Genomic DNA, 144179 nt, shown 5'->3' on the forward strand with positions numbered 1-144179 from the left:
TTTTATTTTTTTAAAAAATATTTTTTTATCTTTTTATTCACCGGATAAGACTACACCCTGACAGTTGACTTTTTTTGCTGCACTTGTTCACAAATTAAGAATAGATTAATTTAAAAAATTTAAAATTTTATTTTTTTATTTTTTGGAAAATTTGGAATTTTTTATTTTTTTACAATTAGAAAAAACTTTATTTTTTAAGTTTAAAAATTAAAAAAATAAATTTACAACTCTGTTATTTAACAGATATTATTGGACTTTATTTTATTTTCTAATTGAAATAAAAAAAATTAATCATATAATTTAAAAATTCAAAAATAAAAAATTTAGTTTTTTTAAATTTTTAATTTTTTTAAAATACTTTTTATTTTTTTATTCTCCAGATAATGCTGCACTCAGAAAATTGACTTTTTTTTGCTGCACTTGTTCACAAAATAAGAATAAATTAATTTAAAAAAATTTCAAAATTTCTATTTTTCAATTTTTTTAGTTTTTGAATATTGTTGGAATTTTTTATTTTTCTACTATTAGAAAAAAATTTATGTTTTAGTTTAAAACTTTAAACAAAAATAAAAAATTTACAGATTTGTTGCTTAATAGATATTGCTAAAATTTATTTAATTTTCTTATTTAAATAAAAACATTTAATAATATAATTTAAAAATTAAAAAATAAAAAATTTAGTTTTTTAAAATTTTTTTTAAGAATATTTTTTATTTTTTATTCACTGGATAATGCATCACACGGACAGTTGACTTTCTTTTTTATGGGAAAATTTGTGGAAAAACGAATTTCCAAAACACCCAAAACTCACCGGCAAGTATACCGGGTCGTATCAAGTAGTAAAACTCACTTAGAGTGAGGTCGATCCCACAGGGATTGATGGATCAAGCAACTTTAGTGGGTGGTTAGTTTAGTCAAGCTAACATTGAAGTGAAATTTGATGGAATGTAGCCAACAGAAAGTAAATGGCAGTGAATTAAAAGTTGCAGAAAGTAAATGAGCATAAACGTAAAGGCAAGGAATGTAAATTGGCAAAATCTTAAATGACAAGAAATGTAAATTGCAAGAATCTTAAATGACAAGAAATGTAAATTGCATGAAATATAAAGGGGAGTGGGTGCTGGAAATGTAAAATTCAACAGGAAAGTGTAAATAGCAATCAAACAGAGAAGTAAAAGATGCAGCAGATTCAAACAAATTTAGAAAATCACTTGAAAAGTCAAAATAGAAAGCAGCTTGGCTCAATTGCAAAATCTAAATGAGAGGTTGAAGATCTCAGGAGTTCAATGAGACTAGAAAACAAGTCTAGATCTCAATCCCTTCCTTGATCCAAATTTAGAATTCAATTGCAAGAAAAGTAAAGATCAAGCAGTAGAAGAAGCAAAACCAAATTCAATTTCCAAAAGTTGCAGTAAAGTGAGACAGAGAGATCTCAAGGTGAGATTGAGACAGAATTTCCTCAATTCTTCAACCCAAGATTCAAAACAAAAAGGAAAAAAACTAAAAGAGAGAGAGCTCTCTAACTCCCTCGTGGAGCCAGCCTCTCTACTCTCTAATGGAGCTCGCCTTATATAGGCTTTTACAAAATGAAAATGAAAAATGAAAATAGTATTTACAAAATAAAATTCCTAATCTAGCTTCTCTGTGTGCCTTTGAGTCATGTGGGCTTTGCTTGCTTTGGAGTGGAATTGGGTTGAAGATGGATCCGGATGGCATTGGTCTTGAGAAGAAATCCGCTTGAAATTTGGACTTTGGAATATTCACGTTTGAGTCAACGTTTGAGGCAAACGTTGGCTCAAACGTCTTCGTGAAGGCATTATGCAGAATGGTCATTTTGCTGTCACTCACGTTTGGGTTCACGTTTGAGGTCAAACGTGAGCTCAAACGTGATCTCCTCCAAGGCATTCTTTGGCCAAAGTTTGACCTCACGTTTGAGGCAAACGTTGGCGCAAACGTGGGCTCCCCTCCAGGGCATCCATCTAGCAACATTTGGTCCTTAAAGATTCCTTTCACTCATGCCTCAATTTCGTGCCAAATATGGATTTCCATATATCGTTGGAAAGCTCTAAATTTCAGCTTTCTAACCCAACTGGAATCATCTTAATCGGACATCTACAACTCAAGTTATGCTCCTTTGAAGGGGACAAGGTCGCTAGTGTTGCTGTCACTCACGTTTGACCCCACGTTTGAGGTCAAACGTGAACGCAAACGTTGGAAACATTGCCAGTTTTGGAGGCTCGAACGTGCTGTTCACCCCATACTATTATACATCGTTGGAAAGCCCTGAATGTCTACTTTCCAATGCAATCGGAAGCGCATCATTTGGAGCTCCACAGCTCGAGTTATACTCCGTCGAAGGTGTAGAGGTCAGTTGGCCTCACTGCAGGTTACCACCATGTTCGTTTATGCACATTTCGGGGCAGTTTTCTCCCTCAATTTAAGTGTCCACCATGCAGTGCCATATATGCTTGGAAAGCTCTCGATTCCTACTTTCCATTGCTTTTTGAATCACCTCATTTGGAGCTCTGTAGCTCAAGTTATTCTTGTTGGAAGTATACCCCTTCAGGCTGTGGGGAGCAACATTTCCCAAGGTATTCCTTAGCCAACGTTTGACCTCATGTTTGAGGCAAACGTTGGCGCAAACGTTGAGCTCCTGGGTGGCTGTGCTGATGAAGCTTACTTGATTTGGTCATGGGCCACGCTTTTAAAAGCGTGGCCTAAGGCTCCAAAGTGTGCTCCAACTTCAAAGTGTGCCCCAAAATTCCTCTTTTCTTCTTTTAAGCTTATTTTGTGCTATTTTGCTTCTTTTTCAACTTATTTCCTACAAAATTTATAAAATTAAAAGATCAAGGAAATATACCATTTAAGCACAAAAGAATGCAATATTTAAGCACTAATTATCAATTACTTGTATGAAAAAGCATAGAAAAACATGACATGGTGACATGTCATCACAACACCAAACTTAAACCTTGCTTGTCCCCAAGCAAGAAAAGAATCATGCAATAAAGATTGACAAACCAAGGTGAGAAGAATAGCAAATTAATGTTCATGGTAAGCTAGTTTTCTAAGCAAGCTATAATCACAAAGGAAATGTAAATGATTGATGCTTCCATCTAGCTCAATTTATGAAATCTTTTTCTTATATTTCTTCCTTGAAGCAAACTTTTAATTTTCTTATTAGCTTCTCCTTATGGGTGCTTTGCCCCATGAGTTGATAACAAAGCTACGACTTCTAAATGCTTTGTTTTCAAGTATTACCACTTGATACATAAGCACCACAAGCATTTGATTAGAGGACTTCATTAAGCTCATTTTTCTTTTCTTTTCTTGACTCTCTAATCATTGATGCTCAGAGCCTTGAGCTTTGTGGGAGTGCTTTTGCACTTTGAGCCTAACCTTGACTTCTAAGTGTTTTGTTTTCAAGCATTTGGCTTGATACATAAACACCACAAGTACTTAACAAATAAATTGCCATTGGTACTCAGAGCCTTCAGCTTTCTCATTCTTTCCCTTTTTCTTTTCTTGCTTTAATTGTAATTGCCTCTTCAAGGTTTTCATGATTTTCAAAAGATTTCACAAAATGTCCTAGATGAAAACTTCAATTAAATAAAATCCAATGCAATTAAGCAACAATCAAACATACTAGCTTTCCAATACTTTTATGCATATGCTAAAATCTTCTTTAATTCCTTGTTTGTTTATGATCATGATACTTTATTGCTTTTGAATTCACAAAACTCAAGTTGGTAGTCATAATGCATGGCAACATGTTACAAATCAACATTCAAGCTATGCTTGTTCATACCACACATGCATACAGAGAATATAAAGACAATCATGCAAAATAAAGTGCTGGAAACAATGGAGAGGAAAAGGAACTTTACAACCTTGTAGTTCATCTTCTCTATTGTTGTCATTTTCCTCCCATTCTCCTCCTTCCCTTGCCAAACGTAGAATGTTTGCTCATCCTCAAGCAACAATTAGAACAATGGCTATGGGGCTAAGATGGATCATGAATGTCTTACACAATGAAATGTTAGTAGTACATGTGTTCCAAGCAAGCAAAATTAAAAATAATAATCAAGGCACAAGAGACAGAGACATTATGATTGCAAACTTAAGAAGGTGAGCATAATACTTTGCATAAAGAATAAGTGGCACACCAAACTTAGTGTGACACTTTCACTTGGAATTGATGCAAGTATCTTGTAAGGATTAGAACCAAATTTTGTTGCATAGCAACACCAAACTTAGAATGCAACCACATGTCAATTTATTTGAAATAAAACTAAACAAAAGAAACTGTTATATGTTAAGTACAATCACCAAGTTAAGAATCTATCATGAATAAAGCTCTCTTGGAAGTGTATTGATGACAAGTCATCCTAGCCTATTTTAACTAGTCTTTTTCTTTTGTTTTCATTAGAATTATGCACTTTCTTGAGCTACAAGTAAGCTAATTGAGTAGATTTTCATGTTTCCCTTGATTGAACCAACCATATATGAATTTATGCCATTTCATGAGGTTTTATGCTATATTTGTTGTATATTATGAAAGAATGAATATCTCATGATTTTGAGCATAGCTTTGATGAGTTTGGTTGATTAATGATAGGTGAAGAAAGCTTGGAGAAAGGTTGAAGCAAAGAGGAATGGCTAGGAGTGAAGAGAGGACAATGGAATAAGTGAAATTGAACCAGGAAGCAAGAAGTTAGCCCCAACGTTAGCCCCCTAACTTGGAGGCTAACGTTGGAACTTGAAATTTCCTCCCTGGCCATCCCACGTTTGCGCCAACGTTAGCCCCCTAACTTGGAGGCTAACGTTGGCACATGAATTCCTCCCTGGCCATCCAACGTTTGCGCCAACGTTAGCCCCCTAACTTGGAGGCTAACGTTGGCACATGAAGACATAAGGGAGAAGGGCCAACGTTTGCGCCAACGTTAGCCCCCTAACTTGGAGGCTAACGTTGGCACATGAAGACATAAGGGAGAAGGGCTAACGTTGGCACATGAAGACATAAGGGAGAAGGGCCAACGTTTGCGCCAACGTTAGCCCCCTAACTTGGAGGCTAACGTTGGCACCACTAGCACCAAGGGAAGGCCAACGTTAGGGTCAAAGTTAGACCCCTAACGTTGGCACCAACGTCCAAACCAGAAAAATGTGCCAACTGATATGAAAAGTTGGAGCCAAAGTTAGACCCCTAACTTTGGCTCAAACTTTTGGTCCAACTTTTGCTAACCTCAAAACCGGTTCAATTGGTTCACTTTGGTTCTTCTTCAAACTTCAAGAGCAATCAACCAAGGCCTCTTTCAACCCAATTCCACCAAGAGCAAAGGCCCAACTCAAGGCTTGAAGATCATTTGAAGAAAGTGTATAAATAGGATAGAATTCAAGTTCTTCGGGGAGCTTTCCTTTTGGAATTTTCATAATAGTTTTCGGAGAGCTTTTGTTACTGAGTGAACTTTAATTTCTTTGTTTTCATTACTTTCAATTTCATTTTACACTTGTCTTGGATCTTGGATTGGAGAATTGAAGAAATTCTGTTTCAATCTCAATCTTGGATCTCTCTGTTTCTTTACTGTTAATTGAATTCCATTTCCGGTTCATTGTTCTTCCTCTTTTCTTTGCAATTTACATTTTCCTTGCAATTGTTCTTGTTGGATCTAGGAAGGCATTGAGATCTAGACTTGGTTTTCTAGTCTCTGGGTCCTGAGATCCAAATCTCCAATTTACATTCTGTTTCTTTCCTTTCTATGTTCATTTACTTTTCTGCTTCATATCCGGTTCAATCCCAATTCCCTTTCCCTCTTCTGTTTGATGCAATTTAACTTTTCCTTGTTTAATTTCTGCAAATCCACATCCCAATCCCCTTTACATTTCAAGCAATTTACATTCCTTGCACTTTAAGATTCCGCAATTTACATTTCTTGCACTTTAAGTTTCTGCCATTTAATTTCTTGTTCTTTAAGTTTCAGCAATTTATTTCTTGTTCTCTTTACTTCAATGCAATTTAATTCTGTAAGTCACAAAACCATCAACCAAATCTTGATTCGCTTGACTAAATCAACCACTAAACTAAAATTGCTCAATCCTTCAATCCCTGTGGGATCGACCTCACTCCCGTGAGTTATTATTACTTGATGCGACCCGGTGCACTTGCCGGTTAGATTTGGGTGTTTTGGGAGAGATTTATTTTTCCTACAAAATATCTCATCAAGTTTTTGGCGCCGTTGCCGGGGATTGATTAGATTGACAATGATTAAGTGAAGTGGTGATCTAGATCAAGCACTTTTTCTCTATTTTTCTCTAATTTTGACTAACCCAATAACTGTTTGAAGTTTTGTCCCAACCGGCTATATCCAATTTTCAAGAGAATCACTGTGTTTTCTATTGATTGATTTATATGTCACAGGGAAGAAGGAGTTTCTGAGAAAGAAGAACATCACAACATGAAGCCACAACTCATTACACTAATAGAGAACAATTGTTCCTATGGTGGAAATCCCTTGGAGGACTCTAAACAGCACCTATCCATTTTTCTGAAAACTTGTGGGGCTGTCAATCTCAATGGTGTAGACCATGATACCATTAAGCTCTTGTTATTTCCCTTCTCACTGAAGGATGAAGCGGCACAATGGCTTGAAACCTTTCCCCAAGGAAGTATAACTAGTTGGGATGAATTGGTTGCCAAGTTTCTAGCCAAATTCTCCTCACCCCAGCAACACATCAAGATGAAAGAAGGAGTACATCCATTCATACAAAGAGAGGAAGAACCACTGTTCAAAGCATGGGAGAGATACAAGAAAGCAAATGATAAGGTGGATTTTCGAGCGTTCTATGAAGGATTAACCTCCGAAACAAGAAAAGCAGTAGATTACTTCTCAGATGGCCTACTCAAGGCAACAGCAACCATCCAAGGAACTGCAGAGTTCAGTGACAAAAGAGCCAATAACCAACACTCATTTGAGACACCACGGAATGCAACTTCAGAAAAAGAAGTAATGAATCTTGAAGGAGTGAGAGCAATCATGAATCAAAACAAGCAGCTACACCAGCAAACTCAGCAGCACTTGGAATCAATATCTAGACAAATTGATTCTCTACATTCTACCACAGTGAATGCACAATTTCCACCATGGAAACCACATTCTTATTTAAGAATGAGGGAATCTCAGCATCAGGAACAAAGGGACTTAAACTATAATAACCCCAACTTCCCAAACCTGCAAAAACACCACCATACCAACAAAAATCACTACACACCACCCCAATATATACACCTCCAACCCTATCCTACCTCACCACCTGCCCAAAATGACTTACATCAATCACCACAATTAACACAGTCACAACCAGTCCTAAATTTCCAAAAACTCTATGTTCTAGAAATGATGATGGAAAGGCTTATGAAAATTCAAGAAATGACATTAATAGAGCAGGAGGACATAAGGAAAAACCAGGAGGTATATCTCAAGAGAATTGAAAGGTACATGGAACAAATGGTTCAAAACCCTGCTAAACTGGATGAGAGAGAGGGAAATATATCCCTAAGAGCCAATGAAGATGACTCAAAGAACAATGAAAAAGCTGCTGGGTTGAAAGGGAAAGCAATTATGGAAAACAAGGAGAAGCCTACGGTGAGAGGAGGAAACCTAAGGCAACAGAAGCCTCAACTTCCATGAGCACAGAGTGAAGGATGTCAAGCTAGTGACACTAAAAGAGCGCTTGTTGGGAGGCAACCCAACCTGAGGTAGTTTTCTGTTCATAACCATTTTAATAAAAAGGTTAATTAGTTTTATCTATATTGCAAGAAGCTAAGTTTGGTGTTGCACACCAAAACAATCTAAAGGAGAATGCAGGATTCTAAGTTTGGTGTTTCACCAAAATCCCATTATAAAACACACTCTCACCTTCTGCATAATGCTGGCTTCAAGCATGTTGGATAAACTAGTCAACTATTCTGCTGTTTCGTAGTTTTTAGTCTTATTGCTTTTGAAAAAGAAGAAAAAGAGTTTCACACATGGTTAATCTAATGCATTGGCAAGGTACTGATGAGATATTTTGGAGGAAAAATAAATCTCTCCCAAAACATACAAATCCAACCGGCAAGTGTACCGGGTCGTATCAAGTAATAAAAACTCACGGGAGTGAGGTCGATCCCACAGGGATTGAAGGATTGAGCAATTTTAGTTTAGTGGTTGATTTAGTCAAGCGAATCAAGATTTGGTTGATGGTTTTGTGACTTGCAGAATTAAATTGCATTGAAGTAAAGAGAACAAGAATTAAATTGCTGAAACTTAAAGAACAAGAAATTAAATAGCAGAAACTTAAAGAACAAGAAATGTAAATTGCGGAATCTTAAAGTGCAAGGAATATAAATTGCTTGAAATGTAAAGGGAATTGGGGAATGGATTTGCAGAATTTAAACAAGGAGAAACTAAATTGCATCAAACAGAAGAGTAAAAGGGAATTGGGATTGAACCGGATATGAAGCAGAAAAGTAAATGAACATAAGAAGCAGTAAACAGAATGTAAATTGGGGATTTGGATCTCAGGACCCAGAGACTAGAAAACCAAGTCTAGATCTCAATGCCTTCCTAGATCCAACAAGAACAATTGCAAGGAAAATGTAAATTGCAAAGAAAAGAGATGAAGAACAATGAACCGGAAATGAAATTCAATTAACAGTAAAGAAAACAGAGAGATCCAAGATTGAGATTGAAACAGAATTTCTTCAATTCTCCAATCCAAGATCCAAGACAAGTGTAAAATGAAATTGAAAGCAATGAAAGCAAAGAAATTAAAGTTCACTCAGTAACAAAAGCTCTCCAAAAACTCTTATGAAAATTCCAAAAGGAAAGCTCCCCAAATAACTTGAATTCTATCCTATTTATACACTTTCCAAAATGATCTTCAAGCCTTGAGTTGGGCCTTTGTTCTTGGTGGAATTGGGTTGAAAGAGGCCTTGGTTGATTGCTCTTGAAGTTTGAAGAAGAACCGAAGTGAACCAATTGAACCGGTTTTTGAAGTTAGCCAAAGTTGGTCCCAACGTTAGGGCCAAAGTTAGGGGTCTAACTTTGACCCTAACTTTTCATAGCAGCAAGCATGATTCCCTGGTTTGGACGTTGGTGCCAACGTTAGGGGTCTAACTTTGACCCCAACGTTGGCCTTGCTTAGTGCTAGTGGCGCCAACGTTAGCTTCCAAGTTAGGGGGCTAACGTTGGCGCAAACGTTGGCCTTCTCCCCCTTTATAACTCATGTGCCAACGTTAGCCTCCAAGTTAGGGGGCTAACGTTGGCGCAAACGTTGGCTGGCCCAGGGATGAGGTTTCTCTTGCCAACGTTAGCCTCCAAGTTAGGGGGCTAACGTTAGCTCAAACGTGGGGAGTCCAGGGAGTGATCTTCATGCCCAACATTAGCCTCCAAGTTAGGGGGCTAACGTTGGGGCTAACTTCATGCCTCCACGTTCAATTTCACTTATCCCTTTCTTCACTTCTAGCCATTCCTCTTTGCTTCAACCTTTTTCCAAGCTTTCTTCACCTATCATGAATCAACCAAACTCATCAAAGCTGTGCTCAAAATCATGAGATATTCAATCTTTCATAATATGCAATAAATATAGCACAAAACCTCATGAAATGGCATGAATTCATATATGGTTGGTTCAATCAAGGGAAACATGAAAATCTACTCAATTAGCTTGCTTGTAGCTCAAGAAAGTGCATAATTCTAATGAAAACAAAAGAAAAAGACTAGCTAAAATAGGCTAAAATGACTTGTCATCACAACACCAAACTTAAAGCTTGCTTGTCCCCAAGCAAGAAATGAATTATGCTCAGAGATTCTTTCAATTAAGATGGATTGAGGAACACTTGTAAAGTACAGTGAGTGAAGTGATCAAGTATCCGTGGGGTGAACTCTAAATTACATGCTCATGCAAGGGCTTCAGTGCTCACTAGTCCTTACATATTGGGAGTCGTAGGTCTTAGGATTTTCATCCAAATGGTATCATGGAGATCTCTTTATATGTAATCACCTTGAAGCAGCTTATAGTTTCTGTGTTTTGGCCTCGACTCTAAGTATCATGTGTCAAAGCGGCTCTTTAGATAAGCTTTCAATCAATACTCCTAAACCAGTTGGTTTTAAGGTATTAGGTGTTGAAGCACCCCTAAGGATTTACTTGCTCAAGCCTCTTTCCTTGACACATCTCAACCACAAGCATTTACTAGGATAACAACTCTTTGAGTTTTTGTTTCTTTCTTTCTTTTTCTGCCTAGTAATTGATGCTCAGAGCCTTGGACCATGTTTTTTTTGTTTTTGTATTTTCTTTTCGTTCTTTTGTTTTGTTTGCTGCTTCTTGGATCAATAAGTTTTTGAGAATCTCCATAATACTTCTTTGAACTTCATGTCCCGCCTATGAGCTCCCATGCAAGTTTTCACAAGCATGCAACCTCAATACAAAATCATATAACCAGAACCACCACTTCTCCTAATCTTTTGCTTGCCTCAAAATTGTTTAATTCCTTAATCCTTCTTTTCAAAGAACTTTCATGTGATGCATTTCTTGGAAATTGAGTGCAAACAAGTTTTGAAGATGAGAATGTTGTTGATGATCAAACATCTTGCTTATTGAATCATAAAGAAAGACTATGCTATGCAGGCAGGGGTAAATAAAAAAAGAGAAACTATGCTATGCAGATAGGCAGGGCAGATCAGAATACAATTCAACTTTCAATTACAGCAATATTTGATGCAAAACAATGACTTAACAATACAACCTGTTGAAGTTTACTTGCTTTCCTTCTTCTCATCATCATCATTGCTGGCCTTTAGGTTCATCTTTTGTTTCTTTGGTTGATGATGCTAAATCCTTCAAACAGCTTGTATGGACCTCTACAATGATATTGAAAGTTACTTGTTCCCCAAGCACTTGAAAAATGGTTAGCTTGCAAGATTTATTTGTGGGCCTTTGTACTTACTTTGGTGTGGGAACACCAAACTTAGTACCTTGCCAATGCATCAGATTAACCATGTGTGAAACTCTTTTTCTTCTTTTTCAAACGCAATAGAACTAAAAACTAGGAAATAGCAGAATAGTTAACTAGTTTATCCAACATGCTTGAAGCCAGCATTATGCAGAAGGTGAGAGTGTGTTTTATGATGAGATTCTGGTGGGACACCAAACTTAGAATCCTTCATTCTCCTTTAGATTGTTTTGGTGTGCAACACCAAACTTAGCTTCTTGCATTATAGATAAAACTAATTAACCGTTTTATTAAAATTGCTATGAAAAGAAAACTACCTCAGGTTGGGTTGCCTCCCAACAAGCGCTCTTTTATTGTCACTAGCTTGACATCCTTCATTCTTTGATCATGGAGGCTGAAAATCATAGTGCCTCAGCTTTTCTCCTCTCACTATGGACTTCCTTACTGTCTCCTCCATTTCTTGGTGCCCTTCTTCAGAAATTCCAAAGGTGGAGAACTCTCTCCTGGTTCATGTCATACAACCAAATCAGCAAAGATGCACAGAGCATTCTGTAGCTTGAGTGCAGTGGGGGTTAGTAGAGACAAAGTCTCAAACAGTTAGTGTGCAAGTCAAAAATTAAAGAAACAGAAAAGAAAAAATGCTTGATCTAGATCACCACCTCACTTAATCATTGTCAATCTGATCAATCCCCGGCAACGGCGCCAAAAACTTGATGAGATATTTTGGAGGAAAAATAAATCTCTCCCAAAACATACAAATCCAACTGGCAAGTGTACCGGGTCGTATCAAGTAATAAAAACTCACGGGAGTGAGGTCGATCCCACAGGGATTGAAGGATTGAGCAATTTTAGTTTAGTGGTTGATTTAGTCAAGCGAATCAAGATTTGGTTGATGGTTTTGTGACTTGCAGAATTAAATTGCATTGAAGTAAAGAGAACAAGAATTAAATTGCTGAAACTTAAAGAACAAGAAATTAAATAGCAGAAATTTAAAGAACAAGAAATGTAAATTGCGGAATCTTAAAGTGCAAGGAATATAAATTGCTTGAAATGTAAAGGGAATTGGGGAATGGATTTGCAGAATTTAAACAAGGAGAAACTAAATTGCATCAAACAGAAAAGTAAAAGGGAATTGGGATTGAACCGGATATGAAGCAGAAAAGTAAATGAACATAAGAAGCAGTAAACATAATGTAAATTGGGGATTTGGATCTCAGGACCCAGAGACTAGAAAACCAAGTCTAGATCTCAATGCCTTCCTAGATCCAACAAGAACAATTGCAAGGAAAATGTAAATTGCAAAGAAAAGAGATGAAGAACAATGAACCGGAAATGAAATTCAATTAACAGTAAAGAAAACAGAGAGATCCAAGATTGAGATTGAAACAGAATTTCTTCAATTCTCCAATCCAAGATCCAAGACAAGTGTAAAATGAAATTGAAAGCAATGAAAGCAAAGAAATTAAAGTTCACTCAGTAACAAAAGCTCTCCAAAAACTCTTATGAAAATTCCAAAAGGAAAGCTCCCCAAATAACTTGAATTCTATCCTATTTATACACTTTCCAAAATGATCTTCAAGCCTTGAGTTGGGCCTTTGTTCTTGGTGGAATTGGGTTGAAAGAGGCCTTGGTTGATTGCTCTTGAAGTTTGAAGAAGAACCGAAGTGAACCAATTGAACCGGTTTTTGAAGTTAGCCAAAGTTGGTCCCAACGTTAGGGCCAAAGTTAGGGGTCTAACTTTGACCCTAACTTTTCATAGCAGCAAGCATGATTCCCTGGTTTGGACGTTGGTGCCAACGTTAGGGGTCTAACTTTGACCCTAACGTTGGCCTTGCTTAGTGCTAGTGGCGCCAACGTTAGCCTCCAAGTTAGGGGGCTAACGTTGGCGCAAACGTTGGTGCCCCTCCCTTTGTAACTCATGTGCCAACGTTAGCCTCCAAGTTAGGGGGCTAACGTTGGCGCAAACGTTGGCTGGCCCAGGAATGAGGTTTCTCTTGCCAACGTTAGCCTCCAAGTTAGGGGGCTAACGTTAGCTCAAACGTGGGGAGTCCAGGGAGTGATCTTCATGCCCAACGTTAGCCTCCAAGTTAGGGGGCTAACGTTGGGGCTAACTTCATGCCTCCACGTTCAATTTCACTTATCCCTTTCTTCACTTCTAGCCATTCCTCTTTGCTTCAACCTTTTTCCAAGCTTTCTTCACCTATCATGAATCAACCAAACTCATCAAAGCTGTGCTCAAAATCATGAGATATTCAATCTTTCATAATATGCAACAAATATAGCACAAAACCTCATGAAATGGCATGAATTTATATATGGTTGGTTCAATCAAGGGAAACATGAAAATCTACTCAATTAGCTTTCTTGTAGCTCAAGAAAGTGCATAATTCTAATGAAAACAAAAGAAAAAGACTAGCTAAAATAGGCTAAAATAACTTGTCATCAGGTACTAAGTTTGGTGTTCCCACACCAAAGTAAGTACAAAGGCCCACAAATAAATCATGTAAGCTAACCATTTTTCAAGTGCTTGGGAAACAAGCAACTTTCAATATCATTACAGAGGTCCATACAAGCTGTTAGAAGGATTAAGCATCATCAACCAAAGAAACAAAAGATGAACCTAAAGGCCAGCATTGATGATGATGAGAAGAAGGAAAGCAAGTAAACTTCAACAGGTTGTATTGTTAAATCATTGTTTTGCATCAAATATTGCTGTAATTGAAAGTTGGATTGTATTCTGATCTGCCCTGCCTATCTGCATAGCATAGTTTTTTTTAATTACCCCTGCCTACATAGCATAGTCTGTCTTTATAATTCAATAAGCAAGATGTTTGATCATTCACAACATTCTCATCTTCAAAACTTGTTTGCACTCAATTTCCAAGAAATGCATCACATGAAAGTTCTTTGAAAAGAAGGATTGAGGAATTAAACAATTTTGAGGCAAGCAAAAGATTAGGAGAAGTGGTGGTTCTAGTTGTATGATCATGTATTGAGGTTGCATGCTTGTGAAAACTTGCATGGGAGCTCATAGGCGGGACATGAAGTTCAAAGAAGTATTGTGGAGATTCTGAAAAATCTATTGATCCAAGAAGCAGCAAACAAAACAAAAAGAAAGAAAAGAAAATGCAAAAACAAAAAAAGACATGACCCAAGGCTCTGAGCATCAATTACTAGGCAGAAAAAGAAAGAAAGAAACAAAAACTCAAAGAGTTGTTATCCTAGTAAATGCTTGTGGTTGAAGTGTGTCAAGGAAAGAGGCTTGAGCAAGTAAATCCTTAGGGGTGCTTTAACACCTAATACCTTAAAACCAACTGGTTTAGGAGTATTGATTGAAAGCTTATCTAAAGAGCCGCTTTGAGACATGATACTTAGAGTCGAGGCCAGAGCACAGAAACTATAAGCTGCTTCAAGGTGATTACATATAAAGAGATCTCCATGATACCATTTGGATGAAAATCCTAAGACCTACGACTCCCAATATGTAATGACTAGTGAGCACTGAAGCCCTTGCATGAACATATGATTTAGAATTCACCCCACTGTTACTTGATCACTTCACTCACTGTACTTTACAAGTGTTCCTCAATCCATCTTAATTGAAAGAATCTCTGAGCATAATTCATTTATTGCTTGGGGACAAGCAAGCTTTAAGTTTGGTGTTGTGATGACAAGTCATCCTAGCCTATTTTAACTAGTCTTTTTCTTTTGTTTTCATTAGAATTATGCACTTTCTTGAGCTACAAGCAAGCTAATTGAGTAGATTTTCATGTTTCCCTTGATTGAACCAACCATATATGAATTTATGCCATTTCATGAGGTTTTATGCTATATTTGTTGCATATTATGAAAGAATGAATATCTCATGATTTTGAGCATAGCTTTGATGAGTTTGGTTGATTAATGATAGGTGAAGAAAGCTTGGAGAAAGGTTGAAGCAAAGAGGAATGGCTAGGAGTGAAGAGAGGACAATGGAATAAGTGAAATTGAACCAGGAAGCAAGAAGTTAGCCCCAACGTTAGCCCCCTAACTTGGAGGCTAACGTTGGAACTTGAAATTTCCTCCCTGGCCATCCCACGTTTGCGCCAACGTTAGCCCCCTAACTTGGAGGCTAACGTTGGCACATGAATTCCTCCCTGGCCATCCAACGTTTGCGCCAACGTTAGCCCCCTAACTTGGAGGCTAACGTTGGCACATGAAGACATAAGGGAGAAGGGCCAACGTTTGCGCCAACGTTAGCCCCCTAACTTGGAGGCTAACGTTGGCACATGAAGACATAAGGGAGAAGGGCTAACGTTGGCACATGAAGACATAAGGGAGAAGGGCCAACGTTTGCGCCAACGTTAGCCCCCTAACTTGGAGGCTAACGTTGGCGCCACTAGCACCAAGGGAAGGCCAACGTTAGGGTCAAAGTTAGACCCCTAACGTTGGCACCAACGTCCAAACCAGAAAAATGTGCCAACTGATATGAAAAGTTGGAGCCAAAGTTAGACCCCTAACTTTGGCTCAAACTTTTGGTCCAACTTTTGCTAACCTCAAAACCGGTTCAATTGGTTCACTTTGGTTCTTCTTCAAACTTCAAGAGCAATCAACCAAGGCCTCTTTCAACCCAATTCCACCAAGAGCAAAGGCCCAACTCAAGGCTTGAAGATCATTTGAAGAAAGTGTATAAATAGGATAGAATTCAAGTTCTTCGGGGAGCTTTCCTTTTGGAATTTTCATAATAGTTTTCGGAGAGCTTTTGTTACTAAGTGAACTTTAATTTCTTTGTTTTCATTACTTTCAATTTCATTTTACACTTGTCTTGGATCTTGGATTGGAGAATTGAAGAAATTCTGTTTCAATCTCAATCTTGGATCTCTCTGTTTCTTTACTGTTAATTGAATTCCATTTCCGGTTCATTGTTCTTCCTCTTTTCTTTGCAATTTACATTTTCCTTGCAATTGTTCTTGTTGGATCTAGGAAGGCATTGAGATCTAGACTTGGTTTTCTAGTCTCTGGGTCCTGAGATCCAAATCCCCAATTTACATTCTGTTTCTTTCCTTTCTATGTTCATTTACTTTTCTGCTTCATATCCGGTTCAATCCCAATTCCCTTTCCCTCTTCTGTTTGATGCAATTTAATTTTTCCTTGTTTAATTTCTGCAAATCCACATCCCAATCCCCTTTACATTTCAAGCAATTTACATTCCTTGCACTTTAAGATTCCGCAATTTACATTTCTTGCACTTTAAGTTTCTGCCATTTAATTTCTTGTTCTTTAAGTTTCAGCAATTTATGTCTTGTTCTCTTTACTTCAATGCAATTTAATTCTGTAAGTCACAAAACCATCAACCAAATCTTGATTCGCTTGACTAAATCAACCACTAAACTAAAATTGCTCAATCCTTCAATCCCTGTGGGATCGACCTCACTCCCGTGAGTTATTATTACTTGATGCGACCCGGTGCACTTGCCGGTTAGATTTGGGTGTTTTGGGAGAGATTTATTTTTCCTACAAAATATCTCATCATGTATTAACAAACACAGTAAATAAAAGAAAGCATTTAAAACAAGGAAATGACTAAAAACAAAGAGAAAACTAAAATTGTCTAACTAAAAGAAAGATAACAATGCAAAGAACATTATGATTATGCAAACAAGTGGTGTTGTTGAATGATTTGCATAGAAAAATAAGTGGCACACCAAACTTAGAATCTTGGTGTGTCACTTTCATTTTTTTGATTTGATGCAATCATCCAAAAAGATTGAAAACAATTTGTTGCAAGGCAACACCAAACTTAGAATGTGATCATATGCCATTTTATTGAAATTTAAACAAAGCAAGGAGAAGAAATGTACCTACTGTCTACCTGTTCTTTACTTTCTTCCTCCTCTTCCAATTTGTTAAGAGAAATGACTTCAAAGGAGGAGAAGTTTCAGCTACTGTCCCTTGCCTTGGTCTTTCCTCAGCAAGCTTCCTTTTGCAAATGGCTTGATTGATCTTGCTTGCTGGATCAGGGACAGGATTGGTGCTCTTGTTAGTTGCCTTCACTTCTTTGAATCCAAGTCTTGGTTGCTGTGTGATTATTGGAGTTTTGTATTCATCCAGAGCCTTTTGAATCGGTGGTTCCATGAACTCTTCCTCACTTGAGTGTAAATTTTCTGGAATGACTTCCTCACTTTCTTGCTTCTCCACTCCTTCCTTTGCACTCAACATTTGCTTTAATAGCTCTTTCATGGAGGAGGTTTGTTGATCTTCCCAAGCTTTCTTCATCTCCTCTTCATACCTTTCAATCATGGATTCAAGTGTTGAGGCGTTTTGGTCCAGGGGGTTTGAGGAGGTTGTGAGTGTTCAGGTTCTTTTGTCACCTCAAGTGCAGTTTCATTTTCAGCTATTTCCACCACCTCTTTCTTTTTCACTAAGAATTCACTTGACTCAGTAGCCTCTTCCTCTTGTTTTTCCTTCTTCTTCATTGCACTCAACAATTTGCCTAACTGTACTCCCATGCTTTTGATGGAGTTCTCTTGTTCTTTCTGGTATTTCTCTTTCTCCTCCGCAAGTCTTTTGAGCATGGACTCAAGATTTGAGAGTCTTTGGTTCATGGAAGTTTGTGTGGGTGGTGAGTTTTGGCAAGGATTTTTTGTGGAGACAAAGTCCAGTGATGATGAATTTTCAGATGAAAAACTAGAAGGTGAGGTTGGAAAATTTTGTATAAGTGAATTGATAGTACGTTCGAGTGAAGATGGCTCTTGATAAGTGGAATATGGGCTCTCGAATGTTTTCTGGTTTTGCTCCCCCCAACCATCATTAGAATAGCAACTTGCATCATTTTGTGGTGGAGGAAGATATCCCATAAGATTTTCTTGCTCATCTTGTGTCTCTGAAGCAAATCTCCATGAATTGGAGTGCTCAGAATGTGTATTCTGTTGGTGATATTCCCAGCCACCATTAGAGATTGGTGATGGTGGGTAATATCCCATAAAATTTGTTTGATCATAAGATGAGTTGAACTCCATTTGAATTTTGTAAAACACAACACCAAATAAAATTGAAATTCATGTTTCAGATGATATTTACTTAGTGAGGCAAAAACACAAACACCTTGGTTTCAAGAACAAAAACAAAGAAAATGCTTAATCTAGACTTCTCACCCACTTAATCATTGTTGATCTAAATCAATCCCCGGCAACGGCGCCAAAAATTTGATGGGAAAATTTGTGGAAAAACGAATTTCCAAAACACCCAAAACTCACCGGCAAGTATACCGGGTCGTATCAAGTAGTAAAACTCACTTAGAGTGAGGTCGATCCCACAGGGATTGATGGATCAAGCAACTTTAGTGGGTGATTAGTTTAGTCAAGCTAACATTGAAGTGAAATTTGATGGAATGTAGCCAACAGAAAGTAAATGGCAGTGAATTAAAAGTTGCAGAAAGTAAATGAGCATAAACGTAAAGGGCAAGGAATGTAAATTGGCAAAATCTTAAATGACAAGAAATGTAAATTGCAAGAATCTTAAATGACAAGAAATGTAAATTGCATGAAATATAAAGGGGAGTGGGTGCTGGAAATGTAAAATTCAACAGGAAAGTGTAAATAGCAATCAAACAGAGAAGTAAAAGATGCAGCAGATTCAAACAGATTTAGAAAATCACTTGAAAAGTCAAAATAGAAAGCAGCTTGGCTCAATTGCAAAATCTAAATGAGAGGTTGAAGATCTCAGGAGCTCAATGAGACTAGAAAACAAGTCTAGATCTCAATCCCTTCCTTGATCCAAATTTAGAATTCAATTGCAAGAAAAGTAAAGATCAAGCAGTAGAAGAAGCAAAACCAAATTCAATTTCCAAAAGTTGCAGTAAAGTGAGACAGAGAGATCTCAAGGTGAGATTGAGACAGAATTTCCTCAATTCTTCAACCCAAGATTCAAAACAAAAAGGAAAAAAACTAAAAGAGAGAGAGCTCTCTAACTCCCTCGTGGAGCCAGCCTCTCTACTCTCTAATGGAGCTCGCCTTATATAGGCTTTTACAAAATGAAAATGAAAAATGAAAATAGTATTTACAAAATAAAATTCCTAATCTAGCTTCTCTGTGTGCCTTTGAGTCATGTGGGCTTTGCTTGCTTTGGAGTGGAATTGGGTTGAAGATGGATCCGGATGGCATTGGTCTTGAGAAGAAATCCGCTTGAAATTTGGACTTTGGAATATTCACGTTTGAGTCAACGTTTGAGGCAAACGTTGGCTCAAACGTCTTCGTGAAGGCATTATGCAGAATGGTCATTTTGCTGTCACTCACGTTTGGGTTCACGTTTGAGGTCAAACGTGAGCTCAAATGTGATCTCCTCCAAGGCATTCTTTGGCCAAAGTTTGACCTCACGTTTGAGGCAAACGTTGGCGCAAACGTGGGCTCCCCTCCAAGGCATCCATCTAGCAACATTTGGTCCTTAAAGATGCCTTTCACTCATGCCTCAATTTCGTGCCAAATATGGATTTCCATATATCGTTGGAAAGCTCTAAATGTCAGATTTCTAACCCAACTGGAATCATCTTAATCGGACATCTACAACTCAAGTTATGCTCCTTTGAAGGGGACAAGGTCACTAGTGTTGCTGTCACTCACGTTTGACCCCACGTTTGAGGTCAAACGTGAACGCAAACGTTGGAAACATTGCCAGTTTTGGAGGCTCGAACGTGCTGTTCACCCCATACTATTATACATCGTTGGAAAGCCCTGAATGTCTACTTTCCAATGCAATTGGAAGCGCATCATTTGGAGCTCCACAGCTCGAGTTATACTTCATCGAAGGTGTAGAGGTCAGTTGGCCTCACTGCAGGTTACCACCATGTTCGTTTATGCACATTTCGGGGCAGTTTTCTCCCTCAATTTAAGTGTCCACCATGCAGTGCCATATATGCTTGGAAAGCTCTCGATTCCTACTTTCCATTGCTTTTTGAATTACCTCATTTGGAGCTCTGTAGCTCAAGTTATTCTTGTTGGAAGTATACCCCTTCAGGCTGTGGGGAGCAACATTTCCCAAGGTATTCCTTAGCCAACGTTTGACCTCACGTTTGAGGCAAACGTTGGCGCAAACGTTGAGCTCCTGGGTGGCTGTGCTGATGAAGCTTACTTGATTTGGTCATGGGCCACGCTTTTAAAAGCGTGGCCTAAGGCTCCAAAGTGTGCTCCAACTTCAAAGTGTGCCCCAAAATTCCTCTTTTCTTCTTTTAAGCTTATTTTGTGCTATTTTGCTTCTTTTTCAACTTATTTCCTGCAAAATTTATAAAATCAAAAGATCAAGGAAATATACCATTTAAGCACAAAAGAATGCAATATTTAAGCACTAATTATCAATTACTTGTATGAAAAAGCATAGAAAAACATGACATGGTGACATGTCATCACTTTTGCGGCACTTGTTCACAAATTAAGAATAAATTAATAAAAAAAATTTAAAATTTTAATTTTTTAATTTTTTGGATATTTTTAGAATTTTTTATTTTTTTATAATTAGAAAAAAAATTTTATTTTTTTATTTTTTAAGAAATTTTAAATTTTAATTTTTTATTTTTTGGATATTGTTGGAATCTTTTATTTTTTACAATCAGAAAAAAATTTAATTTTTTAGTTTAAAAATTAAAAAAAATAAATTTACAGATCTGTTATTTACCAAATATTGATGGACTTTATTTTCATGTTCTAATTTAAATAAAAAAATTAATCATATAATTTTAAAATTAAAAAATAAAAAATTTATTTTTTTAATTTTTATTTTTTTAAAATATTTTTTTATCTTTTTATTCACCGGTTAAGACTACACCCTAACAGTTGACTTTTTTTGCTGCACTTGTTCACAAATTAAGAATAGATTAATTTAAAAAATTTAAAATTTTATTTTTTTATTTTTTGGAAAATTTGGAATATTTTTGTTTTTTTACAATTAGAAAAAACTTTATTTTTTAAGTTTAAAAATTAAAAAAATAAATTTACAACTCTGTTATTTAACAGATATTATTGGACTTTATTTTATTTTTCTAATTGAAATAAAAAAACTAATCATATAATTTAAAAATTCAAAAATAAAAAATTTAGTTTTTTAAAATTTTTAATTTTTTTAAAATATTTTTTATTTTTTTATTCTCCGGATAATGCTGCACTCAGAAAATTGACTTTTTTTTGCTGCACTTTTTCACAAAATAAGAATAGATTAATTTAAAAAAATTTAAAATTTTCTATTTTTCAATTTTTTTAGTTTTTGAATATTGTTGGAATTTTTTATTTTTCTACTATTAGAAAAAAATTTATGTTTTAGTTTAAAACTTTAAACAAAAATAAAAAATTTACAGATTTGTTGTTTAATAGATATTGCTAAACTTTATTTAATTTTCTTATTTAAATAAAAACATTTAATAATATAATTTAAAAATTAAAAAATAAAAAATTTAGTTTTTAAAATTTTTTTTAAGAATATTTTTTATTTTTTATTCACTGGATAATGCATCACACGGACAGTTGACTTTCTTTTGCGGCACTTGTTCACAAATTAAGAATAAATTAATAAAAAAATTTAAAATTTTAATTTTTTAATTTTTTGGATATTTTTAGAATTTTTTATTTTTTTATAATTAGAAAAAAAATTATTTTTTAGTTTAAAAATAAAAAAAATAAATTTACAGATCTGTTATTTACCAGAATATGCTAGACTTTATTTTATATTTCTAATAAAAATAAAAAAAATTAATCATATAATTTAAAAATTAAAAAATAAAAAATTTAGTTTTTTAAAATGTTTAATTTTTTAAAATTTTTTTATCTTTTTATTCATCAGATAATGCTACGACCAGACAGTTGACTTTTTTTGCTGCACTTATTCACAAATTAAGAATAAATTAATTTAAAAAGTTTAAAATTTTAATTTTTTTTATTTTTTAGATATCATTGGAATTTTTATTTTTTTAAATTAGAAAAAATTATTTTTTTAGTTTAAAATTAAAAAAAAATTAAATTTACTAATCTGTTATTTACCAAATATTGTGGACTTTATTTTATTTTTCTAATTTATATAAAAAATTAATCATATAATTTAAAAATTTAGAAATAAAAAATTTATTTTTTTAAAAATTTTAATATTTTTAAAAATATTTTTTATCTTTTTATTCACCGAATAATGCTACACCCAGATAGTTAACTTTTTTTTTGCTCCACTTGTTCACAAACTAAGAATAAATTAATTTAAAAAATTTTAAATTTTTATTTTTTGGATAATATTGGAATCTTTTATTTTTTACAATCAGAAAAAAATTTAATTTTTTAGTTTAAAAATTAAAAAAATAAATTTACAGATCTGTTATTTACCAAATATTGATGGACTTTATTTTCTTGTTCTAATTTAAATAAAAAAATTAATCATATAATTTTAAAATTCAAAAATAAATTTTTTTTTTAATTTTTATTTTTTTAAAAATATTTTTTTATCTTTTTATTCACCGGATAAGACTACAGCTTGACAGTTGACTTTTTTTGCTGCACTTGTTCACAAATTAAGAATAGATTAATTTATAAAATTTTTAAAATTTTATTTTTTTATTTTTTGGAAAATTTGGAATTTTTTATTTTTTTACAATTAGAAAAATTTTATTTTTTAAGTTTAAAAATTAAAAAAATAAATTTACAACTCTGTTATTTAATAGATATTATTGGACTTTATTTTATTTTCTAATTGAAATAAAAAAATTAATCATATAATTTAAAAATTCAAAAATAAAAAATTTAGTTTTTTAAAATTTTTAATTTTTTTAAAATAATTTTTATTTTTTTATTCTCCAGATAATGCTGCACTCAGAAAATTTACTTTTTTTTGCTGCACTTGTTCACAAAATAAGAATAGATTAATTTAAAAAAATTTCAAATTTTCTATTTTTCAATTTTTTTAGTTTTTGAATATTGTTGGAATTTTTTATTTTTCTACTATTAGAAAAAAATTTATGTTTTAGTTTAAAACTTTAAACAAAAATAAAAAATTTACAGATTTGTTGTTTAATAGATATTGCTAAACTTTATTTAATTTTCTTATTTAAATAAAAACATTTAATAATATAATTTAAAAATTAAAAAATAAAAAATTTAGTTTTTTAAAATTTTTTATTTTTTTAAGAATATTTTTTATTTTTTTTCACTGGATAATGCATCACACGGACAATTGACTTTCTTTTGCGGCACTTGTTCACAAATTAAGAATAAATTAATAAAAAAAATTTAAAATTTTTATTTTTTTATTTTTTGGATATTTTTAGAATTTTTTATTTTTTACAATTAGAAAAAAATTGTTTTTTTAGTTTAAAAATAAAAAAATAAATTTACAGATCTGTTATTTACCAGAATATGCTAGACTTTATTTTATATTTCTAATAAAAATAAAAAAATTAATCATATAATTTAAAAATTAAAAAATAAAAAATTTAGTGTTTTAAAATGTTTAATTTTTTAAAATTTTTTTATCTTTTTATTCATCGGATAATGCTACGACCAGACAGTTGACTTTTTTTGCTGCACTTATTCACAAATTAAGAATAAATTAATTTAAAAAATTTAAAATTTTAATTTTTTTATTTTTTATATATCATTGGAATTTTTATTTTTTTAAAATTAGAAAAAAATTATTTTTTTAGTTTAAAATTAAAAAAATTAAATTTACTAATCTGTTATTTACCAGATATTGCTAGACTTTATTTTATTTTTCTAATTTATATAAAAAACTAATCATATAATTTAAAAATTGAGAAATAAAAAATTTATTTTTTTAAAAATTTTAATATTTTTTAAAATATTTTTTATCTTTTTATTCACCGAATAATGCTACACCTGGATAGTTAACTTTTTTTTGCTCCACTTGTTCACAAATTAAGAATAAATTAATTTAAGAAATTTTAAATTTTAATTTTTTATTTTTTGGATATTGTTGGAATCTTTTATTTTTTACAATCAGAAAAAAAATTTAATTTTTTAGTTTAAAAATTAAAAAAAATAAATTTACAAATCTGTTATTTACCAAATATTGATGGACTTTAGTTTCATGTTCTAATTTAAATAAAAAAATTAATCATATAATTTTAAAATTCAAAAATAAAAAATTTATTTTTTTTAATTTTTATTTTTTTAAAATATTTTTTTAACTTTTTATTCACCGGATAAGACTACACCCTGACAGTTGACTTTTTTTGCTGCACTTGTTCACAAATTAAGAATAGATTAATTTAAAAAATTTAAAATTTTATTTTTTTATTTTTTGGAAAATTTGGAATTTTTTTGTTTTTTACAATTAGAAAAAACTTTATTTTTTAAGTTTAAAAATTAAAAAAATAAATTTACAACTCTGTTATTTAACAGATATTATTGGACTTTATTTTATTTTTCTAATTGAAATAAAAAATTAATCATATAAATTAAATTTTCAAAAATAAAAATTTAGTTTTTTAAAATTTTTAATTTTTTAAAACATTTTTATTTTTTTATTCTCCGGATAATGCTGCACTTAGAAAATTGACTTTTTTTGCTGCACTTGTTCACAAAATAAGAATAGATTAATTTAAAAAAATTTAAAATTTTCTATTTTTCAATTTTTTTAGTTTTTGAATATTGTTGGAATTTTTTATTTTTCTACTATTAGAAAAAAATTTATGTTTTAGTTTAAAACTTTAAACAAAAATAAAAAATTTACAGATTTGTTGTTTAATAGATATTGCTAAACTTTATTTAATTTTCTTATTTAAATAAAAATATTTAATAATATAATTTAAAAATTAAAAAAAATAAAAAATTTAGTTTTTAAAATTTTTTTTAAGAATATTTTTTATTTTTTATTCACTGGATAATGCATCACACGGACAGTTGACATTCTTTTGCGGCACTTGTTCACAAATTAAGAATAAATTAATAAAAAAAATTTTAAAATTTTAATTTTTTAATTTTTTGGATATTTTTAGAATTTTTTATTTTTTTATAATTAGAAAAAAATTGTTTTTTTAGTTTAAAAATAAAAAAATAAATTTACAGATCTGTTATTTACCAGAATATGCTAGACTTTATTTTATATTTCTAATAAAAATAAAAAAATTAATCATATAATTTAAAAATTAAAAAATAAAAAATTTAGTTTTTTAAAATGTTTTAATTTTTTAAAATTTTTTTTATCTTTTTATTCATCGGATAATGCTACGACCAGACAGTTGACTTTTTTTGCTGCACTTATTCACAAATTAAGAATAAATTAATTTAAAAAATTTAAAATTTTAATTTTTTTATTTTTTAGATATCATTGGAATTTTTATTTTTTTTAAATTAGAAAATATTATTTTTTTAGTTTAAAATTAAAAAAAATTAAATTTACTAATCTGTTATTTACCAGATATTGCTGGACTTTATTTTATTTTTCTAATTTATATAAAAAATTAATCATATAATTTAAAAATTGAGAAATAAAAAATTTATTTTTTTAAAAATTTTAATATTTTAAAAATATTTTTTATCTTTATATTGATGGACTTTATTTTCTTGTTCTAATTTAAATAAAAAAATTAATCATATAATTTTAAAATTCAAAAATAAAAAATTTATTTTTTTTAAATTTTTATTTTTTTTAAAATATTTTTTTATCTTTTTATTCACCGGATAAGACTACACCTTGACAGTTGACTTTTTTTGCTGCACTTGTTCACAAATTAAGAATAGATTAATTTAAAAAATTTAAAATTTTATTTTTTTATTTTTTGGAAAATTTGGAATTTTTTATTTTTTTACAATTAGAAAAAACTTTATTTTTTAAGTTTAACAATTAAAAAAATAAATTTACAACTCTGTTATTTAACAGATATTATTGGACTTTATTTTATTTTTCTAATTGAAATAAAAAAATAATCATATAATTTAAAATTTCAAAAATAAAAAGTTTATTTTTCTATAATTTTTAATTTTTTTAAAAATATTTTTTATTTTTTTATTCTCTAGATAATGCTGCACTCAAAAAATTGTCTTTTTTTGCTGCAATTGTTCACAAAATAAGAATAAATTAATTTAAAAATATAAAATTTTTTATTTTTCAATTTTTTTAGTTTTAGAATATTTTTGGAATTTTTTATTTTTCTTCTATTAGAAAAAAAATTATTTTTTAGTTTAAAACTTTAAACAAAAATAAAAAATTTACAGATCTTTTGTTTATTGGATATTGCCGAACTTTATTTTATTCTTCTAATTTAAATAAAAAATATTTAATAATATAATTTAAAAATGAAAAATAAAAAATTTACTTTTTTAAAATTTTTAATTTTTTTAAAATATTTTTTTATCTTTTTATTCACCGGATAAGACTACACCCAGACAGTTGACTTTTTTTGCTGCACTTGTTCACAAATTAAGAATAGATTAATTTAAAAAATTTAAAATTTTAATTTTTTTCATTTTTTGAATAATTTGGAATTTTTTATTTTTTATACAATTAGAAAAAAATTATTTTTTAAGTTTAAAAATTAAAAAAATAAATTTTCAACTCTGTCATTTAACAGATATTGATGGACTTTATTTTATTTTTCTAATTGAAATAAAAAAATTATTCATATAATTTAAATTTTCAAAAATAAAAATTTAGTTTTTTAAAATTTTTAATTTTTTAAAATATTTTTATTTTTTTATTCTCCGGATAATGCTGCACTCAGAAAATTTACTTTTTTTTGCTGCACTTGTTCACAAAATAAGAATAGATTAATTTAAAAAAATTTCAAATTTTCTATTTTTCAATTTTTTTAGTTTTTGAATATTGTTGGAATTTTTTATTTTTCTACTATTAGAAAAAAATTTATGTTTTAGTTTAAAACTTTAAACAAAAATAAAAAATTTACAGATTTGTTGTTTAATAGATATTGCTAAACTTTATTTAATTTTCTTATTTAAATAAAAACATTTAATAATATAATTTACAAATTAAAAAATAAAAAATTTAGTTTTTTAAAATTTTTTATTTTTTTAAGAATATTTTTTATTTTTTTTCACTGGATAATGCATCACACGGACAATTGACTTTCTTTTGCGGCACTTGTTCACAAATTAAGAATAAACTAATAAAAAAAATTTAAAATTTTAATTTTTTTTATTTTTTGGATATTTTTAGAATTTTTTATTTTTTACAATTAGAAAAAAATTGTTTTTTTAGTTTAAAAATAAAAAAAATAAATTTACAGATCTGTTATTTACCAGAATATGCTAGACTTTATTTTATATTTCTAATAAAAATAAAAAAATTAATCATATAATTTAAAAATTAAAAAATAAAAAATTTAGTGTTTTAAAATGTTTAATTTTTTAAAATTTTTTTATCTTTTTATTCATCGGATAATGCTACGACCAGACAGTTGACTTTTTTTGCTGCACTTATTCACAAATTAAGAATAAATTAATTTAAAAAATTTAAAATTTTAATTTTTTTATTTTTTAGATATCATTGGAGTTTTTATTTTTTTTAAATTAGAAAAAAATTATTTTTTAGTTTAAAATTAAAATAAATTAAATTTACTAATCTGTTATTTACCAGATATTGCTGGACTTTATTTTATTTTTCTAATTTATATAAAAAATTAATCATATAATTTAAAAATTGAGAAATAAAAAATTTATTTTTTTAAAAATTTTAATATTTTTAAAAATATTTTTTATCTTTTTATGCACCGAATAATGCTACACCCGGATAGTTAACTGTTTTTTTGCTCCACTTGTTCACAAATTAAGAATAAATTAATTTAAGAAATTTTAAATTTAAATTTTTTATTTTTTGGATATTGTTGGAATCTTTTATTTTTTACAATCAGAAAAAAAATTTAATTTTTTAGTTTAAAAATTAAAAAAAATAAATTTACAGATCTGTTATTTACCAAATATTGATGGACTTTATTTTCATGTTCTAATTTAAATAAAAAAATTAATCATATAATTTTAAAATTCAAAAATAAAAAATTTATTTTTTTTAATTTTTATTTTTTTAAAATATTTTTTTATCTTTTTATTCACCGGATAAGACTACACCCTGACAGTTGACTTTTTTTGCTGCACTTGTTCACAAATTAAGAATAGATTAATTAAAAAAATTTAAAATTTAATTTTTTTATTTTTTGGAAAATTTGGAATTTTTTTGTTTTTTTACAATTAGAAAAAACTTTATTTTTTAAGTTTAAAAATTAAAAAAATAAATTTACAACTCTGTTATTTAACAGATATTATTGGACTTTATTTTATTTTTCTAATTGAAATAAAAAAATTAATCATATAATTTAAAAATTCAAAAATAAAAAATTTAGTTTTTTAAAATTTTTAATTTTTTTAAAATATTTTTTATTTTTTTATTCTCCGGATAATGCTGCACTCAGAAAATTGACTTTTTTTGCTACACTTGTTCAGAAAATAAGAATAGATTAATTTAAAAAAATTTAAAATTTTCTATTTTTCAATTTTTTTAGTTTTTGAATATTGTTGGAATTTTTTATTTTTCTACTATTAGAAAAAAATTTATGTTTTAGTTTAAAACTTTAAACAAAAATAAAAAATTTACAGATTTGTTGTTTAATAGATATTGCTAAACTTTATTTAATTTTCTTATTTAAATAAAAACATTTAATAATATAATTTAAAAATTAAAAAAATAAAAAATTTAGTTTTTAAAATTTTTTTAAGAATATTTTTTATTTTTTATTCACTGGATAATGCATCACACGGACAGTTGACTTTCTTTTGCGACACTTGTTCACAAATTAAGAATAAATTAATAAAAAAAATTTAAAATTTTAATTTTTTAATTTTTTGGATATTTTTAGAATTTTTTATTTTTTTATAATTAGAAAAAATTGTTTTTTTAGTTTAAAAATAAAAAAAATAAATTTACAGATCTGTTATTTACCAGAATATATTAGACTTTATTTTATATTTCTAATAAAAATAAAAAAAATTAATCATATAATTTCAAAATTAAAAAATAAAAAATTTAGTTTTTTAAAATGTTTAATTTTTTAAAATTTTTTTATCTTTTTATTCATCGGATAATGCTACGACCAGACAGTTGACTTTTTTTGCTGCACTTATTCACAAATTAAGAATAAATTAATTTAAAAAATTTAAAATTTTAATTTTTTTATTTTTTAGATATCATTGGAGTTTTTATTTTTTTTAAATTAGAAAAAAATTATTTTTTAGTTTAAAATTAAAATAAATTAAATTTACTAATCTATTATTTACCAGATATTGCTGGACTTTATTTTATTTTTCTAATTTATATAAAAAATTAATCATATAATTTAAAAATTGAGAAATAAAAAATTTATTTTTTTAAAAATTTTAATATTTTTAAAAATATTTTTTATCTTTTTATGCACCGAATAATGCTACACCCGGATAGTTAACTTTTTTTTTGCTCAACTTGTTCACAAATTAAGAATAAATTAATTTAAAAAATTTTAAATTTTAAATTTTTATTTTTTGGATATTGTTGGAATCTTTTATTTTTTACAATCAGAAAAAAATTTTAATTTTTTAGTTTAAAAATTAAAAAAATAAATTTACAGATCTGTTATTTACCAAATATTGATGGACTTTATTTTCTTGTTCTAATTTAAATAAAAAAATTAATCATATAATTTTAAAATTCAAAAATAAAAAATTTATTTTTTTTAAATTTTTATTTTTTTTAAAATATTTTTTTATCTTTTTATTCACCGGATAAGACTACACCTTGACAGTTGACTTTTTTTGCTGCACTTGTTCACAAATTAAGAATAGATTAATTTAAAAAATTTAAAATTTTATTTTTTTATTTTTTGGAAAATTTGGAATTTTTTATTTTTTTACAATTAGAAAAAACTTTATTTTTTAAGTTTAACAATTAAAAAAATAAATTTACAACTCTGTTATTTAACAGATATTATTGGACTTTATTTTATTTTTCTAATTGAAATAAAAAAATAATCATATAATTTAAAATTTCAAAAATAAAAAGTTTATTTTTCTAAAATTTTTAATTTTTTTAAAAATATTTTTTATTTTTTTATTCTCTAGATAATGCTGCACTCAAAAAATTGTCTTTTTTTGCTGCAATTGTTCACAAAATAAGAATAAATTAATTTAAAAATATAAAATTTTTTATTTTTCAATTTTTTTAGTTTTAGAATATTTTTGGAATTTTTTATTTTTCTTCTATTAGAAAAAATTTTTTTTTTAGTTTAAAACTTTAAACAAAAATAAAAAATTTACAGATCTTTTGTTTACTTGATATTGCCAAACTTTATTTTATTCTTCTAATTTAAGTAAAAAATATTTAATAATATAATTTTAAAATGAAAAATAAAAAATTTAGTTTTTTAAAATTTTTAATTTTTTAAAATATTTTTTTATCTTTTTATTCACCGGATAAGAATACACCCAGACAGTTGACTTTTTTTGCTGCACTTGTTCACAAATTAAGAATAGATTAATTTAAAAAATTTAAAATTTTAATTTTTTTCATTTTTTGAATAATTTGGAATTTTTTATTTTTTATACAATTAGAAAAAAAATATTTTTTAAGTTTAAAAATTAAAAAAATAAATTTTCAACTCTATCATTTAACAGATATTGATGGACTTTATTTTATTTTTCTAATTGAAATAAAAAAATTATTCATATAATTTAAATTTTCAAAAATAAAAATTTAGTTTTTTAAAATTTTTAATTTTTTTAAAATATTTTTATTTTTTTATTCTCCGGATAATGCTGCACTCAGAAAATTTACTTTTTTTTGCTGCACTTGTTCACAAAATAAGAATAGATTAATTTAAAAAAAATTTAAAATTTTCTATTTTTCAATTTTTTTAGTTTTTGAATATTGTTGGAATTTTTTATTTTTCTACTATTAGAAAAAAAATTATGTTTTAGTTTAAAACTTTAAACAAAAATAAAAAATTTACAGATTTGTTGTTTAATAGATATTGCTAAACTTTATTTAATTTTTCTTATTTAAATAAAAAACATTTAATAATATAATTTAAAAATTAAAAAAACTAAAAAATTTAGTTTTTTAAAATTTTTTATTTTTTTAAGAATATTTTTTATTTTTTATTCACGGGATAATGCATCACATGGACAGTTGACTTTCTTTTGCTGCACTTGTTCACAAATTAAGAATAAATTAATAAAAAAAAATTTAAAATTTTAATTTTTCTATTTTTTGGATATTTTTAGAATTTTTTATTTTTTTACAATTAGAAAAAAAATTATTTTTTTAGTTAAAAATAAAAAAAATAAATTTACAGATCTGTTATTTACCAGAATATGCTAGACTTTATTTTATATTTCTAATAAAAATAAAAAAAATTAATCATATAATTTAAAAATTCAAAAATAAAAAATTTACTTTTTTAAAATTTTTAATTTTTTTATCTTTTTATTCACCGGATAATGCTACAACCAGACAGTTGACTTTTTTTTGCTACACTTATTCACAAATTAAGAATAAATTAATTTAAAAAATTTAAAATTTTAATTTTTTTATTTTTTAGATATCATTGGAATTTTTTCTTTTTTTAAAATTAGAACAAAAATTTATTTTTTTAGTTTAAAATTAAAAAAAATTAAATTTACTAATCTGTTATTTACGAGATATTGCTGGACTTTATTTTATTTTTCTAATTTATATAAAAAATTAATCCTATAATTTAAAAATTCAGAAATAAAAATTTATTTTTTAAAAAATTTTAATATTTTTAAAAATATTTTTTTATCTTTTTATTCACCGAATAATGCTACACCCGGATAGTTAACTTTTTTTTTGCTCCACTTGTTCACAAATTAAGAATAAATTAATTTAAACAATTTTAAATTTTAATTTTTTATTTTTTGGATATTGTTGGAATCTTTTATTTTTTACAATGAGAAAAAAAAACTATTTTTTTAGTTTAAAAATTAAAAAAAATAAATTTACAAATCTGTTATTTACCAATTATTGATGGACTTTATTTTCTTGTTCTAATTTAAATAAAAAAATTAATCATATAATTTTAAAATTCAAAAATAAAAAATTTATTTTTTTAAAATTTTTAATTTTTTTAAAAATATTTTTTTATCTTTTTATTCATCAGATAAGACTACACCCTGACAGTTGACTTCATTTGCTGCACTTGTTCACAAATTAAGAATAGATTAATTTAAAAATTTAAAATTTTATTTTTTTATTTTTTGGATAATTTGGAATTTTTTATTTTTTTACAATTAGAAAAAAATTTATTTTTTAAGTTTAAAAATTAAAAAAATAAATTTACAACTCTATTATTTAATAGATATTGTTGGACTTTATTTTATTTTTCTAATTGAAATAAAAAAATTAATCATATAATTTAAAATTTCAAAAATAAAGAGTTTATTTTTCTAAAATTTTTAATTTTTTTAAAAATATTTTTTATTTTTTTATTCTTCGGATAATGCTGTACTAAAAAAATTGTCTTTTTTTGCTGCACTTGTTTACAAAATAAGAATAAATTAATTTAAAAATATAAAATTTTTTATTTTTCAATTTTTTTAGTTTTTGAATATTGTTGGAATTTTTTATTTTTCTACTATTAGAAAAAAATTTATGTTTTAGTTTAAAACTTTAAACAAAAATAAAAAATTTACAGATTTGTTGTTTAATAGATATTGCTAAACTTTATTTAATTTTCTTATTTAAATAAAAACATTTAATAATATAATTTACAAATTAAAAAATAAAAAATTTAGTTTTTTAAAATTTTTTATTTTTTTAAGAATATTTTTTATTTTTTTTCACTGGATAATGCATCACACGGACAATTGACTTTCTTTTGCGGCACTTGTTCACAAATTAAGAATAAACTAATAAAAAAATTTAAAATTTTAATTTTTTTTATTTTTTGGATATTTTTAGAATTTTTTATTTTTTACAATTAGAAAAAAATTGTTTTTTTAGTTTAAAAATAAAAAAAATAAATTTACAGATCTGTTATTTACCAGAATATGCTAGACTTTATTTTATATTTCTAATAAAAATAAAAAAATTAATCATATAATTTAAAAATTAAAAAATAAAAAATTTAGTGTTTTAAAATGTTTAATTTTTTAAAATTTTTTTATCTTTTTATTCATCGGATAATGCTACGACCAGACAGTTGACTTTTTTTGCTGCACTTATTCACAAATTAAGAATAAATTAATTTAAAAAATTTAAAATTTTAATTTTTTTATTTTTTAGATATCATTGGAGTTTTTATTTTTTTTAAATTAGAAAAAAATTATTTTTTAGTTTAAAATTAAAATAAATTAAATTTACTAATCTGTTATTTACCAGATATTGCTGGACTTTATTTTATTTTTCTAATTTATATAAAAAATTAATCATATAATTTAAAAATTGAGAAATAAAAAATTTATTTTTTTAAAAATTTTAATATTTTTAAAAATATTTTTTATCTTTTTATGCACCGAATAATGCTACACCCGGATAGTTAACTTTTTTTTTGCTCCACTTGTTCACAAATTAAGAATAAATTAATTTAAGAAATTTTAAATTTAAATTTTTTATTTTTTGGATATTGTTGGAATCTTTTATTTTTTACAATCAGAAAAAAAATTTAATTTTTTAGTTTAAAAATTAAAAAAAATAAATTTACAGATCTGTTATTTACCAAATATTGATGGACTTTATTTTCATGTTCTAATTTAAATAAAAAAATTAATCATATAATTTTAAAATTCAAAAATAAAAAATTTATTTTTTTTAATTTTTATTTTTTTAAAATATTTTTTTATCTTTTTATTCACCGGATAAGACTACACCCTGACAGTTGACTTTTTTTGCTGCACTTGTTCACAAATTAAGAATAGATTAATTAAAAAAATTTAAAATTTAATTTTTTTATTTTTTGGAAAATTTGGAATTTTTTTGTTTTTTTACAATTAGAAAAAACTTTATTTTTTAAGTTTAAAAATTAAAAAAATAAATTTACAACTCTGTTATTTAACAGATATTATTGGACTTTATTTTATTTTTCTAATTGAAATAAAAAAATTAATCATATAATTTAAAAATTCAAAAATAAAAAATTTAGTTTTTTAAAATTTTTAATTTTTTTAAAATATTTTTTATTTTTTTATTCTCCGGATAATGCTGCACTCAGAAAATTGACTTTTTGTGCTACACTTGTTCACAAAATAAGAATAGATTAATTTAAAAAAATTTAAAATTTTCTATTTTTCAATTTTTTTAGTTTTTGAATATTGTTGGAATTTTTTATTTTTCTACTATTAGAAAAAAAATTTATGTTTTAGTTTAAAACTTTAAACAAAAATAAAAAATTTACAGATTTGTTGTTTAATAGATATTGCTAAACTTTATTTAATTTTCTTATTTAAATAAAAACATTTAATAATATAATTTAAAAATTAAAAAAATAAAAAATTTAGTTTTTAAAATTTTTTTAAGAATATTTTTTATTTTTTATTCACTGGATAATGCATCACACGGACAGTTGACTTTCTTTTGCGACACTTGTTCACAAATTAAGAATAAATTAATAAAAAAAATTTAAAATTTTAATTTTTTAATTTTTTGGATATTTTTAGAATTTTTTATTTTTTTATAATTAGAAAAAATTGTTTTTTTAGTTTAAAAATAAAAAAAATAAATTTACAGATCTGTTATTTACCAGAATATATTAGACTTTATTTTATATTTCTAATAAAAATAAAAAAATTAATCATATAATTTCAAAATTAAAAAATAAAAAATTTAGTTTTTTAAAATGTTTAATTTTTTAAAATTTTTTTATCTTTTTATTCATCGGATAATGCTACGACCAGACAGTTGACTTTTTTTGCTGCACTTATTCACAAATTAAGAATAAATTAATTTAAAAAATTTAAAATTTTAATTTTTTTATTTTTTAGATATCATTGGAGTTTTTATTTTTTTTAAATTAGAAAAAAATTATTTTTTAGTTTAAAATTAAAATAAATTAAATTTACTAATCTGTTATTTACCAGATATTGCTGGACTTTATTTTATTTTTCTAATTTATATAAAAAATTAATCATATAATTTAAAAATTGAGAAATAAAAAATTTATTTTTTTAAAAATTTTAATATTTTTAAAAATATTTTTTATCTTTTTATGCACCGAATAATGCTACACCCGGATAGTTAACTTTTTTTTTGCTCAACTTGTTCACAAATTAAGAATGAATTAATTTAAAAAATTTTAAATTTTAAATTTTTATTTTTTGGATATTGTTGGAATCTTTTATTTTTTACAATCAGAAAAAAATTTTAATTTTTTAGTTTAAAAATTAAAAAAATAAATTTACAGATCTGTTATTTACCAAATATTGATGGACTTTATTTTCTTGTTCTAATTTAAATAAAAAAATTAATCATATAATTTTAAAATTCAAAAATAAAAAATTTATTTTTTTTAAATTTTTATTTTTTTTAAAATATTTTTTTATCTTTTTATTCACCGGATAAGACTACACCTTGACAGTTGACTTTTTTTGCTGCACTTGTTCACAAATTAAGAATAGATTAATTTAAAAAATTTAAAATTTTATTTTTTTATTTTTTGGAAAATTTGGAATTTTTTATTTTTTTACAATTAGAAAAAACTTTATTTTTTAAGTTTAACAATTAAAAAAATAAATTTACAACTCTGTTATTTAACAGATATTATTGGACTTTATTTTATTTTTCTAATTGAAATAAAAAAATAATCATATAATTTAAAATTTCAAAAATAAAAAGTTTATTTTTCTAAAATTTTTAATTTTTTTAAAAATATTTTTTATTTTTTTATTCTCTAGATAATGCTGCACTCAAAAAATTGTCTTTTTTTGCTGCAATTGTTCACAAAATAAGAATAAATTAATTTAAAAATATAAAATTTTTTATTTTTCAATTTTTTTAGTTTTAGAATATTTTTGGAATTTTTTATTTTTCTTCTATTAGAAAAAATTTTTTTTTTAGTTTAAAACTTTAAACAAAAATAAAAAATTTACAGATCTTTTGTTTACTTGATATTGCCAAACTTTATTTTATTCTTCTAATTTAAGTAAAAAATATTTAATAATATAATTTTAAAATGAAAAATAAAAAATTTAGTTTTTTAAAATTTTTAATTTTTTTAAAATATTTTTTTATCTTTTTATTCACCGGATAAGAATACACCCAGACAGTTGACTTTTTTTGCTGCACTTGTTCACAAATTAAGAATAGATTAATTTAAAAAATTTAAAATTTTAATTTTTTTCATTTTTTGAATAATTTGGAATTTTTTATTTTTTATACAATTAGAAAAAAAATATTTTTTAAGTTTAAAAATTAAAAAAATAAATTTTCAACTCTATCATTTAACAGATATTGATGGACTTTATTTTATTTTTCTAATTGAAATAAAAAAATTATTCATATAATTTAAATTTTCAAAAATAAAAATTTAGTTTTTTAAAATTTTTAATTTTTTTAAAATATTTTTATTTTTTTATTCTCCGGATAATGCTGCACTCAGAAAATTTACTTTTTTTTGCTGCACTTGTTCACAAAATAAGAATAGATTAATTTAAAAAAAATTTAAAATTTTCTATTTTTCAATTTTTTTAGTTTTTGAATATTGTTGGAATTTTTTATTTTTCTACTATTAGAAAAAAAATTATGTTTTAGTTTAAAACTTTAAACAAAAATAAAAAATTTACAGATTTGTTGTTTAATAGATATTGCTAAACTTTATTTAATTTTTCTTATTTAAATAAAAAACATTTAATAATATAATTTAAAAATTAAAAAAACTAAAAAATTTAGTTTTTTAAAATTTTTTATTTTTTTAAGAATATTTTTTATTTTTTATTCACGGGATAATGCATCACACGGACAGTTGACTTTCTTTTGCTGCACTTGTTCACAAATTAAGAATAAATTAATAAAAAAAAAATTTAAAATTTTAATTTTTCTATTTTTTGGATATTTTTAGAATTTTTTATTTTTTTACAATTAGAAAAAAAATTATTTTTTTAGTTAAAAATAAAAAAAATAAATTTACAGATCTGTTATTTACCAGAATATGCTAGACTTTATTTTATATTTCTAATAAAAATAAAAAAAATTAATCATATAATTTAAAAATTCAAAAATAAAAAATTTACTTTTTTAAAATTTTTAATTTTTTTATCTTTTTATTCACCGGATAATGCTACAACCAGACAGTTGACTTTTTTTTGCTACACTTATTCACAAATTAAGAATAAATTAATTTAAAAAATTTAAAATTTTAATTTTTTTATTTTTTAGATATCATTGGAATTTTTTCTTTTTTTAAAATTAGAACAAAAATTTATTTTTTTAGTTTAAAATTAAAAAAAATTAAATTTACTAATCTGTTATTTACGAGATATTGCTGGACTTTATTTTATTTTTCTAATTTATATAAAAAATTAATCCTATAATTTAAAAATTCAGAAATAAAAATTTATTTTTTAAAAAATTTTAATATTTTTAAAAATATTTTTTTATCTTTTTATTCACCGAATAATGCTACACCCGGATAGTTAACTTTTTTTTTGCTCCACTTGTTCACAAATTAAGAATAAATTAATTTAAACAATTTTAAATTTTAATTTTTTATTTTTTGGATATTGTTGGAATCTTTTATTTTTTACAATGAGAAAAAAAAACTATTTTTTTAGTTTAAAAATTAAAAAAAATAAATTTACAAATCTGTTATTTACCAATTATTGATGGACTTTATTTTCTTGTTCTAATTTAAATAAAAAAATTAATCATATAATTTTAAAATTCAAAAATAAAAAATTTATTTTTTTAAAATTTTTAATTTTTTTAAAAATATTTTTTTATCTTTTTATTCATCAGATAAGACTACACCCTGACAGTTGACTTCATTTGCTGCACTTGTTCACAAATTAAGAATAGATTAATTTAAAAATTTAAAATTTTATTTTTTTATTTTTTGGATAATTTGGAATTTTTTATTTTTTTACAATTAGAAAAAAATTTATTTTTTAAGTTTAAAAATTAAAAAAATAAATTTACAACTCTATTATTTAATAGATATTGTTGGACTTTATTTTATTTTTCTAATTGAAATAAAAAAATTAATCATATAATTTAAAATTTCAAAAATAAAGAGTTTATTTTTCTAAAATTTTTAATTTTTTTAAAAATATTTTTTATTTTTTTATTCTTCGGATAATGCTGTACTAAAAAAATTGTCTTTTTTTGCTGCACTTGTTTACAAAATAAGAATAAATTAATTTAAAAATATAAAATTTTTTATTTTTCAATTTTTTTAGTTTTAGAATATTGTTGGAATTTTTTATTTTTCTTCTATTAGAAAAAAATTTATTTTTTTGTTTAAAACTTTAAACAAAAATAAAAAATTTACAGATCTTTTGTTTACTGGATATTGCCTAACTTTATTTTATTTTTCTAATTTAAATAAAAAATATTTCATAATATAATTTAAAAATGAAAATAAAAAATTTAGTTTTTTAAAATTTTTAATTTTTTTAAAATATTTTTTTATCTTTTTATTCACCGGATAAGACTACACCCAAACATTTGACTTTTTTTGCTGCACTTGTTCACAAATTAAGAATAGATTAATTTAAAAATTTAAAATTTTAATTTTTTTATTTTTTGAATAATTTGGAGTTTTTTATTTTTTATACAATTAGAAAAAAATTATTTTTTAAGTTTAAAAATTAAAAAAATAAATTTTCAACTTTGTCATTTAACAGAAATTATTGGACTTTATTTTATTTTTCTAATTGAAATAAAAAAATTATTCATATAATTTAAATTTTCAAAAATAAAAATCAAGTTTTTTAAAATTTTTAATTTTTAAAAAATATTTTTTATTTTTTTATTCTCTGGATAATGCTGCACTCAGAAAATTGACTTTTTTTTGCTGCACTTGTTCACAAAATAAGAATAAATTAATTTAAAAAAATTTAAAATTTTGTATTTTTCAATTTTTTTAGTTTTTGAATATTGTTGGAATTTTTTATTTTTCTACTATTAGAAAAAAATTTATGTTTTAGTTTAAAACTTTAAACAAAAATAAAAAATTTACAGATTTGTTGTTTAATAGATATTGCTAAACTTTATTTAATTTTTCTTATTTAAATAAAAAACATTTAATAATATAATTTAAAAATTAAAAAATAAAAAATTTAGTTTTTTAAAATTTTTTATTTTTTTAAGAATATTTTTTATTTTTTATTCACGGGATAATGCATCACACAGACAGTTGACTTTCTTTTGCTGCACTTTGATGACAAGTCATCTTAGCCTAGTTTTACTAGTCTTTTTCTTTATTTTTATTAGGTTTTATGCACTTTCTTGCATTGTAAGTAAGTAATTTGGAGTGAAATTGCATGTTTTGTTAAATCAACCAACCACCCTTTAATTGATACAAAATCATGAGATTTTAAGCTAAAATTAATTGAATTATGAATGAATTTTAAACTTTGTGAATTTGGTGATACTTTGATTGGTTGATTTGATTACTTGTAGGTGAAGAAAGAAGAAAATAAGAATAGCGTGGCCTAAGGAGCGTGCCCAAAGGAAGCAAGAAGTGTGCCCAAGAGAAGAAAAGCGTAGTGATGTGTGGAAAACGATCCAACACAAAACTCACCGGCAAGTGTACCGGGTCGCATCAAGTAATAATAACTCACATGAGTGAGGTCGATCCCACAGGGATTGAAGGATTGAGCAATTTTAGTTTAGTAGTTGATTTAGTCAAGCGAATCAAGTATTGGTTGAGTGGTTTGTGCTTTGCAGAAACTAAATTGCATGAAATGTAAAAGGAGAGGGGAAATTTGCAGTAAACTAAAGAGCAGGAAAATAAAGGAGCTGAATCTTAAAGTGCAAGTAAATTAAATTACAGAAACTTAGATTGCAAGTAATGTAAATGGCAGAAGCTTAAAGTGCAAGAAACGTAAATTGCTTGAATTGTAGAAGGGATTGGGAGTTGGGATTGCAGAAATTAAACAAGAAAGAAGTAAATTGAAATTAAACAGAAGAGTAGAGAAAATTGAATTGCAGTGAAGTAGATCTTAAACAGAAGAGTAAAATGCTTTGAGAATTTAAAAACAGAGAAAGCAGTGCTTAATTTGCAGCAAAGTAAAAGTGGTTGAAGATCTCAGGGTGGAAGAGACTAGATAACAAGTCTAGATCTCAAATCCTTCCTTGATCCAACAAGAACAATTGCAAAAGGGAATGAAAAGTGAATTGCAGAAGTGTAGAAGAAGATGCAGTAAACAGCAAATGAAATTCAATTATGCAGAAGAAGTAAACAAGAGATCTCAAGGTGAGATTGAAACAGAAGTTCTTCAATTCTTCACCCAAGATCCAAAGCAAGAAAATAAAAGAGTGCTCAAGCAAGAACCAAGAAGAAGAGAGATCAATTCTCCTTCCCAGTTCTCAGAAATTACCAACTCAAAACCAAAAGTTCAGAATTAAAATGAAAGCTCAAAAAGGAAAATTCAAAGTAGAATCTAAAAGTGTCAAAAAAGTCCTAATTACATCAAACTAACTCCTATTTATACACTTTCTATTCTTGGATTTTGGAATTTGGGTGGACTTTTGATTTAGTGAAGAAATGAATTAAATTGGATTTTTAATCCAATTTTTAGCCCAAATGCACCTCCCAGGGGTAAGCTCAGTTGGAAAAACCAACTGAGCACTCAAGTGTGCTGCCCGTGTCAAGTGATGTGTGCGTCCCAGCCTTGGTGTGTTGCTTGACACTAGAGCTCAGTTGGAATTTTGAACTGAGCTCTATGTGTGTCAAAGTTGTGCGCTCCATGGCATCCTGGCCGTGTCAAGTGCGCGCTCAAAGCCCCCCCTTGGTGTCTTGGTCCGTGTTATGGTGTGGGGAGGATGGGATGTGGTGATGCTCAGTTGGAAAAACCAACTGAGCTTCCTTGGTGCAGCGCCTTGCCTTCAACCTCAAGGTCCCAGGTTCAAATCCTGGTGGGAGCAAGTGGAGGAAATCTTGAAGCTAATTTCCTTGGATGAGTGGGTGCTCCTCCTTATGTTTCAAGGAATTCCCAAGTTCGAATCCTAGAGGAAGCATTTTAGTTCATTTCTTTGCAAGCTGAATGGCGCTCATCCCTTGTGTTTCAAAGAATTTCCAAGTTCGAGTCCTAGAGGAAGCGTTTTGGCTTTTTTTTCATGATTTTCCTTATGCCTAGCAATATAATGTAGCGCTCAGTTAAGTAAAGCAACTGAGCGCCCTTGCCTCCTTGGAGTAGCGCCTTCCTTTCATCCTTCAGGTGCAAGGTTCAAGCCCTAGTGAATGCTTTTTTGGCCAATTTTTCTTGTTCCGATAAAGTTAACTTAGTTAACTGAGCTTTGTACCATTTCCTTCCCCTTTCATTCCTTGTGAAGCTCAGTTTACTTTTCCAACTTAGCTTCCATTCTTCCTTGATTTTTTTGCCACGCTTTTCTTCTCTTGGCATGCTTATTGCTTCCTTTGGGCACATTCTTTAGGCCACACTTTTCTTATTTTCTTCTTTCTTCACCTACAAGCAATCAAAACAACCAATCAAAGTATCACTAAATTCACAAGGTTTATAAATCATTAAAATTCAATTAATTTTAGCTTAAACCTCATGATTTAACATCAATTACATGGTGGTTGATTGATTCAAAGAAGTCATGCATTTTTAATCCAAATTACTTTCTTAGAATGCAAGAAAGTGCATAAAACCTAATAAAAACAAAGAAAAAGGCTAGTGAAACTAGGCTAAGATGACTTATCATCACAACACCAAACTTAAACCTTGCTTGTCCCCAAGCAAGCAGTAAAACATAAGGAAAATTACTAGAAGCAGAGAAGTGTATAAGCCTTTTATTAGAATACATTGAATACTGGTAAATGGGATTTTTATGCATGGTATCTTAGGGATTTTTATTCTGGGGCTGAGACATCAACATTCTTTTGGATCCTTACTTGAATTACACAAAAAAATGAGACTTGTTATTGCTTGGGATTTTTTTTTTCTTGGCTGAGGCTTAATGCTATGTGGTAAGGCAACTTTTTAGAGTAAGCTTTCAGCCAACATTCCCGCCCCAGTTGGTTCAAGATGCTAGGTGTTGAAACACCCCTATGGGCTTACTTGCTCAAGCCTCTCCTTAGCACACACACATCACAGGCATTTAGCTTATTTTGTTCATCTCTGTTTGTTCTTTGGAAATTGATGCCCAGCACCTCTTTGGGTTACTAAATGCTTTGTCTCAAAGTAGCTCTTGATGGTGGACTTTCGGTTGGCAATCCCGGGTTAGTTAACCCAAGTTACCGGGTGATGAAGCACCCCTTAGAACCTAGTTATCCAAGCTTATCTTTGTACAAGAACATCACAGGCATTTATCCAAATTTGCAGCCATTGGTGCCTAGCCTTGTGTATTTCTTTTTGCTTCTTTCTTTTGCATTTTTCTCTTTCATTTTGGACCTTTTTCATTTGTCAAGTCTCATGAAATGTAACTCAAGTTTATATCACAAAGTCATGCCAGCATTCAGCCTTATTTATAAATCACCTAATGAACCAGCACATACCACCACATAATCTTATTTTGTCTCATATCATACCAGACTTTTACTCTTTCTCTATTTCACAGTTATTTTTCTTTTATTCAAGCATGAGGAACAAAGCATATAATTCAAGTAAGATGAAAGTGAATCAAGCACTTAGACTAGTAAGCCATAACAGCATGAAAACAAACAAACTTGCAGACAGTAAATGAATCTAGAAAGATACTAATCAACAGGGGACATTTGCACTTTCAATTAACATATTTGAACTAGAATCAGTCAGAGAGCAATACAACCTCTTGGAGTCTATTTGTTTCATTTGTGTCATCATCATTGTTGGGTTCCATGTCCTTCCTCTGTCCATAATGATGTACCTTTTCCTCCAAGAGATTGAATGACTTCCTACAAAAGATATTGAAAGTTGCTTGTTCCCCAAGCACTTAAGAGGCAGTTAGCATGCATGTATGCTTGTGATTCTGTGAACCTAAGTTGGTGTGGGAACACCAAACTTAGTTCCTTGCCTACTTCTATATGTAGCAGAATAAATACATGCATGAAACATCAAGTACTTTTATTAAGGAAATAAACTATGGACTAGAAAACAAACTATGAACTAGAAAACAACTAAAAACTAGAAACATGACAATTGTTAAGCAGTTTCTCTGATGGTTTGGAGCCGATACTGATCATGCTGAGGGTGCAATGTGTTCTTAATGAAATTTTTGGTGGAACACCAAACTTAGCATCCAACATTCACCCCTTAATTATTTTGGTGTGCAACACCAAACTTAGCTCTTTGCAATACTGAGAAATCTACTCGACTCTTTTATTAAATTAGCTATGAAGAGAAAATTACCTCAGGTTGGGTTGCCTCCCAACAAGCGCTTCTTTATTGTCACTAGCTTGACATCTTGTTCTTTGATCATGGAGGCTGATAAGCATAGTGCCTTAGCTTTTCTCCTCTTACTGTGAACTTCCTTTCGGTCTCCTCTTTGATGATTTCTAGGTGTTCAAGTGAAAGGATCCGGTTCACAGTATAGTACTCAGATAATTGTGGACACACCTTCATTGGTTGGGTGTTCATCATTACTTTATCCCCTGGTGAGAAGCCTTCAGTGGGGATTTTCTTGTTTTTCCACCCTTTTGGCCTCTTCTTCTTCTCTTCTTTCTCAAAAGATACTCCCTGCCTTGGTGGTTCCTTATCTGAGATGTTGAATTTCTCATCTGGAGGTTTTGGATCTAGTTCTTCCTTGATTTCTTTGGTCTGTTGCACCATCTCTACTTCTTTCAAGCATGGATTTGGAAGTCTTGGAGTTAACTCATTGAATGCCTCTTTCAAGCTTTGATCCCTGGCTTTATCCTCCATACAATCTTCTTCTTGAGTGGGCTCATGCAGGGTTTTAAAAACATGGAATGCTAGGTGCTCATCATGCACTCTCAGCAATAATTCCCCTTTTTCAACATCTATCAATGCTCTGCCCGTAGCCAGGAAAGGCCTCCCCATGATGATGGGAGTGTTAGGGTCTTCCTCCATATCCAGGATGACAAAATCAGCAGGGAGAAGGTGATGACATGTCACCATGTCATGTTTTTCTATGCTTTTTCATGCAAGAAATTGATAATTAGTGCTTAAATATTGCATTCTTTGGTGCTTAAATGGTATATTTCTTTGATCTTTTGATTTGATAAACTTTGTAGGAAATAAGAAGAAAAAGAAGCAAAGAAGCACAAAATAAGCTAAAAAGAAGAAAAAAAGAGCTTTGGGGCACACTTTGAAGTTGGAGCACACTTTGGAGCCTTAGGCCACGCTTTTAAAAGCGTGGCCCATGACTAAATCAAGGAAGCTTCATCAGCACAGCCACCCAGGAGCTCAACGTTTGCGCCAACGTTTGCCTCAAACGTGAGGTCAAACGTTGGCTAAGGAATACCTTGGGAAATGTTGCTCCCCACAGCTTGAAGGGGTATACTTCCAACAAGAATAACTTGAGCTACAGAGCTCCAAATGAGGTGATTCAAAAAGCAATGGAAAGTAGGAATCGAGAGATTTCCAAGCATATATGGCACTGCATGGTGGACACTAAAATTGAGGGAGAAAACTGCCCCGAAATGTGCATAAACGAACATGGTGGCAACCTGCAGTGAGGCCAACTGACCTCTACACCTTCGACGGAGTATGACTCGAGCTGTGGAGCTCCAAATGATGCGCTTCCAATTGCATTGGAAAGTAGACATTCAGGACTTTCCAACAATGTATAATAGTATGGGGTGGATTGCACGTTTGAGCTTCCGAATCTGGCAATGTTCCCAACATTTGCGTTCACGTTTGACCTCAAACGTGGGGTCAAACGTGAGTGACAGCAACACCAGCGACCTTGTCCCCTTCAAAGGAGCATAACTTGAGTTGTAGATGTCCGATTAAGATGATTCCAGTTGGGTTAGAAAGCTGACATATAGAGCTTTCCAACGATATATGGCAATCCATATTTGGCACGAAATTGAGGGATGAGTGAAAGGCATCTTTAAGGACCAAATGTTGCTAGATGGATGCCCTGGAGGGGAGCCCACGTTTGCGCCAACGTTTGCCTCAAACGTGAGGTCAAACGTTGGCCAAAGAATGCCTTGGAGAAGATCACGTTTGACCTCAAACGTGAACCCAGACGTGAGTGACAGCAAAATGGCCATTCTGCATAATGCCTTCACGAAGACGTTTGAGTCAACGTTTGCCTCAAACGTTGACTCAAACGTGAATATTCCAAAGTCCAAATTTCAAGCGGATTTCTTCTCAAGACCAATGCCATCCGGATCCATCTTCAACCCAATTCCATTCCAAAGCAAGTAAAGCCCACATGACTCAAAGGCACACAGAGAAGCTAGATTAGGAATTTCATTTTCTTTGTAATTTGCTTTTCAATTTCATTTTCATTTGTCATGTTTGTAAAAGCCTATAAAAAGGCATCATTTTCATTTTAGAAAGGGAGCTCCATCAGAGAGGCTGGCTCCACGAGGGAGCATTAGGAATAGAGAACTCTCTCTCTTTAGTTTTTCTCTTTGTTTTGAATCTTGGGTTGAGAATTGAAGGAATTCTGTTTCATTCTCACTTTGAGATTTCTCTTGTTCTTCTTCTATAAAATTTCAGTGAATTAAGGATTTAAATCAACACTCTGTTTACTGCTTTCATCTTCATTTCTTTTGCAAATTGTTCTTTATTGGATCAAGGAAGGACTTGAGATCTAGACTTGTTTTCTAGTCTCGTTGAGCCCCTGAGATCTTCACTTATCTTTCTAGATTTCACAATTGATTTGAGTTTTCTTGCTGATTTACTTTTCTGCTACAATTTCCTTCTCTGCAATTTTTACTTTCTGCTCATATTGCTCCCAATTTACTTTCCTGCACGTGTGTTCCTCCGCATTTTACATTTGAGCCATTGTGATCTGAATTTACTTTTCATGCAATTTTAATTTCCTTGCAATTGTTCTAAGCTTTGATTTACTGCTTTCATTTAATTTCCCTGCACCCAGTCCCCTTTACTTTCATGCAATTTATATTTCTTGCAATTTAAGTTTCAGCTATTTTACTTTCTTGCTCTTTAAGTTACTTGCAATTTTACTTTCTGCACTTTATAATTCCTGCAAGTTTACATTCTATTGGCTTCAATTGTCACTCAAATCACTCAATGTTAGCTTGACTAAACTAATCACCCACTAAAGTTTTTTGATCCATCAATCCTCATGGGATCGACCTCACTCACGTGAGTTTTACTACTTGATGCGACCCGGTATACTTGCCGGTTAGTTTTGGGTGTTTTGGAAATTCGTTTTTCCACAAATTTTCCCATCAAGTTTTTGGCGCCGTTGCCGGGGATTGATTTAGATCAACAATGATTAAGTGGGTGAGAAGTCTAGATCAAGCATTTTTTTTGTTTTTGTTCTCTGTTTTAAACTGAAACCAAGGTGTTTGTGTTTTTGCCTCACTAAGAAATTCTGTCTCTGTGACATGAATTTCAATTTTCAATGGTGTTGTGTTTTGCAAAATACAAATGGAGTTCAACTCATCTTGCAGTCAAACAAAATTTTTCAGGATATCACCCACCATCACCAACCTCTAATGGTGGCTGGGGATATCACCAAGAATTAACAGATTCTGAGCACTCCAATCCATGGAGAATTGCTTCAGAGACACAAGATGAGCAAGAGAATCATATGGGACACTTCCCAGAGACACAATATGATCCAGATTTTGATGAGTCTAACAACTACTCATATTGTGACTGGGAAAGTCAAAATCAAAGAAATCTTAGCAATCCATACTGTGATGAGTTCAACAATTCTTCAAATTGTGATTCAGAGGATCTCCTTCAAAAGTCCATAGGATTTTTTGAAAGACAAGAACAATCCTGGAAAAGGGAAGAAGCTCTCTTCAAAAATATGAATGGAGATTTAGAGAAAATAAGGAGGAGCTTAGAACCACTGAGCAAGAAAAATGAAGGCCAATTGATGGATATGAATGAGAAAGTGGAAGAGCAAGATAAGGAGGCCACTGCATCAAGTGAACTCTCAATGAAGAATGAGGTGGTTGAAAATGAAACTGCACTTGTGGTAACAAAGGAACATTCACAACCCTTACAAACTTCCCTGGAATCTGTGATCGAAAAATATGAAGAAGAGATGAAGAAATCTTGGGAAGAACAACAAACCTCCTCCATAAAAGAACTATTAAGTCAAATGTTGGGTGCAAAGAAAGGAGTGGAGGAGCATGAAAGTGAGGAAGTCATTCCAGAAAATTTACACTCAAGTGAGGCAGAGAAGTACATGAAGGAAGAGTTCATGGAACCACCAATTCAAAAGACTCTTGATGAATACAAAACTCCAATAATCACACAGCAATCATGTCTTGAAATCAAAGAAGTGAAGGCAACTAGCAAGAGCACCAATCCTGTCCCTGATCCAGCAAGCAAGATCAATCAAGTCATTTGCAAAAGGAAGCTTGCTGAGGAAAGGCCAAGACAAGGGACAGTAGCTGAATCTTCTCCCCCTTAAGGTCATTCCTCTTAACAAACTGGAAGAAGAGGAAGAAAGTGAAGAGCAACATGTCAAGCTAATGACACTAAAAGAGCACTTGTTGGGAGGTAACCCAACCGTAGGTAACATTTTTCTCTGCTTTGTTTTCTTTCTTTGCTTTTTTTTAAATTTCAATAAATTGACATATGGTTGCATTCTAAGTTTGGTGTTGCTATGCAAAAAAAATTTTCTTCCAATCTTTACTAGATGCTTGCATCAATTCCAAGAGAAAGTGTCACACTAAGTTTGGTGTGCCACTTATACTTTTATGCAATGTATCATGCACACCAACTTATATTTGTAAAGATAATGTCTCTGTTTCTCTGTGCCCTCATATCTTTAATTTTGCTTGCTTGAAACGCATGTGTCACTAACATTTCATTGTGTAAGACATTCATAATCCATCTTAGCCCCATAGCCATTATTCTAATTGTTGCTTGAGGATGAGCAAGCATTCTGAGTTGGCAAGGGAAAGAGGAAGAATAGAGGAAAAAAGGACAACAATGACGAAAGATGAACTACAAGGTTGTAGAGTTCCTTTTCCTCTCATTTATTTCCAGCACTTAAATTGCATGATTGTCTTCATCCTTTCTGTTTACATGTGTGTATGAATAAAGCATAGCTTGAATCTAAATTGCAACATGTTGCTGTGGCATTATGATTACCAACTTGAGTTTTGTGAATTCAAAAGCAATAAAGTATCATGATCATAAACAAACAAGGCATTAAAGAAGAATTTAGCATGTGCATAAAAGTATTGGAAAGCTAGTATGTTTGATTGTTGCTTAATTGCATTAGATTTTATTTAATTGAAGATTTCATCTAGCACGTTTTGTGAAACTTTTAAAATCATGAAAACCTTGAAAGCAAATGCAAAATAAAGCAATAAAAGAAAAAGGGAAAGAATGAGAAAGTTGAAGGCTCTGAGTACCAATGACAATTATATTGTTAAGTACTTGTGGTGTTTATGTATTAAGCCAAATGCTTGAAAACAAAGCACTTAGAAGTCAAGGCTAGGCTCAAGTGCAAAAGCACTCCCTCAAAGCTCAAGGTTCTGAGCATCAATGATTAGAGAGTAAAGAAAAGAAACAAATGAGCTTAATGAAGATCTCTAATTCAAATGCTTGTGGTGCTTATGTATCAAGTGGTAATACTTGAAAATAAAGCATTTAGAATCGTAGCTTTGTTATTAACTCATGGGGCAAAGCACCCAAAAGGAGAAGCTAATAAGAAAATCAAAAGCTTGTTTCAAGGAAGAAATATAAGAAAAAGATTTCATAAATTGAGCTAGATGGAAGCATCAATCATTTACTTCTCTTTTGTGATTGTAGCATACTTAGAAAACTAGCTTACCATGAAAATTGAGTTGCTACTCTTCTTACCTTGGATTGTCAATCTTTAATGCATGATTCTTTTCTTGCTTGGGGACAAGCAAGGTTTAAGTTTGGTGTTGTGATGACATGTCACCATGTCATGTTTTTCTATGCTTTTTCATGCAAGAAATTGATAATTAGTGCTTAAATATTGCATTCTTTGGTGCTTAAATGGTATATTTCTTTGATCTTTTGATTTGATAAACTTTGTAGGAAATAAGAAGAAAAAGAAGCAAAGAAGCACAAAATAAGCTAAAAAGAAGAAAAAAAGAGCTTTGGGGCACACTTTGAAGTTGGAGCACACTTTGGAGCCTTAGGCCACGCTTTTAAAAGCGTGGCCCATGACCAAATCAAGGAAGCTTCATCAGCACAGCCACCCAGGAGCTCAACGTTTGCGCCAACGTTTGCCTCAAACGTGAGGTCAAACGTTGGCTAAGGAATACCTTGGGAAATGTTGCTCCCCACAGCCTGAAGGGGTATACTTCCAACAAGAATAACTTGAGCTACAGAGCTCCAAATGAGGTGATTCAAAAAGCAATGGAAAGTAGGAATCGAGAGATTTCCAAGCATATATGGCACTGCATGGTGGACACTAAAATTGAGGGAGAAAACTGCCCCGAAATGTGCATAAACGAACATGGTGGCAACCTGCAGTGAGGCCAACTGACCTCTACACCTTCGACGGAGTATAACTCGAGCTGTGGAGCTCCAAATGATGCGCTTCCAATTGCATTGGAAAGTAGACATTCAGGGCTTTCCAACAATGTATAATAGTATGGGGTGGATAGCACGTTTGAGCTTCCGAATCTGGCAATGTTCCCAACGTTTGCGTTCACGTTTGACCTCAAACGTGGGGTCAAACGTGAGTGACAGCAACACCAGCGACCTTGTCCCCTTCAAAGGAGCATAACTTGAGTTGTAGATGTCCGATTAAGATGATTCTAGTTGGGTTAGAAAGCTGACATTTAGAGCTTTCCAACGGTATATGGCAATCCATATTTGGCACGAAATTGAGGGATGAGTGAAAGGCATCTTTAAGGACCAAATGTTGCTAGATGGATGCCCTGGAGGGGAGCCCACGTTTGCGCCAACGTTTGCCTCAAACGTGAGGTCAAACGTTGGCCAAAGAATGCCTTGGAGAAGATCACGTTTGACCTCAAACGTGAACCCAGACGTGAGTGACAGCAAAATGGCCATTCTGCATAATGCCTTCACGAAGACGTTTGAGTCAACGTTTGCCTCAAACGTTGACTCAAACGTGAATATTCCAAAGTCCAAATTTCAAGCGGATTTCTTCTCAAGACCAATGCCATCCGGATCCATCTTCAACCCAATTCCACTCCAAAGCAAGCAAAGCCCACATGACTCAAAGGCACACAGAGAAGCTAGATTAGGAATTTCATTTTCTTTGTAATTTGCTTTTCAATTTAATTTTCATTTGTCATGTTTGTAAAAGCCTATAAAAAGGCATCATTTTCATTTTAGAAAGGGAGCTCCATCAGAGAGGCTGGCTCCACGAGGGAGCATTAGGAATAGAGAACTCTCTCTCTTTAGTTTTTCTCTTTGTTTTGAATCTTGGGTTGAGAATTGAAGGAATTCTGTTTCATTCTCACTTTGAGATTTCTCTTGTTCTTCTTCTATAAAATTTCAGTGAATTAAGGATTTAAATCAACACTCTGTTTACTGCTTTCATCTTCATTTCTTTTGCAAATTGTTCTTTATTGGATCAAGGAAGGACTTGAGATCTAGACTTGTTTTCTAGTCTCATTGAGCCCCTGAGATCTTCACTTGTCTTTCTAGATTTCACAATTGATTTGAGTTTTCTTGCTGATTTACTTTTCTGCTACAATTTCCTTCTCTGCAATTTTTACTTTCTGCTCATATTGCTCCCAATTTACTTTCCTGCACGTGTGTTCCTCCGCATTTTACATTTGAGCCTTGTGATCTGAATTTACTTTTCATGCAATTTTAATTTCCTTGCAATTGTTCTAAGCTTTGATTTACTGCTTTCATTTAATTTCCCTGCACCCAGTCCCCTTTACTTTCATGCAATTTATATTTCTTGCAATTTAAGTTTCAGCTATTTTACTTTCTTGCTCTTTAAGTTACTTGCAATTTTACTTTCTGCACTTTATAATTCCTGCAAGTTTACATTCTGTTGGCTTCAATTGTCACTCAAATCACTCAATGTTAGCTTGACTAAACTAATCACCCACTAAAGTTGCTTCATCCATCAATCCTCATGGGATCGACCTCACTCACGTGAGTTTTACTACTTGATGCGACCTGGTATACTTGCCGGTTAGTTTTGGGTGTTTTGGAAATTCGTTTTTCCACAAATTTTCCCATCAGAAGGAATTTTCCCACTTTCACCAGCACATTCTCTACAACTCCAAGTGCTTGCTGAATGGACTTGTCAGCCATTTGAAGAGCTATTTGAGTGGGTTTCAGTTCAAAAATTTGAAGCTTCCTCATAAGAGATAGAGGCATCAAGTTTATGCTCGCACCAAGGTCACAGAATGATTTCTCAATAGTTATGTCTCCTATGGTACAAGGTATATAAAACCTTCCAGGATCATCCTTCTTCTCTAGTAGACCTCTTTGGAGAATAGCACTACACTCCATTGTCATTTCAACAATCTGTCCTTCCTTCAAGAGTCTTTTCTTTGTTAGCACTTCTTTCATAAATTTGGCATATAATGGCATCTGTTCAAGTGCTTCTAAGAAAGGAATATTGATGCTGAGTGTCTTGAATATGTCCAGGAACTTTGAGTAATGCTTATCCTCGTTTTCTTTTTTGAACCTCTGAGGGTACGGAAGTTTGGGGACATCTGGCTTCACCCCTTCCTTCTTCTCTTGTAGCTTTGTTTCAAGGATGTTCTTATCTCTCTTTGAGCTTTTTGCATTCTCGGTCTTTCTATCCTCTTCACTTCTCTCTTCTGTCTCTTCTTGTGGAACTTGTCTGTTGTGTTCTTCCTGATTGATTGCTTCCTTCTCACTTCCCACTATGATTGCTTTGCACTCTTCCCACTTTGTAGCTTTTCCTTTGTCCCTTGGGTGGTCTTGAGTGGCACTAGGGGATGCATTTGATTGCTTCTCACCCATCTCTGTAATTTGTTTAGCTACTTGTTCCATTTGCATCTCAAGATTTCTGATTGAAGCTTCTTGGTTTTTGCTTGTTATGGCTTGATATTTTCTTGCTGCTTCTTGATCTTTTCTTGCTGTTTCTTGATCTTGTCTAGCCATCTCTTGATTTTTTATGAGTTTTTCCATCATTATCTCTTGGTGCTTCATCATCTTTTCCATCAATATCTCCAAATTGGAGATTCTTTGAGTGTCTTGTGATGCTTGTGGCTGGTTGTGAGATGTTGAAGGTTGATGATAGGTATTTTGGTTAGTGGTTTGGTTATTGGGTGGATAGTAACTAGAATTTGGGTGGTTGTTTTGGGGTTTTCTATATGGATTGGGGTTAGTGTTTTGCTAATTGTGGTTTTGGTTGTTTCTTGAGTTATTTTGGTTTGAATTTCTTTGCCATGGTTGCTGGTTTTGAGTGTGGTTATCTCCCCATCTTATGTTTGGATGGTTCTTCCAGGATGGATTGTAGGTGTCACCATAGACTTCATTTTGGCCGGAGCTTTGGTTGTGCATATATTGAGGTTGTTCCTGCTGCTGATCTTCTTGGTTTTCTTCATTTTGTCCCCATTTGGTTGATGATTGGCTTGTGTTGACTGCTGCAACTTGGAGACTATCAATCCTCTTGGCCATTTGCTCAAATTGTTGTTGAATTTGCTGCTGCATCATTTTGTTTTGAGCCAGAATTAAGTCCACTCCTTCCAACTCCATCACTTCTTTCCTTTGTGATGGTTGGCGTTGCCTTTGGTGAGCAAAGAAATACTGGTTGTTAGACACTATATCAATGAGATTTTGGGCTTCCTCTGCAGTTTTCATGAGTTGTAAGGAGCCTCCTGCTGAATAATCCAAAGCCTCTTGAGATTTCAATGTCAAGTCTTCATAGAAATTCTGCAATCTGTCCCACTCACTGAACATTCCAGGTGGGCACTTCCTGATTAGAGCTTTGTATCGTTCCCATGCCTCATACAAGGGTTCAGCATCCATTTGTGTGAATGTTTGCACTTCAGTCTTCAATCTAATAACTCTTTGAGGTGGGTAAAACTTGGCAAGGAACTTGGTTACTAGATCATCCCAATTGTTGATGCTGTCTCTTGGAAAAGATTCTAACCATTGAGTGGCTTTGTCTCTGAGAGAAAATGGAAACAGCAGTAGCTTGTAACTGTCAGGATGCACTCCATTAGTTTTGACAGTGTCACAAATCCTCAAGAAGGTGGATAGGTGCTGGTTTGGATCTTCCAAGGGGCCTCCTCCATAGGAACAATTGTTCTGCACCAAGGTGATGAGTTGGGGCTTCAATTCAAAGTTATTTGCATCGACATTTGGGGTAAGGATGCTACTCCCACAATGCCTTGGATTAGCAAGTGTATATGAAGCCAATACTCTCCTTTGGGGCTGACCATTGTCGTTGGCCACTCCCACTTGTGGATTTGTTGGATTTTCCTCCATTTCTTGGTTCTCTTCTCAACCTCCAAAGTGTTTCAGGATCAAAAGGTGTGGATTCATCGCTTCTTCCTCCTGACATAAACACAGAACCAAGAACCAGAATTAAACACTCTATTGCTAGAGTGAAGTTAGTGTTAGCTTAAGCAAAAATTCAAACAGTTAGTATGCTTAGTAAAAAGAAAAAGAAAAAATGCTTAATCTAGACCACCACCTTACTTAAGCATTGTCAATCTAATCAATCCCCGGCAACGGCGCCAAAAACTTGATGTGTGGAAAACGATCCAACACAAAACTCACCGGCAAGTGTACCGGGTCGCATCAAGTAATAATAACTCACATGAGTGAGGTCGATCCCACAGGGATTGAAGGATTGAGCAATTTTAGTTTAGTGGTTGATTTAGTCAAGCGAATCAAGTATTGGTTGAGTGGTTTGTGCTTTGCAGAAACTAAATTGCATGAAATGTAAAAGGAGAGGGGAAATTTGCAGTAAACTAAAGAGCAGGAAAATAAAGGAGCTGAATCTTAAAGAGCAAGTAAATTAAATTGCAGAAACTTAGATTGCAAGTAATGTAAATGGCAGAAGCTTAAAGTGCAAGAAACGTAAATTGCTTGAATTATAGAAGGGATTGGGAGTTGGGATTGCAGAAATTAAACAAGAAAGAAGTAAATTGAAATTAAACAGAAGAGTAGAGAAAATTGAATTGCATTGAAGTAGATCTTAAACAGAAGAGTAAAATGCTTTGAGAATTTAAAAACAGAGAAAGCAGTGCTTAATTTGCAGCAAAGTAAAAGTGGTTGAAGATCTCAGGGTGGAAGAGACTAGATAACAAGTCTAGATCTCAAATCCTTCCTTGATCCAACAAGAACAATTGCAAAAGGGAATGAAAAGTGAATTGCAGAAGTGTAGAAGAAGATGCAGTAAACAACAAATGAAATTCAATTATGCAGAAGAAGTAAACAAGAGATCTCAAGGTGAGATTGAAACAGAAGTTCTTCAATTCTTCACCCAAGATCCAAAGCAAGAAAATAAAAGAGTGCTCAAGCAAGAACCAAGAAGAAGAGAGATCAATTCTCCTTCCAAGTTCTCAGAAATTACCAACTCAAAACCAAAAGTTCAGAATTAAAATGAAAGCTCAAAAAGGAAAATTCAAAGTAGAATCTAAAAGTGTCAAAAAGGTCCTAATTACATCAAACTAACTCCTATTTATACACTTTCTATTCTTGGATTTTGGAATTTGGGTGGGCTTTTGATTTGGTGAAGAAATGAATTAAATTGGATTTTTAATCCAATTTTTAGCCCAAATGCACCTCCCAGGGGTAAGCTCAGTTGGAAAAACCAACTGAGCACTCAAGTGTGCTGCCCGTGTCAAGTGATGTGTGCGTCCCAGCCTTGGTGTGTTGCTTGACACTAGAGCTCAGTTGGAATTTTAAACTGAGCTCTATGTGTGTCAAAGTTGTGCGCTCCATGGCATCCTGGCCGTGTCAAGTGCGCGCTCAAAGCCCCCCCTTGGTGTCTTGGTCCGTGTCATGGTGTGGGGAGGATGGGATGTGGTGATGCTCAGTTGGAAAAACCAACTGAGCTTCCTTGGTGCAGCGCCTTGCCTTCAACCTCAAGGTCCCAGGTTCAAATCCTGGTGGGAGCAAGTGGAGGAAATCTTGAAGCTAATTTCCTTGGATGAGTGGGTGCTCCTCCTTATGTTTCAAGGAATTCCCAAGTTCGAATCCTGGAGGAAGCATTTTAGTTCATTTCTTTGCAAGCTGAATGGCGCTCATCCCTTGTGTTTCAAAGAATTCCCAAGTTCGAATCCTAGAGGAAGCGTTTTGGCTTTTTTTTCATGATTTTTCTTATGCCTAGCAATATAATGTAGCGCTCAATTAAGTCAAGCAATTGAGCGCCCTTGACTCCTTGGAGTAGCGCCTTCCTTTCATCCTTCAGGTGTAAGGTTCAAGCCTTGGTGAATGCTTTTTGGCCAATTTTTCTTGTTTTCCTTGCAAGGAGCGTTCCTTGCTTCCCTTGGGTCATGAGTTCGAAACTTGGTGGCTTCATTCCTTGGAATTTTGCTTTGAATTAATTTGGAGAGGTCCCCGATAAAGTTAACTTAGTTAACTGAGCTTTGTACCATTTCCTTCCCCTTTCATTCCTTGTGAAGCTCAGTTTACTTTTCCAACTTAGCTTCCATTCTTCCTTGATTTTTTTGCCACGCTTTTCTTCTCTTGGCACGCTTGTTGCTTCCTTTGGGCACATTCCTTAGGCCACGCTTTTCTTATTTTCTTCTTTCTTCACCTACAAGCAATCAAAACAACCAATCAAAGTATCACTAAATTCACAAGGTTTATAAATCATTAAAATTCAATAAAATTTAACTTAAACCTCATGATTTAACATCAATTACATGGTGGTTGATTGATTCAAAGAAGTCATGCATTTTTAATCCAAATTACTTTCTTAGAATGCAAGAAAGTGCATAAAACCTAATAAAAACAAAGAAAAAGGCTAGTGAAACTAGGCTAAGATGACTTGTCATCACGTAGCAACATCAAAGAAGAATGGATGCTAAGTTGGGAGAATGAACCGAGCTTCACAAGGAATAAAAAGAGAAAGCAAAGCACCAAGCTTAGTTCACTTAGTTAACTAAGCACTAAAGAAAGCAAGAAAATGACATAAAGCTCAGTTCACTAAGTGAGCTTTGTCGGGCTCCTTCAAGAATTAATTCAAAGCAAAATTCCCATGAATGAAGCCACCAAGTTTCGAACTCATGAACTAAAGGACGCAAGGAACACTCCTTGCAAGGAAAATAAAAGAAAATGGCCAAAAAGCTTCATCCAAGGTTCGAACAGGGAACCACACGCTACTTAGCTTGCAAGAGAATAAGCCAAGATGCATTCCAAGGGGTTCGAACCAGGGATCTCCATGGGAAGCAAGGAAGGAGCGTCCAACCCCTCCAAGGAAATTAGCTTCAGATTGCTTCCACCAAGGTTCGAACTTGGAAGCATGAGGACGCTACAATGGGGAGCTCAGTTGGTTTTCCCAACTGAGCGCTACTCTTCCCCCATCCCCCACACTTTGGCGCAACAAGAAGCACCAAGGAGAAAGCTTGGCGCACACAATGACACGGCCAAGGAGCTTGTCAAGCGCACATTGACATGGCCAGGACATAGAGCTCAGTTAAAAATTCTAACTGAGCTCTATTGAAGTGTAATATGGCCAAGGTTGGGACGCGTGATGTGTGGAAAACGATCCAACACAAAACTCACCGGCAAGTATACCGGGTCGCAGCAAGTAATAATAGCTCACATGAGTGAGGTCGATCCCACAGGGATTGAGGGATTGAGCAATTTTAGTTTAGTGGTTGATTTAGTCAAGTGAATCAAGTATTGGTTGAGTTGTTTGTATTTGACAGAAACTAAATTGCTTGAAATGTAAAGGGAGAGGGGGTAAATTGCAGGAAATTAAAGAGCAAAGAAAGTAAATAAGCTGAATCTTAAAGAACAAGTAATGTAAATTGCAGAAACTTAGATTGCAAGAAATGTAAATGACTGAATCTTAAAGTGCAAGAAATGTAAATTGCTTGAATTGTAAAAGGGATTGGGAGTTGGTATTACAGAATTTAAACAAGAGGAAGTAAATTGCAACAAAACAGAAGAGTAGAATGTGGATTGAAGTAAAGTAGATCTAAACAGAAAAGTAAAAATGCTTGAGAAATTAAAACAGAAAATGAATTGTGCTTAAATTGTAGCAAATTAAAAGAAGTTGGAGATCTCAGGAGTGGAAGAGACTAGAAAACAAGTCTAGATCTCAAATCCTTCCTTGATCCAACAAGATTAATTGTAAAAGAAATAAAGAAAAGTAAGTTGCAGAAGTAAATTAAAGAATTAAAAAGAAGATGCAGTAAAGTAAACAGAAATGGAAATTCAATTATGCAGAGAAAGTAAACAAGAGATCCCAAGGTGAGATTGAAACAGAAGTTCTTCAATTCTTCACCCAAGATCAAAAGCAAGAAAAGTAAAGAGTGCTCAAGCAAGAACAAGGAAGAAGAGAGATCAATTCCTCTTCCCAATTCTCTAAGATTCCAATTCACAAGTAAAAAGCTCAAAAATGAAAATGACAATTAAAAGGAAAATTCAAAGTAAAATCTAGAGGTGTCAAAAGGTTCTAATTACATTAAACTAGCTCCTATTTATACACTTTCTATTCTTGGATTTTAGAATTTGGATGGGCTTTTGATTTGGTGAAGAAATGAATTAATTTGGATTTTTAGTTCAATTTTTAGCCCATGGTGCACCTCCCAGGGAAGAGTTCGGCTCTTGGCAAGAGCTTTAGCCAAGAGCTTTGGTTCCCTTTCCTTCCAATGTGTTGCGCACGGTCCAAGAGAACAAAGCTCTTTGCAAGAGCTTGAAAGCTCTTGGCAAGAGCTTTACTTGTCCTTGAGGTCCTTGGTTCAAGTCTTGGGTGGAGCACTTGTGGAGCTAATTTCCTTGGCACTAGAAAAGCCCCCAAAGTCTTGCTTCCTTGAGGTGCCCGGTTCAATCCTTGGTGAAGGAAGATAAGCCAATTTTTCTTGGCACATGAGTGGCGCACAATGCCTTGCTTCCTTGAGGTGCCTAGTTCGAACCTTGGTGAGTGAAAACAAGCTAATTTTGGCTTGTTTTTCCTTGTGAAGTAGCGCTGGCCCCCCTCCCCTTGGTCATGGGTTCAAGTCTTGGTGAGTGCATTAGTGAGCTTTTCCTTCTTGATTTTCTCCAAAGCATGCACGAAAAAGCTCTTTGGCAAGAGCTTCAAAGCTCTTTGCCAAGAGCTTGGCTCTTGGTTCCTTCTTCATGTGTTCTTGATAAAGCTCTTGGCAAGAGCTTCAAAGCTCTTGGCAAGAGCTTGGCTTCTGATTCTTTAAAGGAAAGCTTTCCACAAGAGCTTTAAAGCTCTTGGCAAGAGCTTTGTGCCCTTGTTTATTGACTTCACCCACGCTTTTCCTTCCTTAAGCCACGCTTCTCTTCTTTGCTTAGATCATGCTCCTTAGGCTACGCTTTTCTTATTTTTTTTCTTTTCTTCACCTACAAGTAATCAAAACAACCAATCAAAGTATCACCAAATTCACAAGGTTTATAAATCATTAAAAATCAATTAAATTTAGCTTAAACATCATGATTTAACATCAATTAAATGGTAGTTGTTTGATTCAATGAAACCATGCATTTCCATTCCAAATTACTTACTTAGAATGCAAGAAAGTGCATAAAACCAAATAAAAACAAAGAAAAAGGCTAGTAAAACTAGGCTAAGATGACTTGTCATCACAACACCAAACTTAAAACTTGTTTGTCCCCAAGCAAGCACTTAAACATAAGATAAGATAGAATGAAATAGATAAGTATGCATGTCCTTATTAGGCAAAGAGTTGAATTTGGTTTATGGGATTTTATGCAGATCAAGAATAGCTTATTTATTACTTTCTGTCAAAACAAACAATGCTCCCTCAAGGGTTCACCAAGGTTGCTGCTACAATGCCTTACTTTTTAATCATTTCCCTTGTTAGCTTTTCTTCTTTCTTTTGCATAAAGAGCTTATTACTTATTAAAGGCTTGGTGGCAAATGTTGCAGTGGCCTTTGGCTTATTTTCACTCAACATTTTTTTTCACCACAGACACATGGCTCACTTTTTTTCTTCCTAGGATCATTGATGCCCAGCATCTCTTTGGATCACTAAATATTTTGTAGCTAGGTTGCTCTTTATTATGGACTTTCAGTTGGCAATCCCAAATCAGTTGATCTAAGTTGCCAAGTTTTAAAATACTCCTTAGAACCTACTTGTCCAAGCATATCCTAGTACATAAACACCACAGGCATATGTCCTAGGGTCCAAGCTATTGGTGTCTAGCCTTATTGTTTGTTTCTTTGCCAACTTTTGGCTTTTTTTTCTTTCTTTTTCTTTCTGTTTTGGTTTATTTTCAAGGGGCTTTCATTAATTAAAGGGTCATAGCAGCAAACTGGCTTAAGCTTCAAGTAACAAGTCATTCTTCAGCATTTATTCTATGAGCTATCAATTGAATCAAACACACACCACCACTAACTTTCATTCTAACTTTTGCAACATTGGACAATTACTTTTCTAGATCAAGCATCTCTCTTTTATTCAGACAGCATGGGAAACAAAACAAAGCGTTCAAGCTGATGAATGATGACACTCATTATGCAGATATTTTATTCTTGACTAACTACTAATGTAAACAAAAGAAATAGTAAAACATAAAGCAATTGGAGGCATATCATGTTTCAGACATGCATCTTCCTTATTTAAGTAAAAGTAAGGAAAGGAGCTTCACCACCTCTATTTGTCAGGCATTTCCATTCTTTTGGATTTGCTGGATTCTCCCTTCTTCCTCTTCCTCGTCTGTGTATAATCTTGAGCTTCTTCACGAGGACATCTTCTTTCCCAAATAGGATCTGTGAGACCTGAAAGCCCGACTGCCTCTAATCTTTGGAATGCCACCTGGGTATTAAGCCGAGACTTTGCTGCCTGGCGGTCTCTAAGTTCTTGGCATTGATCAAATGATTTGATTTGTGGATTTAGTATTGGCATGCAGTGGGTTAAATACTCCAACCTTGCTTGCACATCCTCATTACAGTCTGATTGTTGCACATGTCTAACTTCTCCAATAGTGTGATGAATGTTCTTCCACTGATACAGGTTGTGAGTATACTCCCCATACTTGGCTTGGGTCAGGAACATCTTATCATATGACTCTTGAAGTCCTATTGTGAGTTCCCTTTGTCCTTCAAGAATCTTGGCTTGAAATTCTTGTTGTTGGGCCATTGATTGTTGTTGCCAGCTCTCCAATCTTTCCTCCATTCTGTGCTGCCAAGCTTCGTTTTGCTCCCTATCTCTCAAATATTGCTCTTGGTGCTCTAGATATTGCTCTTGTTGCCTTGAGTACTGTTCTTGTGCTCTTTCATTTTGTCATGATATTTCCTCAAGAGTCCTCTGCAATTGACTTAAATCTATGGCACCAAGAGTTTGCTCTCCTTCCCTTTGAGATCTTCTTCTCCTTTGGGGTTCTTCTTCTTGCTCATCTTCTTCATTAATGCCTTCCATGCTTCTCTTTGTAATTCCCTTCCCTTTCTTTACTTTCTCCATGTCCTCATCTTCAAAGATCACTCCAGCTTTATTGCAGAGCCTTAGGATGGTGCTTGGATGGCCAAGCCTACTTGAAGTGCTTGTGTTTTCAGCCATTTCTTGGATACTGTTGGCAATAAGTTGTGCCAAATTGATTTTTTCTCCATGTAGGATACAGTATACTAAGAGTGCACGCTTAATTATAACAGATGAGGTGTTCCCAGTGGAAAGTATGGATCTTTTTACTACCTCGTACCATCCCTTGGCTTCAGGGGTAAGATTCATTCTCTTCAAGTGGCTTGGAGCTCCTTTTGAATCTCTTTCCCAGTCTGTGCCTTCCAAGCATATCCCTTGTAGGATCTCATCGGGATCATTCTCCCTTCGCAATCTGGCTTCATAGCTGGGCTCTTCATAATTTATGGTTCTCAATTTCAGGGCCCTTGTAATGGATGCTGGACTGAAATCCACTTCAACTCCTCTAACATAGCTCTTGTGGGAGACACTATTTTCGCTTTCTTTCACCGCGTTTGCATAAAATTCTCTGATCAGCACTACACTAATATCAGTGAGAGGATCGCATAGAAGCTCCCATCTTCTTTCATTAGTGATTTACTTCATTATGGGGTACTCCCCTTCCCGTAGCTCGAAGCCCATCTCATAAATAATGCGCTTTGACTTCATGAGCCTATGGTATCTTCCTTCATGAAATTGAGATCTGAATTTTCTTGCATCGTAGGCTGGAGGTTCTGTTACCATCGGTTCTTTTCCTGGTCTTCTCCTTGAACTTGATGAGGCCATGGGTTTAGAGAAAACAGAGAAGTAGGGATGGACTTGGGGATTGGTTGAGACACGGCTTTGTAATGCACAGGGGATGTAGAGAGGAATATTGCTATTGAATGGAGAATGAGACGTGTTTTAGGTGTACACAAGATAGAGCCAAAGCTTATAAGTGTGAAGAAGGCTTGTAGGAATGTGTGATGCAAGAAGTGTCCTTCCTATTTATACGCAGGGTGTTAAAATCTTGGACAAAGATCATACTTGAAGAAGGATTTGGTCATGACTTATGAAGGGTGGAGATTGAGCTGAGCAGCATAGTGACTTCATGAGATGAACGGCTTGCATGTTCTCTTGAGGATTGACAAGGATTCTCTTCCCATTGGTTGCATGAATTTCGTCCTTCAAGGTGAGCAGCATGCAGATTTTCACTTTCCAAGATTGGCACACCTCTCTAGGCGCATGTGATCCTTCTCTTGACTTGTCATGGCCGTTTCTTCCTCTTGTGTTTTCCTCAACCCTTCTTTTCTAATTAAATCAAAATGAAATGCTTCAGAACTTATTTAAAACACGGTGGTAAAGTGGTGAATGCTTGCATTCTATATTATGGTCCTTAGTTATGAAAGATCAATTGTGCTCCTTACTTAGTGAACTAAAGCTTGGTGGACGCCAAACTTGTCTCTTGCCAAAGGATTAAAGCAAGCATTTGTCACAATTGATACTTTCATCATAAGTTCCAAATTATTTCCTAGCATAAATTCCTAAAACAAAACAATGCATGATCCATCTCTGCATGATTTTGATTTTTTGAATAGAAGTTGATTTTTTTTTCAAAACTCGTACACATGCAAACACCAATCTTAATATTTGGTCATATACTTTACCAAAATGACTAAGCATATGATCCAAGAATGTTTGAAATATTGACTTTTGTGTGCTGTCAAGCACACCAAACTTAGAAGTCTGGCATGTATTTCAAGACAGTGTATGCATCTGTTAAGGGTGTCTAGAAAAATTCAAAATCATGCTAAAGTGATCACACTTTATTGAATTTAAAAGCAAGCAGGAATCATAAATCATGGGTTGCCTCCCATGGAGCGCTCTTTTATTGTCATTAGCTTGACATTGAACCCTTCTTTTATGGTGGTTGGTGGCTGTAATGCCTCAACTTGTCTCCTCTGATTGTGAGCTTTTCTTTGTTCCTTGATGCTCTATTTCAGCATGCTCTAGTGAGAGTATTTTGCTCACAGTATAGTAGTCATCAGTCTGTTGACTTGCTCCCAGTTGTTGATAGACCAATTGCACTTTGTCACCTTTGGAAAGCCCTTCTGTTGGAATTTTTTTGTTCTTCCAACCCTTTTTGATTCTGTTTTTGTTTTTCTTCCCTCCTTTTGTTAACCCTTCTTCTTTGACAACAGGCTTCCTCTTGAGATTTCTTTTCTTGGTTGCCAATACTCCAATGTCCTCTTAAACTTCTTCATTATTTTGCACAGTCTCTTTCTCTTTTTGACCTGCTGTATCATCTATCTCTTGCTTGGGAAGGTAGTTGTTGTTTGTCTTGTTGATCCCTTCCTTCCTTTGCAGATTTTCTTTGTTAATTTCCATACAATCCTTTTTTTCATCAATGAACTGTGTTTCTTAAAGTACACTCAGAGTGACACTTTCATCATGCATCCTGAGGGTTAATTCTCCTTGCTCTATGTCTATGATGGCCCTAGCAGTGGCCAAGAACGGTCTTCCCAGTATAATGGAGTCGCCCTCATCCTGATCTGACTCTAAGATCACAAAATCTGCAGGAAAGACGAATCTGTCTACCTTGACTAGAAGGTTCTCAATTATACCCCTGGGGTATATTACTGATTTGTCCACTAATTCTAGAGACATTTGTACTGGTTTCACCTCTTTTATGCTTAGCTTTTTCACCAGAGAAGCATGCATTATATTGATACTAGCTCCTAAGTCACACATCGCCTTGTTGATGGTCATACTGCCAATGGTGCAGGGTAGAAAGAAGCTCCCAGGGTCTTCGAGTTTAGGAGGAAGTCCCTTCTGGATTAGTGCTCTGCATTCCTCCGTAAGCAGTACAGTTTCATTGGCTTGCCAACTCTTTTTCTTGTTGATAAGTTCTTTCAAGAACTTAGCATACAGGGGCATTTGCTCAAGTGCTTCAGCTAAGAGGATATTGATCTCCAACTTCTTGAAGATTTCAAGAAATTTTGGGAAGTGTTGGTCCTTAGTCTCCTTGTTGAACCTTTGAGGATATGGCAAAGGTGGTGTGAAGTTCATTCCCTGCCTTTGGTCCTTAGTTGGCTCTTCAATTACTTCCTTCCCTTTTCTTAATTTTTGTGGCTGGTCTCCCTTTTCTTGAGCTTGATTCTGAGCTTGCTTGCTTGCTGTTACATCCACATCATTGGTTTTTTCTTCTTCAGCTTGCTTCTTGTCATTTTCCTTTGGCTTCTTGGTTGTTTCTTCATTTTTCACCAGGATCTTTCCACTCCTTAGTTGTATTGCTTTGCACTCCTCTTTTGGATTAGGAATGGTGTCACTTGGTAGTGAACTTAAAGGTCTCTCAGTAGCGAGTTGCTTGGAAATCTGCCCAATCTGCCTCTCCATATTTTTCATTGAAGCTTCCTGGTTCTTTGTTGTCATCTCTTGGCATTTCATCATTTTATCCATCAAGAGCTCCAAATTGGTAATCCTCTGAGAGTCTTGTAAGATTGGTTGATTGTGGGGTGTTGAGGGCTGAGGATAAGTATTTTGGTTGGAGGCTTAGTTATTGGATGGATGATGGTTAGAATTGGGGTAAGTGTTTTGTGGTTTTCTGTATGTGTTTTGGTTGTTGTTTTGCTGGTTGTTGTGGTTTGTGTTTTTCCAACTGTTTTGGTTTGAGTTTCTTTGCCATGGTTGTTGAGGTTGATTGTGATTGTCTCCCCATCTGAGGTTGGGGTGGTTCTTCCATGAGGGGTTGTAGGTATCACCATAAACTTCATTTGGCCCAGAATTTTGATTGTGCATGTACTGAACTTGCTTTTGCTGTTGCTCCTCTTGAATCTCTTTATTTTGCCCCTATGTGGTTGATGGTTGGCTTGTATTGACTGCTGCAACTTGAAGGTTGTCAATCCTCTTGGCCATTTGCTCAAATTGTTGTTGAATTTGCTGCTGCATCATTTTGTTTTGAGCTAGGATTGAGTCCACTCCTTCCAGCTCCATCACTCTTTTCCTTTGTGATGGTTGGCGTTGCCTTTGGTGAGCAAAAAAATACTGGTTGTTGGCCACCATATAAATGAGATTTTGGGCTTCCTCTGCAGTTTTCATGAGTTGTAAAGAGCCTCCTGCTAAATAATCCAAAGCCTCTTGAGATTTTAATGTCAAGCCTTCATAGAAATTCTGCAATCTGTCCCATTCACTGAACATTCCTGGTGGACACTTCCTGATTAGAGCTTTGTATCGTTCCCATGCCTCATACAAGGGTTCAGCATCCATTTGTGTGAATGTTTGCACTTCAGTCTTCAATCTAATAACTCTTTGAGGTGGGTAAAACTTGGCAAGGAACTTGGTTACTAGATCATCCCAATTGTTGATGCTGCCTCTTGGGAAGGATTCCAACCATTGAGTGGCTTTGTCTCTGAGAGAAAATGGAAATAGCAGTAGCTTATTGATGAGTATTTTGGAGGAAAATTAAATCTCTCCCAAAACACACAAATCTAACCGGCAAGTGTACCGGGTCGTATCAAGTAATAAAAACTCACGGGAGTGAGGTCGATCCCACAGGGATTGAAGGATTGAGCAATTTTAGCTTAGTGGTTGATTTAGTCAAGCGAATCAAGATTTGGTTGATGGTTTTGTGACTTGCAGAATTAAATTGCATTGAAGTAAAAAGAACAAGAAATAAATTGCTGAAACATAAAGGACAAGAAATTAAATAGCAGAAACTTAAAGTGCAAGAAATGTAAATTACGGAATCTTAAAGTGCAAGAAATGTAAACAGCTGGAATTGTAAAGGGAATTGGGGAATGGATTTGCAGAATTTAAACAAGGAAAAGTTGAATTGTATTAAACAGAAGAGGGAAAGGGAATTGGGATTGAAACGGATCTTGAAGCAGTAAAGTAAATGAACATTAAAAGCAAGAAACAGAGAATATAAAATTGAGATCTCAGGGCCCAGAGACTAGAAAACCAAGTCTAGATCTCAATGCCTTCCTAGATCCAACAAGAACAATTGCAAGGAAAATGTAAATTGCAGAGAAAAGAGATGAAGAGCAATTAACCGGAACTGAAATTTAATTAGCAGTAAAGAAACAGAGATCCAAGATTGAGATTGAAACAGAATTTCTTCAATTCTCCAATCCAAGATCCAAGACAAGTGTAAAATGAAATTGAAAGCAATGAAAGCAAAGAAATTAAAGTTTACTAAAGCTCTCCGAAAACTATTATGAAAATTCCAAAAGGAAAGCTCTCCGAAAACTATTATGAAAATTTCAAAAGGAAAGCTCTCTGAAGAACTTGAATTCTATCCTATTTATACACTTTCTTCAAATGATCTTCAAGCCTTGAGTTGGGCCTTTGCTCTTGGTGGAATTGGGTTGAAAGAGGCCTTGGTTGATTGCTCTTGAAGTTTGGAGAAGAACCGAAGTGAACCAATTGAACCGGTTTTGAAGTTAGCAAAAGTTGGACCAAAAGTTTGAGCCAAAGTTAGGGGTCTAACTTTGGCTCCAACTTTTCATATAAGTTAGCACATTTTTCTGGTTTGGACGTTGGTGCCAACGTTAGGGGTCTAACTTTGACCCTAACGTTGGCAATGCCTTGTGTGCTAGTGGCGCCAATGTTAGCCACCAAGTTAGGGGGCTAACGTTGGCGCAAACGTTGGTGCCCAGGGGAGAAATTCTCAAGTTCCAACGTTAGCCTCCAAGTTAGGGGGCTAATGTTGGGGCTAACTTTTGCTCCTCTTCCTTGAATATTCATGTGCCAACGTTAGCCTCCAAGTTAGGGGATTAATGTTGGTGCAAACGTTGGATGGCCAGGGAGGAATTCATGTGCCAACGTTAGCCTCCAAGTTAGGGGGCTAACGTTGGCGCAAACTTTTGGAGCCCAGGGGAGAATTTTCAAGTTCCAACGTTAGCCTCCAAGTTAGGGGGCTAACGTTGGGTCCAACTTTTCAACCAAAAGTTTGTGCAAAAGTTTGATGCTAACTTTGGGTCCAGCTTCTTGCTTCCTGGTTCAATTTCACTTGTTCCATTGTCCTCTCTTCACTCCTAGCCATTCCTTCTTGCTTCAACCTTTCTCCAAGCTTTCTTCTCCTATCATTAATCAACCAAACTCATCAAAGCTATGCTCAAAATCATGAGATATTCATTCTTTCATAATATGCAACAAATATAGCATAAAACCTCATGAAATGGCATGAATTCATATATGGTTGGTTCAATCAAGGGAAACATGAAAATCTACTCAATTAGCTTGCTTGTAGCTCAAGAAAGTGCATAATTCTAATGAAAACAAAAGAAAAAGACTAGCTAAAATAGGCTAGGATGACTTGTCATCACTTATAACTGTCAGGGTGCACACCATTGGTTTTGACAGTGTCACAAATCCTCAAGAAGGTGGACAGGTGTTGGTTAGGGTCTTCAAGTGGTCCTCCTTCATAAGAACAATTGTTTTGAACCAAGGTGATGAGTTGTGGCTTTAGTTCAAAGTTATTTGCATTAACATTTGGGGTGAGAATGCTACTCCCACACTGTCTAGGATCTGCACATGTGTAGGAGGCCAAAACTCTTCTCTGTGGTGGGTTATTATTGTTATTGGCTGCTCCTTCTGCTCTATTTGGTGGATTTGTTAAGTGTTCCTCCATATCTTGGAACTCTTCTTCTGAATCCTCTTCTCCAACAATGTTTTTCCCTCTTTCAGCTCTTCTTAATCTTCTGAGGGTTCTTTCATCTTGTTCACAAAAAGTGGGTATAATTCTCCTTGTACCTGACATACAACCAAAGCATAAGAATCACATAACACCAGAAAGGCAATAACACTTCAATCCATTGCTGAAGTAAAATGTTAATTGGCTTAAGCAAAAATTCAAACAGTTAGTGTGTTAGTCAAAAATTAAAGAAACAGAAAATAAAAAGTGCTTGATCTAGATCTTCACTTCACTTAATCATTGTCAATCTAATTCAATCCCCGGCAACGGCGCCAAAAACTTGATGTGTGGAAAACGATCCAACACAAAACTCACCGGCAAGTATACCGGGTCGCATCAAGTAATAATAACTCACATGAGTGAGGTCGATCCCACAGGGATTGAGGGATTGAGCAATTTTAGTTTAGTGGTTGATTTAGTCAAGCGAATCAAGTATTGGTTGAGTTGTTTGTATTTGACAGAAACTAAATTGCTTGAAATGTAAAGGGAGAGGGGTAAATTGCAGGAAATTAAAGAGCAAAGAAAGTAAATAAGCTGAATCTTAAAGAACAAGTAATGTAAATTGCAGAAACTTAGATTGCAAGAAATGTAAATGACTGAATCTTAAAGTGCAAGAAATGTAAATTGCTTGAATTGTAAAAGGGATTGGGAGTTGGGATTGCAGAATTTAAACAAGAGGAAGTAAATTGCAACAAAACAGAAGAGTAGAATGTGGATTGAAGTAAAGTAGATCTAAACAGAAAAGTAGAAATGCTTGAGAAATTAAAACAGAAAATGACTTGTGCTTAAATTGCAGCAAATTAAAAGAAGTTGGAGATCTCAGGAGTGGAAGAAACTAGAAAATAAGTCTAGATCTCAAATCCTTCCTTGATCCAACAAGATTAATGGCAAAAGAAATAAAGAAAAGTAAGTTGCAGAAGTAAATTGCAGAATTAAAAAGAAGATGCAGTAAAGTAAATAGAAATGGAAATTCAATTATGCAGAGAAAGTAAACAAGAGATCCCAAGGTGAGATTGAAACAGAAGTTCTTCAATTCTTCACCCAAGATCAAAAGCAAGAAAAGTAAAGAGTGCTCAAGCAAGAACAAGGAAGAAGAGAGATCAATTCCTCTTCCCAATTCTCTAAGATCCCAATTCACAAGTAAAAAGCTCAAAAATGAAAATGACAATTAAAAGGAAAATTCAAAGTAAAATCTAGAGGTGTCAAAAGGTTCTAATTACATTAAACTAGCTCCTATTTATACACTTTCTATTCTTGGATTTTAGAATTTGGATGGGCTTTTGATTTGGTGAAGAAATGAATTAATTTGGATTTTTAGTTCAATTTTTAGCCCATGGTGCACCTCCCAGGGAAGAGTTCGGCTCTTGGCAAGAGCTTTGGCCAAGAGCTTTGGTTCCCTTTCCTTCCAATGTGTTGCGCACGGTCCAAGAGAACAAAGCTCTTTGCAAGAGCTTGAAAGCTCTTTGCAAGAGCTTGAAAGCTCTTGGCAAGAGCTTTACTTGTCCTTGAGGTCCTTGGTTCAAGTCTTGGGTGGAGCACTTGTGGAGCTAATTTCCTTGGCACTAGAAAAGCCCCCAAAGTCTTGCTTCCTTGAGGTGCCCGGTTCAATCCTTGGTGAAGGAAGACAAGCCAATTTTTCTTGGCACATGAGTGGCGCACAATGCCTTGCTTCCTTGAGGTGCCTAGTTCGAACCTTGGTGAGTGAAAACAAGCTAATTTTGGCTTGTTTTTCCTTGTGAAGTAGTGATGACAAGTCATCTTAGCCTATTTTAACTAGTCTTTTTCTCTTGTTTTCATTAGAATTATGCACTTTCTTGAGCTACAAGCAAGCCAATTAGGTAGATTTTCATGTTTCCCTTGATTGAATCAACCATGTATGAATTCATGCTATTTCATGAGGTTTTATACTATAATTGTCACATATTATGAAAGAATGAATATCTCATGATTTTAAGCATAGCTTTGATGTGTTTGGTTGATTAATTATAGGTGAAGAAAGCTTGGAGAAAGGTTGAAGCAAGAAGGAATAGCTAGGAGTAAAGAGAAGACAATGGAATAAGTGAAATTGAACCAGGAAGCAAAAAGCTGGACCTAAAGTTAGCATCAAACTTTTGCACAAACTTTTGGTTGAAAAGTTAGCCCCAACGTTAGCCCCCTAACTTGGAGGCTAACGTTGGAACTTGAACATCACTCCCTGGGTACCAAAAGTTTGCGCCAACGTTAGCCCCCTAACTTTGAGGCTAACGTTGGCACATGAAATTCACCCCTGGGCACCAAAAGTTTGCGCCAACGTTAGCCCCCTAACTTTGAGGCTAACGTTGGCATGAAGAAAACCTCCCTGGGCACCAAAAGTTTGCGCCAACGTTAGCCCCCTAACTTGGTGGCTAACGTTGGCACATGAAAATCACAAGGAGGAGCAAAAGTTTGCGCCAACGTTAGCCCCCTAACTTGGTGGCTAACGTTGGCGCCACAAGTGCACAAGGTGAAGCTAACGTTGGGGCCAAAGTTAGACCCCTAACTTTGGCACCAACGTGTGTAGCAGCAAATTTTGTGGGCTGATATGAAAAGTTAGACCAAAAGTTAGCCCCCTAACTTTTGCTCAAACTTTTGGTCCAACTTTTGCAAAACTCCAACCCGGTTCAATTGGTTCACTTTGGTTCTTCTCCAAACTTCAAGAGCAATCAACCAAGGCCTCTTTCAACCGAATTCCACCAAGAGCAAAGGCCCAACTCAAGGCTTGAAGATCATTTGAAGAAAGTGTATAAATACGATAGAATTTAAGTTTTTCGGAGAGCTTTCCCTTTGGAATTTTCATAATAGTTTTCGGAGAGCTTTGGATATTGAGTGATCTTTAATTTCTTTGTCTTGGGGAAGAAGAATTCACTTCTCTTCCTCTTAGTTTTATTGCTTTCAATTTCAATTACACTTGTCTTGGATCTTGGGTTGGAGATTTGAAGAAATTCTGTTTCAATCTCATCCTTGGATCTCTCTGTTTATTTACTGAATTTGAATTTCTGTTTCCATTACTTGCTTCTCATCTAATTTCTTTGCAATTTACAATTTCCTTGCAATTGTTCTTGTTGGATCTAGGAAGGCATTGAGATCTAGACTTCGTTTTCTAGTCTCTGGGTCCTGAGATCTGATTTCCCATTTCAATTCTCTGTTTACTGCTTTCCATGTTCATCTACTTTGCTGTTTCGGATCCGATTCAATCCCAATTCCCTTTTTCTCTTCTGTTTAATGCAATTTAACTTTTCCTTGTTTAATTTCTGCAAATCCAAGTCCCAATCCCCTTTACAATTCAAGTCATTTACATTCCTTGCACTTTAAGATTCCATAATTTACATTTCTTGCACTCTAAGTTTCTGCCATTTAATTTCTTGTTCTTTAAGATTCAGCAATTTAATTTCCTGCTCTCTTTAATTCCATGCAATTTAAATTCTGCAAATCACCAATCAATCAACCAAATCTTGATTCGCTTGACTAAATCAACCACTAAACTAAAATTGCTCAATCCTTCAATCCCTGTGGGATCGACCTCACTCCCGTGAGTTTTTATTACTTGATGCGACCCGGTGCACTTGCCGGTTAGATTTGGGTGTTTTGGGAGAGATTCGTTCCTCCACCAAAATATCTCATCAAGTAGCGCTGGCCCCCTCCCCTTGGTCATGGGTTCAAGTCTTGGTGAGTGCATTAGTGAGCTTTTCCTTCTTGATTTTCTCCAAGGCATGCACGAAAAAGCTCTTTGGCAAGAGCTTCAAAGCTCTTTGCCAAGAGCTTGGCTCTTGGTTCCTTCTTCATGTGTTCTTGATAAAGCTCTTGGCAAGAGCTTGGCTTCTGATTCTTTAAAGGAAAGCTTTCCACAAGAGCTTTAAAGCTCTTGGCAAGAGCTTTGTGCCCTTGTTTCTTGACTTCACCCACGCTTTTCCTTCCTTAAGCCACGCTTCTCTTCTTTGCTTAGATCATGCTCCTTAGGCTACGCTTTTCTAATTTTTTTTCTTTTCTTCACCTACAAGTAATCAAAATAACCAATCAAAGTATCACCAAATTCACAAAGTTTATAAATCATTAAAAATCAATTAAATTTAGCTTCAACCTCATGATTTAGCATCAATTAAATGGTGGTTGTTTGATTCAATGAAACCATGCATTTCCATTCCAAATTACTTACTTAGAATGCAAGAAAGTGCATAAAACCAAATAAAAACAAAGAAAAAGGCTACTAAAACTAGGCTAAGATGACTTGTCATCAATGCGCACCAAATTGGATAAGCAAAGCAACATTGGGCGCTCAGTTTGGTTTTCCAACTGAGCCATCCTCTGGGAGGTCGATCTTGGACCAAAAATCCACCAAAAATCCAATTTAATTCATTTCTTCACCAAATTTTAGAGCCCACCCAAATTCTTAGATCTAAAGTAGGAAGTGTATAAATAGGTGATAGTTTGATTTAGAGAGGACGGAACTTTTAGCTTCTTTGAGAATTTTCATTTTTGTAATTTTTGAGCTTTTTACTTTGAATTTGGATCTTAGAGAATTGGGAAGGAGAATTGATCTCTCTTCTTCCTTGTTCTTGCTTGAGCACTCTTTACTTCTTGTTTTGGATCTTGGGTGGAGAATTGAAGAAATTCTGTTTTAATCTCACATTGAGATCTCTTGTTTAATCTTTCTGCAAAATTCTAAGAAACTTTGAGTTACATTTCAAATTCTGTTTACTGTTTTCTCTTGTCTACTTCTTCTGCAACTTAATTCTCCATTTCTTTTGCAATTGTTCTTGTTGGATCAAGGAAGGATTTGAGATCTAGACTTGTTTTCTAGTCTCTTCCACTCCTGAGATCTTTAATTTCTCTTTTAATTTCTGCAATTGAGCTACATTTACTTTCTGTTTTAATTCTTCAAGTATTTTTACTCTTCTGTTTGAGATCTATTTGAATTCAATTCATCTTTTGCTCTTCTGTTTATTGAAATTTACTTCTTCTTGTTTAAATTCTACAATCTCAGCTCCCAATTCCTTTATTAATTCAAGCAATTTACATTTCTTGCACTTTAAGATTCAGTCATTTACATTTCTTGCAATCTAAGCTTCTGCAATTTAAATTACTTGTTCTTTAAGATTCAGCACTTTTATTTTCTGTCCTCTTTAATTCACTACAATTCTTCCCTCTCCCTTTACATTTCAAGCAATTTAGCTTCTGTCAATTACAAACAACTCAAACCAATACTTGATTCTCTTGACTAAATCAATCACTAAACTAAAATTGCTCAATCCTTCAATCCCTGTGGGATCGACCTCACTCATGTGAGTTATTATTACTTGATGCGACCCGGTACACTTGCCGGTTAGTTAGGGTGTTGGAATTCGTTTTCCAAAATATCCCATCAAGTTTTTGGTGCCGTTGCCGGGGATTGATTAGATTGACAATGATTAAGTGAAGTGGAGATCTAGATCAAGCACTTTTTCTTTTTTGTTCTTTAATTCTTAACTAACACACTAACCGTTTGAATTTTTGCTAACTAAAATTTCATTCTAGCAATGGATTGAAGTGTTACTGTCCTTCTGCTTTGAGTGATCTTTATGTGTGGTTTGCATGTCAGGGACAAGAGGAGCTATACCCACCATTTGTGAACAAGACGAAAGAACCCCCAGGAGATTAAGAAGAGCTGAAAGAGGGAAAAACATTGTTGGAGAAGAGGATTCGGAAGAAGAGTTCCAAGATATGGAGGAACACTCAATAAACCCAACGAATCCACCAGGAGGAGCAGCCAATAACAACAACAATCCACCACAGAGAAGAGTTTTGGCTTCCTACACATTTGCAAATCCTAGACATTGTGGGAGTAGCATTCTTACCCCAAAGGTTAATTCAAATAACTTTGAACTAAAGCCACAACTTATCACCTTGGTTCAAAACAATTGTTCTTATGGAGGAGGACCACTTGAAGATCCAAACCAACACTTGTCTACTTTCTTGAGGATTTGTGACACTGTCAAAACCAATGGAGTGCATCCTGACATCTACAAGCTGTTATTATTTCCATTTTCTCTCAGAGACAAAGCTACTTAATGGTTGGAATCCTTCCTAAGAGACAGCATCAACAATTGGGATGATCTAGTGAGCAAGTTCCTTGCCAAGTTTTACCCACCTCAAAGGGTTATTAGATTGAAGACTGAAGTACAAACATTCACACAAATGGATGCTGAACCTTTATATGAGGCATGGGAATGATACAAGGATTTAATCAGGAAATGTCCTCCTAAAATGTTCAATGAGTGGGACAGATTGCAGAATTTTTATGAAGGCTTGACATTGAAATCTCAAGAGGCTTTAGATCATTCAGCAGGAGGCTCTGTGCAACTCATGAAAACTGCAGAGGAGGCCCAAAATCTCATTGACATGGTAGCTAACAACCAGTATTTCTTTGCTCACCAAAGGCAACGTCAACCATCACAGAGGAAAGGAGTGATGGCACTGGAAGGAGTGGATTCAATCTTAGCTCAAAACAAAATGATGCAGTAGCAAATCCAACAACAATTTGAGCAAATGGCCAAAAGGATTGATAGCCTCCAAGTTGTAGCAGTCAACACAAGCCAACCATCATCCACATGGGGAACAAATGAAGAAACTCAAGAGGATCAACAGCAAGAACAAGTTCAGTATATGCATAATCAAAATTCTGGGACAAATGAGGTTTATGCTGACACTTACAACCCTTCATGAAAGAACCACCCCAACCTCAGATGGGGAGACAATCACAATCAAACTCAACAACCATGGCAAAGAAACTCAAACCAAAACAGTTGGAAAAACACAAACCAAAACAACCATCAGAATAACAACCAAAACCCATACAGAAAACCACAAAATACTTACCCCAACCCCAACTATCATCCATCCAATAACCAAGCCACCAATCAAAACACTTATCCTCAACCCTCTGATGTGCGGAAAACGATCCGACACAAAACTCACCGGCAAGTGCACCGGGTCGCATCAAGTAATAATAACTCACGGGAGTGAGGTCGATCCCACAGGGATTGAAGGATTGAGAAATTTTAGTTTAGTGGTTGATTTAGTCAAGCGAATCAAGATTTGGTTGAGAGATTTGTGATTAACAGAATTTAAATTGCATAGAAAGTAAAGAGAATAGGTAAATTGCATGAAATTAAAGAGAACTGAAATTTAAAGTGCCGAATCTTAAAGAACAAGAAATTAAATGGCAGAAACTTAGAATGCAAGAAATGTAAATTGCAGAATCTTAAAGTGCAAGAAATGTAAATGGCTTGAATTGTAAAGGGAATTGGGAATTGGATTTGCAGAAATTAAACAAGGAAAAGTAAATTTCAACAAACATAAGAGTGGAAGATGAATTGGATTGAATCGGATCTTGAAACAGAAATGTAAATGAGCTTGAAAGCAGTAAACAGAGAATGTAAAATGATAATTCAGATCTCAGGACCCAAGAGACTAGATAACCAAGTCTAGATCTCAATGCCTTCCTAGATCCAACAAGAACAATTGTAAAGGAAATGTAAATTGCAGAGAAAGTAGATGAAGAAGCAATTAACAGAAATTTAAATTCAATTGTGCAGTAAAGTGAAACAGAGAGATCTCAGGATGAGATTGAAACAGATTTCTTTCAATTCTCCAACCCAAGATCCAAGACAAGGAAAGTAAAGAGTGCTGGGCAAGAACAAGGAAGAAGAGAGATCAATTCTCCTCCCCAAATTCTCTTGAATTAAAACAACAATGACAAGAAATGTAAAGTGAGCTCTCTACTAAGTGTACTAATCAAAACCGAAAAGAAAAGCCCCCGAAAAACTTAAATCCTATGCTATTTATACACTTTCTTCAAATGGTCTTCAAGCCTTCAATTGGGCCTTTGCTCTTGATGGAATTGGGTTGATAGAGGCCTTGGTTGATTGCTCTTGGAGTTTGGAGAAGAACCGAAGTGAACCGGGTTTGGAATCATGTAAGCTTGAGTAAAAGTTTGAGTAAAAGTTTGAGGCAAACTTTTACTCAAACTTTTCATATCAGCCACCCCATCTTTGCTGCTACCAACGTTTGAGCCAAAGTTTGGGGTCAAACTTTTGCTCAAACGTTGGCTCCCCCTTGCATACTCATGGCGCCAACGTTTGCCAAAAAGTTTGAGGCACACGTTGGCGCAAACTTTTGCTCTCCAGGGTGTGTTGTTCATGGCGCCAACGTTTGCCAAAAAGTTTGAGGCAAACGTTGTCGCAAACTTTTGCTCTCCAGGGTGTTGATTTGTGATGCCAAAAGTTTGCCAAAAAGTTTGAGGCAAACTTTTGCTCAAGCTTTTTGCCCAAAAGTTTGCACAAAAGTTTGAGGCAAACTTTTGGTCAAGCTTTTTGCTCCTTGGTTCGTTTTCACTTATTCCAAAAGTTTGAGCTAAAGTTTGAGGCAAAATTTTGCTCAAACTTTTTGTCCTCTCTTCCTCCTAGCCATTCCTTCTTGCTTCAACCTTTCTCCAAGCTTTCTTCACCTATCATTAATAAACCAAACACATCAAAGCTATGCTCAAAATCATGAGATATTCATTCTTTCATAATATGTGACAATTATAGCATAAAACCTCATGAAATTGCATTAATTCATCTATGGTTGATTAAATCAAAGGAAGCATGAAAATCTACCCAATTGGCTTGCTTATGGCTCAAGAAAGTGCATAATTCATTTGAAAACAAAAGAAAAAGACTAGTGAAACTAGGCTAAGATGACTTGTCATCACAACACCAAACTTAAAGCTTGCTTGTCCCCAGGCAAGAAAAGATTTATTGAGAAGAAAGAATGAAATGGAAGAGGATGTTCATGCTAGTAGAGTGTTATTGGTAGTTCATGGGGTTTTATGTGGATATGTAAACACTCACTTCTTATTGACTCTTAAGCCTAGAAAGTCTCCTTCAAGCTTCAAGTAACATACTGCTATGACCTCTCATTATTCCTTTATCCTTGGCTATTATTTTGTTCATAAGCTTTATTTGAGTGTCATGTGTAGCAAGTTCATTTTCTTTTCTTTATACTTGACACATTATTCACTATAGACACTTGGCTCACATTCCTTCTTAAAACATTGATGCCCAGCACCTCTCTGGGCTACTAAATGCCTTGTAGTTAGGTTGCTCTTGATAGTGGACTTTCAGCTGATGATCCCGGGTTAGTTAACCCAAGTCACCGAGTGTTGATGCACTCCAAAGAGCTTAGTAGTCCAAGCAGATCCTAATACAAAGACACCACAGGCATATATTCTAAGGTTCAAGCTATTGGTGTCCAGCTTTGTTTCTTTTTGTTTTCTTTTGTTCTGCTACTCTTTGGCTATTTCTTTTTCTCCCCTTTTTTTTTTCTTTCTTTTTGTTTTTCTTTCTAACCAAGGATTTTTATTTGATTGAGATTCATAGATAGTAGACCACTTTATACTTAGAAGGAAACATCCTAGTTCTTTTATTTACTAAAAGTGAGCTATTATACAATCACACACACATACCACCACTTACTTTTATTATACTTCTATCTAACAGAGAATTATCTCACTTCACATTCAAACATTTTTTTTATTGAATTAAAGATGCAGGGGACAAAGCATGCTTTTTGTTCAGTGAAAGTAAATACACAAGCACACACATAGGCTAGCTTACTTATTTTAAGAGTGATTCTACTTGTACTAGATGAACACTTTAGCAAGACACAAGTCAAAGCATTTTTCAACAGTAAGAGTTAAGTGTAGATACAACCTATTGGTTTGCAGTTCCTTTGTCCTTCCTTCTGTTGTGCCCTTTTGAGTTATGATGCATGGTATCTTCAAATGGTAGTGAGTTCCCTGCACAATTCTCGAAAGTTGCTTGCTTTTCAAGCCCTTAGGTGACTGGTTAGTATGCATGAATTGAGTGTGGCTTTTGGGTTTGATTTAGTGTGGGAACACCAAACTTAATTTCTTGCCACTTCCTCTGATGCAACAGGTTGACTATATGTAAAATCTTGTTTCCTTACTAAAGGTTATGGAATTAAAACTAGAAATCAGTTAAGTAAGTGAATAACCTATTTGATTGCTTAGAGCTAGTATTGTGCAGGAGGTGCGAATGTGTTTTTAAATGAGGTTTTGGTGGAACACCAAACTTAGAATCCTTCATTCTCCCTTAAATTGTTTTGGTGTGCAACACCAAACTTAGCTCCTTGCAATGCATACCAATTATTCAACATTTTTATTGAAAAGGCTATGAAAAGAAAATTACCTCAGGTTGGGTTGCCTCCCAACAAGCGCTTCTTTATTGTCATTAGCTTGACATTCTTCAATTCTTTTCAAGAAGGTTGTAGGTTCTGAACCTCTTTTTCCTTATCCCATGGTCCTCCCAAGTACAGCTTTACTCTGTGACCGTTTGCTGTAAATTGACTCTTTGTTGCTTCATCTAGCAATTCAATACTCCCATAAGGAAAAACCTTTGTCACCAAGTACGGACCAGTCCACTTAGACTTAAGTTTGCCAGGGAAGATCTTAAGCCTTGAGTTATACAGGAGCACTTGTTGTCCTGGTTTGAATTCCTTCTTTGTGATCTTCTTATCATGCCACCTCTTAGCTCTTTCCTTGTATATCTTAGCACTCTCATAGGCTTCTAGCCTGAATTCATCTAACTCATTTAGTTGTAACAACCTTTTCTCTCCTGCAGCTTAGGAATCAAGGTTGAGGAGTTTAGTGGCCCAAAAAGCTCTGTGTTCCAGCTCTACAGGGAGGTGATAGGATTTGCCATATAATAACTGAAAGGGTGACTTGCCAATAGGGGTTTTGTAAGCTGTCCTATATGCCCATAAGGCATCTTCTAACTTCCTAGCCCAATCCTTTCTCGTGCTTCCCACTGTTTTCTCTAGGATCTTCTTCAGTTCCCTATTTGCGAGTTCAGCCTGGCCATTAGTCTGAGGGTGGTAAGGTGTGGCTACTTTATGGATTACTCCATATTTGTGGAGGAGTTTCTCCATCTGTTTGTTACAAAAGTGACCACCACCATCACTAACCAGCCCCTTGGGTACTCCATATCTTGTGAAAATGTGCTTTTTAAGGAATTGGAGGACAATCTGTGCATCACAGGTGGTTGTGGCTATTGCTTCCACCCACTTTGATACATACTCTACTGCCACCAGGATATATCTGAAAGAGTAGGAAGGAGGAAAAGGTCCCATGAAATCAATACCCCATAAGTCAAACACATCCACTTCCAGGATGAAATTTTGAGGCATCTCATTTCTCTTTGTCAATCCTCCAGTTCTTTGACATTCATTGCATTGGTGAACAAACTCTCTGGCATCCTTGAAGATGGTTGGCCAATAAAACCCACTCTGTAATACTTTTGCAGCTGTTCTCTCTGGTCCAAAGTGTCCACCATATGCTGAGCCATGGCAATGCCATAGTATGTCCTTCATTTCACTTTCAGGGACACACCTTCTAATCATTCCATCAGAGCATCTCTTGAATAGAAAAGGTTCATCCCACAAGAACGTCCTTGCTTCATTGAGTAATTTCTTCATTTGTTGCTTGGAAAATTCTTGAGGTATCTTCCTTCCTACCTTGTAGTTTGCTATGTCAGCAAACCAAGGTGTTTGTTGAATTTGGAAAAGATGTTCATCAGGGAAGTTCTCATTTACTTGATGTGGTTTGTCTTGCTTAGCTTCTTGTGGCACTCTTGATAGATGATCTGCTACTTGATTTTCACTTCCCTTCCTATCCCTCACTTCAATATCAAATTCTTATAGCAGCAACACCCACCTAATAAGCCTTGGCTTTGAATCCTGTTTAGACATTAAATACTTGAGAGCAGAATGGTCAGTGTATACTATAACTTTTGAACCGATCAAGTATTGTCTAAACTTATCAAATGCATATACAATTGCTAAAAGTTCTTTTTCAGTGGTGGTATAATTTTTCTGTGTTTCATTCAACACTTTGCTAGCATAATATATGACATGATGTAATTTGTCCTTTTTTTGCCCCAGTACAGCACCGATAGCAAGGTTGCTTGCATCACACATAAGTTCAAAAGGTAGATTCCAATCAGGGGGTGTGATGATTGGTGCTGTAATGAGCTTTCTCTTGAGAGTTTCAAAGGCATGTCTACAGTCAGCATCAAAAATGAAGGGAACATCATTCATTAGTAAATTGCTCAATGGTTTTGCTATTTTTGAAAAGTCCTTGATGAACCTTCTGTAGAAGCCAGCATGCCCAAGAAAACTTCTTACTGCTTTCACATTAACAGGTATAGGGAGTTTTTCAATAACTTCTATTTTAGCTTTATCAACTTCTATACCTCTGCATGACACTTTATGCCCAAGAACTATTCCTTCCGGAACCATGAAATGGCATTTTTCCCAATTCAACACCAAATTAGTTTCTTGGCATCTTTTCAAAACAAGAGTTAAGTTATGCAAGCAAGTGTTAAACGAATTGCCAAAAATAGAAAAATCATCCATGAAGACTTCTAAAAATTTTTCCACCATATCAGAAAAAATAGAAAGCATACACCTTTGAAAAGTGGCTGGGGCGTTGCACAGCCTGAAGGGCATCCTTCTATAGGCAAAAACTCCAAATGGGCATGTGAAGGAGGTCTTCTCTTGATCCTTGGGGTCCACCACTATTTGATTGTAACCAGAATACCCATCCAGGAAGCAATAATAAGCATGGCCTGCTAGTCTTTCCAACATTTGATCTATGAATGGCAAAGGAAAATGATCTTTTCTTGTTGCATCATTCAATCTCCTGTAGTCTATGCACATTCTCCACCCAGTCACTGTCCTAGTGGGGATCAACTCATTCTTTTCATTGGTGATGACTGTCATTCCTCCCTTTTTTGGCACAACTTGAACCGGACTCACCCAAGAGCTGTCTGAGATTGGGAAAATTATCCCTGCATTCCATAGCTTCATCACTTCTTTTTGAATCACCTCTTTCATGGTTGGGTTGAGTCTTCTTTGAGGTTGAACCACAGGTTTTAATTCTTCCTCCAATAAAATTTTGTGCATGCAAATAGCAGGGCTGATGCCTTTGATGTCCTCAATTGTCCACCCCAAGGCTGTTTTGTGAGTTTTTAATACTTCAATCAACCTTGCTTCCTCATCCATGTTCAAAAAGGAATTTATAATTACTGGAAATGCCTCTGCTTCCCCAAGAAACACGTATTTGAGGTGAGGAGGGAGAGGTTTCAACTCCTGTTTTGGTTTGTCCTCTTTCTTGTCTTCAATGAGCATTTCTATCACTTCCTCTCTTTGTTCTTTCTGATGCTCTAAATAGTTGTCTTCAAACATTTCTTCTACCAGCCCTTCAATCATGTCCACATTTCATGTAGTTTTCTTGCTCTGAGGGGTGTTGCATTGATTTGAAGACATTGATTACCATTTGTTCATTATGCACCCTGAAGGTCATTTTTCCCTTCTCCACATCAATAGTGGTTCTTGCTGTGGCTAGAAATGGTCTCCCCAAGATGATTGAGCTGCTTCCTTCCCCTTCTGTGTCTAAGATTACGAAGTCTGCGGGGAAGATAAACTTTCCAACCTTCACTAGTAAATTCTTCACAATACCATTGGGTGTCTTGATTGATCTATCAGCCATGACTAGTGACATCCTGATGGGTTTAATTTCTTCTATGGCAAGCTTTCTCATCAATGATAGAGGCATCAAGTTGATGCTGGCACCTAGATCACACAGGGCGTTTTCCAATGTTATCTTGCCTATGGTGCATGAGACTACAAAACTCCCTGGATCTTTGAGCTTTGGTGGGATACCCATCTGGATCACAGCGCTACATTCTTCAGTGAGCATGATGGTTTCCTTTTCTTGCCAACTTCTCTTCTTGTTGATTAGCTCCTTCATGAACTTGGCATATAGGGGCATCTGTTCCAGTGCCTCAGCCAAGGGGATATTTATCTCCAACTTCTTGAAAGTCTCAAGGAACTTGTGAAATTGTTGGTCCTTTGCCTCCTTGTTGAATCTCTGGGGATATGGCAGTGGAGGTACAAAGGCCTTCTCTGCTTGTTGCTTTTGATTCTTTGTTGGCTCTTCAATTGCTTCATTCCCCTTTTTTGGAATTTTTGATTGTTCCTCCTTTTCTTGAATTTGCTTTGAAGCTTGCTTGCTTGCCATTGCATCATCATCATTGGTTTCTTCTGTGTGTGTTGAATGTTCCTCTTCTAGTGGTCTCTTGCTACTCTTCAATGTTCTCCCACTCCTTAATTGTATTGCCTTGCATTCTTCCTTAGGATTTGGGATTGTGTCACTCGGTAGTGAGCTTGAAGGTCTCTCAACAGAAATCTATTTGGAGATTTTCCCAATTTGCCTCTCTAGGCTCTTTATGGAGGCTTCATGGTTCTTGGTTGTCATTTCCTGGTGTTTCAACATTTTGTCTATTAGGGTCTCCAAGTTAGTGAGTCTTTGAGATTCAGGTGATACTTGGGGTGGGTTGTGAGATGCGGGTGGTGGATGGTAGGCATTTTGGTTGGTGGGTTAGTTATTAGATTGGTACTGGATGAGGTTGTTGTAGTTGTTTTGAGGTCTTCTGTAAGTGTTTTGGTTAGTTTGCTGCTGGTTGTGGTTTTGGTTGCTTCTTGGGTTGTTTTGGTTTGAGTTCCTCTGCCATGGTTGTTGGTTTTGGGTGTGATTATCTCCCCACCTGAGGTTTGGGTGGTTCTTCCAGGATGGATTGTATGTATCACCATACACTTCATTTGGTCCTTGGTTGTGCATGTACTGTATTTGCTCTTGTTGTTGTTCTTCTTGAGTTTCTTCATTTTGCCCCCATGTGGATGATGGTTGGCTTGTGTTAACTGCTGCAACTTGGAGGCTATCAATCCTCTTGGCCATTTGCTCAAATTGTTGTTGAATTTGCTGCTGCATCATCTTGTTTTGAGCCAAGATTGAGTCCACTCCTTCTAGCTCCATTACTCCTCTCCTTTGTGATGGTTGGCGGTTTCTTTGATGAGCAAAGAAATATTGATTGTTGGCCACCATGTCAATAAGATTTTGAGCTTCTTCTACTGTTTTCATCAGTTGTAATGATCCTTCAGCTGAGTGGTCAAGTGATTCTTGAGCCTTTAGAGTGAGTCCTTCATAGAAGTTCTGTAGCTTGTCCCACTCAGTGAACATTTCTGGTGGACATTTCCTCAGCAGAGCCTTGTATCTCTCCCATGCTTCATACAGATTTTCAGCATCCAATTGTGTGAATGTTTGCACCTCAGTTTTTAGCCTGATGACTCTTTGAGGTGGATAGAATTTGGCTAGAAATTTAGTCACCAAATCATCCCAGCTAGTGATGCTTCCTTGAGGAAAAGTTTCAAGCCATTGTGCGGCCTTGTCCCTTAATGAGAACGGGAACAGCAGAAGCTTGTAAGTCTCAGGATTCACGCCATTGGACTTGACAGTGTCACAAATCCTTAAGAAGGTAGATAGATGTTGATTTGGATCCTCCAATGGTCCTCCCTCAAACGAGCAGTTGTTTTGGACCAATGTAATGAGTTGTGGCTTCAATTCAAAGTTATTTGCATTGACATTAGGGGTGAGAATGCTGCTTCCACAATGTCTAGCATTTGCAAAGGTATAGGAGGCCAAAACTCTCCTCTGGGGTGGGTTGTTATTGTTGTTGTCTGCTCCACCAGGTGGATTGGTTGAATGTTCCTCCATATCTTGGAATTCTTCTTCTGATTCCTCTTCTCCAACAATATTTTTCCCTCTTTCAGCTCTTCTTAACCTCCTGAGAGTTCTTTCGTCTTGTTCATGAAAGGTGGGTGTGGTTCTTCTTGTACCTAACATACAAGTAGAACATAAGAAACACACAAACCAGTGACACTTCAATCTATTGCTAGAATGAAGTTTTAGTTAGCTTAAGCAAAAATTCGAACAGTTAGTGGGTTAATTGAAAATTAAAGGACAGAAAAGAAAAAAAATGCTTGATCTAGATCTCCACTTTACTTAATCATTGTCAATCTAATCAATCCCCGGCAACGGCGCCAAAAACTTGATGTGCGGAAAACGATCCGACACAAAACTCACCGGCAAGTGCACCGGGTCACATCAAATAATAATAACTCACGGGAGTGAGGTCGATCCCACAAGGATTGAAGGATTGAGCAATTTTAGTTTAGTGGTTGATTTAGTCAAGCGAATCAAGATTTGGTTGAGAGATTTGTGATTAACAGAATTTAAATTACATAGAAAGTAAAGAGAATAGGTAAATTGCATGAAATTAAAGAGAACTGAAATTTAAAGTGCCAAATCTTAAAGAACAAGAAATTAAATGGCAGAAACTTAGAATGCAAGAAATGTAAATTGCAGAATCTTAAAGTGCAAGAAATGTAAATGGCTTGAATTGTAAAGGGAATTGGAAATTGGATTTGCAGAAATTAAACAAGGAAAAGTAAATTTCAACAAACATAAGAGTGGAAGATGAATTGGATTGAATCGGATCTTGAAACAGAAATGTAAATGAGCTTGAAAGCAGTAAACAGAGAATGTAAAATGATAATTCAGATCTCAGGACCCAAGAGACTAGATAACCAAGTCTAGATCTCAATGCCTTCCTAGATCCAACAAGAACAATTGTAAAGGAAATGTAAATTGCAGAGAAAGTAGATGAAGAAGCAATTAACAGAAATTTAAATTCAATTGTGCAGTAAAGTGAAACAGAGAGATCTCAGGATGAGATTGAAACAGATTTCCTTCAATTCTCCAACCCAAGATCCAAGACAAGGAAGGTAAAGAGTGCTGGGCAAGAACAAGGAAGAAGAGAGATCAATTCTCCTCCCCAAATTCTCTTGAATTAAAACAACAATGCCAAGAAATGTAAAGTGAGCTCTCTACTAAGTGTACTAATCAAAACCGAAAAGAAAAGCCCCCGAAAAACTTAAATCCTATGCTATTTATACACTTTCTTCAAATGGTCTTCAAGCCTTCAATTGGGCCTTTGCTCTTGATGGAATTGGGTTGATAGAGGCCTTGGTTGATTGCTCTTGGAGTTTGGAGAAGAACCGAAGTGAACCGGGTTTGGAATCATGTAAGCTTGAGTAAAAGTTTGAGTAAAAGTTTGAGGCAAACTTTTACTCAAACTTTTCATATCAGCCACCCCATCTTTGCTGCTACCAACGTTTGAGCCAAAGTTTGGGGTCAAACTTTTGCTCAAACATTGGCTCCCCCTTGCACACTCATGGCGCCAATGTTTGCCAAAAAGTTTGAGGCAAACGTTGGCGCAAACTTTTGCTCTCCAGGGTGTGTTGTTCATGGCGCCAACGTTTGCCAAAAAGTTTGAGGCAAACGTTGGCGCAAACTTTTGCTCTCCAGGGTGTTGATTTGTGATGCCAAAAGTTTGCCAAAAGGTTTGAGGCAAACTTTTGCTCAAGCTTTTTTCCCAAAAGTTTGCACAAAAGTTTGAGGCAAACTTTTGGTCAAGCTTTTTGCTCCCTAGTTCGTTTTCACTTATTCCAAAAGTTTGAGCTAAAGTTTGAGGCAAACTTTTGCTCAAACTTTTTTTCCTCTCTTCCTCCTAGCCATTCCTTCTTGCTTCAACCTTTCTCCAAGCTTTCTTCACCTATCATTAATAAACCAAACACATCAAAGCTATGCTCAAAATCATGAGATATTCATTCTTTCATAATATGTGACAATTATAGCATAAAACCTCATGAAATTGCATTAATTCATCTATGGTTGATTAAATCAAAGGAAGCATGAAAATCTACCCAATTGGCTTGCTTATGGCTCAAGAAAGTGCATAATTCATTTGAAAACAAAAGAAAAAGACTAGTGAAACTAGGCTAAGATGACTTGTCATCACCCTCAACACCCCGCAATCAACCAATCTCACAAGACTCTCAGAGGATTACCAACTTGGAGATCTTAATGGATAAAATGATGAAGCACCAAGAGATGACAACAAAAAACCAGGAAGCATCCATGAAGAATATGGAGAGGCAGATTGGACAGCTTTCCAAGCAAATTGCCATTGAGGGACCTTTGAGCTCACTCCCACGTGACACCATTCCTAATCCAAAAGAGGAATGTAAGGCTATACAACTAAGGAGTGGAAAGACCTTGGTGAGAAATGAAGAAGTGATAAAGAAGCCAAAGGAAAATAAAAAAGGACAGGGTGAAAGAGAGGGAGCCAATGATGAGGACGTAACAGCAAGCAAGCAAACTTCAAAGCAGGCTGAAGAAAAGGAGGAACAGCCAAAAATTTCAAGAAAAGGGAAGGAAGCAATTGAAAAGCCAACTAAGGACTACAGGCAGGGAGTGAACTTCACACCTCCATTACCATATCCCCAAAGGTTCAACAAGGAGACTAAGGACCAACACTTCCCAAAATTTCTTGAAATCTTCAAGAAATTGGAGATCAACATACCCCTGGCTGAGGCACTTGAGCAAATGCCCCTATATGCCAAGTTTTTGAAGGAACTTATAAACAAGAAGAGAAGCTGGCAAGAAAAGGAGACCATTATGCTCACAGAAGAATGTAGCGCTGTGATCCAAAGGGGTATCCCACCAAAGCTCAAAGATCCAGGGAGTTTTGTGGTCTCATACACCATAGGCAAGATGACATTGGAAAACGCCCTATGCGATTTAGGTGCCAGTATCAATTTGATGCCCCTCTCAATGATGAGAAAGCTTGCTATAGAAGAAATCAAACCTACTAGGATATCACTAGTGATGGCCGATAGATCAATCAAGACACCCAATGGAATTGTGAAAAATTTACTAGTAAAGGTTGGAGAGTTTATCTTCCCTACAGACTTTGTAATTTTGGACACAGAAGGGGAAGGAAATAACTCAATCATCTTGGGAAGACCATTTCTAGCTACAGCAAGAACCACTATTGATGTGGAGAAGGGAGAAATGACCTTCAGGGTACATAATGAGCAAATGGTAATCAATGTCTTCAATTCAATGCAACATCCCTCTGAACAAGAAAATTACATGAAGGTGGATGTGATAGAAAGCTTGGTAGAAGAAATGTTTGAGGACAACTATCAAGAACACCAGGAAGAACAAGGAGGGGAAGTGGTAAAAATATCCATTGAAGACCAGGAGGAGGATAAGCCAAAACAGGAGTTGAAGCCTCTCCCTCCTCACCTCAAATACGTGTTTCTTGGGAAAGCAGGAGCCTTGCCAGAAATCATAAACTCCTCCTTGAACATGGAAGAGGAAACAAAGTTGATTGAAGTATTAAAAGCTCACAAAACAGCCTTGGGTTGGACAATTGAGGACATCAAAGGCATCAGCCCTACCATCTGTATGCATAAAATTTTATTGGAGGAAGAGTCAAAGCCTGTGGTTCAGCCTCAAAGAAGACTCAACCCAACCATGAAAGAGGTAGTTCAAAAGGAAGTGATGAAGCTATGGAATGCTAGGATAATCTTCCCAATCTTGGACAGCTCGTGGGTGAGTCCGGTTCAAGTTGTACCAAAAAAGGGAGGAATAACAGTCATCACCAATGAGAAGAATGAGCTGATCCCCACTAGGACAGTGACTGGGTGGAGAATGTGCATAGATTATAGGAGGCTAAATGATGCTACAAGAAAAGATCACTTCCCTCTGCCCTTCATTGATCAAATGTTGGAAAGATTAGCAGGTCATGCTTATTACTGCTTCCTTGATGGGTACTCTGGGTACAATCAAATAGTGGTGGATCCCAAGGATCAAGAGAAGACTTCCTTCACATGCCCATTTGGAGTTTTTGCCTACAGAAGGATGCCCTTTGGGCTATGCAATGCCCCAGCCACTTTTCAAAGGTGTATGCTTTCCATATTTTCTGATATGGTAGAAAAATTTTTAGAAGTCTTCATGGATGATTTTTCTGTCTTTGGCAATTCATTTAACACTTGCTTGCACAATTTGACTCTTGTTTTGAAAAGATGCCAAGAAACTAACCTAGTATTGAACTGGGAGAAGTGCCATTTCATGGTTCCGGAAGGAATAGTTCTTGGGCATAAAGTGTCATGTAAAGGTATAGAAGTTGATAAAGCTAAAATAGAAATTATTGAAAAACTCCCTATACCTGTTAATGTGAAAGCAGTAAGGAGTTTCCTTGGGCATGCTGGCTTCTACAGGAGGTTCATCAAAGATTTTTCAAAAATAGCAAAACCATTGAGCAATTTACTAATGAATGATACCCCCTTTATCTTTGATGACAACTGTAAACATGCCTTTGAAACTCTAAAGAAAAAACTCATTACAGCACCAATTATCACACCCCCTGATTGGAACTTACCTTTTGAACTTATGTGTGATGCAAGTAACCTTGCTATTGGTGCTGTACTGGGGCAAAAGAAAGACAAGCTGCACCATGTCATATACTATGCCAGTAAGGTGTTAAATGAAACACAGAAGAATTATACCACCACTGAGAAAGAACTTTTAGCAATTGTATATGCATTTGATAAGTTTAGGCAATACTTGATTGGTTCAAAGGTTAGTGTGTATACTGACCATGCTGCTCTCAAGTATTTAATGTCTAAACAGGACTCAAAGCCAAGGCTTATTAGGTGGGTGCTGCTGCTACAAGAATTTGATATTAAAGTGAGAGATCGAAAGGGGAGTGAAAATCAAGTAGCAGATCATCTATCAAGAGTACCACAAGAAACCAAGCAAGATAGACCACAGCAAGTAAATGAGAATTTTCCTGATGAGCACCTTTTCCAAGTTCAACAAACACCTTGGTTTGCTGACATAGCAAATTTCAAAGTAGGAAGGAAAATACCTCAAGACTTTTCCAAGCAACAAGTGAAGAAGCTACTCAATGAAGTAAGGAAGTTCTTGTGGGATGAACCTTTTTTATTCAAGAGATGCTCTGATGGAATGATTAGGAGGTGTGTCCCTGAATATGAAATGAAGGACATATTGTGGCATTGTCATGGTTTAGCATACGGTGGACACTTTGGACCAGAGAGAACGGCTGCAAAGGTACTGCAGAGTGGCTTCTATTGGCCAACTATCTTTAAGGATGCTAGAGAGTTTGTTCACCAATGCAATGAATGCCAAAGAGCTGGAAGATTGACAAGAAGGAATGAGATGCCTCAAAATTTCATCCTGGAAGTGGAGCTATTTGACTTATGGGGCATTGATTTCATGGGACCCTTTCCTCCCTCCTACTCTTTCAGATACATCTTAGTGGCAGTGGAATATGTCTCAAAGTGGGTGGAAGCCATAGCCACAACCACCTGTGATGCACAGATTGTCCTTCAATTCCTTAAGAAGCACATTTTCACTAGATATGGAGTGCCCAAGGGTCTTATTAGCGATGGTGGTGGTCATTTCTGCAACAAACAGATGGAGAAACTCCTCCACAAATATGGAGTAATCCATAAAGTAGCCACACCTTACCACCCTCAAACTAATGGCCAGGCTGAATTAGCAAATAGGGAGTTGAAGAAGATCTTAGAGAAAACAGTGGGAAGCACAAGAAAAGATTGGGCTAGGAAGCTAGAAGATGCCCTCTGGGCATACAGGACAGCTTTCAAAACTCCCATTGGAAAGTCCCCCTTTCAGCTATTGTATGGAAAATCATGCCATCTCCCTGTAGAGCTTGAACACAGAGCTTTTTGGGCTACTAAACTCCTCAACCTTGATTCTCAGGCAGCAGGGGAGAAAAGGTTACTACAATTAAATGAGTTGGATGAATTTAGGTTAGAAGCCTATGACAATGCTAAGACATACAAGGAAAAATCCAAGAGGTTGCATGATAGAAAGATTTTAAAGAAAGAGTTCAAACCAGGACAGCAAGTACTCCTGTACAATTCACGGCTCAAGATTTTTCCTGGCAAGCTCAAGTCCAAATGGACTGGCCCATATTTAGTGACAAAGGTTTTTCCTTATGGAAGTCTTGAGTTGCTAGATGAAGCTACACAGAGTCATTTCACAGCAAACGGGCACAGAGCAAAGCCTTACTTAGGAAGGCCATGGGACAAGGAAAAAGAGGTTCAGAACCTGAGTTAAGCAAGAATGAAGGATGTCAAGCTAATGACAATAAAGAAGCGCTTGTTGGGAGGCAACCCAACCTGAGGTAGTTTTCTTTTTATTGTTATTTTAATAAAAAGGTCAATTAGTTTTATCTGTACTGTAAGAAGCTAAGTTTGGCATTGCACACCAAAACAATCTAAGGGAGAATAAGGGATTTTAAGTTTGGTGTCCCACCAAAACCTCATCATAAAACACATTCTCACTTTCTGCCTAATGCTAGCTTCAAACAATTAGATAAACTAGTTAACTATTTACTGTTTCATAGTTTTTTTAGTTTTATTACCTTTAGCAAGGAAAAAGGATTCCACATATGGTTAGTTTGCTGCATGAGAAACATTGGCAAGGAACTAAGTTTGGTGTTCACACACCAAAGTAAGTTCAAGAGCCACAAATAAGCTTTGCATATTAATCAGTTACCTAAAGGGCTTGAGAAACAAGCAACTTTTGAGAATCATGCAGGAAAACAGCAAACATTTGAAGACAATCTGCAGTATAACTCAAAAGAGACATAACAGAAGGAAGAATGAAAAGCTACAACCCAACAGGTTGTATTTATACTTAATCCTTGTAGTTATGAAATGTTTTAATTCAGGGATTCCTTTATGGCTTGCTAGAATGATCATTTAGTTGCAAGTAAAAGTACATGCTAAAGAAAGCTATCTAAAATTTCTCTTTAGCCTAAAAGTTATCTGCATAATAAATGTCATCCCTCATCAGCTTGAGTACTTTGCTTTGTTCCCTTGCTGTTCGAATAAAAAGAGAGATGTTTGAGTTAGAAAAGTGATTGTTCAATGTTGCAAAAGTTAGAATGAAAGTTAATGGTGGTATGTGTTTGATTCAATTGTTAGCTCACAAAATAATTGCTGCATAATGACATGTTACTTGAAGCCTGAACTAGTTTGCTGCTATGAAGCCTTGAATTAACAAAAATCCCTTGAAAATTAATCAAAACAGAAAGAAGAAAAAGAAAAAGAAAAGCCAAAAGTTGGCAAAGAAACAAATAATAAGGCTAGACACCAATAGCTTGGACCCTAGGACACATGCCTGTGGTGTTTTTGTACTAGGATATGCTTGGATAAGTAAGTTCTAAGGAGTATTTCAAAACTTGGCCACTTAGATCAACTGATTTGAGATTGCCAACTGAAAGTCCACAATAAAGAGCAACCTAGCTACAAAACACTTAGTTATCCAAAGAGATGCTGGGCATCAATGATCCTAGGAAGAAAAAGGTGAGCCATGTGTCTGTGGTGAAAGAATGTTGAGTGAAATTAAGCCAAAGGCCACTACAACATTTGCCACCAAGCCTTCAATAAGTAATAAGCTCTCTAATGCAAAAGAAAGAAGGAAAAAGCTACCAAGGGAAGTGAGCAAAAAGTAAGGCATTGTAGCAGCAACCTTAGTAAATCTTTGAAGAAACATTGTTTGTTTAACAGCAAGTAATAAATGAGCTACTATTGATCTGCATGAAATCCCATGAACCAAGTTAAACTATTTGCTTAATAAGGACATGTATACTTCTCTATTACATTCTATCTTCTCTTATGTTTAATGCTTGCTTGGGGACAAGCAAGTTTTAAGTTTGGTGTTGTGATGACAAGTCATCTTAGCCTAGTTTTACTAGTCTTTTTCTTTGTTTTTATTAGGTTTTATGCACTTTCTTGCCTTGTAAGTAAGTAATTTGGAGTGAAATTGCATGTTTTGTTAAATCAACTAACCACCCTTTAATTAATACAAAATCATGAGGTTTAAGCTAAAATTAATTGAATTATGAATGAATTTTAAACTTTGTGAATTTGGTGATACTTTGATTGGTTGATTTGATTACTTGTAGGTGAAGAAAGAAGAAAATAAGAAAAGTGTGGCCTAAGGAGTGTGCCCAAAGGAAGCAAGAAGCATGACCAAGAGAAGAAAAGCGTAGCAACATCAAAGAAGAATGGAAGCTAAGTTGGGAGAATGAACCGAGCTTCACAAGGAATAAAAAGAGAAAGCAAAGCACCAAGCTCAGTTTACTTAGTTAACTGAGCACTAAAGAAAGCAAGGAAATAACATAAAGCTCAGTTCACTAAGTGAGCTTTATCGGGCTCCTTCAAGAATTAATTCAAAGCAAAATTCCATGAATGAAGCCACCAAGTTTCGAACTCATGAACTAAAGGAAGCAACGAATACTCCTTGCAAGGAAAATAAAAGAAAATGGCCAAAAAGCTTCATCCAAGGTTCGAACAAGGAACCACACGCTACTTAGCTTGCAAGAGAATAAGCCAAGATGGATTCCAAGGGGTTCGAACCAGGGAGCTCCATGGGAAGCAAGGAAGGAGCGTCCAACCCCTCCAAGGAAATTAGCTTCAAATTGCTTCCACCAAGGTTCGAACTTGGAAGCATGAGGACGCTACAATGGGGAGCTCAGTTGGTTTTCCCAACTGAGCGCTACTCTTCCCCCATCCCCCACACTTTGGTGCAACAAGAAGCACCAAGGAGAAAGCCTGGCACACACAATGACACGGCCAAGAAGCTTGTCAAGCGCACATTGACACGGCCAGGACATAGAGCTCAGTTCAAAATTCCAACTAAGCTCTATTGAAGTGTAATATGGCCAAGGCTGGGACGCACACCAAATTGGACAAGCAAAGCAACATTGGGCGCTCAGTTTGGTTTTCCAACTGAGCCATCCCCTGGGAGGTGGATCTTGGACCAAAAATCCAATTTAATTAATTTCTTCACCAAATTTTAGAGCCCACCCAAATTCTTAGATCTAAAGTAGGAAGTGTATAAATAGGTGATAGTTTGATTTAGAGAGGACGGACCTTTTAGCTTCTTTGAGAATTTTTATTTTTGTAATTTTTGAGCTTTTTATTTTGAATTTGGATCTTAGAGAATTGGGAAGGAGAATTGATTTCTCTTCTTCCTTGTTCTTGCTTGAGCACTCTTTATTTCTTGTTTTGGATCTTGGGTGGAGAATTGAAGAAATTCTGTTTCAATCTCACCTTGAGATCTCTTGTTTAATCTTTCTGTAAAATTCTAAGAAACTTTAAGTTACATTTCAAATTCTGTTTACTGTTTTCTCTTGTCTACTTCTTCTGCAACTTAATTCTCCATTTCTTTTGCAATTGTTCTTGTTGGATCAAGGAAGGATTTGAGATCTAGACTTGTTTTCTAGTCTCTTCCACTCCTGAGATCTTTAATTTCTCTTTTAATTTCTGCAATTGAGCTACATTTACTTTCTGTTTTAATTCTTCAAGTATTTTTACTCTTCTGTTTGAGATCTATTTGAATTCAATTCATCTTTTGCTCTTCTGTTTATTGCAATTTACTTCTTCTTGTTTAAATTCTGCAATCCCAGCTCCCAATTCCTTTATTAATTCAAGTAATTTATATTTCTTGCACTTTAAGATTCAGTCATTTACATTTCTTGCAATCTAAGCTTCTGCAATTTAAATTACTTGTTCTTTAAGATTCAGCACTTTTATTTTCTGTCCTATTTAATTCACTACAATTCTTCCCTCTCCCTTTACATTTCAAACAATTTAGCTTCTGTCAATTACAAACAACTCAAACCAATACTTGATTCGCTTGACTAAATCAATCACTAAACTAAAATTTCTCAATCCTTCAATCCCTTTGGGATCGACCTCACTCATGTGAGTTATTATTACTTGATGCGACTCAGTACACTTGCCGGTTAGTTAGGGTGTTGGAATTCATTTTCCAAAATATCCCATCACACTTGTTCACAAATTAAGAATAAATTAATAAAAAAATTTAAAATTTTAATTTTTTTATTTTTTGGATATTGTTAGAATTTTTTATTTTTTTATAATTAGAAAAAATTTATTTTTTTAGTTTAGAAATAAAAAAATAAATTTACAGATCTGTTATTTACCAAAATATGCTAGACTTTATTTTATATTTCTAATAAAAATAAAAAAATTAATCATATAATTTAAAAATTCCAAAATAAAAAATTTAGTTTTTTAAAATTTTTAATTTTTTAAATTTTTTTTTTATCTTTTTATTCACTGGATAATGCTACAACCAGACAGTTGACTTTTTTTGCTGCATTTTGATGAGCGAATATTTTATACGCTTTTTGGGGTTAATTTCATATAGTTTTGAGTATGTGTTAGTTAGTTTTTAGTGTATTTCTATTAGTTTTTAGGAAAAATTCATATTTCTGGACTTTACTATGAGTTGTGTGTTTTTCTGTAATTTCAGGTATTTTTCTGGCTGAAATTGAAGGAGCTGAGCAAAAATCTGATTCAGGCTGAAAAAGGACTGCTGATGCTGTTGGATTCTGACCTTTCTGCACTCAAAGTGGATTTTCTGGAGCTACAGAACTCGAAATGGCATGCTTCCAATTGCGTTGGAAAGTAGACATCCAGGGCTTTCCAGCCATATATAATAGTCCATACTTTGCACAAGGATAGACGACGTAAACCGGCGTTCAACGCCAGTTCTCTGCCCAATTCTGGCGTCCAGCGCCAGAAAAGGATCAAAAGCTGGAGTTGAACGCCCAAACTGGCATAAAAACTGGCGTTCAACTCCACAAATGGCCTCTGCACGTGAATTGCTTAAGTCTCAGCCCAGCACACACCAAGTGGGCCCCAGAAGTGGATCTCTGCATCATCCATCATAGTCTACTCATATTTTGTAACCCTAGGCTACTGGTTTAGTATTTAAACAACTTTTAGAGACTTATTTTGTATCTCATGACATTTCAGATCTAAACTTTGTATTCTCTGACGGCATGAGTCTCTAAACCCCATTGTTGGGGGTGAGGAGCTCTGCTGTGTCTCGATGAATTAATGCAAGTATTTCTGTTTTCCATTCAAACACGCTTGTTCCTATCTAAGATGTTCATTCGCGCTTAACTGTGATGGAGGTGATGATCTGTGACATTCATCACCTTCCTCAAACCACGAACGTGTGCCTGACAACCACCTCCGTTCTATATCCGATTGAATGAGTATCTCTTAGATTCCTCAATCAGAATCTCCGTGGTATAAGCTAGAACTGATGGCGGCATTCATGAGAATCCGGAAAGTCTAAACCTTGTCTGTGGTATTCCGAGTAAGATTCAAGGATTGAATGACTGTGACGAGCTTCAAACTCCTGAAGGCTGGGCGTTAGTGACAGACGCAAAAGGATAGTAAATCCTATTCCAACCGGATCGAGAACCAACCGGTGATTAGCCGTGCTGTGACAGAGCGCGTGAGCGTAGTTTTCACTGGAAGGATGGAAGGTAGCCATTGACAACGGTGATCCACCAACACACAGCTTGCCATAGGAGGACATGCGTGCGTGAATCAGAAGACAGAGGAAAGCAAAGATTCAGAAGACAAAGCATCTCCAAAACTCCAACATATTCTCCATTACTGCACAACAAGTAATCTTTAATTTATGCTCTCTTGGTTATTCACAATTCAACTGACAAACATAATTGACTTCCTGACTGAGATTTACAAGATAACCATAGATTGCTTCAAACCAACAATCTCCGTGGGATTCGACCCTTACTCACGTGAGGTATTACTTGGACGACCCAGTGCACTTGCTGGTCAGTGGTACGAGTTGTGAAAAGTGTGATTCACAATTCGTGCACCAAGTTTTTGGCGCCGTTGCCGGGGATTGTTCGTGTTTGGACAACTAACGGTTTATTTTGTTGCTTAGATTAGGAAAAATTTTTCTTTTTTTTGGTTTAGAGTCTTTTATTATTTATCCCTTGTTAAAACACTTTAAATTTATAGCTCAATTAGTTAGAACGTGGTGTTTATGTTCATGGTAATTGGCTATCATATTTTTTAAAATCTTTTTCAAAAATAATTTTTTTTATTAAATCCTGTGCCAAACTTTAAGTTTGGTGTTTTCTTGTTGATTTTTCAAAAAAAAAAAAATATATTTTACTTCTTCAAAACAAGTGTTACATTCATAACTCATTTGGCTAGAGCGTTAATCTGTGTTCTTGGTAATTGGGTTAGAATCTTTTATATTCTTTTCAAAACCTTTTTCATAAATAATAATTTCTCTATTAAATTGTGTGCCAAACTTTAAGTTTGGTGTTTTCTTGTTGATTCCCTTTGGTTTTCGAAAATTTTGGTTTGGTTTTCTAAAAATTTTAAGTTTGGTGTTCTTTCTTCATGTTCTTGTGTTCTTGTGAATCTTCAAAGTGTTCTTGAGTTTTCCTTGTGTCTTGATCTTAAAATTTTTCAGTTTGGTGTTCCTTGGTGTTTTCCCTCCAAAATTTTCAAAAACAAGGAGCATTAGATCTAAAAATTTTAAATCTTGTGCTATCTTATTGTTTTTCTCTCTCCTCTTTAAATTCAAAAATATCTTTTCTCTCTGTTTTAAAAGAAAATTTTCGAAATCTATTTCAAAAATTCAGATTTTTTTTTTAAATTTTAAAACCTTTTTTCAAAAAAAAAAAATCATCATATCCTTTTCAAAATTTCCTAACCACTTTCTCTCTCTTCAGTTTTTCGAAAATCTTCACTCAATTTTTATTTATTTTATTTTGATTTATTTTCAAAAAAAATAAATAAATAAATAAATAAATAAATAAAATAAAATAAATAAAAAGGTAAATCAGTCCAAGTTATATCCATATATCCATCATGGACATAAGTGGAAATGAACAGTCCAGGAGGACTCTGGGGTCATATTCTAACCCCTCTACTGCTTCATATGGGAGTAGTATATGCATACCCTCCATTGGAGTTAGTAGCTTTGAGTTGAATCCTCAGCTCATTATCATGGTGTAGCAAAGTTGCCAGTATTCTGGTCTTCCACAGGAAGAACCTACAGAGTTTCTGGCACAGTTTTTACAGATTGCTGACACAGTACATGATAAAGAAATAAATCAGGATGTCTACAGACTATTACTGTTTCCATTTGCTGTAAAAGATCAAGCTAAGAGGTGGTTGAATAACCAACCTAAGGCCAGCATAAGGACATGGAAACAGCTAACAGAAAAATTCCTGAATTAATATTTTCCTCCAAAAAGGATGACACAGCTAAGGCTGGACATCCAAGGCTTCAAGCAAGGAGATAATGAATCTCTTTATGATGCCTGGGAGAGATACAGAGAGATGCTGCGAAAATGCCCCTCTGAAATGTTTTCAGAGTGGGTTCAGTTAGACATCTTCTACTATGGGCTTGCAGAAGGAGCTCAGATGTCTCTAGATTACTCAGCTGGTGGATCCATCCATATGAGAAAGACAATTGAAGAGGCTCAAGAGCTCATTGATACAGTTGCTAGGAATCAGCATCTGTACCTAAGCAGCAACCCTTCCATGAATGAAGAGGTTAAAACAGTAACTGCTGAATTCAGTACTGTAAAACAAGCTGCTGAATTCAAAAAGCAATTGGACTTTCTAACAAAGCAGTTAGCTGAATTCAAGGACAGGCTACAGGAGACAAGGATAGCTAATATACATATGGACGAACAGTTTAAGCAAACAAAGCAGCAGCTATCAAGGCAAATAGCAGAAGAATGTCAAGCAGTTCAATTGAGGAGTGGGAAAACACTAAATACCCCACCTCAAGGCATCAAAAATTCAAGAAATGAGCGACCCACCAAAGATTCACCTGAGGACAGTAAGAGCCCAGGGAAAAATAATTCTGGCACTAAAACGCCAGAAAATGGGTGGAAGGCTAGCGCTGAACGCCCAGACCATGCCCAAAACTGGCGTTCAGCGCCAGAAACAAGGCAAGATTGGCGTTCAACGCCAGAAATGGGCAAGAATCTGGCGTTGAACGCCCACATGGGGCAGAATCCAGCGTTGAACGCCCAAAATGGGCACATTTCTGGCGTTCAGGCGCCAGGAACAGACAGTGAGCTGGCATCTAACGTCACTCCAGCTTCTGACTCTGGCATTCAATTGCCAGTGAGGGATCAGACACACACAAGTGCTGATAACAACCCCTCTAAAAAGGCTTCTTTAACCACTAAGGTTGAGGAATATAATGCCAAGATACCTTATCCTCAAAAACTCCGGAAAGAGGAGTAGGATAAGCAATTTGCTCACTTTGCAGATTATCTAAGGACTCTTGAAATAAAGATTCCATTTGCAGAGGCACTTGAGCAAATACCTTCTTATGCCAAGTTCAAGAAAGAAATCTTGAGTCATAAAAAGGAGTGGAGAGAAATAGAAAGAGTTCTCCTCACTGAAGAATGCAGTGCAGTCATTCTGAAAAGCTTTCCTGAAAAGCTTAAAGACCCTGGGAGTTTTCTGATACCATGCACATTAGAAGGTGATTGCACCAAGACAACTTTGTGCGATCTTGGGGCAAGCATCAACCTGATACCTGCATCCACTATCAGGAAGCTTGGCTTAACTGAAGAAGTTAAACCAACCCGGATATGTCTCCAACTTGCTGATGGTTCCACTAAATACCCATCAGGCGTGATTGAGGACATGATTGTCAGAGTTGGGCCATTCGCCTTTCCCACTGACTTTGTTGTGCTGGAGATGGAGGAGCACAAGAGTGCTACTCTCATTCTAGGAAGACCCTTCCTAGCAACTGGACGATCCCTCATTGACGTCCAACAGGGGGAAATAACCCTGAGAGTCAACGATGATGAGTTCAAGTTGAACGCTGTCAAACCCATGCAGCATCCAGACACATCAACAGACTGCATGAAAGTTGATCTTATTGACTCTTTGGTAGAAGAGATCAACATGGCTGAGAGTCTCGAATCAGAGTTGGAAGACATCTTTAAAGATGTTCAGCCTGATTTGGAGGATTCAGGGGACATGAAAGAGCCTCTGAACTTTCTTCTGAAAGAGGAAAAACCTCCGAAACCAGAGCTCAAGCCACTACCACCATCCTTGAAATACGCATTTCTGGGAGAAGGTGACACTTTTCCAGTGATCATAAGCTCTGCTTTAAATTCACAGGAAGAGGAAGCACTTATTCAAGTGCTAAGGACACACAAGACAGCTCTTGGGTGGTCCATAGGTGACCTTAAGGGCATAAGCCCAGCTAGATGCATGCACAAAATCCTATTGGAGGATAATGCCAAACCAGTGGTTCAACCACAGAGGCGGCTAAATCCAGCCATGAAGGAAGTGGTGCAGAAAGAGGTCACCAAATTACTAGAGGCTGGGATTATTTATCCCATTTCTGATAGCCCCTGGGTGAGCCCTGTTCAAGTCGTCCCAAAAAAGGGAGGCATGACAGTGATTCATAATGAAAAAAATGAACTGGTTCCTACAAGAATAGTTACAGGGTGGCGCATGTGTATTGACTACAGAAGGCTCAATACAGCCACCAGAAAGGATCATTTTCCTTTACCATTCATAGACCAGATGCTAGAGAGACTAGCAGGTCATGATTATTACTGCTTTTTGGATGGCTATTCAGGCTATAACCAGATTGTAGTGGATCCCCAGGATCAAGAGAAAACAGCATTCACATGTCCATCTGGAGTGTTTGCTTATAGAAGGTGATGAGATATTTTGGTGAGAAACGAATCTCTCACTAAACATCACAATCCAACCGGCAAGTGTACCGGGTCGTATCAAGTAATAAAAACTCACGGGAGTGAGGTCGATCCCACAGGGATTGAAGGATTGAGCAATTTTAGTTTAGTGGTTGATTTAGTCAAGCGAATCAAGATTTGGTTGATGATTGTGTGACTTGCAGAATGTAAATTGCATTGAAGTAAAGAGAACAAGAAATAAATTGCTGAAACTTAAAGAACAAGAAATTAAATGGCAGAAACTTAAAGTGCAAGAAATATAAATTGCAGAATCTTAAAGTGCAAGGAATATAAATTGCTTGAAATGTAAAGGGAATTGGGGAATGGATTTGCAGAATTTAAACAAGGAAAAATTAAATTGCATCAAACAGAAGAGGGCAAGGGAATTGGGATTGAACCGGATCTTGAAGCAATAAAGTAAATGAACAATGAAAGCATTAAACAGAGAATTGAAATGAGAATTTAGATCTCAGGACCCAGAGACTAGAAAACCAAGTCTAGATCTCAATGCCTTCCTAGATCCAATAAGAACAATAGCAAGGAAATTGTAAATTGCAAAGAAGAGCGATGAAGAACAATGAACCGGAAATGAAATTCAATTAACAGTAAAGTAAAGAAACAGAGAGATCCAAGATTGAGATTGAAACAGAATTTCTTCAATTCTCCAATCCAAGATTCAAGACAAAAGTAAAATGAAATTTCAAGTAAAAGGAAACAAAGAAATTCAAGTTCACTCAGTAACAAAAGCTTTCCAAAAACTCCTCTCAAAAATCTAAAAGAAAAGCTCCAAAGGAAAACTCTCCAGGAAAGCTCCCTAAACAAATTGAATTCTATCCTATTTATACACTTTCCAAAATGATCTTCAAGCCTTGAGTTGGGCCTTTGTTCTTGGTGGAATTGGGTTGAAAGAGGCCTTGGTTGATTGCTCTTGAAGATTGAAGAAGAACCGAAGTGAACCAATTGAACCGGTTTTTGAAGTTGGCCAAAGATGATCTCAACGTTAGGGTCAAAGTTAGGGGTCTAACTTTGACCCTAACTTTTTATGGCAGCAAGCATGGTTTCCTGGTTTGAACGTTGGTGCCAACGTTAGGGGTCTAACTTTGACCCTAACGTTGGCAATGCTTGGTGTGATTGGCGCCAACGTTAGCCTCCACGTTAGGGGGCTAACGTTGGCGCAAACGTTGGCCTTCCCCCTTTGTGATTTAAGTGCCAACGTTAGCCTCCAAGTTAGGGTGCTAACGTTGGCGCAAACGTTGGTGCCCAGGGGAGAAATTCTCAAGTTCCAACGTTAGCCTCCAAGTTAGGGGGCTAACGTTGGAGCTAACGTTGGCCACTTCCAGGGAGTGATTTACATGCCCAACGTTAGCCTCCAAGTTAGGGGGCTAACGTTGGGGCTAACTTCATGCAACCCGGTTCAATTTTCATTTATTCCATTGTCCTCTCTTCACTCCTAGCCATTCCTCTTTGCTTCAACCTTTCTCCAAGCCTTCTTCACCTATCATTGATCAACCAAACTAATCAAAGCTTTGCTCAAAATCATGAGGTATTCAATCTTCCACAATATGCAACAATTATAGCTCAAAACCTCATGAAATGGCATGAATTCACATATGGTTGGTTCAATCAAGGGAAACATGAAAATCTACTCAATTAGCTTGCTTGTAGCTCAAGAAAGTGCATAATTCTAATGAAAACTAAAGAAAAAGACTAGCTAAAATGGGCTCAGATGACTTGTCATCACAACACCAAACTTAAAGCTTGCTTGTCCCCAAGCAAGAAATGAATTATTAAGAAGAAAGAATGAAATGGAAAAGGAAGTTCATGCTAGCAAAGTGTTATTGATAGTTCATGGGGTTTTATGTGGATATGCAAATGCTCACTTCTTATTGACTCTTAGGCCTAGAAAGTCTCCTTCAAGCTTCAAGTGACATACTGCTATGACCTCTCATTATTCCTTTATCCTTGGTCATTACTTTATTCAAAAGCTTTATTTGAGTGTCATGTGTAGCAAGTTCATTTTCTTTTCTTTATACTTGACACATTATTCACCATAGACACTTGGCTCACATTCCTTCTTAAAACATTGATGCCCAACACCTCTTTGGGCTACTAAATGCTTTGTAGTTAGGTTGCTCTTGATAGTGGATTTTCAGCTGATGATCCCGGGTTAGTTAAACCAAGTCACCAAGTGTTGAGGCACTCCTAAGAGCTTACTAATCCAAGCAGATCCTAGTACAAAAACATCACAGGCATATATTTCAGAGTTCAAGCTATTGGTGTCCAGCTTTGTTTCTTTTTGTTTTTCTTTTGTTTTGCCACTTTTTGGCTTTCTTTGTTCTTTCTTTCTTTTTGTTTTTCTTTCTAACCAAGGAGTTTTATTCAATTGAGATTCATAGACAGTATCCACTCTCTACTTAGAAGGAGATTTCCTAGCTCTTTATTCACTAAAAGTGAGTTATTATACAATCACACACATACCACCACTTACTTTTATTCCACTTCTATCTAACAGAGACCATTTCACTTCACATTCAAACTGTTCTTTTATTGAATTAAAAGATGCAGGGGACAACATATGCTTCTTGTTAAGTGAAAATGAACACACAAGCCAACATAAAAACCAGCCTACTTAAAAAAAACAAAAACATAATTGATGCATACTACACTAACAGTTTCTGTTAAAATGGGCATATTCATACTTCCAAATTAGAGCAATTCAATACTGATGGAGTTAAGTGACAATACAACCTCTTGGTGGCTTCTTCTTCTTTCATCTCAGCTAATGGTGAGTAGTCCTCCCAGAAGAGTGATTGATTTTCTGCAGTGTTAATGGAAGTTGCTTGTTTCTCAAGCCTTTATGTGATTTGTTAGTGTGCAAGACTTTCTTGTAGGTGTTTGAACTTACTTTGGTGTGTGAACACCAAACTTAGTCTCTTGCCATGTTTCTTATCCATAACCATATGTGAAAGCCTAAATCTTTGCTAAAGGTAATAAAACTGAAAACTAGAAACAGACAATGCTTAAATGATTTGTCAGATTGCTTGGAGTTGGTAACTCTTTATATAGAAAGTGAGAATGTGCTTTTAAGTAAGATTTTTGGTGGAACACCAAACTTAGAATCCTTCATTCTCCCTTAATATGTTTTGGTGTGAAACACCAAACTTAGCTCCTTGCAATACATACCACTCATTTAACCTTTTTATTGAAATAACTATGAAAAGAAAACTACCTCAGGTTGGGTTGCCTCCCAACAAGCGCTCTTTTATTGTCACTAGCTTGACACTGAGGCTTTCTTTTATGGCGGTTGATGACTGTAGTGCCTCAACTTGTCCCCTCTGATCGTGAGCTTCTTCTTTGTTCCTTGGTGCTCTATCTCAGCATGTTCTAGTGATAATATATTGCTCACAGTATAGTAATCGTTAGTCTGTTGGTCTGTTCCCAGTTGTTGATAGACTAACTGCACTTTGTCACCTTTGGAGAGCCCTTCTGTTGGAATTTTTTTGTTCTTCCACCCCTTTTTGATTCTGTTTTTGTTTTTCTTCCTTCCTTTTGTTAATTCTTCTTCTTTGAAAACAGGCTCCCTTTTGAAATTCCTTTTCTTAGTTGCCAATACTACAATGTTCCCTTGAGCTTCTTCATTACTTTGCACAGTCTCTTTCTCTTTTTGGCCTGCTGTATCATCTATCTCTTGCTTGGGAGGGAAGTTGTTGTTTGTCTTGTTGATTTCCTCCCTCCACTGCAGATTTTCCTTGTCTGTTTCTGTACCATCCTTCTTTTCATTACTGTTCTGTGTTTCTGGTAGTACACTCAGAGTGATACTTTCATTATGCATCCTGAGGGTTAATTCTCCTTGCTCTATGTCTATGATGGCCCTAGCAGTGGCTAAGAACGGTCTTCCCAGTATAATGGAGTCGCCCTCATCCTGATTCGAATCCAGGATCACAAAATCTGCAGGGAAGATGAATCTATCTACCTTGACTAGAAGGTTCTCAATTATACCACTGGGGCATATTACTGATTTGTCCACCAATTCTAGAGACATCTTTACTGGTCTTACCTCTTTTATGCCTAACTTTTTCACTAGAGAGGCAGGCATCAGATTGATACTAGCTCCCAAGTCACACATCGCCTTCTTGATAGTCATACTGCCAATGGCGCAGGGTAGAAAGAAACTCCCAGGGTCCTCAAGTTTGGGAGGAAGTCCCTTCTGGATTAGTGCTCTGCATTCCTCAGTGAGCAGTACAGTTTCATTAACTTGCCAACTCCTCTTCTTGTTGATAAGTTCCTTCAAGAACTTTGCGTACAGGGGCATTTGCTCAAGTGCTTCAGTTAAGGGAATATTGATCTCTAACTTCTTGAAGATTTCAAGAAATTTTGGGAAGTGTTGGTCCTTAGTTTCCTTGTTAAACCTTTGAGGATATGGCAAGGGAGGAGTAAAGTTATTTCCCTGCCTTTGGTCCTCAGTTGGCTCTTCAATTACTTCCTTTCCCTTTCTTGATTTTTGTGGCTGATCTTCTTTTTCTTGAGCTTGATTCTGAGTTGGCTTGCTTGCTGTCTCCTTCTTGTCATTGACTTTCTCTTCTTCGGCTTGTTTCTTGTCACTTTCCTTTTGCTTCTTGGTTGCTTCTTCATTTTTCACCAAGACTCTTCCACTCCTCAATTGTATTGCCTTGCATTCTTCCTTAGGATTTGGGATTGTGTCACTCGGCAGTGAGCTTGAAGGTTTCTCAACAGAAATGTGTTTGGAGATTTGCCCAATTTGCCTCTCTAGGCTCTTCATGGAGGCTTCATGGTTCTTGGTTGTCATTTCTTGGTGTTTCCACATTTTGTCTATCAAGGTTTCCAAGTTGGTGAGTCTTTGAGATTCAGGTGATGCTTGTGGTGGGTTGTGAGATGTGGATGGTGGATGGTAGGCATTTTGGTTGGTGGGTTGGTTATTAGATTGGTAATGGTTGATGTTGGGGTAATTGTTTTGAGGTTTTCTGAAGGAGTTTTGGTTAGTCTGCTGCTGGTTGTGATTTTGGTTGTTTCTTGGATTGTGTTGAGTTGAGTTTCTCTGCCATGGTTGCTGATTTTGGTTGTGATTGTCTCCCCACCTAAGGTTTGGGTGGTTCTTCCAAGAAGGGTTGTAAGTGTCACCATATACTTCATTTGGCCCAGAATTTTAGTTGTGCATGTACTGGACTTGTTCTTGCTGTTGCTCCTCTTGAGTCTCTTCACTCTGTCCCCATGTGGTTGATGGTTGGCTAGTGTTGACTGCTGCCACTTGGAGACTATCAATCCTCTTGGCCATTTGCTCAAATTGTTGTTGAATTTGCTGCTGCATCATCTTGTTTTGAGCTAGGATTGAGTCTACTCCTTCTAGTTCCATTACTCCTCTTCTTTGTGATGGTTGGCGGCTTCTTTGATGAGCAAAGAAATATTGGTTGTTGGCCACCATATCCACAAGATTCTGAGCTTCCTCAGCAGTTTTCATTAGTTGTAGTGAACCTCCAGCAGAATGATCTAATGCCTCCTGAGATTTCAATGTCAGGCCTTCATAGAAATTTTGCAGCACATCCCATTCATTGAACATCTCTGGAGGGCATTTTCTGATTAAGGCTTTGTACCTCTCCCATGCTTCATACAAGGATTCAGCATCTAATTGTGTGAATGTCTGCACCTCGGTTTTCAGCCTGATGACTCTCTGGGGTGGATAGAACTTGGCTAGAAATTTAGTTACCAAGTCATCCCAACTAGTGATACTTGCTTGGGGAAAAGTTTCAAGCCATTGTGCAGCCTTATCCCTTAATGAGAACGGGAACAGCAGAAGCTTGTAAGTTTCAGGATTCACACCATTGGATTTGACAGTGTCACAGATCCTCAAGAAGGTAGATAGATGTTGATTTGGATCCTCCACTGGTCCTCCTCCAAATGAGCAGTTGTTCTGGACCAATGTGATGAGTTGTGGCTTCAGTTCGAAGTTATTTGCATTGACATTAGGGGTGAGAATGCTGCTTCCACAATGTCTAGCATTTGCAAAAGTATAGGAAGCCAATACTCTCCTCTGTTGTGGTGGATTATTAACTCCTCCTTCTGGATTAGATGTATCTCCTTCCATCTCGTGGAATTCTTCGTCTGATTCTTCTTCTCCAACAATACTCTTCCCTCTTTCGGCTCTTCTTATCCTTCTAAGAGTTCTCTGATCAACTTCAGATAACACAGGAGCGGATCTCCTTGTACCTGACATACAAACAAGACAAAAGAAACACCAGCAAGATTACTTCACTCTACTGCTAGAATGAAGTTTAGTTCAAGCAAAATTTCAAACAGTTAGTGGGTTAATCAAAAGTTAAAGAAAAATAAAGAAAAAGTGCTTGATCTAGATTACCACCTCGCTTAATCATTGTCAATCTAATCAATCCCCGGCAACGGCGCCAAAAACTTGATGAGATATTTTGGTGAGAAACGAATCTCTCACTAAACATCACAATCCAACCGGCAAGTGTACCGGGTCGTATCAAGTAATAAAAACTCACGGGAGTGAGGTCGATCCCACAGGGATTGAAGGATTGAGCAATTTTAGTTTAGTGGTTGATTTAGTCAAGCGAATCAAGATTTGGTTGATGATTGTGTGACTTGCAGAATGTAAATTGCATTGAAGTAAAGAGAACAAGAAATAAATTGCTGAAACTTAAAGAACAAGAAATTAAATGGCAGAAACTTAAAGTGCAAGAAATATAAATTGCGGAATCTTAAAGTGTAAGGAATATAAATTGCTTGAAATGTAAAGGGAATTGGGGAATGGATTTGCAGAATTTAAACAAGGAAAAATTAAATCGCATCAAACAGAAGAGGGCAAGGGAATTGGGATTGAACCGGATCTTGAAGCAATAAAGTAAATGAACAATGAAAGCATTAAACAGAGAATTGAAATGAGAATTTAGATCTCAGGACCCAGAGACTAGAAAACCAAGTCTAGATCTCAATGCCTTCCTAGATCCAATAAGAACAATAGCAAGGAAATTGTAAATTGCAAAGAAGAGCGATGAAGAACAATGAACCGGAAATGAAATTCAATTAACAGTAAAGTAAAGAAACAGAGAGATCCAAGATTGAGATTGAAACAGAATTTCTTCAATTCTCCAATCCAAGATTCAAGACAAAAGTAAAATGAAATTTCAAGTAAAAGGAAACAAAGAAATTCAAGTTCACTCAGTAACAAAAGCTTTCCAAAAACTCCTCTCAAAAATCTAAAAGAAAAGCTCCAAAGGAAAACTCTCCAGGAAAGCTCCCTAAACAAATTGAATTCTATCCTATTTATACACTTTCCAAAATGATCTTCAAGCCTTGAGTTGGGCCTTTGTTCTTGGTGGAATTGGGTTGAAAGAGGCCTTGGTTGATTGCTCTTGAAGATTGAAGAAGAACCGAAGTGAACCAATTGAACCGGTTTTTGAAGTTGGCCAAAGATGATCTCAACGTTAGGGTCAAAGTTAGGGGTCTAACTTTGACCCTAACTTTTTATGGCAGCAAGCATGGTTTCCTGGTTTGAACGTTGGTGCCAACGTTAGGGGTCTAACTTTGACCCTAACGTTGGCAATGCTTGGTGTGATTGGCGCCAACGTTAGCCTCCACGTTAGGGGGCTAACGTTGGCGCAAACGTTGGCCTTCCCCCTTTGTGATTTAAGTGCCAACGTTAGCCTCCAAGTTAGGGGGCTAACGTTGGCGCAAACGTTGGTGCCCAGGGGAGAAATTCTCAAGTTCCAACGTTAGCCTCCAAGTTAGGGGGCTAACGTTGGAGCTAACGTTGGCCACTTCCAGGGAGTGATTTACATGCCCAACGTTAGCCTCCAAGTTAGGGGGCTAACGTTGGGGCTAACTTCATGCAACCCGGTTCAATTTTCATTTATTCCATTGTCCTCTCTTCACTCCTAGCCATTCCTCTTTGCTTCAACCTTTCTCCAAGCCTTCTTCACCTATCATTGATCAACCAAACTAATCAAAGCTTTGCTCAAAATCATGAGGTATTCAATCTTCCACAATATGCAACAATTATAGCTCAAAACCTCATGAAATGGCATGAATTCACATATGGTTGGTTCAATCAAGGGAAACATGAAAATCTACTCAATTAGCTTGCTTGTAGCTCAAGAAAGTGCATAATTCTAATGAAAACTAAAGAAAAAGACTAGCTAAAATGGGCTCAGATGACTTGTCATCAGAAGGATGCCCTTTGGGCTATGCAATGCGCCTGCAACCTTCCAGAGATGCATGCTCTCTATTTTCTCTGACATGGTGGAAAAATTTCTGGAAGTCTTCATGGATGACTTCTCAGTATATGGAGACTCATTCAGCTCCTGTCTTGATCACCTGAAACTTGTTCTGAAAAGATGCCAAGAAACCAACCTAGTTTTAAACTGGGAAAAGTGTCACTTCATGGTGACTGAAGGAATTGTTCTTGGGCATAAAATCTCAAACAAGGGAATAGAGGTGGATCAAGCAAAAATAGAGGTAATTGAAAAATTACCACCACCTGCCAATGTTAAGGCAATCAGAAGCTTTCTGGGGCATGCAGGATTCTATAGGAGGTTTATAAAGGATTTTTCAAAAATCACAAAACCTCTAAGCAATCTGCTAGCTGCTGACACGCCATTTGTGTTTGACACAAAGTGCCTGCAGGCGTTTGAAACGCTGAAAGCTAAGCTGGTCACAGCACCAGTCATTTCTGCACCAGACTGGACATTACCATTTGAGCTAATGTGTGATGCCAGTGATCATGCCATTGGTGCAGTATTGGGACAGAGGCATGACAAGCTTCTGCATGTCATTTATTATGCCAGTCGCGTTCTAAATGATGCCCAGAAAAATTACACAACCACAGAAAAAGAACTATTTGCAGTGGTTTACGCCATTGACAAGTTTAGATCATACTTAGTAGGATCAAAAGTGATTGTGTATACTGACCATGCTGCTCTTAAATATCTACTCACAAAGCAGGATTCAAAACCCAGGCTCATCAGATGGGTATTGCTTCTGCAAGAGTTTGATATAGAAATAAGAGACAGAAAAGGGACAGAGAACCAAGTGGCTGATCATCTGTCCCGGATAGAGCCAGTGGAAGGGACGCCCCTTCCTTCTCTTGAGATCTCTGAAACGTTTCCTGATGAGCATTTATTCGCCATTCAGGAAGCACCATGGTTTGCCGATATTGCAAACTATAAAGCTGCAAGGTTCATACCCAAGGAGTACAACAGGACACAAAAGAAGAAATTAATTACTGATGCAAAGTACTACTTGTGGGATGAACCTTATCTCTTTAAGAGATGTGCAGACGGAATTATCCGTAGGTGTGTGCCTAGAGAAGAAGCACAGAGGATCCTGTGGCATTGCCACGGATCTCAATATGGAGGCCATTTCGGAGGTGAGCGAATAGCCACCAAGGTCCTCCAATGTGGCTTCTATTGGCCCACACTCTATAAAGATTCCCGAGAGTTTGTACGTAATTGTGACAGTTGCCAAAGAGCTGGTAATCTGCCTCATGGTTACGCCATGCCTCAACAAGGAATCTTGGAAATTGAGTTGTTTGACGTATGGGGAATTGACTTCATGGGACCTTTCCCACCATCTTACTCAAACACTTATATTCTAGTGGCAGTTGACTATGTATCAAAATGGGTTGAGGCTATTGCCACACCCACCAATGATACTAAAACAGTGCTGAAGTTCCTTCAGAAACATATTTTTAGCAGGTTTGGTGTCCCTAGAGTACTAATCAGTGATGGGGGCACTCACTTCTGCAATAAACAGCTTTACTCTGCCATGGTTCGGTATGGAATTCGCCACAAGGTGGCCACTCCATATCATCCACAAACCAATGGGCAGGCTGAAGTCTCTAACAGAGAATTAAAGAGAATCCTCGAACGGACAGTAAATACCCGTAGAAAGGATTGGGCAAGGAGCTTGGATGGTGCTCTGTGGGCTTACAGAACAGCATTCAAGACCCCTATAGGGACCTCTCCATACCAACTGGTGTATGGTAAGGCATGTCACCTGCCCGTGGAACTGGAACATAAGGCCTACTGGGCAACCAGATTCCTAAACTTTGATGCCAAATTAGCAGGAGAAAAAAGATTGCTCCAGCTAAATGAGCTAGAGGAATTCAGATTCACAGCTTTCGAAAATGCCAAGCTATATAAAGAAAAATAAAAAAAGTGGCATGACAGAAAGCTGTCATCTAGAATCTTTGAACCAGGACAGAAGGTTCTGTTGTTTAACTCTAGACTCAGGCTATTCCCCGGGAAACTGAAATCCCGGTGGAGGGGACCATACGTGATTACAAGTGTGTCACCATATGGTTATGTGGAGCTCCAAGATATTGACTCTGATAAGAAGTTCATTGTCAATGGACAGAGAATCAAGCATTATCTTGAAGGCAACATCGAGCAAGAATGCTCAAGGCTGAAGCTAGATTAAAAGCTCAGCAAGGTCCAGCTAAAGACAATAAAGAAGCGCTTGCTGGGAGGCAACCCAGCCATGGGGCAACAATCCTCTAAGCATTTTGCCCTATTTCTATTTTTATTTTTATTTGTTTATATAAAGTTTACTGACACTAAGGTAAAGAATCATTTGCATAAGTTTACAGGGTTACAGAAGGAATTTGCACACAAAACAGAGATAGGGAGCTCAATGGCAAGAAAACGCCAGTAAAGGGGCATTTTGGGCGTTCAGCGCCCAAAATGGGCATCCACTGGGCGCTGAACGCCAGTAATGGCAGCAATTTGGGCGTTCAACGCCAGAAATGGCCACCCACTGGGCGCTGAACGCCCAGGAGATCAGCATTTGGGCGCTGAACGCCCAAAACAAGCAGTGTTTGGGCGTTCAAACGCCAGGAAGACAGGGAGGAGCCAAATCCATTTATCCCACACATATTTCCATTTTAATTTCAAATTTTATGCTTCAAGGCATGATTTTTACATGAACATGTCAAGAACCCTGATTTCTAAAATCCTTAATTTCTAAAAATCCATCTTTCCAAATTCAATCCAACTCTTTTCAAAATCTTTTCTGAAAACAAATCTATCTTTTTCACTCAAAAATCTTTTCAACTAATCCATATCTTTTTCAAATCTTCATATTATCTTTTTCAAAATCCAAATTTATCCTTTTTAAAAATCTATCCTATCTCTTCAAAATTACACTATATCTTCTATCTTATCTTTTTCAACTCAATCTTTTTATCTTATCTTTTCCAATCTTTCGAAAACCCACCCCCCACCCCTTTAAAATTGGGTTCGGCCTCCCCCCTCCTCCATCACCAAGTGCACCTCGATCTCCTTCTATCCCTCTCCTTTCTTTTCTTTTGCTTGAGGACAAGCAAACCTCTAAGTTTGGTGTGTTTATCCGAAATCACTAAGATCATGGCTCCCAAAGGAAAACAATCCACTCCAAGAGGCAAGAAAGAGAGCGTTCCAAAACCACTTTGGAATCAAGGGAAGTTCTTATCTAAAGAACATTCAGACCATTATCTTAAAGTAATGGGTCTGAGATCAGTGATCCCGGAAGTTAGATTCGATCTGAAAGAAGATGAATATTTGGAGATCCAGGAGCAAATTCGAATCAGGAACTGGGAAGTCCTAGCTAATCCTGAAACGAAAGTAGGAAGGAACATGGTCCAGGAGTTCTATGCTAATATGTGGCAGACTGACAAGCAAAGACTATCTGGAACTGCCTGCTACGAATTTCGGACCATGGTCAGGGGAAAGATTGTTCATACCACCCCTGACAAGATCAGAGAGATATTAAAGCTACCTCAGCTAAAGGATGATCCAGACTCCTTCAACAGGAGGATGATGAGAGCAGACATTGGCCTGGATAAAATTCTAGAGGACATATGTATCCCTGGAGCCAGGTGGACCACCAACACAAAGGGCGTCCCAAATCAACTCAAGAGAGAGGATCTCAAACCAGTTGCCAAAGGATGGCTGGACTTCATTGGGCGTTCTTTGTTGCCCACTAGCAACCGTTCTGAAGTCACAGTTAAAAGAGCAGTGATGATTCATTGCATCATGACGGGGAAGGAAGTGGAGGTTCATCAGCTGATTTCCACTGAACTCTATAAGATTTCTAACAAAAATTCAAAAGAGGCCAGGTTGGCTTATCCAAGCGTGATTTCTCTGCTCTGCAAGGACGCTGGAGTCAAGATGGGAATAACTGAATATATCCTAATTGAAAAGTCAATCACCAAAGCATCAATGGAGAGACAACAAGCACAGGAGGATCTTATCAAGAAGAGAGTACAGGAATTCCTCCCAGAGATTCCTCAAGCGGAATATTGGGAATATCTTGAGACGGCTGTCACCAAGATACAGGAAGCTATGGAGTAAATAATAAAACAACAGAAGGAACACAGTCAAATGCTGACCCACATGTTTAAAGAACAAGAGGAGCAGGGACGTGACTTAAGGGAACTGAAACGCCAAAAGTCTTCTGTAATACCAAGCATCCCAAGGATCAGAGGAACCCCCATACCCCCAGAATAAAGGTTGTTAATTTCCAATTTCTGCCTTAACTCTGTGACAGTGCCCTTATAAAAGTTTACCTTAGAAGTCATATAATAGTAATTAGTATTTATTTGATTTTATCTCCAATTAAGCTATAGTTTATTTTTCTCATCATCATTAAACATGAATAAAATAGTAGATCTTTTGAATAAGAAGCAATAAAATTTCGAGTTTAATAAAAGAAATTCTAATTGGTTAAATGTGGTGGCAATGCTTTCTGTCTTCTGAATGAATGCTTGAACAGTGCATATGTCTTTTGAATTTGTTGTTTAAGACTGTTAAATATGTTGGCTCTTGAAAGAATGATGAACATGAGACATGTTATTGATAATCTGAAAATCATAAAAATGATTCTTGAAGCAAGAAAAAGCAGCAAAGAACAAAGCTTGCAAAAAAAAAAAGCAAGCAGAAAAAGCCAAAAGCTCTTAAAACCAAAAGGCAAGGGCAAATAAAAAGGATCCCAAGGCTTTGAGCATCAGTGGATAGGAGGGCCTAAAGGACTAAAATCCTGGTCTAAGCGGCTAAACCAAGCTGTCCCTAACCATGTGCTTGTGGCGTGCAGGTGTCAAGTGAAAACTTGAGATTGAGCGGTTAAAGTCAAGGTCCAAAGCAAAAAGAAGAGTGTGCTTAAGAACTCTGGACACCTCTAATTGGGGACTTTAGCAAAGCTGAGTCACAATCTGAAAAGGTTCACCCAGTTATGTGTCTGTGGCATTTATGTATCCGGTAGTAATACTGGAAAACAAAGTGCTTAGGGCCACGGCCAAGACTCATAAAGAAGCTGTGTTCAAGAATCATCACACTGAACTAGGAGAATCAATAACACTATCTGAGTTCTAAGTTCCTATAGATGCCAATCACTCTGAGCTTCAATGGATAAAGTGAGATGCCAAAACTGTTCAGAAGCAAAAAGCTACTAGTCCCGCTCATCTAATTAGAATCTGAGCTTCACTCAAAAACTCTGAGACATTATTGCTTCTCAACTTATTAGTCTTCTATTTTATTTGTCTAAGTTGCTTGAGGACAAGCAATAGTTTAAGTTTGGTGTTGTGATGAGCGGATATTTTATACGCTTTTTGGGGTTAATTTCATATAGTTTTGAGTATGTGTTAGTTAGTTTTTAGTGTATTTCTATTAGTTTTTAGGAAAAATTCATATTTCTGGACTTTATTATGAGTTGTGTGTTTTTCTGTAATTTCAGGTACTTTTCTGGCTGAAATTGAAGGAGCTGAGCAAAAATCTGATTCAGGCTGAAAAAGGACTGCTGATGTTGTTGGATTTTGACCTCCCTGCACTCAAAGTGGATTTTCTGGAGCTACAGAACTCGAAATGGCATGCTTCCAATTGCGTTGGAAAGTAGACATCCAGGGCTTTCCAGCAATATATAATAGTCCATACTTTGCACAAGGATAGATGACGTAAACTGGCGTTCAACGCCAGTTCTCTGCCCAATTCTGGCGTCCAGCGCCAGAAAAGGATCAAAAGCTGGAGTTGAACGCCCAAACTGGCATAAAAACTGGCGTTCAACTCCACAAATGGCCTCTGCACGTGAATTGCTTAAGTCTCAGCCCAGCACACACTAAGTGGGCCCCAGAAGTGGATCTCTGCATCATCCATCATAGTCTACTCATATTTTGTAACCCTAGGCTACTAGTTTAGTATTTAAACAACTTTTAGAGACTTATTTTGTATCTCATGACATTTCAGATCTAAACTTTGTATTCTCTGACGGCATGAGTCTCTAAACCCCATTGTTGGGGGTGAGGAGCTCTGCTGTGTCTCGATGAATTAATGCAAGTATTTCTGTTTTCCATTCAAACACGCTTGTTCCTATCTAAGATGTTCATTCGCGCTTAACTGTGATGGAGGTGATGATCTGTGACATTCATCACCTTCCTCAAACCACGAAGGTGTGCCTGACAACCACCTCCGTTCTATATCCGATTGAATGAGTATCTCTTAGATTCCTCAATCAGAATCTCCGTGGTATAAGCTAGAACTGATGGCGGCATTCATGAGAATCCGGAAAGTCTAAACCTTGTCTGTGGTATTCCGAGTAGGATTCAAGGATTGAATGACTGTGACAAGCTTCAAACTCCTGAAGGCTGGGCGTTAGTGACAGACGCAAAAGGATAGTAAATCCTATTCCAACCGGATCGAGAACCAACCGGTGATTAGCCGTGCTGTGACAGAGCGTGTGAGCGTAGTTTTCACTGGAAGGATGGAAGGTAGCCATTGACAACGGTGATCCACCAACACACAGCTTGCCATAGGAGGACATGCGTGCGTGAATCAAAAGACAGAGGAAAGCAGAGATTCAGAAGACAAAGCATCTCCAAAACTCCAACATATTCTCCATTACTGCACAACAAGTAATCTTTAATTTATGCTCTCTTGGTTATTCGCAATTCAACTGACAAACATAATTGACTTCCTGACTGAGATTTACAAGATAACCATAGATTGCTTCAAACCAACAATCTCCGTGGGATTCGACCCTTACTCACGTGAGGTATTACTTGGACGACCCAGTGCACTTGCTGGTCAGTGGTACGAGTTGTGAAAAGTGTGATTCACAATTCGTGCACCACACTTATTCACAAATTAAGAATAAACTAATTTAAAAAATTTAAAATTTTAATTTTTTTATTTTTTAGATATCATTGGAATTTTTTTAGTTTAAAATTAAAAAATTAATCATATAATTTAAATTAATCTGTTATTAACCAGATATTGCTGGACTTTATTTTATTTTTCTAATTTATATAAAAAAATTAATCATATAATTTAAAAATTCAGAAATAAAAAATTTATTTTTTTAAAAATTTTAATATTTTTAAAAATATTTTTTTATCTTTTTATTCACCGAATAATGCTACACCCGGATAGTTAACTTTTTTTTTGCTCCACTTGTTCACAAATTAAGAATAAATTAATTTAAAAAATTTAAAATTTTAATTTTTTATTTTTTAGATATTGCTGGAATCTTTTATTTTTTACAATCAGAAAAAAATTTATTTCTTTAGTTTAAAAATAAAAAAAATAAATTTACAGATCTGTTATTTACCAAATATTGATGGACTTTATTTTATTGTTCTAATTTAAATAAAAAATTAATCATATAATTTTAAAATTCAAAAATAAAAAATTTATTTTTTAAATTTTTTATTTTTTTAAAAATATTTTTTTATCTTTTTATTCACCGGATAAGACTACACCGTGACAGTTGACTTTTTTTTACTGCACTTGTTCACAAATTAAGAATAGATTAATTTAAAAAAATTAAAATTAAAATTTTTTATTTTTTCGATAATTTGAAATCTCTTATTTTTTTACAATTAGAAAAAAATTTATTTTTTAAGTTTAAAAATTAAAAAAATAAATTTACAACTCTGTTATTTAACAGATATTGTTGGACTTTATTTTATTTTTCTAATTGAAATAAAAAAATTAATCATATAATTTAAAATTTCAAAAATAAAAAATTTACTTTTCTAAAATTTTTAATTTTTTTAAAAATATTTTTTATTTTTTATTCTCCGGATAATGCTGCACTCAGAAAATTGTCTTTTTTTGCTGCACTTATTCACAAAATAAGAATAAATTAATTTAAAAAATTTAAAATTTTTGATTTTTCAATTTTTTTAGTTTTAGAATATTGTTGGAATTTTTTATTTTTCTTCTATTAGAAAAAAAATTATTTTTTAGTTTAAAACTTTAAACAAAAATAAAAAATTTATAGATCTTTTGTTTACTGGATATTGCTGAACTTTATTTTATTTTTTTAATTTAAATAAAAAATATTTAATAATATAATTTAGAAATTAAAAAAATAAAAAATTTAGTTTTTTAAAATTTTTAATTTTTTTAAAATATTTTTTTATCTTTTTATTCACCGGATAAGACTACACTTGGATAGTTGACTTTTTTTTACAGCACTTTGATGGTGTATTTTTGAAAACGAATTCCAATCACTTATAACTCACCGGCAAGTATACCGGGTCGCATCTAGTAGTAAAACTCACTTAGAGTGAGGTCGATCCCACATGGATTGATGGATCAAGCAACTTTAATGGGTGATTAGTTTAGTCAAGCTAACATTGAGTGAATTGTGTGAAGTAGATCAACAGAAAGTAAATAGCAAGTAAAATTAAAGTGTAGAAAGTAAAGTGACTGAAACTTAAAAAGCAAGAAATGTAAATTGTAGAAACTTAAATGACAAGAAATGTAAATTGTATCAAATGTAAAGGGGATTGGGTGCTGGAAATTAAAGAAAGCAATAGATCAAGCAACTGGAAATTTAAATTGCACGAAGAATAAAGGAAATTGGGTGCTGGGAATTAAAACAAAATTGAAACAAGAGAGTGCAAAGTGTAATCAATCAGAGAAGTGGAAAGATGAAATAAGATGCAGCGATTCAAATAGAAACGGAAAATTGTTTGAAGAAATAAAGCAGAAAGAAACTTAGCTCAATTGTAAAATTTAAAAGAGAATTTGAAGATCCAAGAAAAGCAATGAGCTCAGGAAGCAGATCTGGATCTCAATTCTCTCTTGATCAAATAGAAAGTAATTTGCAAAAGAGAATAAGATGAAAGCAGTAAAGGAAACTAAGATTAAATTTTCAATTCACTAAGATTATGCAGAAAAAGAACAAAGAGATTTCAAATCAAGATTTGAAACAGAATTCCTTCAAATCTCAATCCAAAATTCAGAAACAGAAAGTAGAATTGTAGAAGTCAGAGCAAAGAGAAGAGAGAGCTCTCTAATCCTAATGCTCCTTAGTGGAGCCATCCTCTCAATGCTCTCTATTAGAGCCCACCTCTATGCCCTCTAATGGAGCTGACCTCCCCATGAAAATGAGATTGATGCCTTTATATAGGCTTTTTACAAAATGAAAATAAAATGAGATTGAAATTAAAAATAAATTACAATTTAAATGAAATTCCTCATCTAATTGATCCTTGTGCCTTTGAGTGATGTTAATTGGGCTTTGCTTGCTTTGGATTTGAGGAAAAGTGGATCTGGTTGACCTTGGTTTAATTGGTTTGGAGCATGGGTCAAGCTTGGTTCAAGTTGGTTTGGTGTGGGACACCTCCCAGGGCAATGCTCGGCTCTCCACAAGAGCGCAGCATTGGTGCTGCCTTGGCCTTCGAATTTGGTGCGTGACAAGGTCCAAGCATCAAAGTAGCGCTCAGCTCTCACCAAGAGCGCAGCATCCTTGCTTCCTTGGTGAGGTATCCGTGTTCAAGCCTTGGGGGTTGCACTCTTGCCCAATTTCCTTGCATTTTCTTTGGGAGAGAGCACGACAATGCTCTCCATGAGAGCGCAGCACTCTCTAAGTGAGCGCTACTTTGCTTTGGAGTGAGGCTCCAGCTTCGAACCATGGTGGAAGCATTGGCTGATTTTTTTGCTTGTTTTTGGCCCTTAAAGATGTATTTCACTCGTGCCTCAATTTCATGCTAAATATGGATTGCCATATATCGTTGGAAAGCTCTGAATGTCAGATTTCCAACGCAACTAGAAGCACATCAATCGGACATTTGTAGCTCAAGTTATAGCCCTTTGAAGGAGGCATGGTCATGCTGTGAGCGCCCAGGTTTTAACTTAGCGAAAATTTTGCTTCCAAGCTCATTTTGCATCACGATAATGCTCTGCTCTTGGCAAGAGTGGAGCTTTGTGTGCTAATTTCCAATCTCCTTTAGTTTGGTCATGGGCCACGTTTTTAAAAGCGTGGCCTATGGCTCCGAAGTGTGCTCCAAGTGTGTCCCAAAGCTCTTTTTTCTCTTTTTTAGCTTATTTTGTGCTTCTTTGCTTCTTTTCCTTCTTATTTACTACAAGATTTATAAATTTAAAAGATCAAAGAATATACCATTTAAGTACAAAAACATTCATTATTCAAGCACAAATCATCAATTTCTTGTATGAAAAAGCCTAGAAAAATATGACATGATGACATGTCATCACAACACCAAACTTAAACCTTGCTTGTCCCCAAGCAATAAAAGAATCATGCAATTAAGTTTGACAATCCAAGGTAAGAAGAATAGCAAGTTAATGTTCATGGTAAGCTAGTTTCTTATGCATGCTACAATCACAAAAGAAATGTAAATGATTGATGCTTCTATCTAGCTCATTTTATGAAATCTTTTCCTTATAATTCTCCATTGAAACAAGCTTTTGATTTTCTTATTAGCTTCTCCTTTTGGGTGCTTTTCCCTATGAGTTGATAACAAAGCTACGACTTCTAAATGCTTTGTTTTCAAGTATTACCACTTGATACATAAGCACCACAAGCATTTAATTAGAGGATTTCTTTAAGCTCATTTGTTTCTTTTCTTGACTCTCTAATCATTGATGCTCAGAACCTTGAGCTTTGAGGGAGTGCTTTTGCACTTTGAGCCTAGCCTTGACTTCTAAGTGTTTTGTTTTCAAGCATTTTACTTGATATATAAACACCACAAGTACTTAACAATTGAATTGTCATTGGTACTCAGAGCCTTCAGCTTTCTCATTTTTCCCTTTTTCTTTCTTGCTTTATTTGCATTTACATCCTTCAAGGTTTTCATGATTTCAAAAGATTTCACAAAATGTCCTAGATGAAAACTTCAATTAAATAAAATCCAATACAATTGAGGAACAATTAATCATACTAGCTTTCCAATACTTGTATGCACATGCTAAACTCTTCTTTAATTCCTTGTTTGTTTATGATCATGATACTTTATTGCTTTTGAACTTACAAAACTCAAGTTGGTAGTCATAATGCCATAGCAACATGTTACAAATCAAGATTCAAGCTATGCTTTATTCATACACACATGTAAACAGAAAGGATGAAGACAATCATGCAATTTAAGTGCTGGAAATAAATGAGAAGAAAAGGAACTCTACAACCTTGTAGTTCATCTTCATTATTGTTGTCCTTTTTCCTCTATTATTCCTCTTTCCCTTGCCAAACTCAGAATGCTTGCTCATCCTCAAGCAACAATTAGAACAATGGCTATGGGGCTAAGATGGATCATGAATGTTGATGACATGTCACCATGTCATGTTTTTCTATGCTTTTTCATACAAGAAATTGATGATTTGTGCTTAAATATTGAATGCTTTTTTGCTTAAATGGTATATTTCCTTGATCTTTTAATTTTATAAATTTGGTAGGAAATAAGAAGAAAAAAAGCAAAGAAGCACAAAATAAGCTAAAAAGGAGAAAAAAGAGTTTTGGTGCACACTTTGAAGTTGGAGCACACTTTGGAGCCTTAGGCCATGCTTTTAAAGGTGTGGCCTATGACCAAATCAAAGAAGATTGGTAACCAGCACTCAAAGCTCGGTTAACTTAGTGAACTTAGCTTTGTCGTACAAGAAACTTAGCTTGGAAGCAAGAATTTTCGCGAGGTTAAAACTTGGGCGTTTACAGCATGACCATGCCTTCTTCAAAGGGCCATAACTTGAGCTACAGACGTCCAATTGATGTGCTTCCAGTTGCATTGGAAAGCTGACATTTAAAGCTTTCCAACGATATATAGTAGTTCATATATGGCATGAAATTGAGGCACAAATGAAAGGTATCTTTAAGGACCAAAAACAAGCAAAAATAGAACAAAGTGACTTCACCAAGATTCGAAGGGGGAGACACAAGGAAAGCAAGGAAGGAGCGCTACACTTCTTGCAAGGAAAATAAGTAAAATGGCTCAGCAAGGATTCAAACTTGAGGCCTTCCACTCAAGGCAAGGTGCTACCTTCCATTAATTCACAAAGAATTTACTCCACAATGCTTCCACCAAGGCTCGAAGGAGGAGACACAAGGAAAGCAAGCAAGGAGCGCTCAGTTCACTTTCCCAACTGAGCTTTATCGGGCTCCCACTCATGAAAATGCAAGAAAAAGGCTCACAAAAGTGCTTCCACCAAGGTTCGAACTTAGAAGCATGACACTCCAGGCAAGGCATAACCAAGGCACACAAAGGAAAGCTCAGTTCACTTTCCTAACCTAGCACTACTCCCCCATGCACTCCAACAATATGACACGGGCAAGGATCAAAGGGGGTAGCAACAAGGAAGGCTTGGTGCGCACAAATTGGCATGCCACAAGCAAATGGAGAGCTCAGTTCACTTAATCAACTGAGCCGTTCCCTAGGAGTAGCACCCATGGCCCAAAATTCAATTAAAAATCAAATTGGATTCAATTCTTCACCAATTAAACCAAGGCCAACTAGACCCATCTCTCTTCAAATCCAAAGCAAGCAAAGCCCACATCATCACTCAAAGGCACAAGAACAAGTTAGAATAGGAATTTCATTTAAATTGTAATTTGTTTTCAATTTCATTTTTATTTTGTAAAGCCTATATAAGGCATCTTTTTCATCTTTGTAAGGAGGCTGGCTCCAAGAGGGAGCAAGTAGAATAGAGAACTCACTTTTACATTCTAGCTTGAATTGGAGAATTAGGATGGAGAATTGATCTCTCTTCTTCCTTGTTCTTCCTTCTGCACTCTCTACTCTTTTGTTTTGCATCTTGGATTGAGAATTGAAGGAATTCTGTTTCAATCTTAATCTAAGATCTCTCTCTTATTTACTTGCTGCATAATTTGAAGGAATTGTGATTTGGATCTAAATTGTCTTTACTGTTTTCTTCTCTATTTTCTTCTGCAATTATTCTTCTGCTGGATCAAGGAAGAGGTTGAGATCTAGACTTGTTTTCTAGTCTCATTGATCCCCTGAGATCTTCACTTTTATTTTTTTGAAATTTGCAATTAAGTTGAGATGTCTTGCTGTTTTGAATTTTTCAAGCAATTTCCCTTTTCTGTTTAGATCTGTTGCATGTTATTGCATCTCTTACTTCTCTGTTTGATTGCTATTTACACTTTTCTGTTGAATTTTAATTCTCAGCACCCAACTCAATTTACTTTCAAGCCATTTAATTCTTCTGCTACTTTTACTTTACTGCAATTTCCTATCCTACATTCTACAATTTCACATTTCCGTTCACATTTAGCTTGGTTTAATTTCCTGCACATTTACACTTTCCTGCAATTTAAATTTCCAGTTGCTTAATCTATTGCTTTCTTTAATTTCCAGCACCCACTCCCCTTTACATTTAATGCAATTTACATTTCTTGCAATTTAAGTTTCAGCTATTTTACTTTCTTTATCTTTAAGTTACTTGCAATTTTACTTTCTGCATCTTTTAAATTCCTTGCAATTTACTTTCTGTTGGCTACATTTCACACAATTCACTCAATGTTAGCTTGACTAAACTAATCACCCACTAAAGTTGCTTGATCCATCAATCCCTATGGGATCGACCTCACTCTAAGTGAGTTTTACTACTTGATACGACCCGGTACACTTGCCGGTGAGTTTTGGGTGTTGGAATTTGTTTTCCAAAATACCCATCAAGTTTTTGGCGCCGTTGCCGGGGATTGATTAGATTGACAATGATTAAGTGGGTGAGAAGTCTAGATCAAGCATTTTCTTTATTTTTGTTCTCTGTTCTAAATTGAAATCAAGGTGTTTGAGTTATTGCCTCACTCAGAAGTTCTTCTTTGAGACATGAACTTCAATTTTCATTGGTGTTGTGTTTTACAAAATTCAAATGGAGTTCAACTCATCTTGTGATCAAACAAATTTTTTGGGATATCACCCACCATCACAAATCTCTAATGGTGGTTGGGAATATCACCAAGAATTGAAAGAATATGAACATTTTCCAGAGCCACAAAGTGACTCATACTGTGAAGGCACGTACACAAATGATGGCTGGGAAGGGAAATGCAATGATCCACATTCTAATTATTCAAGGACATATCACTTGATCGTGCTGCCAGAGCATACTTGGAAAATTCTTCATCACTTGACTATGCCTCAACACAAAATCCATCCCAAGACTCACAACCAACACAAACTTCCACGAGCCAAAGACTCTCAATGCTTGAGTCCAGGTTCAACAGACTTGTGGAGAAACAACAACAATCCTGGAGAGAACAAGAAATCCTTTCTCAGGAGACGGATGAGCAATTGGAGGACACAGAAAAATGCTTAGAACTACCAAGCAAGGAAAATGAAGACCAATTGATGGATGTGAAGGATAAAGTGGATGAGCAAGATGAGGAGGCTACTGCATCAAGTGAACTTTCAATGAAGAATGAGGTGGTTGAAAATGAAACTGCACTTGAGGTGACAAAGGAACATGAACATTCACAACCCTCACAAACTTCTCTTGAATCTGTGATCGAAAAATATAAAGAGGAGATGAAGAAATCTTGGGAAGAACAAAAAACCTCCTCCATAAAAGAACTATTAAGTCAAATGTTGAGTGCAAAGAAAGGAGTGGAGGAACAAAAAAGTGAGGAAGTCATTCAAGAAAATTTACACTCAAGTGGGGCAGAGAAGTACATGAAGGAAGAGCTCATTGAGCCACCAATTCAAAAGGCTCAGGATGAAGACAAAACTCCAATAATCACACAGCAACCAAGTCTTGAATCCAAAGGAGTGAAGGCAACTAGCAAGAGCACCAACCCTGTCCCTGATCCAGCAAGCAAGATCAATCAAGCCATTTGCAAAAGGAAGCTTGCTGAGGAAAGGCCAAGACAAGGGACAGTAGCTGAATCTTCCCCCCCCCCCCCCGCCCTTAAGGTCATTCCTCTTAAAAAACTGGAAGAAGAGGAAGAAAGTGAAGAACAACATGTCAAGCTAATGACACTAAAAGAGCACTTGTTGGGAGGTAACCCAACCGTAGGTAACATTTCTTTTCTACTTTGTTTTCTTTCTGTGCTCTGTTTAAATTCAATAAATTGGCATATAGTTACATTCTAAGTTTGGTGTTGCCCTGCAACAAACTGTTTTTCATCTTCATGGATGATTGCATCAATTTTTACATGGAAGTGTCACACTAAGATTCTAAGTTTGGTGTGCCACTTAATTTTTTATGCAAGTCATCCAGCAGCACCACTTGTTTGTATAATCACAATGCCTCTGTAGTTTTATTTTTCTCTTTTGATTTAACACTTTTTCATTCTACTTGCTTTAGTCATTTTTCTTCTTTTTAAAATGTTTTCCTCTAGTTGCTTATTAACTATCTTTGTTAGTACATCACCAAGAGATCCTTATTCATGACAGATTCTTGGCTTGGTGATTGCACTTAACAAATAACAGTTTCATTTGCTTAGTTTTAATTCAAATAAATTGACATATGATTGCATTCTAAGTTTGGTGTTGCTATGCAACAAAAATTTGGTTCCCATATCTACTAGATACTTGCATCAATTTCAAGTGAAAGTGTCACACTAAGTTTGGTGTGCCACTTATCTTTTATGCAATGTATTGTGCACACCTTCTTATCTATGCAATCAAAATGTTTCTGTCTCTTGTGCCTAGATTGTTATCTTTAATTTTGCTTGCTTAAAAACACATGTGCTACTAATATTTCATTGTATAAGACATTCATGATCCATCTTAGCCCCATAGCCATTGTTCTAATTATTGCTTGAGGATGAATAAGCACTCTGAGTTTGGCAAGGGAAAGGGAAGAATGGGAGGAAAATGACAACAATTGAGAAGATGAATTATAATGTTGTAATGTTCCTTTTCCTCTCCTTTGTTTCCAGCACTTTAAATTGCATGATTGTCTTTATATTCTCTGTATGCATGTGTGGTATGAATGAGCATAGCTTGAATTATGATCTGTAACATGTTGCCATGCCATTATGACTACCAACTTGAGTTTTGTAAAGTTTAAAGCAGTAAAGTATCATGATCATAAACAAACAAGGCATTAAAGAAGAGATTAGCATGTGCATATAAGTTTTGGAAAGCTAGTATGGTTAATTGTTGCTCAATTGCATTGGATTTTATTTTATTGAAGTTTTCATCTAGGACATTTTATGAAATCTTTTGAAATCATGAAAACCTTGAAGGAAGTAAATGCAAATAAAGCAAGAAAGAAAAAGGGAAAGAATGAGAAAGCTGAAGGCTCTGAGTACCAATGGCAATTTATTTGTTAAGTACTTGTGGTGTTTATGTATCAAGCCAATGCTTGAAAACAAAACACTTAGAAGTCAAGGCTAGGCTCAAGTGCAAAAGCACTCCCTCAAAGCTCAAGGTTCTGAGCATCAATGATTAGAGAGTCAAGAAAAGAAAAGAAAAAAATGAGCTTAATGAAGTCCTCTAATTCAAATGCTTGTGGTGCTTATGTATCAAGTGGTAATACTTGAAAACAAAGCATTTAGAATCGTAGCTTTGTTATTAACACATGGGGCAAAGCACCCAAAAGAAGAAGGTAATAAGAAGATCAAAAGCTTGTTTCAAGGAAAAATTATAAGGAAAAGATTTCATAAATTGAGCTAGATAGAAGCATCAATCATTTACATTTCTTTTGTGATTGTAGAATGCATTGAAAACTAGCTTACCATGAACATTAACTTGCTATTCTTCCGACCTTGGATTGTCAATCTTTATTGCATGATTCTTTTCTTGCTTGGGGACAAGCAAGGTTTAAGTTTGGTGTTGTGATGACATGTCACCATGTCATGTTTTTCTATGCTTTTTCATACAAGAAATTGATTATTTGTGCTTAAATATTGAATGCTTTTATGCTTAAATGGTATATTTCCTTGATCTTTTAATTTTATAAATTTGGTAGGAAATAAGAAGAAAAAGAAGCAAAGAAGCACAAAATAAGCTAAAAAGGAGAAAAAAAGAGCTTTGGTGCACACTTTGAAGTTGGAGCACACTTTGGAGCCTTAGGCCATGCTTTTAAAGGCGTGGCCCATGACCAAATCAAAGAAGATTGGTAACCAGCACTCAAAGCTCGGTTAAATTAGTGAACTTAGCTTTGTCGTACAAGAAACTTAGCTTGGAAGCAAGAATTTTCGCTAAGTTAAAACTTGGGCGTTTACAACATGACCATGCCTCCTTCAAAGGGCCATAACTTGAGCTACAGACGTCTAATTGATGTGCTTCTAGTTGCGTTGGAAAGCTGTCATTTAGAGCTTTCCAACGATATATAGTAGTCCATATTTGGCATGAAATTGAGGCACAAATGAAAGGCATCTTTAAGGACCAAAAAATAAGCAAAAATAGAACAAAGTGGCTTCACCAAGATTCGAAGGGGGAGACACAAGGAAAGCAAGGAAGGAGCGCTACACTTCTTGCAAGGAAAATAAGTAAAATGGCTCAGCAAGGATTCAAACTTAAGGCCTTCCACTCAAGGCAAGGTGCCACCTTCCATTAATTCACAAAGAATTTACTCCACAATGCTTCCACCAAGGCTCGAAGGAGGAGACACAAGGAAAGCAAGCAAGGAGTGCTCAGTTCACTTTCCCAACTGAGCTTTATCGGGCTCCCACTCATGAAAATGCAAGAAAAAGGCTCACAAAAGTGCTTCCACCAAGGTTCAAACTTGGAAGCATGACACTCCAGGCAAGGCGCTACCAAGGCACACAAAGGAAAAGCTCAGTTCACTTTCCTAACCGAGCACTACTCCCCCATGCACTCCAACAATATGACACGGGCAAGGATCAAAGGGGGCAGCAACAAGGAACGCTTGGTGCGCACAAATTGGCATGCCACAAGCAAATGGAGAGCTCAGTTCACTTAATCAACTGAGCCGTTCCCTGGGAGTAGCACCCATGGCCCAAAATTCAATTAAAAATCAAATTGGATTCAATTCTTCACCAATTGAACCAAGGCCAACTAGACCCATCTCTCTTCAAATCCAAAGCAAGCAAAGCTCACATCATCACTCAAAGGCACAAGAACAAGTTAGAATACAAATTTCATTTAAATTGTAATTTGTTTTCAATTTCATTTTCATTTTGTAAAGCCTATATAAGGCATCATTTTCATCTTTGTAAGGAGGCTGGCTCCAAGAGGGAGCAAGTAGAATAGAGAACTCACTTTTACATTCTAGCTTGAATTGGATAATTGGGAAGGAGAATTCATCTCTCTTCTTCCTTGTTCTTCCTTCTGCACTCTCTACTCTTTTGTTTTGTATCTTGGATTGAGAATTGAAGGAATTCTGTTTCAATCTTAATCTAAGATCTCTCTCTTATTTACTTGCTGCATAATTTGAAGGAATTGTGATTTGGATTTAAATTGTCTTTACTGTTTTCTTCTCTATTTTCTTCTGCAATTATTCTTCTGCTGGATCAAGGAAGGGGTTGAGATCTAGACTTGTTTTCTAGTCTCATTGATCCCCTGAGATCTTCACTTGTCTTTTTGGAATTTGCAATTAAGTTGAGATATCTTGCTGTTTTGAATTTTTCAAGCAATTTCCCTTTTCTGTTTAGATCTGTTGCATGTTATTGCATCTCTTACTTCTCTGTTTGATTGCTATTTACACTTTCATGTTGAATTTTAATTCTCAGCACCCAACTCAATTTACTTTCAAGCCATTTAATTCTTCTGCTACTTTTACTTTACTGCAATTTCCTTTCCTGCATTCTACAATTTCACATTTCTGTTCACATTTAGCTTGGTTTAATTTCCTGCACATTTACACTTTCCTGCAATTTAAATTTCCAGTTGCTTGATCTATTGCTTTCTTTAATTTCCAGCACCCACTTCCCTTTACATTTAATGCAATTTACATTTCTTGCAATTTAAGTTTCAGCTATTTTACTTTCTTGTTCTTTAAGTTACTTGCAATTTTACTTTCTGCATCTTTTAAATTCCTTGCAATTTACTTTCTGTTGGCTACATTTCACTCAATTCACTCAATGTTAGCTTGACTAAACTAATCACCCACTAAAGTTGCTTGATCCATCAATCCTTGTGGGATCGACCTCACTCTAAGTGAGTTTTACTACTTGATATGACCTGGTACACTTGTCGATGAGTTTTGGGTGTTGGAATTCATTTTCCAAAATACCCATCAAATGTCTTACACAATGAAATGTTAGTAGCACATGTGTTTTAAGCAAGCAGAATTAAAGATAACAATCAAGGCACAAGAGACAAAGACATTTTGATTGCATAGATAAGAAGGTGTGCACAATACATTGCATAAAAGATAAGTGGCACACCAAACTTAGTGTGACACTCTCACTTGGAATTGATGCAAGTATCTAGTAGATATAGGAACCAAATTTTTGTTGCATAGCAACACCAAACTTAGAATGCAATCCTATGTCAATTTATTTGAATAAAAACTAAGCAAATGAAACTGTTATATGTTAAATACAATTACCAAGCCAAGAATCTGTCATGAATAAAGCTCTCTTGGTAATGTATTAACAAACACAGTAAATAAAAGAAAGCATTTAAAACAAGGAAATGACTAAAAACAAAAAGAAAACTAAAATTGTCTAACTAAAAGAAAGATAACAATGCAAAGAACATTATGATTATGCAACCAAGTGGTGTTGCTGAATGAATTGCATAGAAAAATAAGTGGCACACCAAACTTAGAATCTTAGTGTGACACTTCCATGTAGAATTGATGCAATCATTCAAATGGATTGAAAACAAATTGTTGCAGGGCAACACCAAACTTAGAATGTAACCATATGCCAATTTATTGAATTTAAACAAAGCAAAGAGAGAAAACCAAGCAGAGAAGAGAAATTATACCTACGGTTGACATGTTGTTCACTTTCTTCCTCTTCTTCCAGTTTGTTAAGAGGAATTACCTTAAAGGGGGAGAATATTCAGCTACTGTCCCTTGTCTTGGCCTTTCCTCAGCAAGCTTCCTTTTGCAAATGGCTTGATTGATCTTGCTTGCTGGATCAGGGACAGGATTATTGCTCTTGCTAGTTGCCTTCACTCCTTTGAATTCAAAACTTGGTTGCTGTGTGATTATTAGAGTTTTGTATTCATCCAGAGCCTTTTGAATTGGTGGTTCCATGAGCTCTTCCTTCATGTACTTCTCTGCCTCACTTGAGTGTGAATTTTCTGGAATGACTTCCTCACTTTCTTGCTCCTCCACTCTTTTCTTTGCACCTAACATTTGACTTAATAGCTTTTTCATTGAGGAGGTTTGTTGATCTTCCCAATATTTCTTCATCTCCTCTTCATATCTTTTAATCTCAGAGTCAATTGTTGAGACTTTTTGGTCCAGGGGAGTTTGAAGAGGTTGTGAGTTTTCATGTTCTCTTGTCATCTCAAGTGCAGTTTCAGGTTCCAATATTTTCACCACCTCTTCCTTTTTTGCAATTTCACTTGATATAGGAACTTCTTCTTCCTCTTTTTCACTCACAGATTGTTCTTCATCCTTAATACTTGGTGATCCTAAATGAATACTCCTTTGCTTTACATGCCCTTCTATCTTCTTGAGGAGGAATCCTTGTTCTGTCCAGTGTTGTTTTCATTCTTCCATGAATTTTTCTTGCCTTTTCAATAATTCTCTGGACTTTTGAAGGGGATCCTCAGCTACTAGCTCAAAGGATGAAGGTTGAGAGTAATTTTGTGGTTGGTAAGATGAGTTGTATGGATCTTGGAGGAAATTTTGGGTTGAGGCATAATCAAGTGATGAACACTCTTCCAAGTATGCTCTGGCAGCACAATCAAGTGATAATATCCTTGAATAATTAGAATGTGAATCATTGCATTTCCCTTCCCAGCCACAGTTTATGTCAGTATCATAGCAATATGAGTCACCTTGTGGCTCTGGAAAATAGTTTATTTCACTTGATTGTTCATACTCTTGGTGATACTCCCAACCACCATTAGAATAGCAACTTGCATCATTTTGTGGTGGAGGAAAATATCCCATATGATTCTCTTGCTCATCTTGTGTCTCTGAAGCAAATCTCCATGGATTGGAGTGCTCAGAATTTGTATTTTCTTGGTGATATTCCCAGCCACCATTAGAGATTGGTGATGGTGGGTGATATCCCATAAAATTTTGTTTGACCATAAGATGAGTTGAACTCCATTTGTATTTTGTAAAATGCAACATCAATGAAATTTGAAATTCATGTCACAGAGAAAGAATTTCTTAGTGAGGCAATAGCTCAAACACCTTGCTATCAACTTAAAACAGAGAACAAAAACAAAGAAAATGCTTGATCTAGACTTCTCACCCACTTAATCATTGTTGATCTAAATCAATCCCCGGCAACGGCACCAAAAACTTGATGGTGTATTTTTGAAAACGAATTCCAATCACCTATAACTCACCGGCAAGTATTCCGGGTCGCATCAAGTAATAAAACTCACTTAGAGTGAGGTCGATCCCACAGGGATTGATGGATTAAGCAACTTTAGTGGGTGATTAGTTTAGTCAAGCTAACATTGAGTGAATTGTGTGAAGTTGATCAACAGAAAGTAAATAGCAAGTAAAATTAAAGTGCAGAAAGTAAAGTGACTGAAACTTAAAGAGCAAAAAATGTAAATTGCAGAAACTTAAATGACAAAAAATGTAAATTGTATCAAATGTAAAGGGGATTGGGTGCTGGAAATTAAAGAAAGCAATAGATCAAGCAACTGGAAATTTAAATTGTAGGAAGAATAAAGGAAATTGGGTGCTGAGAATTAAAACAGAATTGAAACAAGAGAGTGCAAAGTGTAATCAATCAGAGAAGTGGAAAGATGAAATAAGATGCAACAATTCAAATAGAAACGAAAAATTTTTTGAAGAAATAAAGCAGAAAGAAACTTAGCTCAATTGTAAAATTTAAAAGAGAATTTGAAGATCCAAGAAAAGCAATGAGCTCAGGAAGCAGATCTGGATCTCAATTCTCTTTTGATCAAACAGAAAGTAATTTTCAAAAGAGAAGAAGATGAAAGCAGTAAAGGAAACTTAGATTAAATTTTTAATTCACTAAGATTATGCAGAAAAAGAACAAAGAGATTTCAAATCAAGATTTGAAACAGAATTCCTTCAAATCTCAATCCAAAATTCAGAAACAGAAAGTAGAATTGCAGAAGTCAGAGCAAAGAGAAGAGAGAGCTCTCTAATCCTAATGCTCCTTAGTGGAGCCAGCCTCTCAATGCTCTCTATTAGAGCCCACCTCTATGCCCTCTAATGGAGCTGACCTCCCCATGAAAATGAGAATGATGCCTTTATATAGGCTTTTTACAAAATAAAAATAAAATGAGATTGAATTAAAAACAAATTACAATTTAAATGAAATTCCTCATCTAATTGATCCTTGTGCCTTTGAGTGATGTTAATTGGGCTTTGCTAGCTTTGGATTTGAGGAAAAGTGGATCCGGTTGACCTTGGTTTAATTGGTTTGGAGCATGGGTCAAGCTTGGTTCAAGTTGGTTTGGTGTGGGACACCTCCCAGGGCAATGCTCGGCTCTTCACAAGAGCGCAGCATTGGTGCTACCTTGGCCTTCCAATTTGGTGCATGACAAGGTCCAAGCATCAAAGTAGCGCTCAGCTCTCACCAAAAGCGCAGCATCCTTGCTTCCTTGGTGAGGTATCCGTGTTCAAGCCTTGGGGGTTACACTCTTGCCCAATTTCCTTGCATTTTCTTTGGGAGAGAGCACGACAATGCTCTCCATGAGAGCGCAGCGCTCTCTAAGTGAGCGCTACTTTGCTTTAGAGTGAGGCTCCAGCTTCGAACCTTGGTGGAAGCATTGGCTGATTTTTTTTGCTTGTTTTTGGCCCATAAAGATTCATTTCACTCGTGCCTCAATTTCATGCCAAATATGGATTGCCATGTATCGTTGGAAATCTCTGAATGTCAGCTTTTCAATGCAACTAGAAGCACATCAATTGGACATCTGTAGCTCAAGTTATAGCCCTTTGAAGGAGGCATGGTCATACTGTGAGCGCCCAGGTTTTAACTTAGCGAAAATTTTGCTTCCAAGCACATTTTGCATCACGATAATGCTCTGCTCTTGGCAAGAGCGGAGCTTTGTGTGCTGATTGCCAATCTCCTTTAGTTTGGTCATAGGCCACGCTTTTAAAAGAGTGGCCTAAGGCTCCAAAGTGTGCTCCAACTTCAAAGTGTGTCCTAAAGCTCTTTTTTTCTCCTTTTTAGCTTATTTTGTGCTTCTTTGCTTCTTTGCTTCTTTTTCTTCTTATTTCCTACAAGATTTATAAAATTAAAAGATCAAGGAAATATACCATTTAAGTACAAAAGCATTCATTATTCAAGCACAAATCATCAATTTCTTGTATGAAAAAGCATAGAAAAATATGACATGATGACATGTCATCACACTTATTCACAAATTAAGAGTAGATTAATTTAAAAAATTTAAAATTTTAATTTTTTTATTTTTTGAATAATTTGGAATTTTTTATTTTTTTTACAATTAGAAAATTTTTTTTAAGTTTAAAAATTAAAAAAAATAAATTTACAACTCTATTATTTAACAGATATTGTTGGACTTTATTTTATTTTTCTAATTGAAATAAAAAAATTAATCATATAATTTAAAATTTTAAAAATAAAAAATTTAGTTTTTTAAAATTTTTAATGTTTTCAAAAATATTTTTTATTTTTTATTCTCCGGATAATGCTACACTCAGAAAATTGACTTTTTTTTGCTGCACTTGTTCACAAAATAGGAATAAATTAATTTAAAAAATTTAAATTTTTTATTTTTTAGTTTTTGAATATTTTTGGAATTTTTTATTTTTCTACTATTAGAAAAAAATTTATGTTTTAGTTTAAAATTTTAAACAAAAATAAAAAATTTACAGATTTGTTATTTAATAGATATTGCTAAACTTTATTTTATTTTTCTTATTTAAATAAAAACATTTAATAATATAATCTAAAAATTAAAAAATAAAAAATTTATTTTTTTAAAATTTTTTATTTTTTTAAGAATATTTTTTATTTTTTATTCACTGGATAATGCATCACACGGACAGTTGACTTTCTTTTGTTGCACTTGTTCACAAATTAAGAATAAATTAATAAAAAATATTTAAAATTTTAATTTTTTTTATTTTTTGGATATTGTTAGAACTTTTTATTTTTTTAGAATTAGAAAAAAATTATTTTTTTAGTTTAAAAATAAAAAAAATAAATTTACAGATCTGTTATTTACCAGAATATGCTAGACTTTATTTTATATTTCTAATAAAAATATAAAAAATAATCATATAATTTAAAAATTCAAAAATAAAAAAATTATTTTTTTAAAATTTTTTATTTTTTAAAATTTTTTTTATCTTTTTATTCACCGGATAATGCTACAACCAGACAGTTGACTTTTTTTTGCTGCACTTATTCACAAATTAAGAATAAATTAATTTAAAAAATTTAAAATTTTAGTTTTTTTATTTTTTAGATATCATTGGAATTTTTTTAGTTTAAAATTAAAAAATTAATCATATAATTTAAATTAATCTGTTATTTACCAGATATTGCTGGACTTTATTTTATTTTTCTAATTTATATAAAAAAATTAATCATATAATTTAAAAATTCACAAATAAAATATTTATTTTTTTAAAAATTTTAATATTTTTAAAAATATTTTTTTATATTTTTATTCACCGAATAATGCTACACCAGGATAGTTAACTTTTTTTTGCTCCACTTATTCACAAATTAAGAATAAATTAATTTAAAAAATTTAAAATTTTAATTTTTTATTTTTTGGATATTGTTGGAATCTTCTATTTTTTACAATCAGAAAAAAAATTTATTTTTTTAGTTTAAAATTTAAAAAAAATAAATTTACAGATCTGTTATTTACCAAATATTGATGGACTTTATTTTAGTGTTCTAATTTAAATAAAAAAAGTAATTATACAATTTTAAAATTCAAAAATAAAAAATTTATTTTTTAAAATTTTTATTTTTTTTAAAAATATTTTTTTATCTTTTTATTCACCAGATAAGACTACACCCTGACAGTTGACTTTTTTTGCTGCACTTGTTTACAAATTAAGAATATTAAAAAATATAAAATTTTAATTTTTTTTATTTTTTGGATAATTTGGAATTTTTTATTTTTTTATAAGTAGAAAAAAATTTATTTTTTAAGTTTAAAGTTTAAAAAAAATAAATTTACAACTCTGTTATTTAACAGATATTGTTGGACTTTTTTGCTGCACTTGTTCACAAAATAAGAATAAATTAATTTAAAAGATTTAAAATTTTTTATTTTTCAATTTTTTTAGTTTTAGAATAATGTTGGAATTTTTTATTTTTCTTCTGTTAGAAAAAGATTTATTTTTTAGTTTAAAACTTTAAACAGAAATAAAAAATTTCAGATATTTTGTTTACTTGATATTGCTGAACTTTATTTTATTTTTCTAATTTAAATAAAAAATATTTAATAATATAATGTAAAAATTAAAAAATAAAAAATTTAGTTTTTTAAAATTTTTAATTTTTTAAAGATTTTTTTATCTTTTTATTCACCGGCTAAGACTACACCTGGAAAGTTGACTTTTTTTATCTGCACTTGTTCACAAATTAAGAATAGATTAATTTAAAAAATTTAAAATTTTAATTTTCTTATTAATGAATGTGCATCATGTTATGTTTTTCTATACTTTTTCATATAAAAATCAATTCATAATGCTTAATTATGGGAGTGTTTTGGTGATTAAATTGAATATTGCTTTGATTGCTTGAGTTAATGAATTTTGTAGGAAATGATAGAAAAAGAAGCAATAAAGGCACTAATAGAGGAAGCACACTCTCAAGGTGGCAAAAGAGTTGGAAACAAACTCAAAGAGAAGCAAAGAGGATTTGCAATTCTGACCTCTTCACACTCCAACAAGAATAACTCGAGTTACAAAACTCCAAATGAGGTGATCTTAGTGCCATTGGAAAGTAGACTTCCAGAGCTTTCCAACCATATATAATACTCTATAGTGGACACTGATTTAGGGGGACAAATTGCTATTCGTTTAGCTTCACAATTTCAGCGTAAAATAAGTCCCTGCATTTCGCCAGACTGACCTCTTCACCTTCAAAAGAGCATAACTTGGGCTAGAGAAGTTCAAATGATATACTTCCAGCGGCGTTAGAAAGCTAAGATTCAGGGCTTTCCAATGATATATAATAGTCTATAGTGGGCATTCATTTTGGGGACCCAAACAGACCAATCATTCAGCGAGCAAGGTTTCCCAAACCTTCACAAGCCCAAAATGCCACTTCAATGACACTCCACATTGGGCCACTTCCAAATACTCTAATCTCTTCATTTATTCTTCAATGTTTTAAACTTCTATGAAGGGAATTAAAAGTTCACAAGCCCAAGTCAAGCCACAATTAACAATCAATCAAGGCCACAAGAATCATATAGAAGTAATTAGGAAATTTGCATTTGATTTTAATTTCATTTGAAATTGTAATTTAGAGAGCTTATAAATAGGACCTTAGCTTCATCATTTGACACACACCATGGAGTGGTGGAGGTGACTCCACTCCCCTTTCACTCTCATTCTCTTCTCTTCTTCCATTTTCTTTCATACACACTTTTGTAAATATTTTGCTATGAGTTTCTAATTTCCAACATTTGGGAAAGAGAGCTCTATTGCAATTTAATGGGTTGATTTATTTTCATTCTTCATCTTCAATTCTTCTTTCATTGCTTCTTTAGAGAGAGTATTTGTGCTTCAAAGATCTAATTACTATCGAGAGAGGGATTAGATCTATTTGAATTCTATGATGAACTTGAGAAAGGAGTCATAGAATTTAGTTTGAGGCTCTTCTCTCACAACTCTCTTGATTGATAATTCTTAGCTTGATATGTGAGATGTAATCACTTTGAATTGAAATCTTGAGGGTTGTGTGGCTCTAAATTAGAGACCATTCTTCATCTCTTCTCATGAGCAATTAGATCAAGAGATTGGCAATTGATCAAGTTAAGAGAAATCAAATCACCAAGAGATTGGGGTTTGATTACTTAAGATTTGCCAAGAGATCAATGATTACATGATTGAAGTGGAGATGAGAATTCTTGATCTTGAGAATGGAATATCACTTGATCCCAAAGTTAATTTCATTCTTAATTCTTGTTATTTACTTCTTGTCTTTAATTCTTGTCATTTAATTGTTCTCTTTAAATTCTTGTCATTTACTTATACACATTTATGACTTTATTTACTTTTGCACATTTATGCATTCCAAGTATTTGTAGAAATACTTCACTTGGTTTTACTTTCTAGTCATTTACTTTCTTGCACTTTACTTTCTTGTACTTTCCATTCCTTGCAATTTACATTTTTGTACTTTAATTTACAGCACTTTAATTTCTTGTCATTTACTTTCCTTGCACTTTATTGCTTTTATTTAATTTCAAGTCATTTACATTTCTTGTTGCTTATCACTCAAACTTGAATCGTCTAACTAGAATAATTAATCAACTATTGCTTGCTTAATCCATTAATCCTCGTAGGATCGACCTCACTCTAAGTGAGTTTTACTACTTGATACGACCCGGTATACTTGCTGTTAATTACGTGAATTATAATTTTTCGCGTATCACTTATTTTTTGAATAATTTCGTATTTTTTATTTTTTTACAATTAGAAAAAAAATTATTTTTTAAGTTTAAAAATTAAAAAAATAAATTTACAACTCTGTTATTTAACAGATATTGTTGGACTTTATTTTATTTTTCTAATTGAAATAAAAAAATTAATCATATAATTTAAAATTTCAAAAATAAAAGTTTAGTTTTTTAAAATTTTTAATTTTTTAAAAATATTTTTATTTTTTTATTCTCCGGATAATGCTGCACTCAGAAAATTGACTTTTTTTTGCTGCACTTGTTCACAAAATAAGAATAAATTAATTTAAAAAAATTTAAAATTTTTATTTTTCAATTTTTTTAGTTTTTGAATATTGTTGGAATTTTTTATTTTTCTACTATTAGAAAAAAAATTTATGTTTTAGTTTAAAACTTTAAACGAAAATAAAAAATTTACAGATTTGTTGTTTAGAAGATATTGCTAAACTTTATTTTATTTTTGTTATTTAAATAAAAAACATTTAATAATATAATTTAAAAATTAAAACATAAAAAAAATTAGTTTTTTAAAATTTTTTATTTTTTTAAGGATATTTTTTATTTTTTATTCACTGGATAATGCATCACACGGACAGTTGACTTTCTTTTGCTGCACTTGTTCACAAATTAAGAATAAATTAATAAAAAAATTTTAAAATTTTAATTTTTTTATTTTTTGGATATTGTTAGAACTTTTTATTTTTTTACAATTAGAAAAAAATTATTTTTTTAGTTTAAAAATAAGAAAAATAAATTTACAGATCTGTTATTTACCAGAATATGCTAGACTTTATTTTATATTTCTAATAAAAATAAAAAAATAATCATATAATTTAAAAATTCAAAAATAAAAATTTTATTTTTTTAAAATTTTTTATTTTTTAAAATTTTTTTATCTTTTTATTCACCGGATAATGCTACAACCAGACAGTTGACTTTTTTTTGCTGCACTTATTCACAAATTAAGAATAAATTAATTTAAAAAATTTAAAATTTTAGTTTTTTTATTTTTTAGATATCATTGGAATTTTTTTAGTTTAAAATTAAAAAATTAATCATATAATTTAAATTAATCTGTTATTTACCAGATATTGCTGGACTTTATTTTATTTTTCTAATTTATATAAAAAAATTAATCAAATAATTTAAAAATTCAGAAATAAAATATTTATTTTTTTTTTAAATTTTAATATTTTTAAAAATATTTTTTTATCTTTTTATTCACCGAATAATGCTACACCCGGATAGTTAACTTTTTTTTGCTCCACTTGTTCACAAATTAAGAATAAATTAAATTTAAAAAATTTAAATTTTTTATTTTTTATTTTTTGGATATTTTTGGAATCTTCTATTTTTTACAATCAGAAAAAAAATTATTTTTTTAGTTTAAAAATTAAAAAAAATAAATTTACAGATCTGTTATTTACCAAATATTGATGGACATTATTTTATTGTTCTAATTTAAATAAAAAAATAATTATACAATTTTAAAATTCAAAAATAAGAAATTTATTTTTAAAAATTTTTATTTTTTTAAAAATATTTTTTTATCTTTTTATTCACTGGATAAGACTACATCCTGACAGTTGACTTTTTTTGCTGCACTTGTTTACAAATTAAGAATATTAAAAAATTCAAAATTTTAATTTTTTCTTTTTTGGATAATTTGGAATTTTTTATTTTTTTATAAGTAGAAAAAAATTTATTTTTTAAGTTTAAAGTTTAAAAAAAAAATAAATTTACAACTCTGTTATTTAACAGATATTGTTGGACATTATTTTATTTTTCTAATTGAAATAAAAAATTAATCATATAATTTAAAATTTCAAAAATAAAAAATTTAGTTTTCAAAAATTTTAATTTTTTTAAAAATATTTTTTATTTTTTTATTCTCTGAATAATACTGCACTAAGAAAATTGACTTTTTTGCTGCACTTGTTCACAAAATAAGAATAAATTAATTTAAAAGATTTAAAATTTTTTATTTTTCAATTTTTTTAGTTTTAGAATAACGTTGGAATTTTTTATTTTTCTTCTGTTAGAAAAAATTTATTTTTTAGTTTAAAACTTTAAACAAAAATAAAAAATTTCAGATATTTTGTTTACTTGATATTGCTGAACTTTATTTTATTTTTCTAATTTAAATAAAAAATATTTAATAATATAATTTAAAAATTAAAAAATAAAAAATTTAATTTTTTAAAATTTTTAATTTTTTAAAATATTTTTTTATCTTTTTATTCACCGGCTAAGACTACACCCGGAAAGTTGACTTTTTTTATCTGCACTTGTTCACAAATTAAGAATAGATTAATTTAAAGAATTTAAAATATTAATTTTCTTATTGATGAATGTGCATCATGTTATGTTTTTCTATACTTTTTCATATAAAATCAATTCATAATGCTTAATTATGGGAGTGTTTTGGTGGTTAAATTGAATATTGTTTTGATTGCTTGAGTTAATGAATTTTGTAGGAAATGATAGAAAAAGAAGCAATAAAGGCACTAATAGTGGAAGCACACTCTCAAGGTGGCAAAAGAGTTGGAAACAAACTCAAAGAGAAGCAAAGAGGATTTGCAATCCTGACCTCTTCACACTCCAACAAGAATAACTCGAGTTACAAAACTCCAAATGAGGTGATCTCAGTGCCATTAAAAAGTAGACTTCCAGAGCTTTCCAACCATATATAATACTCTATAGTGGACACTGATTTGGGGGGACAAATTGCTATTCGTTTAGATTCACAATTTCAGCGTAAAATAAGTCCCTGCATTTCGCCAAACTGACCTCTTCACCTTCAAAAGAGCATAACTTGGGCTAGAGAAGTTCAAATGATATACTTCTAGCGGCGTTAGAAAGCTGAGATTCAGGGCTTTCCAATGATATATAATTGTCTATAGTGGGCATTCATTTTAGGGACCCAAACAGACCAATCATTCAGCGAGCAAGGTTTCCCAAACCTTCACAAGCCCAAAATGCCACTTCAATGACACTCCACATTGGGCCACTTCCAAACACTCTAATCTCTTCATTTATTCTTCAATATTTTAAGCTTCTATGAAGGAAATTAAAAGTTCACAAGCCTAAGTCAAGCCACAATTAACAATCAATCAAGGCCACAAGAATCATATAGAAGTAATTAGGAAATTTGCATTTGATTTTAATTTCATTTAAATTTGTAATTTAGAGAGCTTATAAATAGGACCTTAGCTTCATCATTTGACACACACCATGGAGGGGTGGAGGTGACTCCACTCCCCTTTCACTCTTATTCTCTTCTCTTCTTCCATTTTCTTTCATACACACTTTTGTAAATATTTTGCTATGAGTTTCTAATTTCCAACATTTGGGAAAGAGAGCTCTATTGCAATTTAATGGGTTGATTTATTTTCATTCTTCATCTTCAATTCTTCTTTCATTTCTTCTTTAGAGAGAGTCTTTGTGCTTCAAAGTTCTAATTACTATCGAGAGAGGGATTAGATCTATTTGAATTCTATGATGAACTTGAGAAAGGAGTCATAGAATTTAGTTTAAGGCTCTTCTCTCACAACTCTCTTGATTGATAATTCTTAGCTTGATATGTGAGATGTAATCACTTTGAATTGAAATCTTGAGGGTTGTGTGGCTCTAAATTAGAGACCATTCTTCATCTCTTCTTATGAGCAATTAGATCAAGAGATTGGCAATTGATCAAGTTAAGAGAAATCAAATCACCAAGAGATTGGGGTTTGATTACTTAAGATTTGCCAAGAGATCAATGATTACATGATTGAAGTGGAGATGAGAATTGTTGATCTTGAGAATGGAATATCTCTTGATCCCAAAGTTAATTTCATTCTTAATTCTTGTTATTTACTTCTTGTCTTTAATTCTTGTCATTTAATTGTTCTCTTTAAATTCTTGTCATTTACTTATGCACATTTATGGCTTTATTTACTTTTGCACATTTATGCATTCCAAGTGTTTGTAGAAATACTTCACTTGGTTTTACTTTCTAGTCATTTACTTTCTTGCACTTTACTTTCTTGTACTTTCCATTCCTTGCAATTTACATTTTTGTACTTTAATTTTCAGCACTTTAATTTCTTGTCATTTACTTTCCTTGCACTTTATTGCTTTTATTTAATTTCAAGTCATTTACATTTCTTGTTGCTTATCACTCAAACTTGAATCGTCTAACTAGAATAATTAATCAACTATTGCTTGCTTAATCCATTAATCCTCGTGGGATCGACCTCACTCTAAGTGAGTTTTACTACTTGATACGACCCGGTATACTTGCCGGTAATTACGTGAATTATAATTTTTCGCGTATCACTTATTTTTGAATAATTTCGTATTTTTTATTTTTTTACAATTAGAAAAAATTTATTTTTTAAGTTAAAAAATTAAAAAAATAAATTTACAACTCTGTTATTTAACAGATATTGTTGGACTTTATTTTATTTTTCTAATTGAAATAAAAAAATTAATCATATAATTTAAAATTTCAAAAATAAAAGTTTAGTTTTTTTTAAGTTTTTAATTTTTTTAAAAATATTTTTTATTTTTTTATTCTCCAGATAATGCTGCACTCAGAAAATTGACTTTTTTTTGCTGCACTTGTTCACAAAATAAGAATAAATTAATTTAAAAAAATTTAAAATTTTTATTTTTCAATTTTTTTGTTTTTGAATATTGTTGGAATTTTTTATTTTTCTACTATTAGAAAAAAATTTATGTTTTAGTTTAAAACTTTAAACAAAAATAAAAAATTTACAGATTTGTTGTTTAATAGATATTGCTAAACTTTATTTTATTTTTGTTATTTAAATAAAAAACATTTAATAATATAATTTAAAAATTAAAAAATAAAAAAATTAGTTTTTTAAAATTTTTTATTTTTTTAAGGATATTTTTTATTTTTTATTCACTGGATAATGCATCACACGGACAGTTGACTTTCTTTTGCTGCACTTGTTCACAAATTAAGAATAAATTAATAAAAGATTTTTAAAATTTTAATTTTTTTATTTTTTGGATATTGTTAGAACTTTTTATTTTTTTACAATTAGAAAAAAAATTATTTTTTTAGTTTAAAAATAAGAAAAATAAATTTATAGATCTGTTATTTACCAGAATATGCTAGACTTTATTTTATATTTCTAATAAAAATAAAAAAATAATCATATAATTTAAAAATTCAAAAATAAAAAATTTATTATTTTAAAATTTTTAATTTTTTAAAATTTTTTTTATCTTTTTATTCATCGGATAATGCTACAACCAGACAGTTGACTTTTTTCACTGCACTTATTCACAAATTAAGAATAAATTAATTTAAAAAATTTAAAATTTTAGTTTTTTTATTTTTTAGATATCATTGGAATTTTTTTAGTTTAAAATTAAAAAATTAATCATATAATTTAAATTAATCTGTTATTTACCAGATATTGCTGGACTTTATTTTATTTTTCTAATTTATATAAAAAAATTAATCATATAATTTAAAAATTCAGAAATAAAATATTTATTTTTTTTTAAATTTTAATATTTTTAAAAATATTTTTTTATCTTTTTATTCACCGAATAATGCTACACCCGGATAGTTAACTTTTTTTTGCTCCACTTGTTCACAAATTAAGAATAAATTAATTTAAAAAATTTAAAATTTTAATTTTTTATTTTTTGGATATTGTTGGAATCTTCTATTTTTTACAATCAGAAAAAAAAATTTTTATTTTTTAGTTAAAAAATTAAAAAAAATAAATTTACAGATCTGTTATTTACCAAATATTGATGGACTTTATTTTATTGTTCTAATTTAAAAAAAAATAATTATACAATTTTAAAATTCAAAAATAAAAAATTTATTTTTTACAATTTTTATTTTTTTTAAAATATTTTTTTATCTTTTTATTCACCGGATAAGACTACATCCTGACAGTTGACTTTTTAAAATTTTAATTTTTTACTTTTTTGGATAATTTGGAATTTTTTATTCTTTTATAAGTAGAAAAAATTTATTTTTTAAGTTTAAAGTTTAAAAAAAAGTAAATTTACAACTCTGTTATTTAACAGATATTGTTGGACTTTATTTTATTTTTCTAATTGAAATAAAAAATTAATCATATAATTTAAAATTTTAAAAATAAAAAATTTAGTTTTCTAAAATTTTAATTTTTTTAAAAATATTTTTTATTTTTTTATTCTCTGAATAATACTGCACTAAGAAAATTGACTTTTTTGCTGCACTTGTTCACAAAATAAGAATAAATTAATTTAAAAGATTTAAAATTTTTTATTTTTCAATTTTTTTAGTTTTAGAATAATGTTGGAATTTTTTATTTTTCTTCTGTTAGAAAAAAATTTATTTTTTAGTTTAAAACTTTAAACAAAAACAAAAAATTTACAGATATTTTGTTTACTTGATATTGCTGAACTTTATTTTATTTTTCTAATTTAAATAAAAAATATTTAATAATATAATTTAAAAATTAAAAAAAAAATTTAGTTTTTTAAAATTTTTAATTTTTTTAAATATTTTTTATCTTTTTATTCACCGGCTAAGACTACACCCAGAAAGTTGACTTTTTTTATCTGCACTTGTTCACAAATTAAGAATAGATTAATTTAAAAAATTTAACATATTAATTTTCTTATTGATGAATGTGCATCATGTTATGTTTTTCTATACTTTTTCATATAAAAATCAATTCATAATGCTTAATTATGGGAGTGTTTTGGTGATTAAATTGAATATTGCTTTGATTGCTTGAGTTAATGAATTTTGTAGGAAATGATAGAAAAAGAAGCAATAAAGGCACTAATAGAGGAAGCACACTCTCAAGATGGCAAAAGAGTTGGAAATAAACTCAAAGAGAAGCAAAGAGGATTTGCAATCCTGACCTCTTCACAGTCCAACAAGAATAACTCGAGTTACAAAACTCCAAATGAGGTGATCTCAGTGCCATTGGAAAGTAGGCTTCTAGAGCTTTCCAACCATATATAATACTCTATAGTGGATGATGTGTGAAAAACGATCCAACACAAAGCTCACCGGCAAGTGGACCGGGTCGCATCAAGTAATAATAACTCACATGAGTGAGGTCGATCCCACAGGGATTGAAGGATTGAGCAATTTTAGTTTAGTGGTTGTTATTTAGTCAAGCGAATCAAGTATTGGTTGAGTGGTTTATAATTGACAGAAGTTAAATTGCATGAATTGAAGAGGGAGAGGGGTAAATTGCAGGAAATTAAAGAGCAAAGAAAGTAAATAAGTGGAATCTTAAAGAACAAGTAATGTAGATTGCAGAAACTTAGATTGCAAGAAATGTAAATGACTGAATCTTAAAGTGCAGGAAATGTAAATTGCTTGAATTGTAAAAGGGACTAGGAGTTGGGATTTCAGAATTTAAACAAAAGAAAGTAAATTGCAGCAAAACAGAAGAGTAGAATGTGGATTGAAGTAAAGTAGATCTAAACAGAAAAGTAGAAATACTTGAGAAATTAAAATAGAAAATGACTTGTGCTTAAATTGCAGCAAATTAAAAGGCTGTTGAAGATCTCAGGAGTGGAAGAGACTAGAGAACAAGTCTAGATCTCAAATCCTTCCTTGATCCAACAAGAACAATTGCAAAAGAAATAAAGAAAAGTAAATTGCAGAATTAAATTACAGAAGAGTAGAAGAAGATGCAGTAAAGTAAACAGAAATGGAAATTCAATTATGCAGAGAAAGTAAACAAGAGATCTCAAGGTGAGATTGAAACAGAAGTTCTTCAATTCTTTACCCAAGATCAAAAGCAAGAAAAGTAAAGAGCGCTTAAGCAAGAACAAGGAAGAAGTGAGATCAATTCTCCTTCCCAATTCTCTAAGATCTAAATTCAAAAGTAAAAGCTCAAAATGAAAATTTAAAGTAAAATCTCCAAGTGTGAAAAAAAAGAAAAAGTCCTCATTACATCAAACTAGCTCCTATTTATACACTTCCTAATTTGGATATAAGAATTTGGATGGGCTTTAAAATTTGGTGAAGAAATGAATTAATTTGGATTTTAGATGAATTTTTGGCCCATGGTGCACCTCCCAGGAAAGAGTTCGGCTCTTGGCAAGAGCTTTGGCCAAGAGCTTTGGTTCCCCTTCCTTCCAATGTGTTGCGCACGGTTCCTTGTGACAAGAGAACAAAGCTCTTTGCAAGAGCTTGAAAGCTCTTGGCAAGAGCTTTACTTGTCCTTGAGGTCCTTGGTTCAAATCTTGGGTGGAGCACTTGTGGAGCTAATTTCCTTGGCACTAGAGAAGCCCCCAAAGTCTTGCTTCCTTTAGGTGCCCAGTTCAATCCTTGGTGAAGGAAGATAAGCTAATTTTTCTTGGCACATGAATGGCGCACAAGGCTTTGCTTCCTTGAGGTGCCTAGTTCGAACCTTGGTGAGTGAAAACAAGCTATTTTTGGCTTGTTTTTCCTTGTGAAGTAGCGCTGACCCCCCCTCCTCTTGGTCATGGCTTCAAGTCTTGGTGAGTGCATTAGTGTGCTTTTCCTTCTTGATTTTCTCCAAAGCATGCACGAAAAAGCTCTTTGGCAAGAGCTTCAAAGCTCTTTGCCAAGAGCTTGGCTCTTGATTCCTTCTTCATGTGTTCTTGATAAAGCTCTTTGGCAAGAGCTTGGCTCTTGATTCTTTGAAGGAAAGCTCTCCTCAAGAGCTTTAAAGCTCTTGGCAAGAGCTTTATGCCCTTGTTTCTTGAATGCACTTATGCTTCTCCTTCTTTGAGCCACGCTTTCTTTCCTTGTGCCACGTTTTCTTTCTTTGCTTAGATCATGCTCCTTAGGTTACGCTTTTCTTTTTTTTTTTTCTTTTCTTCACCTACAAGTAATCAAAACAACCAATCAAAGTATCACCAAATTCACAAGGTTCATAAATCATTAAAAATCAATTAAATTTAGCTCAAACCTCATGATTTAGCATCAATTAATTGGTGGTTGTTTGATTCAAAGAAACCATGCATTTCCATTCCAAATTACTTACTTAGAATGCAAGAAAGTGCATAAAACCAAATAAAATCAAAGAAAAAGGCTAGTGAAACTAGGCTAAGATGACTTGTCATCACAACACCAAACTTAAAACTTGCTTGTCCCCAAGCAAGCACTTAAACATAATATAAGATAGAATGAAATAGATAAGTATGCATGTCCTTATTAGGCAAAGAGTTGAATTTGGTTTATGGGGTTTTATGTGATGACAAGTCATCTTAGCCTAGTTTCACTAGCCTTTTTCTTTTGTTTTCAATTGATTTTATGCACTTTCTTGAGCCATAAGCAAGCCAATTGGGTAGATTTCCATGTTTCCTTTGATTCAATCAACCATGTATGAATTCATGCACTTTCATGAGATTTTATGCTATAATTGTCATATATTATGAAAGAAACACAATCTCATGATTTGGGGCATAGC

Source organism: Arachis ipaensis, chromosome B9 (genome assembly GCF_059453495.1).
Source record: "Arachis ipaensis isolate K30076 ecotype BB chromosome B9, ASM5945349v1, whole genome shotgun sequence".
Classification (NCBI taxonomy): Eukaryota; Viridiplantae; Streptophyta; class Magnoliopsida; order Fabales; family Fabaceae; genus Arachis; species Arachis ipaensis.